This window comes from Hydra vulgaris, chromosome 03 (genome assembly GCF_038396675.1).
Source record: "Hydra vulgaris chromosome 03, alternate assembly HydraT2T_AEP".
NCBI lineage: Eukaryota > Metazoa > Cnidaria > Hydrozoa > Anthoathecata > Hydridae > Hydra > Hydra vulgaris.
In genome coordinates, this window is record NC_088922.1 from 44,001,635 (window position 1) to 44,145,813 (window position 144,179).

Consider the following 144,179-nt stretch of genomic DNA (forward strand, 5'->3'; position numbering starts at 1 on the left):
AAAATCTAATATATGTCTTCAATATTTTGTAGTCTATGGCACTTATTATTGGCGGCAGTGTTAAAAATCTCCAAAAATGCGTTCTTGGTGTTGTAATAATTAGTATTGGTGGCTTAGCATTAGGAGGTTTTTACATAAAGAGGATGCCTTCATGGCTTTCTTGGAGCAAATACATTTCGGTTTACACCTACTTTTACAATATATTTATTAGAATGGAGTTTGAATACGCACAGGAAGTTTTTAAGTATTACTTTCTTTTAAGAAATGTTTTTTTTGTTTTGTATGTAAAACTTGATTTAGCGTAAAAATATCTTATCACATTTAAGTATATAAATATTCAATATATATATATCTTATTACATTTAGGCTATGTTGATATATACATTGAACTTAACATTTGCTTTAAATATATTTCAGGTGCACGCCAAAATCTGAATATCGTGAATGCATTTACAACAACCAAAGCAGTATGACTGGGCCAGAATTATTGTCTTACATAGAACCGATTCCTTTAAATATTTCACAAACTATAGCTTTTTTATTGATTTTGACCTTTGTTCTTCGGGTTGTATTTTACTATGTGCTTAAACATTGTTGTAAAATAAAATAATTACCTCCATAGAAGTTTCTATAAAAAAATTTTTCATAATTTTTTTTTGATATTTTTTGCAGTTTACGAGCTTATATTCTACTGATGGAGTTTCTGTAGGTAATTTCATTTGTTCCTATGGGATTAAAAAATTTTGAGAACAGATTAAATTACATATTTATAGGTCGATGTTAATTCTTTTTTTTTTTAGTGACGTAAGTTTTTTTTATTACCTAACCAACCTTTTTTGATACATAATTTTAAAAATGTTTAACGATGTATAGGGGCGAGCAAAAATATCCGAATATCCTAATTTGCAACAACAAACTGCAACAACTACATTAACTTTTTTGAATTTTGAGATAAAATAAAAATAAAATTGTATATAAAAGCATACGCAATGAAAATCTTTTTTAAAATAGTGGAGATAAAACAAATTTTTTAATTTTAATCTCGCAAAGCAGCAACTCTCTTACAAACAACAAAAACTGCCTTAAAAAAAAGCAACAACAGTCTTTCAACTACCAGCTTCCAGGAGATAGATTTTTAGGCGGTGGTTCCCATTAGGAGATAAAAAATCTATTTTTTTTTTATTTTTTTTTTATTTTTAGGTGCCCCAAGAAGTCCTAACGGTCTTGTCACAGAGCACCGCGGAAGTGCGTTTAACCAGGAAGTTCACGCCTCCTTCCTTACCGCGACGCGAAAATATTCCCAAAGCTCGTTTTGAACCTGGATCTCCTGCTTATAAAGCAAGCGTTTTAAACGCTGCGCCACGGCCGCACAATAAAATCTTGTTGTAAAAAGGAAACATTAATCTGACCTGTTGGATAAAATTATTTCAAAAAATAACAAAATTAATTTTTCTGAACCAACTGCTCGATAATTATGTGCATAAATTAGCAAAATTTGGGCATACAAATTGACTTTTTTTTATCAAGAATATCTTGAAAATCATACATGTTTTATAAATCAAACTTTACAAGTAGTTTTATATATCTTCAAAACATCTGCTGAACCAAAAGTTACACAACCAATGTTAAAATCATTCAATGCTTTGATAAAAAGAAAAAGTAAATTCCTAATTTTAATACTTAAACATTAAAAAAAAAATTTTGGTTATGCGTATCACAAATACACTCAATAAAATTAAATGCTGAAAATTTTAAAGAATTTCAATAAACTGGTAAGATGTTATATTTGTTAAAAAAATAAAAAAATACGCAAAAAGTTTATTGCAAGAAAAACGCGTTTAAAAAATAAACACTGAATAATATATTGTAATATATTAAGTATTTTATACATGTACACCTATTAATAGCAACACAATAAAGTTTTTCGTTGATTGATGCAGTTTTTAGTGAGCTTACCTTTGCCTGATAATTTTACAAAATTGATTTAAAAAAATACAAAACTGATTTTAAAAAATAACACTTCTAATACTTAATCTCGTTTTCAACAAAATAAATCATGTTTACTCTATGGTAGTGACTCAGTTATTGGCATCTTAACAGTAATTTCAAACTTTATTTCCTTACAAAAATTGTTTTAGTGAATTAAAATATTTAAAACTTGAAAGAGTATTAAAAAAATAATTCCAAAAACATTTGAAACAATAAGTTGCGTACTTTTTGCGTAAAAATTTGTTAAAGTATTAAGACTAGTTAATTTATCTAAAGCCCAAGTTTCCCAAGTTTCCCAAGTTATCCGCTATCCATGACCCAATTATTAACAACAATATCAAATCAGATCTAAAAAACATAAAAAAAAAGAAACAACCTTTTTATTTTATTTTATATATTACATGTTGTTTGTAAGATAAATCTAAACGCTTTGGTTAAAATTATGTAAACAATCTTTTTGGTTTTAACAAAAAGTAGAATGAAGTAGTAAACTGTAAGTAGAAAGAATGTTCTTTACTTAAATAAATTAAAATTTTAACTTATCCTTTAGTTGTTTGATAATTAAATTAAATAATATTACCTTGTTCCCTAATTTCATTTATTTTTCATTGAAATTTAATATTGGCAAGCTTTTTATAACTGGAGTAACAGTACGATAGATGGACTGTCATACCAAACGTAGTACATTGCTAGAGATGTAGAGAAAATTCTTCTATTTCAAAATTAAAAAAGAAGCAAAAATTTAGTAGCAATTGTGATATTTTCTTTTTCACTAGTGGTGCATAACTATTGTGGACACTGTTTAAGTTAAAATAAAGAACTATTTAAACCATATTTGAGTTAGAATAAAGAACCATTTAAATTAAATACGTGTTTTAGTAAATCAAAGTGGTGAGAATTGTAATGAACGAATGCGTGGTGAGAATCGTAGTGAGCGGATGCGTTTTTCTCTACAGTGAAAAAGGTTTACATTGTGTATTTTTTTACATTATGTAGTTTAATTAGTATCACTAAAACAGACCAACTTGTTTCTATTGTTATAATGAGAGATCTGGAAAGCCTACAAAAAAAAAACATTTCTTTTTTGTTGTTGAGAATTTATATCAAACATAAAGCAAAGGTATGAAAACTTTTAAACAACTTATTATGACGTTCGAAAAATGTTTGAAATAATGAATAAAAAATTTCGAAATATTCTAATTGGATGTTGTAATATTTTAATTGGATGTTGAAATATTTTAATTGGATGTTGAAATATTTTAATTGGATGTTAAAGTATTTTAATTGGATGTTGAAATATTTTAATTGAATGTGTTTATCACCAAGTGGTTATATTGAACCATTTGAAACATTTATCAAAAATACAAAAGCAAAATAAAAAATAAAAGTAAAGCTTCATATATTGTTAATGACATGAACCTCGATACTCTAACTTTTTCAAAGTTTCCAAAAAAAAATCTTTTTTTTAATATGCTTTTTAAATTTAATGATTGTCAGATATTGATAAATGAACACTAGAGAGAAAAACCTTAGCAACAGCAATTGACAATATTCTAATTCTAATTCGCAATAACCTGGAACGACATTTAAAACAGGGGCATTTATTTCAGATATAAGATATATTCAGATATAGACTAAAAAAATAACGTGTACCAACTTATATAGATTTCGGGACACTAAAGAAGCTTTAAAAATACTTTTACTTAAAAGATTCCTGTCCTTAATTGATCATAAAAATTATGACGTTTCCTAATTAGAAAAATTAAGCAAATTCTAATCCGTGGTTCGAAAAATTGCAGCAAAAAACTCCAAAGAAATTATAAAATTTAGTTATTTTTACCAAAATTTTATTAAAAATGGTAAAAAAAAGTAAGAGGGGAGAGTGGAGTAATGGCGAACGCGGGGTAACTCCGAACATGGTAAAAACAGCATTGTAGAAAAATAAATTCGACAATTTCTTTTTACCTGCTGAGAAGAGATTCTTTACTCAGTTCCAGACGTGCAGTAGTGTAATAAGGCTGCGGATGTTGTTTACTATAATTTGATTTTAACTTTTTCTGATAATTTTATGCAACTTTTTTCTTGAGTAACACTCTGTTGTAGCTTCTATGGAAATAATATCACTCCTTTTTTTGTTGTTGTTGCATAATATAATTTTTCGACTTAGTTATTACAATCAGCATTTTATTCGTTATTACACAACAGTGTTTGTAATTGACCCCTCCCCCCCTCCCCCGATGTGTTCGGAATTACCCCACGTAGGTAGGGTAATTCCGAACACCAATGGTTTTATTCTTGCCATAAATTTTTATTTTATAATAAGATTTTTAAAAATTGCTTTTGAGGGTTTGTGACTAAATAGCTAAACTAATTGATGAGCAATAAATATGATTATTTTGTATAACTGGTGTCTTTAATTCGCATTCCCGCTTAGGTGTTCGCAATACCCTACTCTCCCCTACAGAAATCAAGTTATCAATTTGTAATAGTAAGAAAATGTGGTCTGTCATTAATGGCATAATGGAAAAAGAAAAAATAAGTTCACCATTTCTACCTTAATGAATTAACATCATCAGCAGTGTATTCTGTAAAACAAAATCTCGGAAGAACTCGATAAAAATTTCATAAATGATGATCCGAATTTTGTTAATAAAATAGGGTCATATCTTCCCTTACCGTAATTTTAAGAAACCTTTCAACTTTACTAACTTTAACTTCATAATTCCAAAATCGTAACAGATTTAAATTTAGGGTTTTATGATTAAGAATTTATACTCGATTATTAACTAATTTATATTATTTAAATTTGAGAGAAGTCATTATTTTTCATTTTATTTTTAATTTTTTGTAAGATCTACCTCTTCTTTACCTACCTTGATATGGTACCGCCTACCGAAATTGATTCTTCACCTACCATGAATGAAAAAATTATATATTTTGATTTCAATTTTATTTATTTGCCTTAAGAAAAAAATGCATAAATTTAACATGATTACTAAATAAAAGAAACATTGGTTTTTTAGCTTTATAAAAGTTATCCTTGAAAGATTTTCGTTAAAGTAGAGCTTTGTTTCTTCTTAAGTATCTTTTTTTAAGCGTTTTAATTTATTTTTCTCTGCAATTTATAGATGTAAGTGCTCCTGTAGTTGTTGTTTGGAATATGTTAATTTAACTTTTATAACTTTTATCAAATAATTTTTTCTTTTTCATATGTTGAATCTTATTATTAGAGTTCATTTCATATCATAAATTAAGTATAAAATTTTTAGATTACTTCAGAAAATTTTTAGATTTCATCAGAAATTTTTTAGATTACATCAGAAAATTTTTAGATTACATCAGAAATTTTTTAGATTATATCAGAAAATTTTTAGATTACATCAGAAAATTTTTAGATTACATCAGAAAAAATCTTAGAGGTCATTAAGAGCTCGAGTGGATCAGAGGTTTGCTTAGATTAACTTTGATTGCAACAACTAATCACTGGAAATTAAATTATTAATAGATCTAATAATAAATGAGTAGCAAGAATAATACAACAATTAATATTGAAAAATTAATATTGAAAATGAATATAGTTTATTGAATGAAATAAATATAAGTTGTCTTGACAACTCATACTATAAACCTGACGAGTTTAATAGTGAAAAAACATTAAAAATTTTATAATCCTAAGTATAAACATATGATCAATCAATAAAAAAAACTTTGAAGCTTTTAAACATTTTTATTACTCAATAAACTTTTTGATGTTATATGTATCTCAGAAACTTTGAAACATGCAAAAAAAAAATTAAAAAATTTACTTATTTTTTTCAAAAACCACGGTCTTCATAGTAGGTAGGTCTTCAAAGTAGGTAGGTCTTCATAGTAGGTAGGTCTTCACGATAGGTAGGTCTTCATAGTAGGGGAATACATGACCCTAAGTCCATCATCTAATTCATTTATAACTACTTAAAACCCGCAAATACCGCTATCATGCACGATATTGAACTCAGCTATAAAGAATTTAAAGAAGCTTTTTCCTCTCTTTAATAAAAAATGAAACCAAATAACGATGAAATATCTAGTGATTAGTTGTTGTAATCGAAGTTAAACTAAACAAACTTCTAATCAATATTATGAAGCTCTTAATAACCTCTAAAAAACTTTCTGATCAGCCTAAACTAGTAAAAGTAATTCTTATATACAAGTTTAATGATCATTTTTAAATTACGAATTATAGACCTATATTAATACTTTCTGTATTTTCAAAATTTTTCATACGTCTAATTTATAGTAGAACTTTTGATCACTTCATTAAATACAATTTCCCCCCCAATCAGTTTAGATTAAAAAAAAAACTTTTTAACTGAGCACGCAATCATTTCAACTCAGTATGCAATCATTTCGACCAAGTAGGCAATCAGTAGTCTATTAAATAACTGGTGATTTTTAACAAAACAAAATTACTTTAGGAATATTTATGGGCTTGTTAAGAGTTTTTGATACAGTAGACAACTACATCCTCATAGATAAACTTAAGCACTGCGGGATAATCAACAAAAAATAATATTGTATTTAAAGCTTAAAAAATGATATTCTATTTAAAGCAAAAAATCAAATTGAAATCAAAAAGTATCTAAACGGTTTAAATCTTACAATAAATGTTACATTAAATGCAAACAAAACAAAATGGATTCTTTATCACTCGCCCTCTTAAAATGTTTTCCACTCTCAATTTTACCGAAAATTTTTATTGACTTAATTGAAGTTAAAAGAGATTCTGTCATTAAATACCTAGGTAATTCTATTAACGAGAACACCACTTGGAAACATCGTATAGATCATATCTACCATATTGATTATGTCTGCTAAAGTATCGGAACTTTTATGTAAGGCGCAAGCTCATTTAGATTTAAAAATAATTTAACAAAATTTATTACTCTTTTATTCATAGTTATATAAATTATATAAATTATATAAATTATATAAATTATATAAATTATATAAATTATAAAAATTATATAAATTATATAAATTATATAAATTATATAAATTATATAAATTATATAAATTATATAAATTATATAAATTATATAAATTATAAAAATTATATAAATTATATAAATTATATAAATTATATAAATTATATAAATTATATAAATTATATAAATTATATAAATTATATAAATTATATAGATTATATAAATTATATAAATTATAAAGTTATTACTTAAGGAAGCACTGATAAAAGCAAATTACAATGTTTTGAAATTTGCTTTTATCAGTAAACATGCTATTCGTTTAATTATTAGTGCGGATCGGTTCTCGGATTCCTCAATATTTTTAATAAAATAAGAATCCTCGATGTGTATTAATTAAATGTATATAAAAATTAATTTTTTTTTTATATGTGGAAATATAATTTATCTTATAGTTTTTTAAGGTTTTAATACTTTTTATTTTGAAACCATTAAGCAAGTTTAACATGAGAACTAATTATGTAAATGAATCAAATTACATGTGGTGTGCCCCATAAAATCATATACAATCAACCAAGGTTCAATATTGGGACCATTATTATTTTTATTGTATATAAATGATTTGTACTTAGCATCAAATATTTTAAATTTTATATTGTTTGCAGACAATCTTTTTTATTCCAACAAAAACATGAAAGTTCTCTTTAATATATTTAATGAAGAACTATTAAAAATAAACGAGTGGTTTACAAGTAATAAGCTTTCGTTAAATGTAGAAAAAACTAAATTTATTTTATTCTCCAAACCTAGTAAAGGTGATGATGTTCCTCTAAAATTATCTAATCTTTTAATCAATAAAACATTTATTAAAAGGGAACTAATCGTTAATTTTTTAGGAGTAATACTAGATGAAAATTTGTCATGGAAACCACATATAAAATATATAGAAAATAAAATCTCAATAAATATTTCCATATTACATAAAACTAAACCATATCTTAACACTGCTTCCTTGAAAAAAATATTTTTTTCATTTATTCATAGTTTTATCTCTTACTGTAATATTGTATGGGATAGTACTAATTATAGTAAATTAAAAAAAATTTATAGTAAGCAAAAACACGCATGCAGGATTTTATTTGGTGCACACAGAACTTTTCATTGCGAACTTCTTTTAAGGAAGCTTGGTGCCCTAAGTATCTATAAACTTAATATACACCAAGTTTTACAATTCATGTTTAAAATAAAACATGGGCTTTCTCCTATTGTACTTCAGTCTTACTTTAGTGAAATCTCGCACAAGTATCCTACTAAATTTTCAATTACCAACTTTATTGTAACAAAAACTAATTTAAAACTAAGTTCTTACCAAATCCAATACCGTGGACCGTTTCTATGGAAACACTTTTCAAAATTTATTACAAAAATAAAATAATATTCAAAACATCTCTTTGGAACAATTCAGGAAAGAATCTAAGAGTCTCTTATTACAAAATGACTTTGATTTAAAATATTTCTTTTAAAATAAATACATAAATAATATTATCTAAAAAAATAGTTATTGACACTACTTCTTTTTTGTTGCAATTTTATTTTTGTTTAATTTTTTTGTTGAAAAATTTTAACACTTTTATATTGTTGTTAATCATTGATATATTGCGTTATATTTCAACACTAATATTTATATTATATTAATATTTATATTTTAACTAATTTGTAAAATTCTTATTATGTACTTAGCTACTTTTCATTTTTGCATATAAACAGATGATTTTTTCAATGTAAATGGGGCTCGATGGTACGACAGTTTATGTCTTCTGCTTGCTCCAGCTCTCTTATTTATTAACACGATTTATTTTATTGTAAATTTTAATATACGGTAAATAATAATAATCATTTTATAGAACGAAATTCAATCAAATTTTTGTCATTTATTGTGCAGCACATCCTTGGAACAAAAATTTTTTGCCTAATTTTTACTTACCCCTAACTTATCCCGTATATAAAAAAAACTAAAAGATTTTATTCTCTCTATTAATATTATCTTAAAACACTTTTAATTAATTTATCTTGTGACGAAATAATGTTTTATTGTTTTGAGTTACGTATGTTTAATTTATATTTTATATTTGAGTACAATTTATATTCATATAAAATATTTTTCCTTTTACAAAATTTTACTATGCTAAGAACTTTTATATCTGCTTAGACTTTTATATCACATGGAAGTATCATATATTAAATATGGAAATATCATAGATTAAACTCGGAAAGTTCCGATGTGAGTATAAAATATTTAATTAAAAGGTGAAAAAAATTAGTTGTCATTGAAAAAAAATTTGGTTTGGAAATTCTTCTTTCATGTTTTAAAAGTGCAACCTTCAGCAAACACAAAGTTCTTTTTTATTTGCTGAAGGACTATTGTGTTTAAACTTTTCAAAAGATTTTAAATAGGACACATACTCAGTATTTCCAGTCATGCTTTTGAATGAGTTGGTATAATTTATAGAAAAGATTTTAAAATTTTGATGTAGATCTATATAACCTCACCAAAATGGAAAATGTGAGTCTATTGACCATTATCCAAAACTATGCTATTTCGAAACCTTTAAAAATAATGAATAATTGTTTTTGTTTTGTTATTATTATTTTTAAATCTAAAAAATTGAATGGATTTCTATTAACGCTATTAGAATTTATTGATTTTACATTTTACTTATCATTTCCTTTTTATATAATTTCTTTTTGCAGTTATTATCATTATTTTTTTTTTAATATACTTCAAATAAATTTTAACGGTAAAAAAATATGTAAATATTTTTTATTTTATAGACAGATTTTATTAGTTTATTAGTTATTAGTCGCGTAATGTTAAAAAAAGACTTTAAATGGACTATTTTTATTTCTTTTTATTGACAACCAACAAAAACAAGTTCTAAAAACAATTTATTGATAACCAACACAATTTTATTGAAAACAAATTACTATAACAAAAATCAGGTTCTGCGAAAGTTTGAGGTTAAAAAGATTTATACCAACAATATGTCACTCATGACAAGGTTAATCAAATTGGTCAATGAGTAAAATGACGATAGTTCTTTATTGTGTAATACAATCTGTTTGCTATTCAACGTTAACTGTTTGCTGACATTTTTTATGCAATGTGGTTGTGATGCTTTTTTTTTGTTGTTGTTGCTCTAATGTATGTTACATTACTTTTAAAGTTTTTAAACTATTTAAGCAAAGGGTAAATGTTCATTGAATACATTTTGTGATCAATATGCAAAGGCGCATTTTGAAAATAAATACGAATTTAACTTTTTAAGGTGGTGATGGTATGTTGTGTATTCTTTTTTTCTTTAAATTGAAACATTGATCAATGGCTTAAAATAAAAAATAAAAAAAAGTCATATGCTGAGTATTATGTAATTGCATTGAGTATTATGTAAGCTATATTGAATACTATGTAACTTATGCTCTAAAGTAAAAATCAATGTAAACATATACAGCCTTTAGAATTAATATACCAATAGTTGGCATAATGACAAGTATATAAATATATTTGTTGATAAAATCAACACATATATTTAGAGACAACTTTATTTGTTTGTTTTTTTATAGCTAACGGTCTTTAAAAATCAGGTTTATTGTTTACGGAGATTTCCAAGAAAATTAAAGATATGAATATACACAAATGGAAAAAAAAAAGAATTATTTAAAATCTTTTAGTTATGTTTAAGGTAGTTAATTAGTTGTTTTTAATTTTCAAATACACTCAAACCTCTTTTTGTGCGGTAGACAGGGACCGCATAAAAGAAAACGCATAAAAAAAAAAATCACATAAAACTTCAGGAGTACGTATAAAAAATAGTTTTCGAAACAAAATTTAAAACGTTTTTTTTATGCGGTTAGATACGGACCGCATAAAAAAACTCTTTGCATTGCTACACAAAAATTCAATTCAACTCTTATATAAAAAATATTTAAAAATTAACGTTGTAACGCAATTTGTGGTTGCATGTTCATAACAGTAACTATATAATGACGTATGTACATACATATTACACTTTTTAATCTTTGAGATTGAAATTATTGCGCGTTCAAAAATTAAATTATATGAAATCGCATAAAAAAAATTGCATAAAACTAAACGCACAAATAAAATACCGCATAAAAAAGGACCGCATAAAAAGGGGTTTGAGTGTAAAAAACACACTTAAAAAAAAGATTTGCAACGATTTGTATTTTGTTATAAAATTATTAGTAAATTTATTATAGTTTTTTATAAATTGCTCTGAGATTACTAGAAATAAAATGACTTAAATTTAATTTTAATTCTATTACTTTGGGTAGGGAAATGGTGGCAATCTTTTTTAAACGAAGATAGTTTAATTATGAATTTTAGCTATAGTTTGATGTCATTGATTGCATTATTATCGGAAATAAATTCAATGTTTCAAGATACCATTTTATTTCACTCGAGCAAACAATACATTTTTTGTGGAGCATTTCTCAATTTGATTTCAAATATTTAATTTATTTTTCACCGTCAAGTCAAGTTGTAAAGATATTTGAATGCAAATCTTGAACTTTGGAATAAAATCCCTAATATTGTCAACAAAAAAAATTTATTTAAGAGTATGTCTCAGAAGAAGCGTATTTCCATAGAGATTTTAATTAAAATTTATTAACAAAAAATATTGTGAAAAAATTTGAAGACTCTTAAAAACAGTTTTAACAAAATGTTTCTTAGCAAAAAAATTCTTTTTTCTTTACAAGCAAATATTATTTTTAATAATATGTATATATATATATATATATATATATATATATATATATATATATATATATATATATATATATATATATGTATGTATGTATATATATATATGTATGTATGTATGTATGTATGTATGTATGTATGTATGTATGTATGTATGTATGTATGTATGTATGTATGTATGTATGTATGTATGTATGTATGTATGTATGTATGTATGTATGTATGTATTTATGTATGTATGTATGTATGTATGTATGTATGTATATATATTAGAGCTGGGCATTGCTACCTAATTTATTTATTTTATTTTTATTTATTTCGTCATTAAAAAAAAAGAAAACAATGCCGTGTTATATAAATAAAATCTACATGACTGGGGCTAAAAGAAAACAAAATTTGCCTCATCACTACACATCGACGTGCTTTCATCAACAAGCATGTACAACAATTAAAATGTAAACATAAAATAACTTTGTGCCATTTAAAAATTATATACAAATATTTACAAGTATGTTAAGATCAGTTACTAATCTATAATTAAAAGAAAATGGTAAAAAAAATTGCACCTAAAATCTAAAGATAAGTTAATAGGATAATTTAAAGAAAATTTAAATTAGAGACAAGTTAATAAGATATTTGTTATAAAAGAAAAAAAAAGAAAAAAATTAAAAAAAAGAAAAAAAAAGAATCTTAAAAAGAACTTGATTCATTAACATCGTTAAGAAGTTTTTGTTTGAGTTTTTGTTTAAATAGCGAAAGTGAAAAACAATATTTCAGCTGGTTATTTAATAAAGTGTTCCATAACTTAGGACCTCTGATGGCAATAGAAAATTTAGTAACCAAATAGTGCATTTTAGGTTGTTCGTAATTGTAATTTGAAAATCTTGTAGGGTACACGTAATTAATTTTATTAAAAAGTGTATCAAATATTATAGGAGTTAATTTATTATGAAGTTTGTACATAAATATAAGAACTTGATAAAGGTTTAGCTGAAAACATTGAGTATGTGATAATTTTTAAATAGTTCTTTAGAATGTGTAAATCGACCTGCATTTGAAATAATCCTGACAGCGTGTTTTTGTCTACTAAGAAATTTTTTAACCTTACTTACATTAGAGCTGCACCATGCAATATTTGCATAGTTTATATAACAATGTATGAGGGAGAAATATAAGATTTTTAAGCAGTTTTGGTTTAATATTTGCTTAGCTTTATATAGTATGCCAATATTTTTCAAAATTTTATTGTCTATTGTTTTCTTCATGTCAAGTTTTCGTCAAGTATCACTCCTAAAAACTTTAATGACTCTCTAATTATTTAAGAGTTGCCAATATAAAGATCAGGAAGTTTTAATGAAATTTTTCTCTATCATGAATTCTATAAAAAAAAGTATACTTAGTTTTATTTAAATTTAAGGACAACTTTTTTGCCTTAAACCATTCCGTTAGATTTAAAAATTCCTTGTTAACTATTTTAAATAAAAGGTTGACATCTCCATTAGAATAAAATAAATTCGTATCATCTGCAAATAAAACTGAGTTTAAAATGTTTGAAAACTTATTGAAATCGTTTACATAAATAAGAAATAAAAGTAGACCCAGAATTGAGCCTTGGGAAACACCGCAAGTAATAATCAAGTAATCAGTTTTTTCTTCTTCGTGTGCAATGTATTGTTTTTTATTGTTTAAATAACTTTTGAGCCATTCAAAATATGTGCTTTTAATACCATAACTTTTGAGTTTTTTTATAAGTATTCTATGGTCTACTGTATCAAAGGGTTTGCTAAGATGTATAAAAACTCCGAGGGTAAACTTACTTTCGTCAAATGCTTTGAATATATCGTGAATAATATTAATAATGGCATGGTCAGTTGAATACCCTCGTTGAAATCCAAATTATTTATAATATAGAATATTATTTTTATATAGAAAAGTCAAAATTCGATTATATATAATTCGCTCTAAGATTTTAGAGAAGCAAGGAAGAATTGAAATCGGTCTGTAATTTTCAGGATTAGAAATGTCTCCTGATTTAAAAATAGGTATGACCCTCGCAATTTTAAGGTTCTTCGGATAAATACCTAGTTTTAAAGAGAGATCAAAAATATGCAAAAAAGGGATTGTTAAGTATTTTAACGATTTTTTCATTTCATCACTACTAATATTATCAAACCCCACACTTTTGTTTAGTTTTAAAAGATATACTGCATCTAAGAGTTCCTTTTCAGTAATTTCATAATTATCCATCTTAGAGGTCTTATTAGGAGTAAGATATGACTCAAAGTTTACTTTAGTAGTTTCTATTTTCGACGCTAAAGAGGAACCTACACTGACAAAATATTGATTAAGTGTTTCAGCAATTAAAGATTTATTTGTAATAGTTTTATTTTTAATGCATAGATTTATAGGAAGACTATTTCCGTCAGTTTGTTTCGTACCAATTACTTCCTTAATTATGTTCCAAGTTTTTTTGGATCATTTTTATGTTTTATTAAATGCTCGTTATAGTAATATTTCTTTGACTTTTTAATTACCATCTCAAGAGTGCGTTTATAATTTTTGTAATTAGTTTCATTATTGAAAATTTTTTTTTGAGAAATTTATTGTATAGTCATTGCTTTTTTTTTTGACGACTTTAATTCCAGGCGTTATCCATGGATTTAATAATGTCTACCGATATATATATATATATATATATATATATATATATATATATATATATATATATATATATATATATATTAGAGGTATGCCGCACCCAGTAAATGCCGGGTCCCCGATACCTGGCCCGACATGGGTACCCGGCACCGAGTCCAATAAAAAAGTAAAAATTAAAAAAAATTTAATCAAATAAAAAACAACTAAGACAACCCTTTTTTTGCTGTATTTCATTTTAATTTCTTTTATGGCTTTTTGTTTGTAACAAATGAAAAACGTAATCAGCGTTCAAAATAATTAAAAAGTAGACGATCAAATCATTTTTCCGACAATAATTGATTGAAAACTTCATTTGAAAAATATTTAGATGTTTAAAAATGGCTAAAATATAATTAAAACCCCTTAAAACTATGCAGTATCTCTTTGTTTTTAGCAGCCATGGCGCAGTGGTAGATTACTCGCCTCAAAACAAGAGGGCGCGAGCCCTCTTTCGTTTTTGAGGGGGTACGCCCCTCCACCTACTTTTTTTTGTGAAGACCACTTTTTTTTTAAAAAAGAAATTGAAGATTTTTATAAGAAATTGAGGAATATTTTTTTAAAATTAGATAGTGTGCCCCCAACTTTGATAACTGTGTCGTCGGTCCTGCGAAAACCATTGATTTCACGTCCGACTTGTTTAAAAGGTCGTTGGTTTATACGTTTATTAAAAAAAGTATTAAATTTGCATTCGTTTTTCGTAAACAGTGCAAAAAAATGAATATTTCTCTCGCGTTCAAAGCAATAAAAAGAAGCAATTACTTGTTTTTTTCCTTTCTTTTTCTTTTTATTTCTTTCGTATTCTCATATTATTTCGTTTTACTTTACGGTTTTTATATCTGTATAAATTAGTTTCCTTTTTGCAATATTATCTGCTGTCAACATTTTGCAATATAAGATAGCAAAAATATATTCGAAAACGTAATTTAAGTGAGACACGTCTAGCTTTAGTACAGAGGAATTATCAACTTATGAAACTATCAAGAAGTTAGAAATCTGGCTCAGAACTAAGAGGTCCGAGATTCGACGCCGGCTCAAACAAACTATAAATTACTACTCAAAATTAAGTTCTTTAAATTAAATAGCATTTTCATATACTCGACCACCCCTAGGTTTCATGATAGGTAGGAAAATCCAAAGCAATCTGTTACACAGCAGTTGTAAATATTGGCCATCAAAAGTATTCAAAATATTTTGAAGTGATGTCAGTAGGTTTTTTACCTTTAGGAAGGTTTTTTTGCACCTCTCTAATCTTGGTGATCCTAAAGTAGTTCAATTGGATTTCAATAAAGACTTTGAGGTAGCCAAGCCAGTACTCCGTCCTCAGATTTTTTCCGTAAATATTCTTTCACGACTTTAGCAGTATGTTTTAGATCATTGTCTTGTTGGAAAAATCGTTCACTAATAAGTTTTTTTCACAAATTAAAACATGTTTATCCAAGATATGCAAAAAGACATTTTTTGTCAATTTTTACAAGTTTACCGACTTAGCTACTGCCAAAATAACCGCAAATCATAATCTTGCCACCCCCATGTTTAACCGTTGCAATAATCCAGTACCCATTCTCCAGATCGGCAACAAACAATGGACAAATGTTTATCGCCGAAAATTTTAAACATTGATTTATCCAATCAAAGAACATTATTCCAGCCACCTGCTGTCTAATATTTTTGTTCTTTAGCCCAACTCAATCGTTTATGTCTATGAACTTTGGTCAGACATGGTTTTTTTCTTGCCACACAACCTCTGAGACCAACATCTAGCAAACATAGTTTAACCTTTTGCTAATTTTTGTTACATGGTGATCATTAAAATCAGTGGCGTATTCTGGTTCTGTTTGCCGCCAATTTTGTATAGAACTCAAAGCTATGTATCGGTTCCTTTCTTGTTGTGGAATAAGGTCTTCCAGATCTGCCAGTTTGAACGATCCAATTTCTTCCTTTCTTTTAATTGTTCATTGCACACAATACTCTAATATGCCAACACATTGTGCAATACTTTGATTTGAAAAGTTTAAACCATGTAAAGTATAAATTTCCACTCTTTTTTCTACAGTTAACTTTGCAATTTTGATGATTAAGATTAAAAAAAAAACAACCTAAAACAAAAGAAATTTTTTATTTTTGCACAACTTTCTTTATTGAAAAATATTCTATATTGTGAGTAAACCCTAAGAATTTTTGATTGAAAAGAATTGTATATTATATTTCAACGAACAGTAATAAATTTTGAGACTAGGGTGGTATTGCATGACACATTTCTATCTTTAACAATAAACAAACAACTTTATTGTTTATTTTACGAAAAGGCTATCATTTCACTGTACTTTTAAATTAGAGTTGGCGTGCTTATTAAAATATCTAACCGCATAATTAAACTTACATTGGCGTTTTGCTGTACCGGATAATTTTTTTATCTTTAAGATGTCTTAAATTTAAGATACAGTGCGAATAAACTAATGGACTGTAGTGTATGTGTGTGTGTGTATATATATTCATATATATATATATATATATATATATATATATATATATATATATATATATATATATATATATATATATATATATATATATATATTATATATATATATATATATATATATATATATATATATATATATATATATATTTATATATATATATATATATATATATATATATATATATATATATATATATATATATATATATATATATATATATGTTTATATTTACAAAAAAGTTTTAAAATAGGACAAAAATGAATAGAAATATTGACGATCAGCCTATCTACCACAAGTTTCAGGACGAAGAATCACTTAAAACAAGTATGTCAATAAATTCTATGAAACTATTGAACGCTGGGATCAGCAGTCAAGAACATTTTCATATGATCTTTAAAGATTTGAACGTAACCCTAAACGGAAAAAACATATTACACAATGTGTCTGGTGAAATATTGCCTGGTGAGGTTTTGGCAATTATGGGACCATCAGGTAGTCTGATAACTTTAAAATATTTTTTAACAACGTTTTCTTCGGAATTATTACCTCTAATTTAATCAGTTTATTTAAAATACAATTCAAAAATAAATTTATAGTAACGGTATGGTATTGCAATACTTATTTTAAAATTTTTTAAAATTTTTCACATTCATGGCCAAATTAACGTTTACTTTAAAATCTATTTAGGCAGTTCATGACACACATAATGTTGAATTCTGCTTTGATCAAAGTTATTAGTATGCTAAATTGAAAATCAATTTCGGCAACTTAACCTATCTTTAGATACTTTAAAAAGAAATTTTATCTTACCTAAAAAATTTTGCTCATATAATATTGCAATACCATTATTAAGATATAGATAAATGTATAAAGTGTAATTAATATTCTTTCTTTTTTACAGACAATAAGAGTAATGAGTTGTTTAACAAAATAAGATCTTTAAAATAGGAGCAGGAAAATCTACACTTTTGAACCTGCTTGTTGGAAGAAAAACAAAAGGAATCTTTTTAAACAATGGCTCGATTGAAATAAATGGAAAAAGTGCCTCCAAATTACTTCGAAGAAAAATTGGATACGTTATGCAAGAAGACATATTCTTTGGTCATCTTACTGTGCGGCAGTCATTAGAGGTAATACTTGGTAACAACATTTTTTAACAACAATAACAATAACAACATTTTTTAACAACATTTTTTAACAACAATAGATGGTAACAACAATTTTTGTTAAATACTATTTACCATTTTGAATATTAATTTCATCTTGAAAACTATATGATAAAGCAGTAATTAAATCATAATTGATACTTTCATTCGTTGAGTACATGCAAAATATAATTTTATACTGCGTTTATCTTCTAAAAAATATTTTCTTCTAAATATTTTGTGCGTTGATCACAAAAAAAAACATTTTTTTAAATTACTGAAACATTTACGTCAGCGCGTCCTCAAAATAGAAAAATATAATTTTTTGGATAATTTTTAGTTGTCTGTATATCTTTAAAAATATTAGTGAACATCTTCGACTTGTTTTTAGTTTTGCATAATACTTGAATATGCAATTTGAAGGATGAGAAAAAATTAACAGAAAGATTAATTAAAAGAACAGAAAATATAAACTCAAACAAAAAAAAAAAAGGATTTATTTTTTGATATCTTTAAAATTACTTTTTTTCACTTCCTCAAAGTTTTCAGCATTGGTATAAATCACTCCAATAACCACATTTAATTTAAATTTTATCGACAAACAACCATATTTACCATATTTTAATGAATATTTAAATGCACACGTTTTTTTTTATCATAGGTAAATATAATCTTACTAAATAAGAACAAACAGACACATCAATAACTATTGAGGTTTGAAACAAATCATTTAAACTTTTCTGATGAGCCACCTTCTTTGCTACTATCTTTGATTGACAACGATGTTTTTATGTTGAAGCAAGATGCTTTTCTGATACATCATCGGAGATTGCAGAAAGACTTAATTCAGCTCAGCAAACCTTTTCGGGCTATATTCGAAAAAAAAAGGTTGGTGTGGAAATATTTAAGATGGGTGCCGCATGAAATAAGTCAAACCAATTTCAATGATCGAGTTGTCATATGCATATCTCTGCTTACTCGGAAAAAAAGAGAGCCTTTTTGAAACAGAATAATGACTTGAATAAAAAATGGTTTATCAACAACAACTTTGTAAGGACAAAGGTAGATAGTGAATCCGAAAAAAAAAGATTAATAAAATATTTTGTATGGAAAATCGAAGATCACTACATTATAAGCTTTTAAAACTAAACGGAAAGCTTAATGAAGAGATGTGTTGTCAGCACTGAATAATTTAAAGACGGCAGACCAAAAAATGAGGCCGTCAATAGCCAATTGGAAGGATATTACACTGTATCATAATAATGCCAGGTCACATGCTGCTTTAAGGGTTTGTCTAAAAAATTGCCGAACTTGGCTAAAGAATTCTTTTGCATCCACCATATTCCCCGTTATTTTATTAGCATTATATTTTATTATGATAACATAAAAAACGGTATGTTTGGAAATCCTTTGATAAGCTAATTAGGTTTGAAACCTAGTGAAAAGAAATAAATACATATAACAGCAACTTCTGTAACTTTAAAGACAGTTTTCACTATTGCCGGAAATATTGTTACTGACCGTTGGTTGTTAACAATGTTAAGAAGAAGATTTATTTAAAAAAAAACGATGGGAATATTTATTAAAGAAAATAAAAAGCGATTAAGTATTGGGTATGATTTTGAAAATATGTTACAGGTATATTAAATACATGATCTCCAAAATTTTATGTTTTGAATGAGACCAAACCGAAGTCCAAACCAAATTGAATAAAGCTGAACCGAGGGTTTAAATAATTTATCAAATTTAAAAAAACCAAGCTAAAAAAGCCTTTCATCGCCTAGCCTTAATTTTTAATATTTCTTTAATTAGAAAATAAAAAGAAAAAATAGGAAATAAAATATGATTAGATAAGTTTTACAAAACATTTTATTGGTTTGTAGTTTGTATTTCTTAATGTTATTTTAAATAATTATTCAAGACAATTTAAAAATAGATATTATTAATATATAATATAATATACATTTTACATTAGATTATAATATAATATACGTATTATTAATATACAATAATATTATACATTAGAGTGTCCCGAAAAAAATCTCTCAAACTTTTCTCTATGGTCCAAATAGGCTAAAAAAAACTAAAAAAGCATTTTTGCTTATTTAAAAGTGATATATGTAAACTTTATTTTTTTTTTTAAATGACTTTTTTCGGAAAAAATCATGTATTTTAGGAACTCTCTTTAAAATATATATTTACAGTTAAAAAATTAAGTTCCTTCTTTGTCAAGTCCTTCTTTATTTTTTTCTGTTGTCTCTGGCAACGAGCATGAGATTCTGTTTCATGTCATCCGACCTGTATCCTCCAACTAAGTCCTGGATCAGTCTGATATTCTTTTCCGCGCAGTCACTGACACATACAATCGGCTTTAAAAGCTTTTTAAATAAATCAAACGTTTCACGGGCATCTCCCTTGATCCATTTCTTTACCTCTCAAACAGGAACCTCAGCTACGTTAAACAGAATCCAGCTCTGGAAACCTAACAGTTAAGTAAGCTCCGTTGACCTCGTAATTACCGGTAGCTTTGGTTTCCCCATATGAAACTGCATGGGGACATCACACTTGATCTTGACCTTCTTGCTAACATTATAGGGTCAGTAACTGTTTTGTTAAATTCCATGCATACCGCTGCATGCTAAAAAGAAAGACCTTCCCGAGTTTTGGGTAGTAGTCCCTTATTTCGAATGATGACTTAAAAGCATCCAAGTCATTTGAAGTTGACTTGTGCGTCATATAGCTTTTAAAAATCAAGATCCATAGCATACAGAAACAAACAATGCTGCTGTTTTTACCATCTTCTTCTCTTCTTCATTCGTTACATGGGCTACTTTCTCATTCATCTCCAGGTTCAGCAGGTATAGAGCATCTGCCATGAACCTTATAAATAAATTATAACTGTTAGAAATTTACTCTCCACTAAAAATGAAAATTATTGATAATATGCTTTAACTATACCTAAATTCATGACAGGCTCCAGGTTGATAAGAATTGAAACCCTGGTATATCTCAACCTAAATAAAAGACAATTAGTTCACAGAGCTTCTTGCTAAACTTTAAGGCTTCTCTTACAATGTTATACAGGGATGATCCAAACTAAAACTCATTCCAATCAAACCTGATAAACTCCTCCATTTTTTCCACATCTTCCTTGACGCTTGGTCAGGCTTTCTGCAATCTTATATATAGTGCTCTTCTGGGCCCTTTTATTTTTTCTCTAGTGAGAGCTTCTATAAAGTAAGAGATGTGTAACTCTAAAATGTGTGGATTGCAGAGAAACCTGAGAAAAGGGTTGTTAAGAATATTTGTGAGAACGGTAATGCCACTAACAAATACTCCAGTGTTAAAAGCTGTGGTGTCACAACATATGACAAAAATCTGACCAACAATTTTGTAAAACTCTATGATATTCAAGGTTACATCTGCCTAGTCAATTTTTTAGAGATTTTAGCTTGAACTTCTCCAAGTAGGATATTATTTGTGTTATCAATATTTAGTTAAGTAACACTAACAGAAATTCTTTCAACCTTAACCGTAACATGCAAACTTTTCTCAATTTCTTTGATCTTTTTGCTGTAGAAGTGCAGGACAAATCTTTTTCCCTTTAAAGTTTTCATCATACCTTGTCTTATCTGGTCTCCTAATAATCAAAATAACTTTATCACTTATGTAATTAAATCTTTATTTATCCTAGCTTAATTTTCTACAAATAGTTCTTACCTAAATCTTCAATATTCTTGGATAACTTTTGATTCACGCCTGATTTATTTTATATTGCTGCAATAATTGCGGTTTGAGGTCGGATTTAAATCCTATACCGAGCAGATACTACAGAAATACAACCCACCAGATCGGTGGACTAATATTTATCATTATCTAAATAACAAATTATAATGATATTTTTTTCTCTAATTGAATTTTACTTTTGTTTACTCAAAATTAATTAAACCAATTTAGTATTTTATAATTATCATTTGCTACCTTGGCTTTAACTGTAGAATCAGAATTTTGAATTAATTCATCGAAAGAATTTTCACCTGTGAAAAATTTATCTTCTGGGTCTGATGCAAAGGAACCAGTATCAGAATCTAAACCTCACTTTGAGTCTGGTCCTTTTTCTTTTGTTCTTTCTCCACTTCTGTATTTTTATATGTTCTTTATTCTCCGCAACCAATCCTGTCTGTTTTAACAGGTATTTCAAACTCTTTGTCTACCTTTGTTGTAAAATACATCTTTCTTCCCTCTTTCTGGTCTAAAAAAAACTGAATATCCTCTTCCATGGCCTTCTTAGAACAATTAATCTCCTTAAACTTCTCCACAGATATATCAAAAAGTAACACATCTATGATTGAGGTCTTTACATAATCCCCCTTGCAGGTAAGATCTTTGCCTTGAAACTTTTGATTTAAACTTTAAAGAACTTGAGAGCTGGTTCCTGGGCAACTGATTGACAGGATACCTTAGAAGAAACAGTAGCCTTTTGGGGTTAGTCTGTATCTTTCTTTTTTCTCCTTTATTTGTGGCTTTCTTGCAAAGACGACCCTATTTAAAAAATACTATGAAACATTAAATTATATAACATGGATTCACTTGTTATCATTATTAAAATTATTATTATTCATTTATTATTCATTTCATCGTCTCAAAAATTTCAAACACGTGTGACCAAAACTAAGTCATTAAATTTACCTTTTTAATTGACCCACAGCGACCTAAGTTGGTATGCTTTTTTTATTAAGTATAATGCTTATAAACAAATCAATGTTCAGATTTTGTTCAAAATAATACAAGCAAACAATAACTACATTGTTGGGCCTAACTCTAAATTACATATGTTAAGCGTACTATGAGCAGAAATCTATTAATACCGTAAATTTGGGGCTTGTTTGATACATGAAAATTATTAAATAAAGTTATTGTGTCTTTTTCGTGCAAAACAAAGATATATGTGGACCATACGTTTAAGCATGTTTGTGAGCCTCATAACATTTGGCGTAAGCAGACCCGACCCTGTTTCAAAAATAACTATGCTTAAAAAAATATGCATCAGAATAATAATATCAATAATAATTATTCAATAATTATTCAAGTTAATTATCATTATTTAAGTTAGACATAAGTTAATTATAAAAAAAAAAAAGTTGAGAAAAAATTTCCTTATTAACTTATTCCAAATTGACGTAACTTTTTTCAAAAAATTCAATTTTGTCAAGATTTACAGATATCACTTTTTGACTACTGATTTTTTTTTCAGTTGGTTTTTAATCTCAAGGGACTTCAGGGAATGGGAAAAACTTGAAAGTTATCCTGGGGAAAAAAAAAGTTTGTTTCTGGGACACCCTAATATACATTTTATTTTTGTAAATTTTATGGTTGAATATTTTTTAGCAATCCTTATTGATTTAACTAGTATATATTTTGTTACTTTTTGAACTCACTTAGATACAAATAATTTTTTGAATTCAACTTTATGCAAATGTAAATAGAATGAAGTTATTACTGCAGAACTTTGTATTACAAAATTTTCAATCGTAAAAGTTTCCCCAATTTGTTTAAAAGTAAAGATTTTATATAAATCAAAGAATAAAAGCAGAATAAACTTATTTTGTTAGAATACAATAAGCGGTTTTTCAAGAGATGATGTTTTGCATAATACTGCTTATTATGGAGAATCTCAAGTATCATTTAAATAAAATTTAACTTCTATTTTTCAAACTTTGTTTATGCATTTTTATACAACTGAATTCAAATATTACATTCGTTTTTATGTAAAACCAATGCACTTATTTTTGTATGCTTAACGAGCAAACATTGTTTTGCAGTGTTTTTGCAAACAATGTGTTTGTAGTGGACCGATACAGGCTTTATTTTAGCGGTTTTTTAAAGTTTTGCTCATCAATTACTTAGTGGACCACTAGTGGCAGTCGCTATAAATTTAAGAGTAGTAAGTCATCAGCTATCCACTTTTGGTAGCTTCCACTTATGATCCATTAAGTAACGGATGAGCAAAACTACAGAGGTACGCTCAAAATGCCTACATAGGTTCACTGAAATCCCGTTATAGAATGTTTGCTGGGTAGCTTTATGTTTTCTTGATGTATGACCAAATTTTCTCTAATTCAGTATATTGTATCAATCTATTTCAATATTATAAAGATATTAATTATCCTATATATGAATATATGAAGTATATTTCAATATTTAGTAGTGCTTTATTGACCGTAAAACCCTATGGTAATCAGATTTCTGGAAATCGGATTCCACATTAAAAAGAAAAAAGAACACTCCCCAGGGCTCCTGCCGACGTTTCCGAGTTCAGTTGCATTGCCGTACGTCTAGCGCAGAGATGTTAGAATATCCGCGTTTTGGTTCTGGAATACTAACCCGATTCCCTTTTGATAGTTGGGTCCGAGATCGGACGCTTTAATATAAATGAAAACATTTTTGAGTATGAAAAGCTTTTCATATATATTTTAGACACACTTACTTTTTCATATACTGAAATACATTGCATATGCTCACACACTATTTCATATATTGAAAAGTATTTAGGAGGTACGGTACTAGAGAAAACAAAAAAAAAACAATACAGTACCTTACTAAAAATGCTTTGATAATCGTTTTTTTTTAGCGCATAGATTCTTCTTTTCTGACTAGAATCAAAGCATTATCAATTGTTCTTGTTATCTACTTCTATTTTTGCATTGATGTAATCTTTTATGATGAATCCTTTTAACTGACATCACACAATTTGTCGGAGTAGAAATATAGATATAAACGCAATATACGAGCCTTTATGGAGACGCAACTAAGTTTCATAAATTTTTCAATATAACCTTTGCAACCAGTTGTTTGTAAAAATCTTACAATTTTATTTAATCCACAAATTACATTACGAAATGGCCACCAGGTTGCTTTTTCAACTTTTTCAACTTTTTCAAACTTCAACATTGAACTTATCTGAAGTCCAACAAATACGCCACCTTTGATTTTTATAAGTCTAATGCTCGAAACATTTAAGAACCCTGGCTGTAGTTAAACTTGTGGTGGCCAAATAACTTTAATATAATGATCCTATTAGCAAAGAAAACATGAACACTTTGTGTGTCTCTACTGCAAGCTAAGCATAAAAGCAAACATCTTGATAACACCACAAACATTCTAATCTCCTAGTTGAGCTATCTATAAACAGTTGCCATTGTGCATGACCATGCTCGAATATTAGAGAAGTGAACAGATCATTCGCATCTTTCCAGTAACATAAATCTTTACACAATTCATAGTAAACATAATTCTGTCTCCTTTTTACTTTTCTATGCTTTGTAATATCAATTATACAAAAGCAGTAGTCAGGGTGGTTTGCAGCTAGTAAAAGCTCCTAATATATTAGATGTATATATATGCGAAGTGGCACACACTTAGTTCAAAAAGTTCTAATTTATAAATAAGAACTATTTCTACAATGTGTTTGTCAGATAGCATGAAACCTAGTTAGTTACAATATAAATAACTATCTGTCTTACAACCCATTACTTTTCTTTCCTAAACAAGCTTATGCTGCGAGAGATTCACACTCAAAATTTTCAAAGACATGTTTAGTGAGGCACTGACGATGTATGTGATACATGGTTGTCGTTGGCGCTAAAAACTTATTAAGTTTGAAACAGTTGCTGATTCAGAATAAAATCATAACATTTTTGGAATTAGCAATAAGAGTTAATTATAAAAAAATAATAATTTAGAGCGGGCAAAAACTTTTTTGACGTTTTTGAAAAAAAAAATGTTACTTTGTGTAATACTTTAGTGGGTTTAACTTTCTTTGATAAATATTTATTGATATAGTTAAATATATACTATAAATTGATAGAATAAAGTTATAATTTTTTTATAACTAGTCATGTAAATATGTATAATTATAATTATTTTAAGTTTATTGGCAAAATCAGACTTCCAGAGGACATGAAGTGGAGTCAAAAGAAAGCTCTTGTTGACATCGTAATTGAAAACCTTGGACTTTCTAAATGTGAAAACACAGGTATCATGTCATTCTTAATAGGAAAAAAACAGTGTTATTATTTTAACAAAAAATTAAAACTTTATAATTTTATACCTTTTGTGTTGTAATTATTAAGGCAGTTATCATTCAAGGGCGGATCCATTGGAGGGGCGATGGGGGAGATTGCCCCCTTACATGATTTGAAAAAACTTTTTCTGTGACTAGTACTTGTTTGTATTTTTTTATAAAAAAAAAAAGCATACAATGCTTACCAAAATATTAAAATACCTTGAAGTAATTTAAATTTATTGAAATACAACTGTTTGACAAAGATTAAAAAGTTTAGTTGTCTAACTAAATACGTATATAAAACCTTGATATGTTGATTATTTTATCAAATTATATTACAAATTCTAATTTACAATTTGCTGACTTTAAAAAATTGTCAATCAATTTTTTAAAATTTACTGGAATTTCTCTGTTCACATTAAGTAAGACCAATCCGATTTGTCTGGATTCTGTTTGTTGTGTTTTTCGCCAGTTTTTAATCGCAGGGCTGAAAAGCTACGTTTGGCACTGATAACACTTACAGGATATAATTTAATAATTTAAAACAACTTGTGAGTGATTGGATATTGCAACTGGTTACACAAATAATGATGTAATTCTTCCTTCATCCTTCATTCATATACATTTATACTGCCATAGTTTAACTTTTGATGAAAATTTTTTTGTGTGTGTTAATTCACATCCCGAGGCCGTTAAGGCCACTACAGTCGAGGAGGCTACTTAATTGTGGTAATAACCCTCTCCCTGCTTCTCCTCTCCCTCCCCCCTCATCCCCTCCTCTGAGTCCGGCCCTATTATCATTTTATATATTTAACAAAATTTCGATTTAACAAAATTATGAATCACAAACATATAGTCATTTGTCTTTAAACTTATTTATTAAACATCATTTTACTTTAGTATATTATTTTAATCTAACTTCAAAAATTAGTTATAACTTATGCATAAACTTATGGGTAATTTAATATAACTTTTATATAAACCTTAAACGTAAATTAACATAACCATTACTATTATTATTACCTTTTTTTATCGTTTAGGAAAATAAACATCTTTTTGTAGATGACATTTAAATTTCTCATGAGAATGTTAAATACTGCACTTAAATTCGTAGCAGTCAATAGCCTAATGCTAAAAAGTTCTAACTATGTAATTTTTTTGTTTAGAAAAAGGTTTTCTAATTGATAGAGCAGATCATAATTTAATGTTTAAATTTTGAGGTTTAAACCTGTATTATTTTTTATAGAAATAAACTTGTTGTAAGTTTTTAAATATTTTCTATTTTTGCAGAAATGGGTGGTGGGCTTTTTGCACGTGGTTGTTCAGGAGGTCAATTTTTTTTAATAATATATTATTTTAATAAATATTGAAGAAATTGATATTATTTGTTTGCAAATTAAAAATTTATGTCTTTTTTTAACATTTTTAAAGGTGAGAAAAAGCGCTGCAGCATTGGAGTTGAACTTATCAGCAATCCTGCTTGCATAGTTATGGATGTATGCTTTTACTACTACTACTACTACTACTACTACTACTACTACTACTACTACTACTACTACTACTACTACTACTAATAATAATAATAATAATAATAATAATAATAATAATAATAATAATAATAATAATACTAATAATACTAATTCTCTATTTTAGGAGCCAACTACAGGATTAGATTCTTCATCAGCTTTAAGTCTTATAAATACACTTAAAGTTCTTGCAAAGCAGCAAAATAGGGCAATATGCATGACTATTCACCAGCCTTCTAGTCAAGTGTTTCATATGTTTGATAAGCTGTTGCTATTGTGTAATGGAAAGGTTTGTAGTTTCTATATAACAAAATATGATTCTAAATTTATTATTATGATGATGGTAATATTGCAATAAATTTGATATAGGTTGCATTTTATGGAAAAACTTCAGAGGTTTTATTGTTTTTTGAGTCAATAGGAATGCCGTCCCATTTGAACTGGAATCCTGCAGATTTTTTAAGTAAGCTAGAATATCTTTTTTATTATCATTATTATTGTTTAATTATCAGGAAAGCAAAGTTTTAAGCAAATTTTTATTAAAGTTTTTAATTCTTAATTTTAGTTTTTCAAAATAGCTGTAATAAACTCTGTTTCCAATATTGCTGCTTCAAGTTTGCAACAGGTCATCGACCAACCACTAAATAAGTTAAAAGATATTAATAATAAAACTATAAAAAAAGTAAAACACTTTAACTGATAAAAACCTTAATTTAAAAAGTTCTCCACTCGCGAAATAGTATTCTCAAATCATTATTTGAAAGATCAAATGATTAGTTGTTAGTTGTTTTATTTTTTTTAGTATACTGGGGGTACTGTATGTTGCCGATAAGTTTTTTAAAGTAACAAAACCTTATATTTACCCTCTCTGCCTCTTTTTTAACAGTATAATAAGTGAAATGGATATTATGCCCATTACACAGCAGTAAAGTAGGCTTTTTTAAATCCTTAACATATAGAATAAAACTGTCAACCCAACTTTCAAAAAGTTCTCCATCCAACCTGATTTTGTTACACCTTACATTGCATTTTCTGGTTCAGAGATAGATCAGTAACTAAAGCTATTATCAAAAGTTGAGGTCTTCTTTTTTCAATATCTACACTCCATTTTTTTTCAAAAGATATGCACCAGTCTTTTCCTGGTATACCATCTTTGAAAAGAGTGTTTTTACCGGTTAATGTTTATAGAATTTTATCATCAGTTTAATACCTTCTCTATCTTGTGGGAAAGTCCTATCAGCTAAGAAAATCGGGGCTCTTATTAAAAATTTTTTCTTTGTATTACTTAAAAAAACCCACAACCACTTTCCATTCATTTGTCAATCCTTTGGATTTGATTGTGGGTTTTTCTGTATAACTTCCAATATGGAATTCCAGAAGACTTTGATGCATTGTGTATTGAACCATGTGTTTAATATATGGGTGACATCATGGTCTTAATAATAAATTTAAATCATGATCCTTACTTAAGTAATATTACTGAAGTCAGTAAACAAAAGATTTTAAACACAAAAATTTTATATTTTTCAATAAATATTTGTTTTAAATTCATTTAAAACAAATAGAAACCTTGTTAATGCAAAAAAAAAAAAAAAAAGCTAATAGTATGTGTAAACTGTTGATATATTCCGGAATTTAGCATTGTGAAAAGATAACTTGATTCCATGCATTTCATGCAAGCTAATTTAATATATCCACAGGGGCGGATCCAGCATTTTTTGGTGTTTAAGATAGCTAACTTCCTAACACAGAGCATACATAAAACATTTATACGTTTATACTTATGTCAAATAAGGATGCTTTGTGAAAAATTGTGATGGTTGAAACCTGGGAACAAAAAAACCCTAAAATTTTGTCCACAACTACCCCGAACGTGAGAGCAACAATTTGAAAAAATATTATTTTTTACTATTCTTAACTAAAGTTATATTCATCAATGAATTTTAAATTTCATTCAACAATCTTTTAACACTCAAGTGTTGTGATCATATAAACTTTGTAACCCCCTCCAATTGAGGGGGACTTAAATTTTATATAGTCACAATTTTTGAACGCTGAGAGATTATACTATGAAATTTAAAATTTATGAATGAATAAAACTTTAGTTGAGAATAGTAAAAAAAATATTTTTCCACTATTGCACTCCCGTTTGGGGTAGTTATGACCAAAATTTTAAGGCAGTTTTGTTCCCAAGCTTCAATCATCGCAGTTTTTTGCAAAGCATCCTTGTTTGATTTAAGTACAAACATATAATGTTTGAAGTTTGCCTCATTTCTGGAAGTTGCTTATATCAAATAATAAAAGAGCTGGATCCGCCCATGATCCCTATTACCCCACATATCCATTTTAACCCACCCTACCCTTTGTAATTTTAAGGTTATAAAAATGCTGCAATTTTAATTACATAATTTTCTTACTGTCAATTAAGATGTTAGGTAAAAGTTAAAAACCACTCATTACCTTTAAAGCAATTATTTATTGACAATAAAAAGATTAGATACAATGTTAGATGATTGTGAAAATATTGTAACTTAAATAGTGACATTTACTTGATAAATTTATCTGACGTTAACTGATGTTATAGTTTGTAATTTTTTAAGCAACTATTATTTTATTACTTTTTAAGCGATTATTTATTAACATTGATATTTGTTGTGATATAAACTCCCATCGAATCAATAGAAAAGCTAAAATAAGGTTTTAAAATTTGTAAAAGTGTTTTACACTAGTCTTATGACAAAACGAAATTTAACAGAAACCGTACTAGTGTAATTAATTTGATTACAAAATGATTTATTATCAAAGCACAATGATTTTGAATTTTGTACAGCTACTCTAAAGCATCTCTCTTACTCATGTTTTGTCTTTGTCTTTATGATGTTGGGTTTGAGAGAAATATAAACTTTTAACTAATATAACTAATCAAGTACTTCAAAGATAGTTTTGTCATCTTGCTCTATTAATGTTGCTTACTTTGCATTTCCGATTTCAATTAAAGGACCAATAAAATATGGCTAAACGGAAATAATAAGGTAAAAAGTCAAATATTATAAATCTAACTCAAAAATTTACGGACATTATAAACATAAAAAAATTTTGTACCAGAATAATTTAGATGATTTTGTGAGAAATGAGTTCTAGAACTATGATCCTCTGCTAATTATTGACAATTTAGATGGTCTCAAAGAATTTTATATATATACATATATATATATATATATATATATATATATATATATATATATATATATATATATATATATATATATATATATATATATATATATATATATATATATATATATATAATAGTTTTGGATAAAGTGTTCTGTAAGATATTTATGATCAGTAAAGTGAATATTACTGCAGAAGATTATTTGGACCAAGATCAATCAAATCATTTTTAGCTTGAACATAAACCGAAGCATTTTATTAATAAAAAATTTATTTTAAGTTGTAATGGTATTGGTACTGGGACAAATATTTAAAAAAATATTAAACTTTAAAAATTATTATAACTTAATGTAATATTAACAACAAGCTCGAACAAAATCTTTATTGGTCAATCCTTCTTTCAATTTTAAGAATTAAGACTATTGAAGGAAACTTATTAATAAAATAAAAGAATTTTTACCGCAAAGCACAAAACGCAGGATGCGCGAAGGAACAAATTTCCGAGCTATACATGAAGCCCAAGGTTTAATGACTGCTCTAATCATATGTGCAACATCGGTAAAGAAGGTGACGTAAACTTCATCGGTAAAGAAGGTGGTGTAAACTTCCTTGCTCTCAAAAACCTAGTTATTTAATATAAATTTTTATTCATTTATTTGTTGTGTTAAACTTTATTGCTTATTTGTAATTCGTATATTTTTTAGTGGAGCAGCTATCAACAGACAAAGATCTTCAGAATAAAGTTGTTCAATCTTTTGAAAATTATAAAAGGTTCAAATAATAATTTTCATTTTTTTTTTGGTATTATAGTATTATATTTATATTTAGATCAACACCCTCGGATTAGTTTACCTAATCTTTGTATTTGCTTTGATGTTTGCTTTATATCATAGATACAGCTCCAGCATTAAATAGCAGTAATGGAATTTAGGAAACAGTGTAATATTTTAGGAGATTCAAGTTTTTAAGGGTTTTGATTTTAGAAAAGCAAATACTTTAAAGTTAAAACCCTGCTCCCCTCTAAATATGAATATAGCACCATAAGCAGTCCTTCTGGATTTAGTAAAATTGTCACTATACTTATGAAAATTGTCATTATTATTGTCATTATTTTTATAACATGGTAACGGTCAGCAAACTTATAGGTTTTAGTTTTGAAGTTGTCTGTTTTGTATAAAAAACATGATGGTCTATTTCAATACTAACCAAATTAATTTCTAGTAAAAAGCTGATCAGTATTCAATAAAGATATTGCGTAGCAAACTGAAATAAGATCTTGAACACTATCAACTTTAAATTTAAATAATACAAACTTATTTACTAAATTTAAATAATACATACTTATTTACTATCATACAAGGTTTTCTTTTCATTTACAATAAGTATATCTCTTTAATCATCTAGAGCTTGTAAAAGCTGGTGTATTTTGACTCGAATAAAAATCCCAATATTATTGTTACTTCTGACCAATCACCATTGCAATAACAATATTTCTACATCTATGGCAGCATACTGATTGCAGTATTCTTATGTCTATGACAACATACTGACTGAATCTTCTACTTTTTCATTTCAACTTTTTACTTCTGACTTTTTCTGGTATCTTCATGTTGAATATCTTACAAAATTAGCATGTTCTGAGGCTTGTTTTTTTTTTGTGTGTCTTCATTCGCTATCTCTATAAATTTCTTATTTTTCTTTGTATGAAATAATGTTATGTTGAGGCTCAGCAAAAAAAGTTATTTGTAAAGACTTTTTCTGCGCACGCTTTTGCTTTGGAATTCTCTTTCATATACTTTGCCGTTTTACAACTTCTTTTGGTTGCACAGTTTTTAAATTAAAAAAGAAAAAAAGTTTGCGGTGCCAAAACATGTATGTTTGCTCTATGTAAAACGCAATATGATATCTGTCAAGCATATTTTTCAAATCGATTGAGTGTTCATCTTGTTCTAAAATTAAATTCGAACCAAAAGTTTTTAAAAAGTACAATCTTGTATTTTTCTGCTATTTTTTTTTGTTGTTGTTTTTTGTTTCAACAATACAACCCCAGATTTTTGTTTTTCTTCAATTAAACAATATTAGAAGACTATTACTGAAGTTTATTTCTAAAAAGTAGAAAAAAATTATATTATATTTTTTCTTTAACAATACAATATTAGATCTTTCATTTAAATTGGTAGATTTAATGAAAACAAAATTGATAAATAATCCAACTGAAGCAGAAACAAATAATGATATAGATTACACAGGAAAACACATGAAAAAACCATATTTTTTGGAAATAAATAAAACTAGAATGATTAATACTGAAAGTAGAATGAGCAATACTGAAAGTAATTCTAATAAGTTAGTTATTAAGTAGTTCCAATAAAGCCAAGTAGTTCTAATAATCCAAAGCATTTCCAATAAAGCCAAGTAGTTCTAATGATCCCAAGCATTTCCAATAAAGCCAAGTAGTTCTAATGATCCCAAGCGTTTCCAATAAAGCCAAGTAGTTCTAATGATCCCGAGCATTTCCAATAAAGCCAAGTAGTTCTAATAATTCCAAGCGTTTCCAATAAAGCCAAGTAGTTCTTATAATCCCAAGCGTTTCCAATAAAGCTAAGTAGTTCTAACGAGCTCAAGGAGTTGTAATAAGCCAAATACATTATATAAAGAACTATTTTTGACATTTTTTATAATATTATGGCCTTCAAATACTCTTTCAAAGTTATTTATGGTACGATAGACTTTGTACTATATCTCAACTAGTTGTTTGTGAAACATTATTAATAGCGGAATTCGCTTTATGATTCAAATTTTATGATGCTGGTTCTCGTGAACGTTTGTAAAACTTTCTTTATCTTAATAAAACTTTTTAAGTACTCTTTGTATATATTTGTATTTTTTTTTTACAATTTCCAAACAAGCACACAATGAGATTACTTTTTTGTACACTTTTATCAAGCCAATTATGAATCCATGCAGTATATTGCTTATATCAAAAATAACAAAAAGAACTAAAGCAAGCAAAAATATGCAACTGATTTTGGATTTCCTGATAATGCCAACCTAGCTGACCAAGAACGCCATATATATGGGGTGATACACATCAAGGTACCCTGTGATGCAAGTTTTTAAATATTTTAATTTTGTCTGCGGAAAATAATTTAATTTGAATGTTCAAATTAAGTAAGCAAATTGTTATTAGTGAAAAAGAAGTCTAACAAGTGTTTTTTTGTTCTATAATGTTTAAGATATAAATACAAATATACAAGAGAAAAATACAAGTGAACATATCGTAATAATAAATAAATAAATAATAAATAAAGAACGCGGATACTTAAAGAAGACCATTAGGTCTTGTCACAGAGAACCGCTGATGAAGAACTTGAAACTTAAAATATATACAAAGTATCAAAATCGTTATACAAGTACATGGAATCGTTAAGATTAAAAAATGCTTTTACAACTAGAAAATATAAATAAACAAAAAATATACAAGTATTTGATTCAATAAATAAAAAGAAAGCGGACATTTGCAGAAGACCATCAAGTCTTCATCGAGAACCGCTTGTAAATTTAAAAATCTTATAAAAATCAAATGCATACATACATGGTTTTAAGTGCATTCATATACATCTTCAGTTACATCAGTACATAAAAAATAAAATAGTAAATTATACAATGTTTAAAAATACAAAAATATATCATCAATAGACATAACGATTTTCTTAAGCTTTTTTTTGAATGAGAGGTAACTCCATTCCAAAGAAAAATCGAGCTGTTTTAAAACTATTTTATTCCAAAGAGAAGCTCCATAAAATGAAATGCTTGATTTTCCAAAATTAGTTTGAAAAAATGGTTATTTTTTCAAACTAATTTTGGAAAATCACGCATTAAATTACAATTTTTTAAGTTGTATTTATTTTTATCTTTTAAGGTATATAAGTTATGGAAAGAAACTGGATTGGAGTTAGTTTTACATAAAACAACGAATATTAAAAACATTTGGCAGATATATATCAAGAATTTTATTTCAAATAAGAGAGGCTTGGCTTATTTCAAATAAGAGAGGCTTAGTAAATCTATCTTTAAAATTAATAAGACAAGCTACATGCTTTTGTTGACGATAAAGAGGCCTAAGTTTGGATTTGTTAGCACTACACCAATCAATATTTGCATAGTTTAAATGACAATGGATAAAGGAGTAATATATTTGAGTTAAGTTACGTTTTTTTAAAACACTTCTAGCTTTATATAATATACTTACACTTTTCGCAACTTTATTGCACAAGAATTCTATGTGATATTTCCAATTAAAGTTTTCATTGACACAAAATTATACTAAGTTTTTTTAGTATAATTTTGTGATCAATTGTATCAAAAGCTTTTGATAAATCTATGAAAACTCCCAACGTGAATTGAGAATTTTCAAAGGATTCAGAAATATTGCGAATAACTTGGATTATTGCAGTTTTGTTGAGTTATTTTTTTTGAATCCGTATTGATTAACATATAGTATATTATTTAAAGAAAGGTGATTATAAATTTCGTTATATAAAATTCTCTCTAAAACTTTAGAAAAAACAGACAAAAAAAAATTGGGCGATTATTAGAAACATTGGTTGCATCACCAGCTTTAAAAAATGGAGTCACTTTAGCTATTTTTAGAAAATAGGAAAAACGCCCTGCTTTATTGAACAATGTAAAACTTTAAATAGAACATCTTTTAGGGGTTCATAAGATTCGATACCAACATTACCATTTATATTATCATGGTCAGCTGATTTATTACACTTAAGCATCTTAAAAGATTGCTCAAAATCTTCGTAAGATAATTTATAAGATTTAAGACCGAAGTAATCGAAAAATCATACTCATCTATTTTATTAGTCACAAGAGGAATTTTATTAGCTAGATTAGGATTAGGATTAGAATTAGATTAGAAACAAACAAATTATTTATTTTACTACTTATTACAGTTGGATCACATTATTTTTATAATGAATCTTACTTTCGTTTGTTTTGGTTTTTTAAGTATTTGATATATAACTTTTGTGATGCATGGTGACATTAAAGTCTTGGTTTTTTTTATTTAATGTACATTTCGGAAAGTTTATGTCAAATACTTCATAAAAAGTTTTAAAAAAAGCGTCATAAATTTGATTAGCGTTTGTAGATACTTTAATTTGAATCCAATGAAGGAGAAATAACTATTCTTTAAAAGATTTTAAATTTGCTGCGGTAAAAAAGCGTTATGAAAAACTTATTTTCTGTTGGGATATTTTTCTGCGGTAATGTTAATCGAGATAAAAATAGGGAAGTGATCTGAGATCTTGCTTAAAATTATACCTTTTTTTAGAGATTTATTAAAAATATCATTTGTTATAAGTTGAAGTTACTCTTGTTGGCTTGTTAATTAAAGGTATTGCCCCCATGTTCAAATACATCATAAAATTAATTAATTTCACAAATGGTGTGGTATTGAAAACTATCCAAATTAATGTCACCTATTAAATAGTATAATTTTTTTTCTTGACTGCTTTTTCTTAAAATATCATTAATAAATTTATTAAAATTTCCAATTTGACCCGAATTTGTCCCGAAGATAGGCGATAGAAACAACTTAAAATTAAATTTTTGTTTTTAGTGGTAAAGATTTCAATTATTAAAACCTCTTTGTCTTCATCAAAATTACTCATGTCATGCCTCATAATATACCTCAAACATTCTTTAATATAAATTATCAAACCACCGCCTCGCTTTCTATTTTTATGCTCTAAAGAAATTTTATTAAAACCTGGTAAACAGTTATTTCCGTTAGAAATTACTTCAACAGAGCTACACCAAGTTTCTGACATGCAAATTAAGCTAAAAAAACTAAGAGATTCTTTCATATTTATACAAAAATTTTTAAAACTTTTTGATATGCTTCTTATATTAATATGCAAAATTTTTAAATTTTTGGAATTAAGAAATTTTTTTATTTCATTGGAATAATAATAGAAGCAGTTGCTTAATAAAGTAAAATAAATAAATAATAAAGCTTAATAAATAATAAAGTACCTGCTCTGATAAAATAATTTAAATACGGAATCGATTCATGGTTTTGTAAAAAGTCATCAGTTTGAAAGAAATCAAAAGAATTTGATTCAAAATTGTTTAATTTGTTCGAATCCATTTTTATTTTTTAGAATCCATTTTTATTTTTGTGTTATAAATGTTCTTATTGGTTTGACTCGAATATTGGGTAAGCAAAGAATAGCATTTTGTGGAGATGATCAGGATGAAAATGGAAATTTTAGACAGTTGGTATATTTTATGCCGAGACATAACTTGGTAATTAAGCAATCGTTAAGCAACACAAAACTTAAAAAATATCATGTGACATATGAGTGCTAAATCCTAAAGCAACTTCATTCATTTTCTTGGAACAAGATGTTCAAAGCAATATTGTTTCCAAAGTTAATCAAGCATTGATGCTTTCAATTATGGAGGATACAACTCCTGATGTGTCACACAGTGATAAGCAATTGGTGTTAGGTAAGTGAATAATAACTGTAATTTTAAAGAAAGAATTGTGCAGATATGTGTGGTAACTGATAAAACAGGTAATGGAATTGCAAGTTTAATAATATTGACAAACAATAACCTTCAACTTAATATCAATAGTGTTGAATTTCAAGGATACGATTACGCCAGCTCTATGTCTAGCAACTTTAAAGGAGTTTTTCAAAATTTTCAGAAAAGCTAAAACGAGTAATACCTTAAGTTCCATGTCAAGCTCATCGAACTAATACTTTTGTTGAACACGCGGTTAAAAGAAATAAAATGGCTTCAAATGTCTTTGAAGTCCTTGAAATGTGCTATGTATTTATTTCTTCAAGTGCTAAACGATTCAGCTTACTTAATTCTAAACTTGAACCCATTGAAAATTCATTGAAACTTTGCAATCTATCAAAAACTAGATGGTCAGTGCATTCAGAATCTATTCAAGCATTCTGGATAAGTATGGAATCTATTGTTGAATGTTTTTATGAAATAAGTCAGCCTGAATTATTTGATAAGAAAACAAAGGGTCAAGCTGTAGCAATACTTAAAAAGATTTTGAATCCAGACTTTATCATTATGCTTATGTTTATTAAAGGAGTCATTGAAAAAACAAAGATTCTTACTGATGAGTTGCAAAAAGGTGAGTTGAACATTTTAAATGCTAAAATGATTGTATTGCCTACAATACAATCTCTTGAATGCCAAATAATGGAGTAAATACAGAAGCTCAATTATTTCATGTAGAATTAGAAGTTTTTATGAACACATTTACTAATTCTGATGCTCCAACAAACAATGAAAACTTAAAGCTTTCTTGGCAAAGACAATGAAATATTCTCTGGAGTTTTCAAAGCTTTCAAGCTAATGGCTTTGGCACCAGTGCCTGTTGCAAGCGATGAAAGAACATTTAGCAAACTAAAAATTGTTAGAAATATTTTGCGTTCTACTATGTCAGATGCTAGATTAGGTACATTATTTTCTTGGCGTCAGAAAAAGATTTAGTGGACAATAGGAATCTTGACATGTTAGCAAAAAAGTGGTCTATAACAACACAAAGACGTATTTTGTTGTTGTTTGTATATGCTTTTGAAAATTTGTAAATTTCATTTGCATTGAAAAACTTATTTAATTTTTCAGAAAATATATATTTTACTTCTTTTAACATGTTATAGGTAATAAATTAAAAATGTAACTATGATTTTTAAAATTTTTCCAAAAAAAATTATTTTTTCAAAACAAGAAAAATTTTTGTAGGTTAATTTGACAATTACCCCCCTACCCCCGTCTTTGTTTGCTTAATACGGCCCTATGGACATCCCCAATAATATTATTATATTAATATAATTTATAACAACAATGAAGTATAATAATTGTATGTATATATATATATATATATATATATATATATATATATATTATATATATATATATATATATATATGTTACTGATACCCGCAGTACTAGGAATAAGCTAAATGCTAATGTTTATAATATAATTTAATATTGCAACTCAGAGTTTCATGTGTTACCACAATCATCAGGCAAGTAGTAAAAGTTTAATTTTGCTACGATTTGTTTAGTGGGCGTTACCGTTTAAATTTGTTGTTTGGATCGTTACGGGAAGGACGAAAATGATTAGTAGTTAGGTTAATAATATTATTAATTTGTTTTTAGTTGTTTAATGTTGTTTAAAATATTTTTTTATGTGATAATATGCATTATTTATATATTGAAAAAAATATAAAATTAAAAATCGATATAAAAATATATATAATACTAAGAAATATATTAAAATAGCTGTGTATGTGAGTAATTTATTAGTTAGCCTAGAGATATATGAATTAGATTAATATTTAAGTTAAGATTAATAAATAAGAGGAAGATTAGTAGAATAATATAGTTAGTTATAGTTGTTAGTTAGGTTTGTAGCTTTGTAATTTTTTAATAAGAATTTATTTTCGTGGCGGCACTTTGATATAATTTCGATTCTTTTATTTAGTAGTTCCTCAGGTTTTGAATACGATATAATAGCAAATTTCTCATACAGGCAAAGCGGGCACCTTTTGGAAATATTTGAGTAGGAGGGTACAGACTTTTACAAGTACACCCCCTTCATTTTGAGGGGGAGAGGGAAAGGGTTCGGAAAATTTGCATGGTCTTCATGATAAATATGCCGTCTTGTTCATTATCAAACCATTGTTAAGTCGTTATCAAAATGTTTGTAAATCACACTTTTCCACAGATCACAATTTCATCACAATTCAAAAATTCAAATGTCATAACAGCATAAATAATTTGAACAAATTGTTTACAAATGAATGTATTGCCGCAAATCAAAGTGAGATCAATGAGACGCTTCTCAAAGATAAATTCAAGGGTTAAATTTAAAATTTAACCCTTGAATTTATCTTTGTCGCCACCACTCTTTTCTTTTTAACATTGATGGCGCTTTTATGGCAATTTGTAACCAATTAGGAATGGTAAAAATTGTTAAGAAACCATCATCTTCATTATTGGTAAATGCGGTATCATCTCCATTTGAAAGGTACAAATTTAGTACTATTTCCCCAGGTATTTGTCTTTATAGAATTGCGTTCTGCTGGTAGAACACATAAAGACATACCTTGCCAAAGTATTAGAAATTGTAGATAATATGGCACATATTAAATTTCTAAAAGAACAAAACGAACTCATTTTTATATAACCATCTAAACAAGACTTCTCCTGGCATTACTTGTGTGAGTTAAAACCGTTAGTACTGCAACCGCACTTTCATAACCCCGGACTCTTTATTATCGAGCCGAAGTGTTGCAACTAAACTTATTGTTAAAAATTTGATATTATATCTTTCTTATCTTTAATATAATATATTAACTATATAATGCATTATTTATCTTTAATATAATACATAAAATATCGTTTTTAATAAAACGTGTATTTAATATAATTAGTATTGATATATATGTTATTTATGATAGTCATAATCTTGATTTCTAAAAATACAATCCAAAAGGCTAATGTTTGCAAGTTCCGTTCGTAACTTTTTTTTTTTGTGTGATGAAATGATTTTTGTGTGACGCAAAGATTCATTGCGTGAATTTTTTTGCCCTATTTTAAAAATAAATGCCCTATTATAAAAAGAAATTCTTTAAAATTGTTTACTTCTGATTTCTTAAATATATTTTTAAAAGAGGAATTTTATCATTATATTGTTAGCTCACTTATTTTTATAGTTTTTTTTTTAAGAAAAACTTATTTTTATGCCTGTTCCCATATGTATTTTTACAGTATGGTGTCTTTCAAAGGATTGCTTATGAAATACAAAACGTTTTTCCATTCACTCTCTGTTTAGCTAATATATTGTTTATCAAGTACATTCTCGGAAAAATCTAATAGAGCATCTTCACAAATACGTTTAGAAGAATGGAATACATTTTTTGTTATTAAACTTTTTTTAGAATTTGGGGTGGATGAATTTAGTTAATATTATTATGCTATAATTCAACATTCGCTTTTTTGAATAGCTTTTATAAATTTTCATTGAGAGATGTTAAATCTGGCTTCAAGAAAATTGACGATTTTGAAATTTATGCTTATTTCAATTGGAAAGTCTATATTTTCAAAAAGTTTTTATAATTATAGTACATATTACTAACCATCATTGCAATAAAGACCTTATTCATTAATATTGAATATTTTACTTAATAAATTATAAAAAGTATAGTCCAACAAATTCTCAAATTTCTGCTCCATCATGACTGCCTATTGTTACATCAAAGCAGTCATGTATATTTTTTTCTTCAGTGTTTCCTTATTATAATAAAGTAAATGTTTTATCTAAAATATCTGCTGGTACTGAGAGGTAAAAATCATCAATGTAAAGTTAAATAAATGTACAGTCTCTTTTATTTTGAATTATGGAGAACCAATTTGTAACATCAGTAATTTGTAGTTTTCCATTGTTGTAAATATAATTTTTAAATTAAATTAATGATTGTTAATGGTAATAACCAATAGATTTTGTAGTGCATTATATAGATGAGAAGAAGTTAGGGCTATTTTTCCCGACATTTCCAAAGCCTTTGATAAAGTTTGGCATGCTGGTCTTCTCCATAAACTCTCTTCTTATGATGTATTAGGTATCATCTTTAAGATGATTAAATCCTTCTTTACTAATTGTAGTATAAAAGTTTTCTTTGATAGACAGCACTTTTCATTTCCTGTAACTTCAGGGGTTCCTCATGGTTCCACTCTCTGTTTTTTTTTTCATCATCTTCACTTCCAACAACGCCGCAAGCAACCACTATTAGAGTTGGAAGTTACTGGAAGAGAAAAGATAAAATTTATAGAGCAAGAAAACAATTAATAGGCAGCTTAAAAGATTGGAAATTGTATGAATCAGGAAAATATGGCTAAGGGAGCGAATTCCTAAGAACTGATGTTCAAGGAAAAACTAGACAAATAAGAATTGTTGGAGCACTTAGGAACAGTCACAGTAAAAAGATGTGACTTAATTGAATGACGAGTAACACCAGAATGAGTTTTAGTAGATGGTACAAGAGATGCTAGCTCTTAAGTGCAGTGTCTATTATTGTATTCTTAGAAAAGAGAAAAAAGAAGCAACATTACAACAATGTGATAATGGTTGGAGGTTGGTTGCAAGAGCAGGTCTAATTATGTTTACAATGCGTTTTTGCACCTTGTCCAAAAGGAAAAGGGCATCATTTGAAGATCCGGCCTAGATATAGCTACATTGTATTCCATGCAAGTACAAATTTGAGATTTATAAAGATAAAAAATAGAATCCTGAGTGAGAAAGTTGCAATGATGCAGCTTTAGCATATGTTAGTTTTGCAATTGATTTATATATGGTTTATATATATATATGGTTTTCTAGAATGATCAAAAGCATGAGTTAATCATAAAAGGTGATGGATAGATGACTCATTAAGTACATTACTGTTTATAAATATAGGAAGATCTAGGTTATTGCAATAGTAATTAGCTGAAAAAAAGTTTATCTGAGCTTTGAGGAGCCCCTGAAATTATAGGAAATGAAAAAGGGTGCTGTTTATCAAGGAAAACTTTTATGCTATGATTGGTAAGGAAGGATTCAATCTTAAAGATGGTACCTTATACATCATAAGAAGAAAGCTTATTGAAAAGACCAGCATGCCAAACTTTATCAAAGGCTTTAAAATGTCAAGAGCAATAACCTAAACCTCTCCACATCTACCTAATGCACAATTAAACTTATCAGTTATTACCGTTAACAAATCAGCAATAAGACAAGAAGATCGAAATCCATATTGATGATCAGAACGTAATGTAATAGATTCAAGATAAAAGATAAAGTGTTTGTTAATTAAAGAGTTAAAAACCTTGCTTATGATAGGAAGAAGACTAATGGGGTGGTAGTTAGATGAGTCAAATTACTTTCCAGAATTTTTTTAAATAGAGATAGCAGATGCTGCTTTCCAGCAGGCTGGAAAACAAGATTCTGATAAGCCCTTGTTAAATAGTTTTGAAAGTATAGGCGACAGCTCCAGAGAACACTTTTGCAAGACTATAACAGGTATGTTGTCCAGACCACAAGCTGTAGAAAAGTCTAAACAGAAAATTACTTTATATATAGAATTTGGAGTGATACGAACATCAAGCAATAGATCAACCTGTTTGTCGGCTATATCAGGTAGAATGCAACTAATGGAATCAAGAGATGATTTTGATGAAAAGTTTTTAGCAAACAGATTAGCTTTGTCTTTACGTGAGGTGACAAAATCTGAACTATGCAAGAAAGGTGGATTAACAAATTTGCTCTTACTATAGATACTGTTAAAAATTCTGTTTTCTGGAGAATTGTTTTGCTGATGGATATGAAGGTAATGGTTACGATTAGAAATTGCAGCAGCACAATGCAAGGAAAAACATTGATAAGAGTGAGGCTTGACTTAGAGTTGTTGAGAGGAAATAAAAGATTCCATGCCAGTCTGAATCCAAGAAGTTATGTAAGGAGCACATTTGTCAGCAGGAAGATTTCTACCGAAGGGCCATCACAAAGAAAATCATGGAGAATCCCAGTCAGCTTAAAGGTAGTTGTAATATGTAAGATAATAGGGGGATTCTGATGATGAAGAAAAATGATCTGAAGTACCTGAATTTGGTGAATTTGGAGAAACTGAGCACTGACTAGGATCAGAAACAGAACATAAGTCGAGTAGAGAAGGTAAATGATTCGGGTTGTCTGGAAAGCGAGTTGGAAAGTTGGCTATTTGTGTTAGAGATTTTGATTAGAGTTGTAGGTTGAGGCCCACAACTTTTGCCTAGTGTCAGTGACTACAGAGTCACTGACACTAGAGCCAAGCTATTCAGTGTGATGAGTATTAAAGTCATCAACAACAACGATATTGGCTGAAGAATAAAGAGAAAGAACTTGGTCAATTCGATCAGTGATACTGTGAAGACCACGAATATTAGTGAATGATAGATTAATAGCGTTTAGTGATGGTTTTTTGTGTTTTATAATTTTTTTTATTTCAGTCATTTTTAAATTTGTTAATTAACTTGACTTAAAGCACAGATAATACTCAGTACACTGCTTAATAGTCCAAGCAATTGCCTCATTACTATTAATAAACCCTAATCTGTAACAAAGGGCTCCAAATGTGGCTTTGACTATGCACACTAAAACTACAGGGACACCATACATGCACATTATGGCACTGTTAGCACTCTGATATTTTACTGTTAATAGAATCAGCCTCTCTGAGAGCTACCACAGAGTTCAGAAAACCTAACTACCAGTCAGTCTCAGAACCATAAAACTGACTTTAAGAGATGCGCCCTCATTAGGAGATTATATTATCATTAACAGAAAGAGTTGCCTTGTCATAAAAATAGAGTCATAAGCAAAACCCATGCATTGAGTCAAGAAGATCCAACATTCAATATCCTAATCTGGAAACAATGTACTATTGATACATCTATGCCAGACTAATAGATAAGTAAGGTGTGCAAGGCTGATTATCAGATAGAATCTGTTTACCCCTTGAGTCTTTGCCTAGGAGGCCTTCTACAAGACAGTTACCAGATGCATTTAATTTCTGCCCGTGATGAGTATTTTTATCAAGGCACCATCTCTAGCTTTTGCTCAATCAAGGACACCAAGGCAGGGAGTGTTTTAAGTCAGAGTTAACTCCTAGTCTTTGCCTAAAAAAGTGAATCCTACAAGGCAGCAGGATATGAAGCAGGTTGTATTGGCTTATATGTTACCAGCAGCAGGATAACTTGACCTGATGTTAATTTGATCAATGTAGTTCAAATTAGGCCTATTTATTTGACTGCTTTGAGGGGACAATTGAGCTTGAAAAGGATCTTACTTCTGCAGTATGGGGCTCTCAGTAGCTGGTGAACTTTAACTCTGATAAAACTCAGTTTTTTTCTGCTTATTATTATTGCAATAATCTAGATTTTTCTATATTAATGAATGGTAATGTACTCAATGAGTCATCTGCCCTGCGTCTTCTAGGATTAACTCTTACTTCTGATCTTTCTTGGAAATCATGTATCAAATTCATAGCAAAATTAGCATCTACTAAGGTTGTATCTAGCCACATTCTTACTCCAGATTCTATTCTTTATCTCTATAAATCTCAAATCCATCCCTTGATGCCCTTTCTCTTTTAGATAAGGTTCAAAAATCCATTGTAAACATTGTTGGACCTGCTCTTACAGCCAACCCTCAATCATTATCACATCTTTGTAATGTTTCTTCTCTTTCTCTTTTTTACAAATACTATAATGGGTGCTGCTCTAAAGAATTAGTATCTCTTGTGCCATCTACTAAAATTCTTTCTCTGGTTACTCATCATTTAGTTAAGTCTCATCATTATTGTGACTGTTGTGACCTAAGTGCTCCAAAATTTTTTATTCATTTAGTTTTTTTTCTCGAACATCAGTTCTTTAGAATTCACTCCCTTCATGTTTTTTTTCCTACCTCATATAAGGTGGGATTTTTTAAGTTATCTGTTAATCAATATCTTTATAAACTTCATTGTTTCTCTTCCAGTAACTTCCAACTCTAATAACCACTATTAGAGTTGAGAGCTAAATGCTTGCAGCCTTGATGGAAGTGAAGATGTTTTAAAAATAAATAAAAAAGTCAGTTCTTTTAGCAAAACTTTGGGCTTCTAGTTAAATGCATTTTTTCAAATTTTTAAGGGTTTTTCATAAGAATTAGTAGTAGTATTGCATAGGATTTTGTAATAACTTGTTGATATATCTCATAAATTGTTTTGAGTTAGTAAATGTTATTTGTTTTATTAGCTTTAACCAAAATATTATGGTTTGATAACATTTTTTTAACATCTAATTTTAATTCTTTTTGAAATTTCGTTGCTTATTTGCTGAAACTTTATTGATTTAGTTAAGTGAAATTAGTCGTTTTCTTAATTTTCATAATTAGGTATAAAATGTGGTGTATTTTTTGTTTTAAACTCATTATTGTCATTTTCTTGGTTATTTCTAATTATATATTAATTAGGTACTAATTAGATTATCTGTGTTTGTTTTTGGTTTTAAGAAAAAAGTGTTTTCTAACAAATTCTTTTTATAAAATTTTTTTTTTAAACTTTATTCATTTTTTATATGATCTTTCTAAAAGCAGTGTAAATGTTTAAAGAAAAATAAAATGCCCTTTTTAATGATTTATATTATTTATAATGGTTTATATTGTTTATCGTATTGATATTCAAATATTCGAAATTTTTTATTTTGTTGTTTCTAGAGAAAATTTGAAAAAAGATGAGAAAAGTTACAGCAAACCAGAGGTGGAAGATCATCCTGATTCATACATTAATTTTGTTGCAGAAATCAATGAGGATACTGATCACAATAAAAAAACTATAGATGGAAATAAAGACTTAAAGGTTATTATGTTTAAAATATAATATACCCCCTCCCCTGTTGGGGTGTGTGGAGCCTAGTTACAGCTCTGTATATATATATATATATATATATATATATATATATATATATATATATATATATATATATATATATATATATATGTATATATATATACACTGCCTGACAAAGTTTCTGGTCACTTAGTAAAAATGAAAAAATACATAAAAAATAAATAAGCTAATTACAATTAACAGGATTCGATTGCAAACAATAACAAACTAATCAGTATTTTTAAAGTTATAATAAAAACTTTTTTTTTTGTCTAAAAATCTACTTTTTGCTTTCCTGAGTGTACATACAATTTTGGCATACGCTTTATTATATTAACCAAATAAATTGGAGAAATATCATGCACACTCATTGTAAATCTGACCACAAGTGATCCATAATTTTGAGTTTTTTGCAAGTTATTTTTTTTTGTTGCAAATATTATAGTATTTAGATGTGTGTATTTGGTTATTATCTTGTTGCATGGGGAACCTGTGATCAATTAAGCACTTTCCAAACACCACAGTATTTCTTAAATTGTTAAGGTGCTCTAAACAAACCTAATGGTCTTATCACAGAGATACTATGTCTTGTTTGTCAAAGTTCCTGTTTTGGATTTGAAAGGTTTATAGAGGATTGTAACATCAATTTAGTGAAAAAAAAGTAGTTTCTTTGACTGTAGTTGCCTCTTTAGCTACGGGGAGTTGAATAAAAAAGTGATATAATGTGTCAGGTAGAATATTCAAGCTTGTTTAATCATTTAATAGCAATATAAAAATTAACCTTGATGTACAACACTCTTCTTTATTTCCGGTAACTTCTTGATACCACTAGGTTTCACCGTTTTTCCTGTGTTATTCCTCATCCATATTAATGATCGTTCTGAAAATCCTTTCTTTAAAGTAGCTCTATTTGCTGAAGACACAACTATATACTCCAGTCTTGACATAATACCATGGCTTTTTATTAGGGTACCGTTGAGCTTTCATCACGCATATATTGAATAAATTAACACTAAGGATTCTGGTTTTTTGGTTCCGGGTACCCGGACTCGGACTCGGCGAGTCTGTGGGTAAATACCCGGATTCGATACCCGGTTTAAGGCTCGGCGAATCTCATTGTTTGAATGTTTTGCCTTGTTTCGTAGACAGCGGTTCGTCGTCAAGCTGGATCCCTACCTTTCTAGAAAAATATAGTAGTAGGGTTTGTTAATCTAACTTAAAGTTAAACTTGGCCACGGCTTTTTAGATGTTTTGAGAACATTCAAGTTTATGTATGTTTTCATGAATATCCAAATACACGCCAAAAGAATCAACTTCATAACTCAAATTTTTTCTAATTGAATGTTTTTATATATAAGCGAATGCTCCAAAGGATTTGCTAATATAATATGTTTCTATATTAACAAATGTTTTAAAAGCATTTGCTAATATAAAAACTTTTGATTAGAAAGATTGAATTTAAGTTAATTTTTTTAGCGCGTATTTAAAAAACTAAAAAAAAACACTTTTCATTTATTAAATACTTCTCTATTTTAGGAAAAAAGTTAAATATCATAAATTTACTAGAACATTTTTTTACAGCCCCATTAAGCACTCCAAAATGTAGGAGTATTTCACTCAATGTACCGATTTGAAAAGTAGAAAATGCAATAAGCGTTCAACGATAATATCAAACAAAGATGGAAATACTTCATCAATGATTAAACATTTAAAAGTTAAACACGGGAAGAAATAGGAGAAAATTCTGGCACCAAGTTTAGTAAAATAAAGTTTTAATCTTCCTAAAGCCGAAAGAGATGTTATGAATTTAATTCATTAGTTTTATGAAAAAAAGAAGTTGGAAATATTAGAGTTGTTACAAGAAAAAAATAAAGAAAGCCGACAATTTAGCATTACACTAGATGAATGGACGAGTATGAAAATTCGGAAATATCTTAATATCAATTTGCATGGAATTGACTCTATAATCTGGGTTGAATTTATAATCTGGGTTTAGTGAGAATTTTTAACTTATGTACAGCTGTACAGTTAGTTGAAAAAGTAGAATAACATTTAAACACATAATATTAATTTAAAAAAATATATAGCTGGTTTAACCGGCGACGGTGCAAGTGTAATGAATTCGGACGAGAATCTCCTGGTCTCTATAATTTGTGTTTGAATCACACTATACACTTAGCTGTTTGTGATGTACTATATAAAAAGAAAAGTATTACCGTCCTGCAAGATGAAGATGACGTTAATGGAGATAGAAATGAACGTGGTCAAGATGATAATAATGATGATCAAAATGAAAAATAATATTCTGCCGAGAGCGACGGTGACGTCGAAGAGTACGGACAAGTTGAATTAACAAATTTAGGCAATGTAGAAGAAAATATAAAAAGTGTTCGTATAATTGTTAAATTTTTTAAAAGCTCTTCTGTGAGAAATAATATTTTGCAAGAAAAGATCAAAATAGTTTAAGGAAATGAACTTCAGGTAGTGCTAAACGTAAGAACTCGTTGGAACTCAATGATCGAAATGATATCTAGATTTTTAATATTATTTTATATCATTAAAGAAGCTCTGCAAGATATTAGAAGTATTCATTTAATAGAAAATTAATATAGAATTATTAAATGAACTGGAAAATACTCTCAAGCCTATTAAATTAACTGTTGAGGCTCTTAGCAGAGACGATGTTAATCTTGCAACAGCCCGATTAGCAATTGATTTTATGTTAAGAATATTAAAAGAAACCAATGGTAATTTAAGTTGAGAGCTACTAATGACGATGAAAACTTGAATAAATAGCCGTAAAAACCAAGAAATAGAAGAGCTATTTGATTCTCTTGTAAATGGTACTATGCTTTCAAAGAAAATACAGTTATATACAACAGATTTACTGAAGAGATTATTTGGTGAGGATGAAGAACAGCAAAACACACATGAACAGGGGCATTCAGTTGAAAATAATGAAAATACTACAGGAAACACACTGCCATTAACACTGGAGGAAGAACTACATAAAATATTAGAAAGTGCGAAATGTCCAATTTTGCCAAGTTGCGGAGATAAATTAGCTGATATTAAAAAAGAATTTTTATTACTTTCAAAATTTAAAAAAAGATCTGTATATTTAGAAAAATTGTATCAAGCGTTAATGACGATAAAACCAACATCAACAAATTCCGAACGAACATTTTCTGTAGCATCCAACTGCTGTTCAAGAATTCGTTCTAGATTATCGGACAGTTCATTAAGTGCATTAGTTTTTTTAAAGTTTTATTTTTTAAGTAAAAGTAATGGCTCTGTTTTGTATTAAACACTTGCAACTATTTTAATTGAGTTGAGTTTATTTTTGCTATTATATTTACATGCATTTTATAAAATGCGATATTTTTAAAAAAGTAATGTCAAGTTTATTTGGTAGTTATTAGGTAAGATTATAATAAGTTTCGAATAATATATTTATGTTAGACGTTGAACTGGCTAAAAGATGTTTTATTTACCTCAACGTTTACTAAATCCATTTTTAAAAATCGGCGTGAGAACAAAAAATCCTTTCATGCTATTGTTAGAATTGCAAGTTAAAAAGAAGTTTTGGACCCGGAACCGAACCCGATAAATATTCTTAGACTCGACTCGGACTCGTCGGGTCTAAAAATGCCGCGTTTTCCCAAACCCTATCTGGGATCGAAATGCAGACAAACAACTAAAAAATGTATAACAATACAATTTATTCAGTTTTCAATAACAACTCTTTGATTTTATAATTTTTTGATTTCTTGTTTAGTGTTTGTGAATTTTTAACAGCTGATTACAATGAAAGTTTTCATTTTGATTATTTAGTTTAAATTTGACATTTTAAAGCCTGACTCCAAGTTTTTATTTTTATCTCAGTAGATTTCTTTGGTGTGAAATTTAATAAATTATTGAATTTAATAAATATGCTTAGGGTGGGCATATTTTTCAAAAGTTAACTAATTACCCCTCCTTTGTATTAAGCAACTGAGAGTAAATGCTTAAACAAAAGGAATTTCACAAGGTCAGAAAAATATTAACTAGCTCTCTAGACATTGACTGTTAAAATCATATTTTTAAAATAAAAATGTTAAAAATATATTTAGTTAATAAGTATACAAATTTCTTTTCAAAAGTTGCGACCAAATTAAATAAGTACTCTTGAGTCCTTAATAAAAGATGGGGGATGTTTATTGATATTTTGAAAATTTTCGCACCCGTCACAGGATTGTTGAGGCCCCGCCTTCCCCTGCTCCCTCCCTTCCCTGTTTAATCATTTTTACTTGTCATCAACAACAACAACAACAAAAAATCAGTTAAAATTTGCCTTAAAAATTAGAAAAAATAATTTCAGTCTGAGGCTTTAAAAATCGCCGATCAAGTAAATCTCGACTTTTCAAAAATGAGCTTTTGGTTTTTTTCTCACTAAAGTTTAAAACTTATATCAGCATATTAAATCCTATTGAAATTATATCAAAACAGTTGTTAGAAAATGCGCATTTGATCACAAGCCACTCTAGAATTAAATAGTTTTATGCGTGTTTTGTAAAAAATATTAGCCCGGATTTATAAACTGAAATTTTTATATAAAAAAAATTCTTTTAATGTAACATAAAAAAATTCCCACCCCTCCTTCCTTTTATTAAACTCCTCCCCCCTCGTTTATTAGATCTGGACTTCCCACCCCACCCTTTTTATTTCCCCTCCCTTCCTTATATTAAAGACTTGAGAGAACATATTTACAAAAATATTTTATCCAGTATATACAAAATATTATACAAATGTATTTATTTATAATTAATATATATACAAATAATTATAAAAATATTATTCAAAAATAAGTTTTAATCCATAACTTTTAAGAAAGCTTAAATTTCAACTTAATTTCAACTAAAATTTATTCAAAATGGTTTTTAATCTTTTTTTAAATTTACTTTTTTTATATATTAGTACTTGTATAAGGATCACACAAAGGAATCTTTATATACACATTGCAATTAAGTCGCTCTGACGTCAAACAAAAACAATTGCATCGGCAGTCATGTTGAATGAGGTGATAACATTGCGAAAAATAAGAGAAAATCCTTAAAGAATTTTTGATAATTAAGAATGTTATAAGAAAATCATTATGAAGACTTGCCAAAAAAATGACATAATTTTTATTCCAGTGAAGAAATATTTACTAACATAGTTTCTTTTTTTTGGAATTAAAAATTGATTTGCAATAGGCTGTTGTTCAGTTAAGTTGTGTGAGAAAGTGGTAAGATTAGCTTTAAGAGAGCTAGAAAGATTGTATCATGTAAAAAAGTGGTTATAAAAGAGTTAAGAAAGATTGTACCACGTGAAGAAGTGCTTATTAAAGCATTAAGAAAGATTGTATCACTTGAAGAAGTGGTTATAAAGAGATCACGCAAAGAAGTGGATATAAAAGAACCACAAAGTTGTTAAGAATTGGTAATAAAAATGCTAAAAACCTGTTGTGTTTAAAATTGTTTAAACAACAATATAGTGTAAAGTAATGTAAAGATTTATCTTAATCACTTCTTTACTTTTTTTTTAATTTGAATTCTATACAACTTTTTTGTGTAAATTACCCACCAAACTGTTTATAATAAAGTATAGATAACTTTTATACGGAATTTATGTCATTTATTTTTTATTATTGCTAAATATTGGCATGTTTATACAGGCCCGTAGGAACAAACATTATATTGGGGGGGAAGGGCAGTGCTTTTTTTTTTATAAATAGCCCTGCGCCCTAATCGGCCACAGGGGGAGGGGGGCAATATTACTGGGTAGGTCAAATAGTAGTAGGTCACAAATTTTTGTTAAAGGAACTTACGCCGAAAATACAGGTAACAAATTAGGTTTTTTCTATCCTTTTTTTATTTTTATATCTTAATTTGTAATCATTTGTTTTTTTCAAAAAAATAACTTCAAAATTTTTTTTTTTTGAAATTTATTGGGGGGGGGGGGCAAATGCCCCTGCTAACCCCTCAATTGCTACAGGTCTTTTATAAACGTGCACACAATATTAACATGCAATACAAATTATCCTTTCAACAATTCTTAAAACATTTTACTAAAAGAGTTGGTTATTAATTAACAATAGTTTATCATTTACTGAAGCTCAATTAGGTACTTAGAAATAAAAAGCCGCATAAAAAAAATGTTTACATTCAATGTAAACATTTTTTTACACTTTTAATAACAATGGTTGTTATTAAAACTAGAATGAAAAAAAGTAATTGAAACAATTTTTTTAAGTTTTTTTAATCATTGCGTTTTCAGAACAATTTAATGCTTCTACCATTTTGAAGGGTGTGGTAACATTACAAACACATGACAACCTCGACCTAATCCAGAAAAAAAAGTGAAAAATTGCAATTTACAAAAAAAATAACAAAATAAATTAACAATTAAATTTGTAAAAATAAAATTTAAATTTTACAAAGGTATTCAAGCACAAAAGCATTGTTAAAAGTTTACCCATTATCAAGTAACAAACTAATTAAGATGCTAGTACCAATAAATAAAGCACTCAATCAAATAACCCGAATTTTGATTGAATTGTTTATTTTTATTTGAATCTAAATAAATATGTTCATTGAATCATTTAAAATAAATTTGTGCTTTTTACAACACTTTCACACACTTAAAAATAGTGCAATATAAATAGTTGCTTGTTTCTTTAAAAGCAAGTCTTGAATTATAAATTCTTTTATAGACAAGAAAACAATCTTAAAATTATTAAACTTCATAATTCCACACTTTTGAAATAAAAGGACATCACTAATGCTACACTTACATAAAATTTGGTACATGTTTTTGCTTTTTTTTTTTACAGATAACTATCAAGACTTTGCTTTAACCCTTACACTACTTGAGCTGAAATATGAACGTTGATAATTGGTCCAAGAAAGTGAATAGAAGTAGAAAATTAAGTTTCATTAAGGCGATAAAATCATATTTTTAATGTTCATATAATAAAAGACCAAATGATACAGAAAATTGACAATAAACATCATGGCTATTTCCAGTATTAAAATCAACAATGCTGCATTCTGTATTTATATCAGAACTAATAGTGTTAACAAATTTCTTTGTTACAGGCCTCGGCAGGAAGCGAGAGCTTCAGCTCTCGCGCTTGCCCACACTCCCCTGAAACGTTTTACGGGAGCAATTTGCAGCTCTCGCAAAAGTTTTTTTTCTCTCAAAAGTATCATTATCATTTTTAACTAAAATGAAAAAAGCAAAGTCAAAAAAATTTAATTTATTAGATAAGAAACAGTCACGGTTTTTTCAAAAAAAATATTTTACGTTTAAAGAATTTTTCATGTCTCAATAAATGACGCTTGTTATGTGTATATTATTGTAGCATTAGCATTGCAAACATATGCTTGTAACAAGTATAAAACCAAATTTTGTATTTAATAAGCAGTTTTTATATTAATAAATAGCTCTCGTAAAAAGCAGTTTAGAGGAGCAGCTCGCATGGCTTGCCATGTTAATTTTAGGAGAGCTTTTTCTCCGCTCTAGTGCTCATTTACTCCTGCAAGGCCTGTTGTTATAATGATTATACTTATTATCTGCATCTATGTTAATATTATTTTCATTCTTTTTGACAAGCAAATCAACAAGATGTAAACTTTTTGTTTAAACATAATTTCGAAAGCTTTATTTTCCTTTATCCTTTTTTCCAAGTTTATCATCGAATCTTTAGGTATTCCAATTTTTTTAAATCACACCAGCTGGCAAATGTTCATGGTAGCAAGAATCTGATGAGAATAAATCCTAATTACATTGTTTTATTGCACTTTTATATACATTTTCTTCAAACTTGGTATTAGGTTTCTTTACATTTTGTATTGTTTGTCTGAATTTCGATCCAGAAATCTATTTTTAGAACCGCAACAGTACCTTATTGCTTAGAATAAGAAATTGATCTTGAAAGCAATTCCTCTTCTGTGATAGCTTGAAATTTGCAGTAGGTAATGAGTATTGTAATATTGTTGACATTCCTATGTTGATGAATGACAACACTCTTATTGAGTTCTTTACTTTATGTTACTTTAGATTTCCTTTTTTAAACTGGCCTCTGAAGCTATATATACAATCCATTGCAATGTTGGCATCTGCTAAAGAGAATGATGGACAGTGTTGTCTTGAGCTGTGAAGCAGTCATTATTTTGTTAACTGAATTTACCCTCATGAAAATTATACCATATCTACAGAAACATAATTCATTGCTTCAATGTGTAACCTTTTTTAATTGGAAATTCTTGAAAATATGAAAAATTTGTATTTTATTTTCTTACAACAATAAAACAGCAACAAAGTAATCATAGACGGTAAAGTCAGATTTGATTGAAAAAAATAACCTAGTTTTTCTTATATTTCCCTAAAAAAATTAAACATCATAGATTTCATCATTTTTTTAATTAAATTTTAAAGAAGTCTTCTAGACACTCATTCAGACAAAGAAGAATGAAAAAACCTGTAAAGTAGCATGTCAATTTTTTTCTCTAACAAATGCTCTTAATACATAAATTGATATATAATGTCTGCCGTAGCTCGAATTCTCTCATAATTAAACTTTTTATCATGTGCAATATAATAATCCAGTGAGTACTTAAGTTTGCAACAATATATGTATGTGTGTGTGTGCATGTCAACAATATATGTGTAAAAGGTGGTAACTTTCTGACTATCTTTTAAAAAATGTGACGATCATGGTTCTACACTATAAAAAAAAAAAGTCTTAATGAGGAAATATGTATTCATTTTTGGTTTTCTTTTCAAAAACATCACCTATCAAAAAATAAAAAGTTTGTTCTTTGTGTAATAATGTTATTGAAAGTGAAGCAACATATTATTAAATCCTTTTTACTGTTTATAAAATATAAATTGAGACTCAAGAGTTTTGCAATGCAAAGATTGTATTAAAGATTGCAATTCAAAGATTGCATTAAAGGTTGCATTAAAGATTGCATTAAAGATTGTATTATAGATTACAATTCAAAGATTGCAATTCAAAGATTGCATTAAATGTACAGTTCTCTCTGCACAACTATTGTTGCGCTGGCTGTCAATTATTGATGGTTTTTTACACCAAAACACTTGTTAGCATTTTCATTATTTTAAACATCATCTGCCAGCATAGTATTGGAGTTTTCTTGAAAATCTGAAAACCAGTACTGCAGCCAAATTTCACAAATAAATGAACAAATCTGCTGCAGTTGATTTCTTATTTGAGGAAATAAAATAAAAGCCAGGATAGCATAGATTCCATGTGAATTCCATTGCTCAAGTTTAGCAATCCACAAAATTTCATATACAGGATTTTTCCATTGTTGGGGAAATAGAGAAAAGGTATATACCAGCTCCAAATTAAACAACATGTAATCTCTACATATAATAGTAGAGAAATTCATTCTTGTTTGGCTTTGCACAAGTTTTGTCTATAGAGAATCATATTCATCCAAAATGTCATCAACAAAATGCACGATTTCTGGAGAATAGTTATCACCTAAGATTTCATCCATGATATGTTTTAAAGTGCAGTCCAAAAATGGTTTTAGCAGCCAACATATTGTGCCACAAGTAAATTCATTAGTTTCTGCTGGCGCTGTAGAATGAATTTAACTCCATTTTTCCTGCCAGATTTCACAGCCGTTGTATACATGACAATCATTGATATTGATGCCCACAATTCAAAATTATCCAGAATATCTTTTATATCCATACCTATTGTTTGCGCTCTCAATTTTTTCAGAGTTATAACACCTAATTTGACTTCTTATTGATGTTTTTGATTAATACCACTTGCAGTATCTTGCCATTAACCTTCTTTCCATCAAAATGCACTGCCCAATTTTCTCCCTTCACAGTTCTCTTCATATTTATCTTCATCTTTTCATTCTGTTTCTTTATTGCTTCCAGAATTCATATATGGGAGGGGGTGGGACAGCTAACACTGTCAGCAAATAACTGCTTGCATAATTCAGACACATTCATGGTACTTATGTTAACATTCCTGACTAAGGTGTAGTTGTTGAATGGTGTGGCAAAATAATTTTTATTTTTTCTGGAGGCTCATAGGATTTGTCATTATTAGTTTCTGAGTTGCTTTCTGAGTTGCTATTTGAGCTTTTGCAGAGGAATTAGGGATTGACAGAGTGGACTGACTGGATTCCTTTATTTTTTTACAAGGATGCGCTGGTATGCATTTTGTTGTTTTATACCCCCACCTCTCTGCCACTTAAGACTTGGTTTTTTATATAACTGCTTATAAGCCACTCTCCATTTGTACATGTGATGTCAAATATACTAGCAAAAGTTACTTTTTCATCTTTTTGATCATGGCGCTTTATAAAAGTGTTGTTTTCAGATATTAGATTTTCCACTCTTTTCACTATAGACTTCAATTTTATGACAGGAATAATTTAACATTATGATCCACAAAGACTTCAATTCTTTTATAATCATTTTATATCTTCTTTGCAACACTTAACATTTTTTGCAAGATAATGGTATCTGCCATTATCTTTCAAAAAATGTGAAGGGTTTTTCAGAGCTATTTTGCAGTAATTCTTTTACAATGTTTCTATAAATGGTATGCTTTTCCTTAGTTGAATGGTTTTTTTAAATGTTACCAGATTATTGGTCCACAAAAGAAAATTTTTGTTAATATCATTACTTGGTTTCTTAAAAGCCATTGAAACTCTGCAATTAAAAAAAATTCTTTTATTAGCTCGACTAAACATGCGATCATATTTTACTTTCACTAAACAATAACTTATCATTGTAGAAAATACTGTAGTGGTAACAAACAAACAGAAGTTAATTTCCAACAATTGGCTGATATATAGAGTTGAAGATTTTTCTAGAAGGAAAACCAGGCAGTTATTGAGTGAATATTTATAAATATTTTTAATATATTAACAAGCGCTATTCTTGCTGCAACTAAATATGAGATATCAAAAACATTCCTTCTAGAATATTACTGTTGAATAATATTGTTGTTACTAATGGTTAACAATTGTTAAAATGTTAAATATAGATTTTTAGGTGTTGTTTTTGATCAATGTCTACATAAATTTAAAAAAAGTTACCACCCTAATAAATATATATATATATATATATATATATATATATATAATATATATATATATATATATATATATATATATGTATGTATATGTATATATATATATATGTATATATATGTATATATATATATATATATATATATGTATATATATATATATATGTATATATATATATATGTATATATATATATATGTATATATATATATATATGTGTATATATATATATATATATATATATATATATATATATATATATATATATATATATATATATGTATATATATATATTTATATAGTTCTATAGATTGTTGCATTTGGGAGTACGGAAGGAAAAAAATGATTCTTATGCCAACAAATAGGTCACTTTTAATTACTTTTGACTTTCGTCCATTATTTGCGTGTTGTCAGAAAGTATAAATCATTAATTTAATTACAAATTAATCGTTTTTTAAAAAACCCACAAAAACGCAAATTTAATTGACCAGAATGTTTTTAAAAACATTCTGAATGTTTTTAATAATATAAACAATGTTTTTATTTTTATTTTTTTTAATAAAATGTTTTTATTTTTATTTTTTTTACTGTAAATCATGCACAGAGTGTTGCTACATCGACTATCTTATAGCCTGACTCGCAACAAAGTGCTGCTACATCGACTGACAAATAGCCTGACTCGCAACAGAGTGCTGCTACATCGACTGACAAATAGCCTGACTCGCAAGGGAGTGTTGCTACATCGACTGAGGGTTTGGTTAGGGCAGGCAGTCTATCAAGTAACAAAAAAAAATTCCGGTCTTGCATTTTAATTTTTACTTTTTGTCAACAAAACTTTCTGACAACCAGTTAGGAGTTATATATATATATATATATATATATATATATATATATATATATATATATATATATATATATATATATATATATATATATATATATATATATATATATATATATATATATATATAAAGAAAACTTTTTCTTTTCCTTATGATAAAGTAATGTTTAAATTTCATTTAATTTTTTTTTTTTTTTTAATGTCTATCAAGAATCTAGATCAATCTCTTTCAAGTAAAAAATGGCCATCAGGTTTCTGTACTCAAGTTACTGCATTATGTCAACGCTCTTTTATTGAAGCTAAAAGCGAAATATGGGATAAGTTAAGCTTTATACAGGTAATGGAAGTATTACAGTCAATTCTATTATAAGAATTATTCTTGACTAAATCTCAGTAAAATGTGTTCTTAATCTACTTTAATCTCACTCAAACAAGTGATTTTAATTAAGAATGATATTGTTTTAATTTAATAAAGTTATGTTCTTTTTTAGATTGTTTTTTTATTTTGTTTTCAATACTAGTTTTTATATGAAATAAAAAAATTTAAATTTTTGAAAATCCCTTTAGGCTACTTTTATATCTAAATAATTTATTGTGACAGGGCCCGTTAAAACTAGATGATTATAGCACAAAATGTAAATATTAAGAAATAATATCTACAAATTTTTATAATTGTATATTCTAACCATTTTGCAAAACAAACTTGAAAAGTATTTTCATATATATTTTTGATTTTTACATATACTTATGTTTTAGGTCATTTTTGTAGCAATTATTGCAGGCTTAGTATGGTTTAATACACCTTATTCAGAAGCATCAATATCTGATAGACAAGGAGTGGTAATTGATTATTTTTTTGTTTAAGTGTATGAAAAATTAGATTATACAGTCAACAAATTTTTATGCTATTTTGTAATACATTATAATTCTTTACAAATTAAAATCATTAAAGGGATCCCAAACCTCTTAGATATGTTGTGTTCAAATTGAAGAGAATGATAAAAAAAAATGTTTGGGCTAAATTTTTTTGATTAAAACAAAAGAATAAATGCATACCAAGAAACACTAAACTAACTTTTTATTTTAGTTGAAGCTTGCCTTTTCGGTTTTGTTGTAGGCCAAATAGTCTTCATAATATATGCCGCAATCTACAGATTTTTATAGGCAATTTATTCAAGCGTGTTTTATTCCAGTTTTATTACATGGCATCATTGATTTTTTTGTTGTTTACACAATCGATCTCTTAAACAAACAAAAAAATCAATGACGTCATGTACTAAAACTCTTAGGAATTAAACACACTTAAATAAATTATCAAGTCTGTATATTGTAGCGTATATTATGAAGACTATTTGGTTGCAACAAAACAGAGAAGGTGAGCTTCAATTAAAATAAGTTAGTTTTTCTTTCAATGCTTTAACATGTCGATGATTGTTATGCATTTATTCTTTTGTTTTAACCAAAAAAATTTAGCTTAAACGTTGTTTTTTTCAAAGGTTTGGGATCCCTTTAGGTTAAAAATTTTGTAAATTGCTTTAAAACTTGAAGTTTATTTTTCTTCTTTGTTGTTTAGATATTTTTTGCTTTGATGTATATATTTATGCGTCAAATGATGCATTCTATTATGACATGTACGTAAACATTTTATTATGGTATGTAAGTCAACATTTTATTATAGTATCCAAGTAAACAGTTAATATTCTATTACTGCATTTAAGTAAATAAGTAAATATTCCATAAAAATTGACTGCTTAATTCATTATTAGAATGGTACCTAATAAAAAAAAGGAGAATGGGTTCTTAAAAAGTACATTTTTTTTAATAACTTACTTATTATTAGCAGCAAATTTAACGTTTAATGAAAGTTTTTTATTTGATAAGTATGATTATGCCAAATCTAAATAGAGATCACGTACAATATAAATATAGATCACGTATTATTATAACTATAGTTAAATTGCAAAAGTTATTTCAAAATATATGTTCTCAAAAAGTTTTATAGACTTTTTTTTAAATAATCTTTGCTTTGCCTATATATTCTGTTTGCACAAGATATGCATTATACAACATGTTTGCACAACATATGTGTTATACAACATGTGTTATGCAACACTACCAGTTATTACTTCCAGTTTTTTTTACTTCTATTTTACAAGTAAAAGCTAGTAATATGGTTGTTACATTATATATTTGGTGAAAAAGTGTTCTGTTTATTTTTCAGTTCCTGCAGAAAAAAAAGTTATTGCCAAAGAACGTTCATCAGGTATGTATCGTCTTTCTGCATACTTTACTGCAAAAAACATAGTTGACCTTCCGATTATGCTAATACCACAAGTTATCTTGTACACAACAATTTATTGGTCTGCTGGACTCAATCGCTCTCCTGTGTTTTTGCTTGGAATATTTACAGTTATTTTGACAACAGCACTTTCACAGGTTTACTTTGTGTTCCTTGTGTTTCTTTTGTGTTTTATGTTATGTTCCTAAAAGAAACTAGTACAGAAATATAGTAACAATGGGTGGATTTTATAAAAATATTTAAAAATTTCAATTTTATTTTTTACTTGTATATGATTGTTATTTCGAAGTGTATTCCCAACATTCTGTTGCTTCTGGATAAAGTAGAAAGAAAAGTTTTAAACACACTTCCTTAGTTCAACAATTACTTTTTTGGAAAAGTCAAAAATAGTTTTTTACCTTTTAATAATTTAAGCTGTTTTATTTCTTTTGCTTTATTATCTAACGATGTAAAAAATAAAACGAATGTTTATTAACAAAAATAACAATAAAACAATATAAAATTAATAAAACCATAAAAAGATTTACTTAGACATAAAAAAATTTGAGAGTGTCTATTAAAGTAAAATATTTTAGTGTCCACTTACTCATAGCAGACATAGTAAAACATTACTCATGATAGGCATATAAATGCTTATTTATATGTCTATCATGATATAATGTATATATATACATATATATATATATATATATATATATATATATATATATATATATATATATATATATACATATATATATATGTTTATATATGTGTGTGTGTGTGGTGTGTGTATATATATATATATATATATATATATATATATATATATATATATATATATATGTATGTATGTATATATATATATATATATATATATATTTATAAGTAAAAACCTATAGTAAAATTCGTAGAGAAGTTATGTGCCGTTTCTTTTATCACAAATTTACCATTTGCGGTAAAAAAAGGCACTCTATGACATCTAACAAGACAAAATAAAGGTCAGATTATGTTAAAATGCATTAATTGAGGAAACTAATTAAATTTATTGTTTTTTTAAAAACCACAAAAGTGCAAATTAAATGACTAGAATGTTTTACAAAACATTCTGAATGTTTTTAATTTTATTTTTTCACTGTAAAACATGGGAGGAATGTAGCTTTATTGACAATCTTATAGCCTGCTACTACAAGAGAGTGCTGCTACATCAACTATCTTATAGCCTGCTGCTACAATGAAGTGCTGTTACATCGACTGAGGGTTTGGTTGGGGTAGGCAGTCTATCAAATAATAAAAAAAACTTTAAAAAAAAATGTTTATAAACTTTTCCAGTCTTTAAAACAGTTTTTTTTTTAAAAAAAACATTAACTTCTTATTTTATTAGAAAAATTAAGAATGACCAATCAAGAGTCGATATATATATATATATATATATATATATATATATATATATATATACATATATACATATATACATATATATATATATATATATATATATATATATATATATATATATATATATATATATATATATATATATATATATATACATATATACATATATACATATATACATATATATATATATATATATATATATATATATATATATATATATATATATATATATATATATGTAAATATATACATATATATATATATATATATATATATATATATATATATATATATGTATATATATATATATATATATATATATATATGCATATACACTTATGCTTAAAACAACAACACAAAACATTGTAATAAACAATTTAATAAAATAAAAGTTCATTGAATATAGCTCTAAAGAAAAATTAAAGTTATATATACTTAACATAAGTTAAATATATATAACACACAGATGTAAATAATATAATGCAATATTTATATATATATATGTGTGTGTATAAATATACATATATATATATATATATATACATATATATATATATATATATATATATATATATATATATATATATATATATATATATATATATATATACAGTAGCGTGCAAAAGTAACCGGACAAGAGCATAACTTGAGATAACTTTTGAATGAAAAGTCCAATTTCTTTCAAATTTTCACTGAAATGTCAAAATATTGATTACAAATCTAAAAACAAATGAATTTTTACTAAATCTAAGCAATCTAATCTTAAAAGTTCATTTAATTAAAATTTCCACGTGCCAAAGTATCCGGACAGAAAAAAAAACTTGAATTAGATTTTTTTTTTAAACATTTTTTAAATTGAAAATACTTTATTTTAGAGTAAATTGCTTTAGTACTTTGTTGGGAAGCCCTTAGCATTAATTACTGCTTGACAGTGACAAGGCATTGCGTCCACCAGCTTAATCACAATAATTTATATAACCCTATATTTATATAAAATTTATATAATTTATATAACACAATAATTTATATAACTTAATCACAATAATTTATATAATTTTAATAACCAGCTAATCACAATAATTTTGATTTTTCGCCATTCTTGTTTCAGAATATTCAATAAATCAAATTTACTTGCTGATTTTCAACCTGAAATTTGTCAATCTATGTGTTTCCACAGATGTTCAATAGAATTAAGGTCAGGACTTTGCTATGTCAATTTCATTAATTGAGTTTTTTTGTTTTTGAAAAAGTCTTTTATAAGGGTTGAAGTGTCTTTTGAGTCATTATCCTGCTGAAATATCCATCCCTGAGCCCTGAAAAATGTTCCACGCCAAAATGCTGTTTTGGTAAATGCTATAATTAAAGAACTTTATCATGAAAAATGTGGTGTTGACACAATCTAGCGTCTTTTGAGGTCTGCAAATCTACTTGGAAGACGTCCTACAAAGAAACTTTTTATTTATATAAAGAATCGAAAAGCGTGCTTCAGATTTGCTAATGAACATTTGATTTGGGCAAGAAAACAGTGATTGAAAGTACTTTTTAGTGATGAATTTAAGTTTATGTTATTTGGGTCTGATAATATTAGATATGTCCATTGACCAAAAGGCCATAAAAACGATCCTAAATACCAGCTATCAACAGTAAAGCACAGAAGTCGAAACGTTATGAACTGGGCTAACTTGAATGAAGATTGTATCGGTCCTATCCATTTGATTGATGGCATAATGGACAAAAATATGTACAAATATATAGTTAAGAATGTTATGCTACCACATGCTAAAGACAAAATGCTTTGAGGAAGGATGTTTTAAAAGGACAATGACCCAAAGCACACTTCAACCCTTGTGAAAAACTTTTTTAAAACCAATGAAATTCGATTAATCGAATAGCCTTAGCAAAGTCCTTACTTTAATTCTATTGAATTAAAGTGTCTTTAATTCAATAGAATTAAAGTATATAGAAAGTAATAGAATGTCTATGTAAGCTCATTGATTGACAAATTTCAGGTCAAAAACTAACAAGTAAATGTGATTTATTGAATACTCTGAAAAAGAATGGCAAAAACTAAAATTATTGTGATTATGAAGCTTGTGGACTCAATGCCTTGTCACTGTCAAGCAGTAATTAATGCTAAGGGCTTCCTGACAAAATAGTAAAGCAATACTTTAAAATAAAGCATTTTCAATTTAAAAAATGTTTAAAAAAAAAATCTTATTCAATACTTTTGCACTTGCATATTTTAATTAAATGAACTTTTAAGATTAAATTGCTTAGATTTAGTAAAAATTCTTTTGTTTTTAGATTTGTAATCAATTTTTTGACATTTCAGTGAAAATTTGAAAGAAGTTGGACTTTTCATTCAAAAGTTATCTCAAGTTATGCTCTTGTCCGGTTACTTTTGCACGCTACTGTATATATATATATCTATATATATATATATCTATATATATCTATATATATATATATATATATATATATATATATATATATATATATATATATATATATATATATATATATATATATATATATATATATATATATATATATGTATATATACATATATATATATATATATATATATATATATATATATATATATATGTACATATATATATATATATATATATATATATATATATATATGTACATATATATATATATATATATATATATATATATATATATATATATATATATATATATATATATATATATATATAGATAATATTTTTTTATTATGTATTTATTTTTTGTTTTTGTTTAGTCAGTTGGACTTGTAATTGGTGGTAGTATAAAAGATTTCAAGAAAACTTTGGTTGTTGCAGTAATTTTCAACTTGAGTAACCTTTTACTAGGAGGTTTTTATAACAAGCGGCTTCCACCATGGTTAATATGGAGTAAATATATATCAACTTACACCTACATTTATAACATCTTTTTGAGAATTGAGTTTGAATATGCTAAGGAAGAGTTTAAGTATATGTTTTATTCATATTATTATTATATAACTTGTATAACTGTAAAGTTATTGCTTAATTACAAATGTCTCTTTTTTTGTAGCATTAATCCATAAATCTTGGAATTTTTCAACACTATTTGCACATTTGCTTCCGTTTTTCAGTATTCCTCTCATTAACATGTGATAACTAAAAATCTGGACAAAGTTTGTGTAAATATAAAAATACAAAGGAAAAATTTTATATAATTGCAATCACTGCTATTTTGTTGCAAATTTAAGTCTTCAAATGTATTATTAAAAAATAATTTATTTAGGAATAATTAAAAATGAAAAAAAGCTTATAACGAAGACTCCCTTAGAAAATGAGTGTACGCATTTTCGGATTTGCACCCAGATGACAACAAAAACTTTATTGTAAATCATTTTCGAATGGAGAACATACCAAAATCTACTATTTATAATATACTTAAAAGAAAGGGGAACAATATAGGACCAGAAAGAAAAGTTGGAAGTGGTTGCAAAGCAATAAAGATGCCTGCAAAAGAGATAAAGCGCCTTAAAAAATCAGTTGATCAAAAGGATGGTATTTCACAGTGTGGTCTTGCAAAACGATTTCATGTATCACAACTGTACATATGCAAAATTATTCACCAAAAAACTAGCATTCGTTATAATAAAAAACTAAAACACCAAAACATCGGCTCAAAAAGCAGCTGTTCGTTCAAAGTGCTGCAGGTTGGTTTCGATTATTCGGAAAAAAATTGTTATTATTGACGATGAATTTTATTCTTATTTGAGCAACACTAATATTTCTGGAAATGCAGCATCAAATGATGTAAGGTTAAAAAGAAAAGACAAATTTGAGCCAAATTTAATTGTTTGGATTGCATTCTCTACAAAGGGAATCTCTCAGCAGTACACTGCTCCGTCAGGCCAAGCAGTTAATGAAGATGTGTATATTTCAAAATGTCTTGTTAGATTAGAGATATTCATTGAAAAACATCATAAAAATATTGTTTTTTGGCCTAATCTAGCTTCGTCACATTATTCACATAAAGTACAAAGTTAACTTAAAGCAAAAAATAATGAATTTGTACCAAAAGAGCATAATCCTGCTAATGTGCCAGAATTACGTCTAATTGAAGATTTTTGGTCTGAACTTAAGAGATTAGTGTTCAACAAAAACTGGCAAGCTGAAAACCTAGGCAAACTTAAAAAGCGGATAGAGTTTTCAATTAAAAGAATCGACATAGAACATGTACATCGGCTTGCTGCCGCCACATTTACAAGAGTAGACACTATTCGTCGTCATGGCATGAAAAACTTATAAATCTTTTTATTTTTATTATTTAGATGTTTTTTGTTATTAAACTTTTTAAATTGTTAAAAAAGATGACTCCGTTAAAAAGTTATACCATTTCTAATTTTGTCCAGATTTTTAGTTATCACATGTTATTGCCCAATAAGATTTGATGACTCACTGCTTAGGACAGTTCAGTAGATTAGCATCCATTGGAACTATATTGTCAATCAATTTTTTTTTTTTTTGAATACTGTATTAATGCCAGATTTGGCCAAAATAAAATTGGTCATCATGTTGATTTTCTAACCATTCAGTCACGTATAGATCTAATGTCAAAGTTTGATTTGTTATGAAAGGAGGGTTTTAAAGCCACAAATCCAAATAACCTGTCATACAACAAACTTGAGAGGGTGGAAGCATCAAGTAATCTTTTTTACTGTAAGTTTGATCATGTTCTAAAATGCACAATTTTTATTTCTTTTTTTTTTTTGTCACTAGTTAAAGTAAATCTTAGTTCATCCCCTTGCTTTCATTTCTCCAATAAGTGACCTTTTTGGTCTTTTTTTTCTTTTGAAAAGTTTTAAGATTTTTATTTTAATACTCTTTAAATGAAAGGTATACTGCATTTAAGCTTTGTAACTAAATCTTGTTGTAACTGAGTTGAATACCAATTAATCAAGTCAACTGTTGATTTCACATCCTTTTTGTTATTAAATCTTGATTTTCTACCACTTCCCTGTTTTCTATTTATAGTTTTGTTCTCCTTATAATGTTCTATGACAATGCTAACAGTTGATTTTGGAACTTTTAAAATTATTGAATATGAGCTATTGAATATTTTTTCAATTTTCAGACTTTACTCAACAAAAACTAATCAAATGTAAACAAAACTCATGCATAAAAAAATACTTATGTATGTATTATTTTAACAAAAAGTTTTTAGAATTGATTAAGTGGTTTTTGAGAAAACTAATTTTAAAATTGTGAATGCATTAAAGCATAACACTTGCATTGTTTTTCATATTTTTATCACCTGCATATTTTTGCAAAATGTGCACCAATGTAGCATTTTTTGAAACTTTAAGTAATCAAAAAAATCATTTCTATAAATGTTAGCTGTTTATTATGATTTTATATGTAATTTGGGGTTAAAGTTGACATCATTTTAATTCTTTATTGATATGTAACACATTAAAAAATCATTTCTTACAAATTAACCTTTTTTATAAAAAAAAATTAACAGTAGTCTTAATGCTTCTGCAAATCAAAATTGATAAAAAGATTGTTTAATAATAATAAACACAATTTAAAATGTTTTATAAATATGGCAAATTGCCTGGTTTTGTCATAAAACTTGACATGTGTTTTTATTTTAGATGTGTTTTGTTTTAACAGATCACATGCATATGTTATACTGAGTATGTTATGTCATACTGAGTATGTTGTGACATACCAAGTATGACACGTTTATGCTGTGTTGAAGAAGTTGTACATGTTTTCTTTTGATTATACTGACTAAACTTTCAGGTTGATTCTTTTAGTTTAAGCATAGTTAATAGAAGTTATACCTGGTCGGGAAACCTCGTGTAATTGTAGCTTATTTTTATGCGAAACTTGAACGCCTAAAAAATATCAGTCACATGATCAAAGTAAGTGCAAACATTCATTTAAAATGACTGAACATGATATTTTTGTAGTGAAGATTTAGATTTAATGTTTTTGGACATAGATCAAGATGTTAGATCAGGATCTTTTGGATAATGTAATAGAAGTCGATCTAAATGAAGCATTAGACGAGGTAAGTAAAACTTCATTTGTTATATTTATACATTGTACATAAATATTTTAGTGTAACAATCCTTTAATCAGACTGGACTAATCAAGTCACCGGCTTGAACACATGTGTGAATAAACCAGTAGAGTTTTTTATATTTCTTAGCATGCTAATTTCTTTGTAGCTATGATTTATTTTTTATTCTTTAAAATTTACATGTTATGGTTATTCTTAGGTGAGTACATCTGCTGTATTCTCATGTCAAAAGTGCGAAAAGTGTTATAAGGCAAAGGGTGGGTTAACGAGACAAACCCGTGCAAAAAATTCTGATGGAAAACCTAATATTGTTGAAGCAGAAGATTTTTTATCAGTTGAGACAATAAATCAATGAAGCTATAATTACTTTGCTAAGTGAAAAATACTATCCAGACAAAGTATTAAATAAAATATCTCAATATAACAATATAATAAATGATCTATTATACCAACAGTGCAACAAAATTTACAAAAAGTTAGTGAAGACAGGAAATGGTGAAAACTTTTACATGGAAAGTATGCTACAGTATGCTTCACTTGTAGTGGAGTCTGATAAATGTTTTAATGATCTAGAAAAACCTTGCAATACACTTATTTCAACAGTGTTAACGGATAAAATTCTGTATTATTCCAAAACATCTTTTTCAAAGAATAAATCAATTGAACTGAAACCCATATCTGCTAAGGAATTAGATGGTCTGCAATACTTGGCAGGCTACGTTTTGTTAAAATTTTGTAAAAAAGCTAAATACAGTAAACATCAATCTGAAGAAAACCATGCTATTATTTCTATTTTAAAACACTGTATTCTTGAAAAAAACTTGCCACATGGACAAAGACTTATTGATGTTCAAAACAGAGGTGGACTGATCTCACTCACAGAAGAGTGTCAGCAAGTATTTATTCAAACAGAAATAAAATTTTGATCTGAAACTCTAAATTCAATGTTGAGAAAAGTTGACATTGCAAATAAGGCATCTGAGCTAATTACAAATACAACTGTGCAAAGTTTTTATAATACTATTGTTGATAACTCCTGCCAACTTAAAATTGAAAAAGAAATTAAAACAAATCTCTTAGAAAGTATGGTGAAATTATACTTAATAGTAAGATCGTTTTCAATGGCTAAAAATGTTGTTCAAAGACAAAAAGCTATGTTTAAAAAAAAAAAAATCAATGGGCTTCGATCAAACAGAAAAAAGGTCTGACAAGTCTACAATAAAGAAATAAAGATAGAGAGCAGGGGTGGATAAAGGATTACAGGTGAGCAAACACCTTTGGAACGGTGTTGGCTCGACCGTAAGTTTCTTTATGTATATTTGTGTTCTGTGTAGACCTCTGGTGCGGTGTTCGCTCACCCGTAAGTTGTTTTATGTATATTTGTGTTCTGTTTAGACCTTTGCCGCGGTGTTGATTCATCTGTAAGTTGCTTTATGCATATTTGTGTTCTGTGTAGACCTCTGGCGCAGTGTTGGCCCACCCGTAAGTCATTTTATATTTGCTATGTTATTGTTTTGTTATTATTGTTATGTTATTGTTGTGATTGTTTGTGTTTTGTTTGAACCTCTGATGCAGTTTTGCTTCACCCATAAGTTGTTTCATGTATGTTTGTGTTCTGTTTTGAGCTCTGTCACCGTGTTTGCTCATCCGTAAGTTATTATATGTATATTTACTGTATTATTGTTCTGTGTAACCATTGTTATGATAATGTTGTGACGTTTTGTTGATAGACAACTTGGCTACCTTCACATTGGTGTCTATTGTTAAAAATGATTATTAGGTAGTTTTATTGCTGAAACACTACTTATAACCATTAAAAGCCACGAAATAAGTTTTAGAAATAAAAATGTATTTTTTGATGTTATTGTCATTTTTTATTTTTAGCGTTGTTAATACTTCACAAAAACATTCTCACAAATTAGGTTTATTATTTATTATTCATTTAGTCAGATGTTTTTTAATTTTTCACATTAACACAACAAATTTATGTGCAATCAGTGCTTTCAATAATAACTTTATTACATTTTTTAAGGAGAGTTTCTATTGTTATAACTGATTTTGGAGAGTTCCTACATAACAGAAGTTAAGAAATCTTTAAGGCATTTTTTAAAAGCCGAATGTAGTTAATTTTCATACCATGTACTAAAATCTATATAAATATTGTTACAATTTTATAATCCAAAATTAGTAATTTTGATAATTTTATTACTGTACTGTTTTATATGTATAATATATATTAATAAATCGACAATGAAGTTGTGATTTTTTACATATAATAGTTTTCTTTTGCACTTATAATCCGTACAAATATTAAGAAAAGTTTAAAAAAAAATAAAAAATAAAAAGAGAAAATCACTATCTAAAAGCTAAATTAGGAGGAAAAAATGGGATATTTCATATACATATTTCAGATTTTTTTTTAATATTATCTACATAATCACTTCTTTTTATAATTTAATTTTCACTAATAAAATGATAATATGGAAAACCGTCTAAGCCACACAAATCAGAAAACAATGACTTAAAATGTGTGTTTGTTAATTTTTTAGGATGGTTATAAAAACAACATTAAATATTGCTTTTGTAATCACTGTAATACACTGCGACCATTTTCTATAGACGCATGAAGAATTTAGCGGATTTACAGTGTTACAGTGGTAATGAAATTGTTCTAACTGTACTTTTTGAATTAGTATATGTAAGAAAACAATGATCCATTATGCATCTGATTATTAATTGTCTTGATTGTATTAAAATAATTAAATTTTTAATATTCACGTGGCAATTTTCTATAGACGCACTAAAGTTTTGACGATTTTTGACGAGTAATTTTCTATAGATGCACTAAAGTTTTGACGAGTTTTGTCGCAAATTTCTTATATTCTGTAGTATTTTTTATTTTGTGAGTCAAAATTAAGTTGGACTTAACCAAATGCCGAAAGGAAAGGTCCTTACCAATATTGAAAAAGGTCAGATATTGACTTATCATCGAGAAAATGTTTAGTGCAACAGAAAAGTTAAATTTAGCATTTACATCTTGCAAAATGAAAAGTTCTGAATATATTGATGTGCTAAAATTATGCTTGATTCTATTTAAAAACAAATATCAACGCAAAAAGTTTGTTTTTCAACAAGACAACGCCAGCATTCACAATAGTAAAAAGACTAAAGCTTGGTTTGAAGCTAAAAAAATTGAGCAAATGTGATGGCCTGCTCGCATTACAGATTTGAATCCTGTTGAAAACATCTAGGGAATCATTGTAAGACGTATCTATGCTGACCAGATGCAATATAACTCTATGGTAGAGCTAAAAGTAGCGGTATCAGAATGCTGGCAGGATATAGAGCCAAAAGTGCTGGAAAACTTGATGGGAAGTATGCCAAAACAAATTTATCAAGTAATTGAGCATTAAGGAGGTCCAATCGAGTACTAAAAATGTGATAAAAACATTTTTTTGGATAGTTTTGTTAAAAAATGTGAACTGCGTCTATAGAAAATAGTCTGCTATCTTTTGAATTTAATTCATTTATTATTAACCTCTTTTCATATTTAATATTATTTTTTGATAATTTTTATTATTTTAATACTTTATTTATAATTTATTGAAATACACTATAAAAATACAGTTAAGTACGTTATTAAGACATAATCCGCATGCGCCTATAGAAAATGGTTGCAGTGTATATATGAGCAATCTTATAAAATTTTTTTACGATTGTTCACTAGGTTAACCCCCTATATGTGTTTTACATAATAAATTAACAGAGTTAAAAAAAATCTTGTACGAAAAAATTTTTAAGAGGTGCCTAAAGACTCATCATTATTTGACAGGTCACTAATTTTTTTTCAAAAATATTAGTGATCATACAAAAAATTTTACGAACACAAAGTTTTTTCTATTTTATTCCAATTCACTAGCAATCGTTAGAGGTTTACTTTTGAAATAAAGCGGTGATGGTGTAACAACCTATTATAAAAAATTGGTTCATTTTTAAAACTATTTTTATCATTAATAAAATGAGAAAAACTATTATAAAAAATAAAAATGATGTTTTATTAGATTACAACATAAATTCGTGACATTTATTGTGTTAACATCTCAAAAATCTGTTTTATTTTGGAAGAGAATCTATTTAAAAGTAGTTTTTTTTAATCATATGGTTTTTTGTGAAAACTGTTTTTAATAATAATAAAATTTAAAGCTGCTATACAAAGTGAGATGGGGGGAAGGGGAGGGTCAGTCGTATGATATTGCCTCGAGGGTTTAGGGATCCCAAGTAATATTTAAAGGCTTTATTTTAAAGTTTAAGAAAGTGGTTGTTCCCGAGAATATTTTTTAAAGAAAAATTAGTGTTCCTAAGAAAATGGTCTTAAAAATAAAATTTTGCCCCAGGTCCCAACCAACCTCGGAGGGACTTTAGTAAAAACTTTTAATTAATTTTTTTTTCTTAAAGAAAAATTGTTTTTATTTGATAAACTTGTTGATTTACTATTATAAAAAAAACACAAATTCATTTTTGATTTAATAATATATATTATAAATATAAAATAGTATAGCATAACAGAGTACAGTATAATAATAAAGTTATAATAATTATTATAACAATTTGGATAACAAAATTTTAACAATATTTATATAGCCTTTTAGTAAATGGTATGAAAATTAACGATATTCCGTCTTGGCTTTTAAAAAATGCCTTAGAGATTTCTTAACTTTGTTATGTTAGAACTCTCCAAAATCAATTATAACAATAGAAACTCTCCCTAAAAAATGGAATAAAGTTATTATTAAAAGCACTGATTGCACATAAATTTGTTGTGTTTGTTAATGTGAAAAATTAAAAAACATCTGACGAAATGAATAATAAATAATAAACCTAATTTGGGAGAATGTTTTTGTGAAGTATTAACAACGCTAAAAATAAAAAATGACAATAACATCAAAAAATACATTTTTATTTCTAAAACTTATTTTTTGGCTTTTAATGATTATAAGCAGTGTTTCAGTAATAAAATTACCTAATAATCATTTTTAACAATAGACACCAATGTGAAGGTAGCCAAGTTGTCTATCAACAAAACGACACAACAATAACATAACAATGGTTACACAGAACAATAATACAGTGAATATACATATAATAACTTACGGATGAGCAAACACGGTGCCAGAGCTCAAAACAGAACATAAACATACATAAAACAGCTTATGGGTGAAGCAACACTGCGTCAGATGTTCAAACAAAACATAAACAATCACAACAATAACATAACAATTATAACACAACAATAATATAGCAAATACAAAACGACTTACAGGTGAGCGAACACTGTGCCAGAGGTCTAAACAGAACACAAATATACATAAAGCAACTTACAGGTGAATCAACACCGCGACAGAGGTCTAAACAGAACACAAATATACATAAAACAACTTACGGGTGAGCCAACACCTTGCGAGAGGTTTACACAGAACACGAATACACATAAAGCAATTTATGTGTGAGCCAACACCTTGCTAGTGGTACAAACAGAATACAAATATACATACCTCTACCCTAATAGCAAGTAAAAATATAAAAGATTGTAAATTACTTCTTTGTAGATCTTTTTTTTAAAGGAGCATTATTAAAAAATTTCCAGCAAACTCTGAGTTTTTGCTTAAAACTTCCTTTTGTATTCCCAGTAACTGGTGCTATAGAATGTTGCATATGTAAGGTGTTGGATTGATAGCTAAATTGAATCAAAGTTAGATTATCACCTTTCAAGACTACGCTGTCTTCCAAAATACTCTTCTAACACATCTTGATTGAAGCGCTCTGACAATATAAATGGCATTCCTTCACCTAACAGAAAACGTGTTGGTTCTACAAAAACTTTACAATTCTTGATATAATCTTTCCGACTTGAAAAATACTTTAAAAACTCATTCAATAACCAATCAAATCAAGAGTCATTAAGATCACGATAAGGTTATAAGTCTGATTTCTTTTTTAAATAAACTTTCATTTTGGTTTCTAACATTTAAACAGTCAAAGAATCTATCCATAATTAAACAAAGTTCAGCTGTAACATGTGTTTCAGGAGGATAGTACTAATAATATTTGCAACACTTGCACTTAAAACTTGTGTGGCATATTGTACATTCATTACAGAATATGCAGTTAAATGTACACGTTCATAATTAAGTTTTGGTAAAACTTTAAGACTGTTATTTAGTTCATCCTGTACTATTTTAACTATATGGGACCAAATAATACTCAGATCACGGTTCCAAAGATTACAGGTACATTTACCCACACCAGAGTGATACATGCAGTTTCTAAATATTTTCATTAGATGCAGAGCATCTGCAAAAAAAAACAAAAAAACATTCAGATGCATATATATTAATTGTGCGATACACAACATCTCAGTTATCTGGATTGTCTAATCCACTATGCATTTTATAAAATGATCGATTTGGTGAGGCACCATTTGAAACTACAACAATTACTTTCAAGTTACAACAAAGTTCTAATATAGAGACAGCTTTACAAAATGTTGACATTATTTACATTGCTGTTACACCATTAGTAGCAAAATAAGCTAGAATAAAGTGATTGCATGCGATTCCACATATATAATATACTAGACAATGACTGTAAAGGTGAAAAAGTTTATTTCAGGGTCTCCAAGATTGACGGATTCAATGAGCTTACCTGATGACTTGTCAAATACTAAATTGTCTTGTATCCGTATTTCATCAAAAGAAAGAACAACATTTTGCTGAATATCGAAGAGGTCTTTTGTATTTTCTCTTAATTCAACTGCTGGGTTGAATCCTACTGATGGCTGAATATCATTCTTATACTCGCGTAATGTCCGCCTACTTGGAAGTGTTAAAATGTTAGCATCTCTAAGTTCATTTTATGCTGAGGCTGATTTAGATGCAAAAGAGAGAATTATCATTGGATGATATCTTGAAATTTTCATTGGATGATATCTAGGAACTTTGTTAGTTAATAAATGACTCGTTCTTCCCAGAAAAGTTTCATAAATGGTGTCATATTTTTTTGGTTCTTACTAATTATAATATCAAGATCAGAATTTAAACAAGTGCTGACTTAAATATCTTTAGCCTGTATTTCCTTCTGCATTCTTTCAATATTCTGCAAAAGTATTTTATTTTTAGAATGCTCTTTAACTAGTGCTAACTTTATGCGATTTAAATGTTTGACAGATGAGATAGATAACAGATGTGTGACAGATAAGATAGATAACAGATGTGTGACAGATAAGATAGATAACAGATGTGTGACAGATAAGATAGATAACAGATGTGTGACAGATAAGATAGATAACAGATGTGTGACAGATAAGATAGATAACAGATGTGTGACAGATAAGATAGATAACAGATGTGTGACAGATAAGATAGATAACAGATGTGTGACAGATAAGATAGATAACAGATGTGTGACAGATGAGATAAATAACAGATGTGTGACAGATAAGATAGATAACAGATGTGTGACAGATAAGATAGATAACAGATGTGTGACAGATGAGATAAATAACAGATGTGTGGCAGATGAGATAGATAACATATGTGTGACAGATAAAATAGATAACAGATGTGTGACAGATAAAATAGATAACAGATGTGTGACAGATAAGATAGATTTGTTTTGGTTTTTTAAAAATTTAACAAAGATCTGAATTAAGTTTTTACAGGCATAAATTTAATGAGGATTAAAAATCTTTTAAATAAGATAAATGTATTTCAAATTTTAACATTAAAATTAACAAAAACAACTTAGAAAATATCTAACTTGTAAACTCAATATCTGTTGGTTCAAAACAAAGTTCACAGAGAAAGATATTCTCATTTGCAATGCACTCTTTGAGATGCTTGTCAAAATCTCTACATTTCAACAAAATATTTATTATATTTTTTCTCAATTGTTGATGAAAATTGTCTGATCGATTTGTAAGTTGAAATACTCCAATACCTTGATGTTTAGAGTTTCTTGTAACTTTACATTCAGGAAAAGTACAATTTTCTCCTGGCATTTTTAATTTAAAAAAGTTATAAAATAATTGTAACTTAATTATTTAAAAGTTTGAACAAAATTAATATTAAAAAATTGAAATTAATTAAATGGCAAGCTTTTAGAATTATGAGAAGTGAATGAAATGTAGACTTTCTTCAATCAGTAAATTTTTTTTGTGCTTACTTTGATCACGTGACTACGTTATTTTTAAACAGTAAGACCATTTGGTCAAAATATTTTATTTCCCGACCAGGTATAACTTCTATTGGCTATGGTTTAAGTGCGGTATTTGGCTACATGGTATAAGGGTATAAAATTTTGGTATTAAAATAATATATAATTGCAGCATTAAGTTCTTATAGTCTGATTAAGTTTGTTATTCTTGTTTCACAAATGACTTTAAACCAAGGTTCATCTAAGCAATTTAGCAGTCTTAAACATTCTTAGAAAAAGTTCATCTTCTTCAACTCATTTGCACACTTTTTCTAAAGTTTGGTAAAAATTTATATTAAATTCTCCACCACCACACAGTGGTCAACTAAGCAATGAAATGGCAATAATATTTTAAAAATCAAAAGTGTTGAAAATAGCAATTGATGAAAATCGTCTGATCGATTTGTAAGTTGAAAAATTCCAATACCTTGGAACCTATATATCATTATCACTTATCAACATCAAAGTTGAGCCAATTTGACCCTTGAATATCCAACTCCAAATTAAAAAAGTATTCAATTTTTTTTGTTGATGTTTTGTCTTAAAAAGAATTTTTTCAGACACCAGATGTGCCTAGTTAAGGAAACTTTTTTTCTTGCATGGAAAATCTAGTCTTTCATTTAAAATTAGAAAAGAGTCGAAGATAAGCAAGTTTAAGAAAAATTAATTTATAGTTAAATATATTTCCTTAACTTTTGGTTCAATGAAAAAATATATTTTTTTTGTTTTGAATAAGTCTAGGATGGTATTTGAAAAAGTCTAATATTTTTATATTAAATTTGGTAATTATTTACATTTTTAAAATTAAATAAAATAATAAGTTAAAAATTTAAAATATTTGATTAAAAGCTCAATCTTTCAGACAATTAATAATTTGTGTCAGAACTTTAAAAGTGTATAACCTTTTTTGTCCGTTTTTAAAGTGTTGGTACTCAAAATTCAGCTCTTTTTTCTCTAAATGAAACTGCAATCTTAACTCATCATAGTTGATAAAATTTTTAAAAACCTTTAACATTTTTACAAAAACATTACATTATATATTTCTTTGGAACATTTTTTCTCATTTGAATTATTGTTATTTGCAAAAAAACTATTTGATATTCAAGCATTTTGTATTACTTTGTAAGAAAAAATATATTTGTTCTGCTCCAGACATCCCATTGCAAGAGTGTTTCGTCTGAAAGCTATGCAAACTAATGGGCTGGAGTTTACTGATGTTCCTGGTCAGCTGAACTTCTTAGAAAACTTTCTCCTTTTTTGTCTGTCAGTCTCTTTGGAGGTGGTCGGTGATACATTGGGAGAGTTCAGGCAAAGAATCAGAAGCTTTCTACTAAATCAGCCTGAAGATATTATTGACAAAGCCTTGAAGGCAGCTCTGAACCCTCCGCCTATGATGCCTGCCTTAAAAACACCAACTGCTGTCCTTGCCTTCATTCTCAACAACAATATTTCCAAAAGTAAATTTTGTCAATTAATAGAGGAATGTGCTGAAAACTTTTCAAACATTTGGCCAAATTATAATGCTTAACTGAAACATATTATGTGATTCTTTAATTAGTTGAAAAAAGATTAGTAATCCATGCTGATGTACTTTCAACTTAAGTTCCTAATTATAATTTCATATTCTTGAAGCAAAAAAAAACTGCAGACCTGAAGAAATTCAAGTAGATGCACCAACAGCAAAAGTTCCACTTCAAAATCTTTTGGACCACATAGTCAAAAGATAAAAAAAGAATTTAGCATGCAGGTTTAAAAAACTTTATGAATTTTTAAGACAAAAAAAAAACTTTCTCATAAAACCATTTGTTCCTTATAATTAGGATATTCCTGGAAGGTGCCCTTTTACTGGAACAGCTTAAAGACTGCCTCTGTCCACGAATCTATATAAATTTTTGCTTTTACTTCAAATTTGGCCTAGATGGAGTTGGTTCATTTGCTACCTTCCATCAAAAGGGTGAAAGTGGAAAAGTTGCAGGTATCTTCTGCATGATTGATGGAAAGGTTCAGAACCAACTGACTGCCTGTCAATCAACTAGCAATTGCTCATTATTCCATCAATCACCAAGACAAATGTCAAATTCATAAGGAGACTTTTTATGTCAAAGATGGTGCTTTGGATTATGGAGCAAGTATTTTGCATTTTGAAATTCACTTCTTTGAGGCCATTTTGCATCTTGGTTATAAACAAGATTTGAAGACTGCAGGTATTCAGAGGATCAAATGAAAGTAAGGTCCATGACATTCATGTCAAGTTGAGCCAAAACAGTGCATGAACATCCATGGGAAACCCTAACCCTGCATGGTGCATGAACATCCATGACAAGAACTTAATTATTGTAATTGTTTTATTTATGTTTTTTTCTTAAATGAAGTTTTTTAAAAAATATTTCAAAATGTCTTTTTGGGCTATCCAAAACTACCAGGAAAAAAAAGAAGCATTTGATGAAGAATCTTATAATCTTTCTATTAGACCATTTCTAATGATAATACTTATTCCATCAACTAAAACTCAAATGTGTGACTTGTCATTCAGCTAAGTTTCATCCTTTCATAATTTAACTGTTTTTTGTGCTTAAATTTTTATTCATCTAGTTTTTTTTCTTGGACATCTGTGTTTTAAAATTTTCTACCGTCTTCTTCTGTGTTTTAAAACTTTTAATCTTCTGTCAAGTTTTTCCCTTTTTTTGTGTGTGCAGGTTTTACCCTAAAGTTATTGATATCAGTTTTTTCCGTCTTTTTTGAATAATTCATCATGATCAATTAGTCAAAACTTGATAAACCCATTTCCTTCATCAACCATAATTTTGAACAATTGTAATTTTAAATTTCTTAACCCAGGCTTAACAACAGTTACAATTCAAGTGACATAATCATTGGGTACCACAGGTTCTAAAGCATTTTGGTTATTCTCAAAGGTTTGGCTAGTTTATTACCTTATTGTTACAAAATTTCATAATATAAAATTTGTGTTTAATATAAAATTATGTTATGAAGTTTTGATGTGGTTATGTTGTATTTATCTTATCATGTTAACCTTTTTTATCCTTTATAATCGTTTTTCTAGCTGAGCGTTGTTTGTGATGCACTTCTTGTTAACTTCAGTCAAACATGAACTACACCTCGGATCAATAACTGAAATTTTTGTTGTGAAGGTTTTTTTCCAGTTCTCCTCCCTATTATCTTGCCATCTTGCATCTTTTACTGTTTTAATTTTTTATTTCCATGGCATATTAGGTTAGATTCCAAAATGTGGCAAAAAAAAAAAACTTACAGAATCCTTTGATATTGTAAACATTTAACAAAGTATCAAGTAAATTATTTCTTTTAAAAATACTTTAGCCTGGACATTTCTCAACATAAAAATGATTAAAGCTAACTGCGCATCAATAAAACAAAATTTTCAAAACAATGATCAAAAGTATTAACTTGATAATTTGTTATCTTTACTTAAGAACATAAAGTTACATACATTTTAAATACTACATGTAAGTGACACGAATTTATTAAATAAACTATTTTGTTCGCTAAATTTAAAAATAAGAAAATAAATTTTAAAGAAATTTAAGTTTGTTTTCTATATTCAAGTATTTAGACAGTCCCATCAAGACGTTCTTTGTTAACATAAGAGGCTAATTGACAGGTCTATTTGACATCCCTATAAAATTAGTTTTATTAGAGGAATCAAAAAAATGTTGATGTTTGAAAGTTGAGTTTGAAACTGAGTTTGAATTAATTTTTTTAACATAATTCAGAAGCCAAATCTGAAAGTTTACAAAAAATTAAAAGAATTTTTACTTGAAAATAAAAGTAATTGAAAGTGAAGAAGAAAAGTTTTTTTCTTTTACTTTTTAAATGAATAAGTTTATGTTAATCTTAATCTTTAAGTTAATCTTCTTACACAAGATTTGTAAAACTTTTAGACAAGCTTAGTCTCTTGTGGAGGTTCTACTGACGAATTAAGTTTTATTCTATTAGGTTTGTTATACTAGTTTTTTTATTGATATATCAGGTACTATTTATTAATATATTAAGTTATATTGATATTTATTAGGTTTTAATGCTACATTTATGTTATATTTATATCGGATTCTATTGATTTATCCGATTCTATTGTTATACTGGGTTCTATTGATTTAAGAGCTACATTTATGTTATATTTATATCAGATTCTATTGATTTATCCGATTCTATTGTTATACTGGGTTCTATTGGTTTAAGAGCTCAGTTGGGGATTAATTTTGTTTAACATGGGTCAAAAACAGGTGGTAATGTTTCAGTTATCAACGATAAATCTATTCTTACGATGACTCTTATCTATGATAAAAAGATAACACACTCACACACACACAAACTTATCTATGATAAAAGGATAGCACACACACACAAAATTTTACAATAGTCTTAAAATCTTAGCAAATGTTCGTTTGGTTTATGACTCAACTTTTTTATTGTTTTTAGATGTTCTGCGATTTCAGAATTTCGTGAATGTCGTAATAATAACAGAACGCACATCACTGGGCCCGAGTTAATGGCTTATTTAAAACCAATAGATCTTGATATTATGCAGAGTGTTTTTGTAATAGTTGGTTTGTCCATTGTTTTAAGGATGTTATTTTATTTTGTACTTAAGTATTTAAACAAAGCTAAATAAAATAATCATTTTAGTTGTGAACTATTCATATTTGTTTTTGATTTAAAAAAAAAAGAAATAATAAATATAAAGTATATTCAGTGAGAGCTCTAATTACGACAAATCTAGTGATTTGTCAAATTAGTTTTCATCTGTGTATTAATAGAACCTTTTTTTTCCTGATGAAGAAAGTCAATTTATGCTAATTATGCAAATGTTTACGATGTCCTAATACTGGTTCATGTTCTTCGACGCGTTTTAAAAAGTAGATGTCATCTACGTCATTAAATTAGATGTCATCTTCGTCAAATAAGTTCCATAAATTTGTAGATTGTCATTATTCTTTTTCGTGGAAATTAAGGTGATTCAAAAAATCAATATTTTTCAGCTTTTAACTTCGTTGTTTAATAAAATGAAAAAGTGTAAAATGCTAATATTTTATACTATTTCATTGATTTTTTTCATTAAATATTTTTGTTGTTGTCTCCATTTATTTTTTCACTTTTAGGGTAAAATTTAATGAAAATTCCTTTTTATGGTTCCATGACTTCATTATGATTTCTGCACAGCATATTTCTACATTCTGCAACTAATTGAAAGAACATGACAGTGAATTACAACACTCTTGCTTTTTTTTAAGATGTTGTCTACTCAAGATAATCTACTTTATCTTCTCTTTTATATTACTCGCTCCACCCATGTTTTTCCTTGAAGGCTTTGAATCAGTAATTCAAATCTGACAAAAAAAAATTTATATTAGTAAGCCAATAGCATCACTTTTAATGTTAGGAATTGCTTTTCATTTGCTATGTCAGTATACTCAGGGCCGCCGAGAGCTTTTATGGCGCCCTTTTATAGCGTTGAGTAGACGCTTCTTTAAGCACGCATGGTTAAAAAAAAAAATTAATCAAATGCAATCCGAGCTGACTTCCTTGTATTGAAAAGCTTGTGATAAGAGATTTTAGGCAATTTTTGTAAAATCTTCCACCTAGCCGGACTGTAGCATTTCTGCAAGTCAAGACTTAACTTTTATTAACACTATAAGACTATACTTTTATTAAAACATCACAAATTAGCTTCGCAATATTCACTCCTTTTTTTTTTCCTCCATGTCTTCAACGCAAAAAAATTTCTCTTTTACTTTCTTTTCTCCCAGCTTTTTTTGTTGAGGCTGAAATGAACAAAGTGAAGAATAAAAGTGATCTGTTTAGTGAGTGAAAAATCTGGAGTCCCTTCAATAATGACTGTAAAGTATCCAGCTTCTCTCACTTTGTTTAAAATGGTACAATGAACCAATGAAGCACACTCACGTATGAACTCATTCTGTGATTCCCATGAGAGGCTGTGTGCCTGTATTAGAGTTCCCTCTTTTTAGTGACAAGTTACGTTTTCTAGATGGTTTTTTAATGTTTTGTTGTGATTTGAAATTATGTCTAGAGCTCCTAGAACATTGCCTTTTTCTTGCTCTCCAAGAGCAGAAGTTTGACCCGTTAATAATACAAGAATCTGTAAAAAGATATACTGTTTGTACAATAAACATTATTAGCCAAGTAAAAATATAGTTTACCTCTAAACGCCATGTTTCGTGATGAGAGAAACAATGTCACATCTAAAATACAGCGCAATATTCTAAAGTTTGTTTAATTACCGTATCAATCTCACTATCATCAATTAGATTTGTCATCAAAGTCTTTCAGGTGATATAATGACTTTGGTGTACAAGGTTGTTGTGATGTGCTATAATTTGATCATTCAGCTTCATCCAGTTGTCTTTGATTTCACCATTCTAACGGAGAAGAAGACATTAATCTCCTGCTGATCCAAAACTTTTGCACCCAAATAAAGACCAAGTGAACTTATTGTTGTGTTCCATTCCAGACAATCCCTTTTAACTGTGTCTCCATTGGGCAAAGTCATGGAATGAACAGTTTTTGGAAAAGCTTTGTTTTGTTTAATATCGCGGGGAAATACATCAGATAGAGGAGGAAGACCTTTCTGAATGATTTTAGCCCGTTCACACTGCTTAAGAATCGGCGGCCAAAGTGCCGGATCATTTTCTTAGATTTCGTCTGAATATAAATTCAAAAATGGTTATAAATATATATAAAATAAAAAAGAATACCATAAGTCAGCATAAAAGGTATTGTGGAACCTATACCTGAATCACCAGCAAATGCTTTTTGTTGGTCAAAACTTTCATTTTCACTAGTTTTTTTTAATTTTATTTAAACATATATAACTTTGCAAAGCCATTAAGGAGGTGTGGGAGGGAGAGGAATAAGGAATTAATCAAAAGATATTCTCGAACCAAATTAGAACTTTTATTGACCTTATAAAACGAATTTGTTTTTAAATCTGAGGGCATTTGTATCAAATGCTAGAGAATCATAAAATAAATCAGTTAAAAAATATTTTATGAACTAGTATATTATTATCTTTAATCTAGGTTCTATTACTGCCTAAAAATACTGATTGAATCAATGCCTAACTATATATTCCACAAAGTTCATAAAATTGATAGTGTAATACAATAATACAAATTATTTACCAGGCTTGTAGTAAGCGGGGGGGGGGGCAGTAGAATCTCCCCTTCACCCCCCCCTCCCAAAAAAAAAAAAAAAAATTCAAATAAATATTTTTGAAAAAATTGACTAAAAAAATGATTAAAAAAAAAAAGGTCTTTAAAACTATTTTGAAGTATTTTGGGGCCCCCTAATCCAGCACTGCCCCCCCCCCCCTCACCTCACCCCTAATATAATTTTGTTCCAACGGCCCTATTTACTACAGTTTCTTTATTTATTAAAACATAAGCAGAGATCATGTCTTACTCTGTGAGTTTTAATCCATAAACCAATCAAGTAATATCATACATATAAATGAAACAAAATAAAAAAATATATAGAAACATACATAAAAAGCAACAGCAACACAATAAACAACAATCATTGCACAAACAAAACACCATAAACATCAAACATTTTGCAAACAAAACAAACTCAATCAACACAGAAAAATCCAAAAAAATAATAATAATGCATTCGTCATTATTTAAAAACAAAAATACACTACTTTCAAAAAATACTTAAATTACAAGGCGTATAAATAACACTAAAGTACAAGACAATATATACGATGTACTAAATTAACATAAATAAATAAAAATTGTTCTCTTGCTTTTTTTTCAAAAACATTTATGTTATAAAAATCTGTAGTTCTTTTTTATTTTCTATTTTCGAATATATTTTTTCTTTTAACTTGTGTTATGCTTTTATTTGTTCCAGTTTTTTGTCTTATTATCTTATTTATATCTTTAAACCTTGTTTTTACTTTTACTTTTTTTAATTTTCATATCTTTTAAATAATTTTTTTTCCCCTCCCTTTTCACCTTTAAATAAGCAGATCTGCCAATTAAGTTGCAATTGCGTAGAGTGACATTAAAATATGTACGTTGATAATTTCAAAATAAGAAAGTGACGACGTATTACAAAATGTAATACGTCGTCACTTTCATCTTATGAATTGTGATTAGAATTTGCAAAAGACAAGTTTTTGTTGATTTAAGAAAAGAAAAAATTTTAAATTTTAATTTTAAAAAATTAAATTTTAATGTTGTGTTTATGTGAAAAACTACACAAGAGGAGGATTGATGTTTTGGATAAAATCAAGGATGTTGGAATTAATAATCCCAACTTGTGCTCTGTGGTTTAGGAAGAAGTGAAGAATAAGATGAATGTTCACAACTTTAAAGATTTGAAAGGGAAGATTAAAGTATTTCTTGCCAAGCTCAAGATCAAATATAAAAAGCACGGAAGAACCTTCTCTCAACTTGAAGAACGCGAGAATGAATGTCTGGCGTTAGAACTGTACCCAAGACCTTGTCCTCCCACATCAAGACCAGGAAGACCAGCTGCACCATGGACTGATAGCTTAGAGAAAACTAAAAGGAGAAAAGTATCCAGGTATATTAAAATCTATATGCTACATTTTTGGTTGCTAGTTTTATATAAATAAGTACATTTTTCTAAAAATATAAAATATTTTTTTGTTTAATTGGTGACCATTGTACCGAAGAACTTGCATGTGCTGCTGCGTTGAGGGCTAAATCAAGCCCAGGAAAGGCAGACTTTTCAAAAGCTATTAAACATTTTGTCAAAAATCCAGCTCTAACCAGGAAATTTATTGAAAATACAAAAACAAATCCAATAACGATGAAAGCAGAAGAAGCCATTTGCATTAAAGATAAATTGTGATCTCAGTAGTTCACAATATTAAGTTCTTAGAAACTTTTCACTGAAACAGAATGCAGATATATAACCTTCAATCAAAGTAATATTTGATGCAAAATCCAAATATCCAGAAAATTTGGAGATTTTAGAAACATCTGCCACTTGTTATGTTCAGTCAATGATCAACCACACTTTATCAAGAATTATAAATATATCTAATACAGAAAGTCTAGATGGATTGGAAACAATTAGAAAATTCATATGAAAGCTGTAATGGATGGAGCCTCATCTCAAAGTCTTACAATCAAAGGTTTAATGACTGGAGTAATTTTGTAACTGGAGTTGAAAACGAAAAATCCTTGTTCCAAACTGCAATTAATCCGTCGAAACTGGAAATTGGGGACATCACTGTATGGTCAAACCTAATGCCTCCAAGCACCCAATTATGCAGGCCTCTTCACCCCTCAATACCAAAAGGAAACAAAGGAGTCAACAAGAGCTAAAGAATTAGATATTCTTTAGCTCTTGTTGACTCAAGTAGAAATTCTTGCGAGCAAATAGAAATTCTTCAAGATTTTGAACTTGAAATCCCCTTCTCTAACCAGAAAGCAAAGATAGAAACAAAAATTGAGATTAACATGTTGGACGGCAAAGCAGTGAATGCTATAACAGATACAAACTCAACTCAATCTTGCAATGTTTGTTCTACCAGGTCAAGTGAAATGAGCAAGCTGTATATAATTAGAGAAAAAGTTTGCAATAAGCAAGCTGTAGCGTTAGGACTATCCACACTGCATTGTTGGATATGAATTTTTGAATTCATTCTACACTTGGGATATATAATGGATACTAAAAGATACCAATCCCGATCTCCAGAAGATAAGTTATCTGTAAAATCTCAAAAAAAAAGAAATCACAAGAAAGTTTAGAGAGGAGTTAAGCTTAGTGGTTGATACTCTAAAGCAGGGATATGGAAATACAAATACAGGAAACACTGCAAGGAGGGAATTTCTTGCAGCAGAATCTTTCTCTTAAAAAACAGGAGTTAGTTTGGACATCATTTGACTAAGAAAAATATTGAATGCCGTTTGCAGTTGATTTTACATGAACTTGGATGCTTTTAAAGCATACTGTTATAAAACTTCAGAGCTGATAGTGGAAACCTATCCTTGGTGCATTATGCCACCTACACTTCATAAGGTTCTGGAACATGGATTTTTAATTGCTGAGCATTTGGATCTTCCAATTGGGGCCTATTTTGAGGAGGCTCAGGAAGCACAAAATAAGGCCATACGAAATGAAAGACTTGATCACACATGCAAAATATCTAGAATTTATGTGATACGGAACCAATTCCATTATTTACCAATAAGGAGCAACCCTGTGATCTCTTCGATTGCTTTCAGGAACCCAAGACATTTGCTGGTCCCAACCTTGATTCTGACGTACAGGACCTCCTCAGAGGAGATGAATAGTTTTTTTTTTTCTTAATAGATGTTATCTTTTTAAATTTGAACTTTCAACCAAAAATTCAAGGGGAAGGGGGAGGGGGATAAGGGGAGCGGTCTACAACTTAAAAATTTTTTAATTACCCACTTTTTTTGTTTTTTTTTAAATCGGAACAGTTTTTTAATAAAAATGTTTATTACTTTACAAAATTTGGAGTTTTGGCCGCATTTTAGTCATTTCGCTTCACTGTGCGCCATTGTAAATTAATTAAATTACTTAATTATTTAATGAAGTTATACTATAAAAACATCATGTAAAATCACAAAACATTGAAATTAAAAGTTAAACATTGTATAAACACTTAAAAAAAATTTATCATTTTTTGTTTATTACTACTTTAAGTTACACATAATGACTAGATTATCATGGTTACATTATGACTTATGTCATAATAAATGCCAAGTGTAAATTTCAAACTAGTTATGCTAATGCAATTTTGCGCTTCTATCTTTTTTATAGAAAAAAATAAAATTGTTAGAAAGACTATTCATGCAATACTGAAATGTATCCTTTATTGGGGACACCAGACACAACTAAACTGCTAAACTGCTTTCTCTACCAATTAAGCTACTATTTACGTTCTGTAAAGCATTTACAGATTAGTATTTGTAGTATGAGTATTTACACCATAAATGTTTACAGCATTGGTATTTAGATCTGCATTCTATCATCAATATTAACACTATTTAGAGTTCTCTTTTTATACAATAAAAATCTTTTCTAAGTCGTGATGATCAAATGTTTAGACGCTTTTTGGTTAGTTTGATTCGTTGTTATCAATAACTTATCAATTTACCTAATTACAAAACCATTAGTTATTATTAATGTTTTTTTCAAAAATACATTTACCCTGAATAATAAGGGGGATGGTATAAGGCTATAGTCTCTCATTGAGTTGGGACTATAGCCTCATGAGGCTATTTCTTAGCTTTTCCGGTGTCAACAACCACGTAATTGGTCATTCGGTGCTAAAGGTCATTTTCACTTAGAAAGACTTACATTTTTACTAAGAAAATAAAATAAGTTTTTTGACGCATTTTTTAAGTAACTTTAAACCTTATACCCAGGGATCTTTTTTTCAGAAATAGTGCTACCTTTGATTTTCTTCAAACGGAAACTAATTTTAAGGTCTGCAAAGACAAAAAGAGTTAGGGTTAGGGTTAGTTATTATTCTTAATTTTGCAAACATAACAAGTTACTGGTTGATTATTAAAAAAAATTGCTTGAAATCAAAAATTGACTATTTTGGCATTTACAAAACAAGTCCATCAGAGAGTATTAAAATTTGGTAAAACCCGGAGTAGTTAATGAGGTCCGACATGCTATTTACCACTCCATTATAAACATTGATATACCCGACTGGTTTTTTGAAATGTTTTACTTTTTATTATACGCTCCAATTTTATCAGACATTTTTCCATAATTTTTTATTATCCTTCAATTTATCCATCATAAGATCAACTACCAGCAAATTTAAAGCTCTTGTTGTAACTTAAAAATAATACTCAAACGTAAATCGTAAGACTTTAGTACAATACGTTTTAATTCTACAAACCTTAACCTAAGAAAAATATATTTTCTTGATGTTTAAAAACTTGTTTTTGTTTAATTTCTGTAAATCTTTAAGATTTCTAATAAATGTAAGTTTTTCGCTCCAGAATAGAACATTAAAGTGCCAATTAGATTGAAATTGATTTTTTTTAAGTCGGAAAATGCAAGATGTAAGTTAACTTAATTCTTCTGTATTAACGTTAAGACATAAGAATTCTCAATATATTTATTATCTGGGTCTCTAAAAGACTTCTTTTTAACAATATATCGTTGAAAATAATTTATGCTTTTTAATTAATTTTACTTAAAAATAAACTTTAGATTTTTTGTCAGTATAACTGTAATATATAACTAAGCCTCTTATACGAAATATGCAATTTGACCAACATTCACCATTATTAAGGGTCAGTTAAAACTATGAGCTAATATGCCAACTGACAACCAGTTTATTAATGCAAACATGATACGAATGTTTGAAGAACTGAAGTACATACATTTTTGTTGTTGTATCCTAAAAATTGTAAAAACTAAGTTTTGCTAAAGATTTGAGAGAAATGGACACAAAGAAGTACATGAAAGAACATGAAAGTACATGAAAGTACATGAAAGTTCATGAAAGTACATGAAAGTACATGAAAGTACATGAAAGTACATTAAAGTACATGAAAGTACATAAAAGTACATGAAAGTAACATTTCGAGATTAAATTTTTTTTGTGTTAACTGTAATAAAATAATATATTACTTTGATAACATCTAACTTTTTTTTTGTAGTCTGTCTTTAAACGTGCTTCTATAGGGATTTGTGCATTAAATACCTTTATTAAATTGTTTAATAACTAAATCAATTTCAATCTAATATTTCTTTTTCTTCTTTTTTTTTTTAATCAGTTTTACTCTCAACAAGGCTGCAAGCAGCCACTATTAAGTTGGGTGTTACGAGAAAACAAAGAATAGAGTTAAAGAGCAAGGAAACGGTCGACAGAACACTTAAAAAGTTGTAATTTGTATGAGTCAGGAAAATATGAAGATGGGGGAGAGTTCGGAAGGGTTGAAGTGCGGGGAAAACTAAACAAATAGAAGTTTTTCGAGAATACAGGGACAGATACAGTAAAAGGATGAGACTTTGCTGAATGACGATTTAAAGAAAAAAAAGAATATTGGTTGATAAAACTAGAGGTGATAGCTCTTTTGAGCAGCAATCATGATAGTGTTTTAAGAAAAGAGAAAGAGATGCAACTTTACGACTATAAAAGAAAGGCTAAAACTTGGCAAATAGATCAGGTCTAACTACGTTTATAATACGTTTTTGGATCTTGTCTTGAAGAGAAAGAGCATCATTAGAAAAACCAGTCTAAATATGGCAAGAGTATTCCATACAGGGGCGAATAAGAGATTTTTAGAGGTGGAGAATAAAATCATTAGTAATATATAATACGAGCACTTATAAAGAGAAGCAAACTTAGCAGATGCTAACTTAGCAATTGATTGTATATATGGTTTCCATGAGAGGTCAGTAGTGAACAGCAATTCAAGAAGACGTAAAGAGGAGGACCCAGTGAAAGGATAGCCAATCATTGACTTAGAAATTGCGAGAGTATTGCAATAGTTGTTTGCAGAAAATAACTGAGTTATATTAGTGTTAAAATTTACAAGACTTTTTTCATGACATAAGTATAAAGTTGAGTCATCACCAAATAGAGCCACTTTAGATATAAGGTTTTTAGAAAGATCATAAATGTAGACAAGAAACAAAAAAAGACCAAGGATAAAACCTTAAGGTACCTCAGAGGTTACTGGAAATAAAGAAGAGCGTTGGCCTTCGAGGATGACTTTAATAAAACTTTCCAAGATGCACAACATGAAGCAAGCTTATGAAGAAGACTGGTATGCCAAACTTTATCGAAAGCTTTAGATATATTAAGAGCTATTAGCTCTAGCCTCGCCGCCTATATATAATGCACGACAAAATTTTTCGGTAATACCAGTTAGCCAATCAGCCCTAAAGCAAGAAGATCGAAAACCATATTAAATGTCTGACAGTAAGTTATTTAACTCAAGATGGGATGTTTGAAATTTGTTTATCAAAGACTCAAAGACCTTGCTAATAAAAGATAGAAGGCCAATAATATATTATTATATATACTAAATGTTTTACTTCGATCCGAAAAGTAAAGTCGCTTTTGCCCTTTTTACAAATGGCGGATTAAGTTTGTAAACAAATATTATTCAACTTTTATTTTCTTAAATGAATTAAATATATTTGAAATATAAATACTATTTATGTAAAAAATGTTAAGAGGAAATAAGAATACTTGTAAAATAAGTTAGAATACTTGTAAATTAAAGTTTTCAATCAAAAAGTGAAACGACAGACGCTTTTGAACCATTTTCATGAATTATAATGTCTTTTAATAAATCTAGACTCATAAAAATACTTTTATTAGTATTTTAATCGGCTTCAGCTTTTGTTATTTTTACAAATGGCGGGCTATATTTATAAACAAAAAAAAAAGCGGCTTTATTTATCGACAATAAAATCCCGCAAATTAGACATCTAGTTTATATAATATATCAATTTAGAAGACTGATCGGACATTAGTTGGAAGGGTTAGAATGTTCACCAGAGTTTTTAAAAGTTGGAACCACAGATGCCATTTTTCAGCAGGCAGGAAAACAAGTCTCAGTCAAGCATTTATTAAATAGCTTAGAGAGAATTTAAGAGAGTTCTGGAGAACAATTTTTTAAGACTATGACAGGAATTTTGTCTGAACCACAAGCTGTAGAAGAGTTTATTTGAGATATGACTTTAGCAACAGAAGCTGATGTTATTTAAATGTCCAACTGTAGACATTTAAATAACATCAATAATAATTATTTTTTGCAATAATAAATAGGCGTTTGTTCACAAGTAAGTTTATGTTTTTTAAAAGATGAAAAAAATGATTACGATGAGATATAGCAGCTGCAAAAGGAGGTGAAAACCATTGAGTAGAATAAGGTTTAAGTTAGAACCGACACGAAGGAATAAAAACTTTCAATTAAAAACAATTCAGAAATTTATTAGGAGGCGCATTTTTCACCTGAGAGAAAAAAGACATCAGCCTAAGGACCGTCACAAAAAATTTATGGAAAAAATATTAGTCAGCTTTAAGGTAGTCATAAAATCGTGCGATGATAGGGCAAGTCAGAAGAAAAACTATGAGGTAAAAGATTTATAGAAATCATTCTATGGTCTGAACCATTATAAGGAGAAAAAGAATAAACTAGACACAATAAGGGTCGGAGACTAGAATTTAATCAAGGAGTGAAGATAACTGATTAGGGTTGTCAGGAAAACGAGTCACGAAGTTAACTTATGAGTAAGAGATTGAGAAATATTGAAGTTATGGATTTTAGTGCCAGCAGGATCAGTTGAGTTAGAGCCAAGCCATTTAGTGCAATAAGCATTAAAGTCTTCAATAACAACAATATTGGCAGAGGGTTAAAGATAAAGAGCATTGTCAATTTGGTCAGAAATGACATCAAAAAAAGAGTGCAGTCTTGATAAGAAGGAGAACAATAAAGAACAAATAGAAATGTGACAGTGTGAAGAGATGCCAAGCGGAAGCACATAAAAGAATGGTCAAGCATTCAAACCTGAGTTCAAGACAAAATAGGTAAATTGATACGTATGTATACCCCAAGCCATGTAATAACTATTGGAGTCTTTGCGAATCAATGGATAGTACCCATCAACACTGAGATCTGAAGAAGGAACGGTGGAGTCAGCCTCTCTAAGAGCTACCACAGAGTTTGAGAAAACCTTACTATCATCCGGCCTCAGAACTATTAAACTAAGTTTTAGAGCTGTAACCTCATTAGGAGGTAACAGAAAGAGTTGGATAACCACTATTAAGAAGACGCAAACAAAAATCAGGCAGAGTAGAGTCAAGAAAATCTAACATTCATATATATATATATATATATATATATATATATATATATATATATATATATATATATATATATATATATATATATATATATGTAGTTTATTTGAAAGATTTAAAATAATATTAAAATCGTTTACCAAAATAGTTAAAAAAAATTCTTTTAAGCAAAAAAAAAAAAAAAATTGGACGATTACATAGTATTGACAAAAAGGTTAGGTAAACAATTTATATTTTTTTGTACAAAAGTTGCAATGAATGTTTTTTTTTCCAGAAGATATTTTAACAAAAGTTTTTTAGGGTTAGTCAGGCTCTTGCTTTTAAAAAATAATTCTTCTTGTAATAAAATATGCGTGAGAAATTACTAATTGGACCTGATAAAACTGGAAATTTCCATTCCTTCCGATGGGTTGTTACTTTAAATATGTATAAAGTGTAGTTTTAACGTTTGTATTTTAAAGTGAGTTTTCACTTATCTGTTTTTCAACGGCAATAGGTAAGAAATGGGAAAAATAATCACGTAAGCATGCGCAGTTCAGTGGTTTAGTAACTTAGGAAAATTTAAAGTACGCACGCTTGCGTAAACAGATAAGTGATTATTTTTCTCTTCTCTTTCCTATTCCCGTAAAAAAAAAAAAAAAAACGCTCCAAAAATAGTTCAATCTTTTTTTAAATGTAAAACCCTAACCATAACCCTGACGAATAAATACTTCACAAAATTTGAAAACAAAACTAATGATTTATTAAAATGTTCTTTCCAAATTTAATATTTTTATTTATAAAGTAATTACACCAAACAAGTATCTAATCATTTAGCAGCATACAACAAAAAGTTTTTATTCAAAACTTTAAAAATAGTGTTTCTGCGTTCTTGCGGTAAGCTAATGATATTTTCACGACAAATTGATTACTGATGGTAAAGCAAAATAATTAGCAGTAATAATAATTCAAGATGTATTTGTAAAATTTATTTAGTTGTTTTATTTGATTCGAGTATTTAAAGACGTGTTGCATTTTTTGCACAATTAATAAAAAGTGGTGCTTAAGCTAAATAGAAAACCAAGAAACTATATACAATTTATGATTATCAACAACTCAATATTATTTTTTAACTCTTTTTGGCAACAAGTCTTTTATAATTGTTAAAGGTTAGTGGGATATTATTGTTTGTATTTGTTTTAAAATGAAATTTGTGATTTTTTATTATTTATAATATTTATATATATATATATATATATATATATATATATATATATATATATATATATATATATATATATATATATATATATATATATATATATATATATATATATATATATTAGGGTGCATTGAAAAACAGATTTTTTTTTAAATTGCCTTGTAATAGCTCTAAATATATGCTATATAATAAAATATCACTGAACTAACAAAATACTTCGAAATTAAAATATTTTTAGAGTTGCCTCTAGTCCCTTGAACATTTTAGGGCCCCTAATATTCTGGGAAAAAAAATTCTTCGAAAGTAAATCAACCTGGTACTCAAAAGAAGTAAAATTTTATAAAAATTTCGAAAATAATAATTGTTTTATAAAAAAACTTTTTTAAAAAAAAATATTTTTAAAAAAACCTGTAAAAATGCACTTTTTTTATTTTTTGTTGAAAAACCATAGTTATTATGCAATGAAATTTAAAATAATAATTTTTACATAAAACAAATATTATTCTCAAACATTTTATAAAATTTTGCTTCTTTTGAGTACCAGGTTGATTTACTTTTGAAGAATTTTTTTTTCCCAGAATATTATTGACCCTAAAATGTTCAAGGGACTAGAGGCAACTCTAAGAATATTTTAATTTCGAAATTTTTTGTTAATTCAGTGATATTTTATTATATAGCATATATTTAGAGCTATTACAAGGCAATTTTAAAAAAATTCTGTTTTTCAATGCACCCTAATATATATATATATATATATATATATATATATATATATATATATATATATATATATATATATATATATATATATATATATATATATATATATAATAAATGTTTTAATGTCAATCTTGTTGTACGTTTCAATGTCATATCTTGTTGTTTTATGTTTTATATTTTAAATACAAAAAATATTTAGCACTTAGCTGCAGTGACATAGCAAGTTTTTGCCGCCCTCCGCCCTCCGCCCTCCTAATTAAAAGGACAATTGTATTTATTATAAAGATTATTCAGATACAAAATTATTTATAACTTGATTTTTTATCGCAAAAATTTTTTTTTGCTTTTCTGTTAATCAATTTTATTACTAATTTTCTGTTAAATGGATAGTATGAAAAAGTTTCTTAAACGCGGGTATTCATTGTAGGTCTTAGATGATTTTTTATCAGTTTTAGTTTTGAAAAATTCTCTCACAACTAGCCACACTAATAGCAACTGTAAGAAAAACTTTTAGCAATATAATTAGAATAGGAATTGAGTTTTCAAGACTGTTATTTAGAATAAACTGCAAAAATTTAGGTGGCCCACCACCCATCTTTGTTTTTATTTTGTGATGCGACAACAGAAATAAAAACTTCTTTTTATTTCTTTTAAACAGAAAGAAAAAAGTTTTTTTCTTTGAACAAGAAACTCTTCTTTATTAATGTCATCATGGTCATGACCCATGAAACTAAATTTGTACTTTCATTCAAAATATTTAATGAAGTAAGAGTGGAATGTTTTTCAGCAAATCATGCAATGATTTCTTGGATCACTCTGTCAAGGGACAAAAACATTTTTGACCCATAGTAGATTGGAAAGAAAAACTTCTGGTTTGAAAATTTTAGTTCTGTATTTTTGAAAATGAAATTTTAGTGCTTTTAATAGTCAATTGATTATTAAATTAACATTCACGTTTTAATATTTACGATCAGTGACCGTATTCCCATGGGAATTCAAGTAGCGTTTATTAAAAATTTTCTTTTCTGCATTAAAAAAAAAACTCTGGAAAATAAGACATTTTTTAAGATAAATGTTTCATTTTAAGATTTATTTTGATTTGATGCATTTCTATAAAGATTTCAACATTCTTTTAAAGGCTTTTAATGCAATTTTTAAAGCTTTGTACTAATGCCTTAAATACAGTTTTTTAATGCAATTTTTAAAGCTTTGTGTTAATGCCTTAAATACAGTTTTTTAAAGTTAAGTTAATAACAAATAAATTATATTTTATCTTCATTGTTATCTTTAATTAGTTACTATTAAAACATTTTTTTAAACAATTTATTAAAAAATATTTTTTTGTAAATTCTTTGTTCGTAAATTGTTATTAATTTAAAAGTAATAATTATTATGCAATATAACAACTTATTTTTTAATAAAATTATTGGCAACACTTGATCAGCTTTTTGGCAACAAAATAAAAATAAATTCATATCAAACTAGAATTTGTAAAACAGTTTTTTAAAACCTTATATTATGGAGGAGAAACTTTACAATAGTTCTCTCATGTTTACAAAGCTCAATTTTCGTTACAATTTTCTTTCATCTTTACAAAGCTAAAACTTCGTTATTTCAAAATTTTTTAATTCAAAACGCCTGCTTTCAGAATCAACTGGCCGAAAAAAGTTATTTAAAAAATTTACAAACAACGGGTTAAAAATTTTGTGTGAGTAAAATTGGGTGTAATCGACAGATTTTATGCAGTTTTTACAATCTTTTTGAGCGATAAACGAACAAAAAGAAAACTAATGTACGTTAATTTGTTACTTGTTTTAAAAAAAAGTTTTTTTTATATTTTAAAAATGTAACATTTTTTTATCGCCAACTGGCAACTTTGTCCATGTATCGTCAGGGCCTCACAAAATATTTCATGGGAGATTTTATGTGCTTCTCTCGCAGCCTAGACTTGGTTAAAGAAAGCAAAGTAGTGAGCTCTAAAACAGATAATAATATGTATATTGCAGACGTCATTAATACATCATTAATAGGTCATTGATAGGTACTTTAAATACGAGGTTTTCCGTTTCCGCGTCGTAAAATCTTTCTTAAAACGTATAAAAAAATTTTTGTATGCCTGTTTCAAACTTTCATTAAAATTTTTCGCTCAAAACCCATTTAATTTATTTTAGAAACATCTTAAGCAACTCAAAGTATGTATTTTTTTTAAATGTAATAAGGTTGCTGACCGGAGAAATAAGTTGAGTTCGGTACTATCAGGGACGTGGTGGGAATCGAACTTGGCTAAAAAAGAAAACGTGCATCCAATACTCTATTATACGCATTATATACGTATTTGTGCCAACTAAGTGAGTTCTGTTCTTCTCTTATGGTTAATGTAGGATGTTTAAATTCTCTTGATATGTTTGCAATGTATGATGGTATGTAATATATACCATCATCTACAGTAAATATCACATGATGACAGCCTGTTACTATTACACAGGTCAACAAAAAAAAAAAATTTTTCTGGTGCCGAGCAAACAATTTGTTTTTTGTATAGCATTTCTCATTTTGATTTCAAATATGCAACTCTTTTTTTACCATCAGGTCAAGTTGTAAAGATATTTAGGTTCAAATCTTAAGTATTTAGGGTAAAGTCCCTAATATTGTCGAAAAAAAAGTTAATCAAAAGTATGTCAACCTGGGTCTCAAAAGAAGCGTATTTTCATAGAGATTTTAAAAATGTTATTCATTTGTAATAAAAATAAGTATTTTGTGTATTTTTGGTGAATAACATTCTGTTGACTTTTTTTAAGAGTCTTTAGCATTTTTTCACATAATTTTTTTGTCAATTAATTTTAAGGAAAAATATTTATGTTTTCTAAAATCACTATGAAAATACACTTCTTTTGAGACCCAGGTTGACATACTTTTGAATAACTTTTTTTTCGACAATATTAGGGACTTTACCCTAAATACTTAAGATTTGAACCTAAATATCTTTACAACTTGACCTGATGGTAAAAAAAGAGTTACATATTTGAAATCAAAATGAGAAATGCTATACAAAAAAAAATTGTTTGCTCGGCACCAGAAAAATATATTTTTTTTGTTGACCTGTGTTATTTATGAACACTACTATTATTTATGTTTATGTTGAAGTTGCTCTATGTTTTTTAATATCTTTTGAGAAAGATGTTGCAATGGTTATTTCATCTCAAAAGTCAACAAATAATAGTAACAAAGACAGAGGAAGCTTTTGTACCAATAACTACTTTTCAGTAGGGATGTACCGAAGCTAAGATTTTGCCGAAGCCGAAGCTTCGGTCGAAGGCACTTTGCCGAAGTCACTTTGCCGAAGTAGTAGGCAAAGTGACTTTTACCGATGTAAGTGCCGAAGCCTAATGTAAGTGCAATGTAAAAGCAAAACCTTCGGCCGGAGCCGAAAACCTTTCGGCCGGAGCCGAAGGTTTTTCAAGGTATTTCACTACCACCATAAATCACAAAGCTTTTTTTTAAGTTACGCAATGTCATAGGATTTTAGGATGCAGCTATGCCTTGTTTGAACAAGTTTAATGTTGTATAGAATAAATAACTAGCTAATTTTTAATTACTAACTACAAATTAGTAATTACAAATTAGTCAACATAATCGAGTCTAAACTTTAAAATTATATTATAAAAAATGTTTAGTATATATTAGTTTGCGCTTTGAAGTATAATAAAACTACTATTTAGTAATTACTAATTACAAATGAAGAAAGTTATTTTTATTATATTTATTAGTTTATTGCGTTTAAATTAATTATCTATTGTTAGAAATCAGGCGAACTATGATTTAAAAGCGCAATCCATGCTCAAGCAAAAGCGTGTTTTTTTTGTCTTTAAATATGTTTCTGGTTGTGCTGAACAGACGTTTACTTTTAACGGATGAAGGAGGTGCGCACAAAATTTTCATTGAGATCGTTTCCAAATCCCACTTTTTTGTGTCTTTATCAGAGCAGGTGTAAGCACCCCACCAATTATAAGGGCATTCATTTTATTGTAATGCTGGAAGGCTAAAGTACAAGTTGACTACGTCCAAGTGTAAGCAAAAAGTATAAATCAAATTAAAATTTAAACTAATATTTTAAATCTTTAATCAATTTAAAAAATAAAAAATAATAATATTTTTGTTCTACTTATTAACAATAAAGAACAAACATCGATAAATAATAATAACATTGATAAATAATTATAACATTGGTAAATAATTATGTGGTGCATGAAAAATTAAAAAACATTAAATGCAACTAGACCCGTAACTACAGGAAGTCACGACCTGCCTGTGTATAGTTTTTGCTTGCTTGCAGTCACCTTTTTATTATATAAATACAATATAATTAAATTATATATTTTTGATTGATGATTGATGCAATAGAATTTACTAGGTGAAGACAACAGGACATGTGAGTACCAAAAGTATATGCTTTTTTAAAGATGTGACTGGGTAATTTACTTCTCTCCCAGCCAGCATATTTAGTTTCATTTTTGGAATTAAAACCTATATAGACACGTGTTTGTCACGATCCAGGCGTAAACTAAAAACACATGTATATTACGGGCAGTTTTACTCAAGTTTAACACGTGTTTTGTGAGGTTTTAAAGTCAAATTTAAATGTCGCATGCTTTTATCAGTGGTTTCACAATTCTTGCGGAAATTTATTAGAATATAATACAACGTTTTTGTAACGGTGAAACCATTAATAATTTAACTGGTTTTTGGTAAATAGTATCAGTTAATTTCACGGAATGGAAACCATTTTTGACACGGTTATTCTTTTTGTTTTAGATGGTTTTAAACACGCAACATAAACTACGCGTAACTTTTTTCTTAGTTGTGCCGGCTAGGCTTAGACTCAAGAATAATTCTGCACAATGGCGGCTGTTCGTAGATAGCTTAAAACAGTGTCTCAAAGCTGCGTAGCTTCAAAATGAAAATAGATATACATATTTGCTTCTTGCACACTAGATACAGAAGAATGAAGACAAAGATAATGTCAATGAACTTTTTAAAAAAATTCATAATTCTAAAATCAACTGGGATGTTTATGGTGATTTTTGCTTTTTAGCTTAGCTTACAAGGAGGATATACAAAGTACGTAAGTTTTCTTTGCTTACAAGACAGGAGGGTCGATGATGATCATTACAAGATAATTCATTAGCCCCCAGAAGCCCCTCGAAAAAGCAATAAAAAAATTTGCTATAGTAGTATGTAGTTCGTCGATTCCAAGATCTTAATTACAAACAACTGGTTGCAAATCTTACTGATAAATTCAAAAAACTGGGTTTTTGTATATCCATAAAGACTCATATGTTGCATTCACACTTAGATGACGTCCCCAAAAACTTATGTTATGTCAGTGAAAGAGCATGACAAAAGGTTTCATTAGAAAATTCCAAAAATGGAAAGAAGATATCAAGGACGATGTGATACTGCTATAATGCGAGGTTACATATGGTCTTTAGTCAGAAAAGACAAACGTATACACTCAAGACAATGGCAATCATCAAAACACTTCTAATCGTGAAGAATGAGTTTATATTTAAGAATTGTATTGTAATAGTATGTTTAAAAACATTTATAGTAGAGAACTGTATTGTTTTATAATACCTTTTTATTTAACTAATATCATACTTCCTTTCAATATATGAAATATTGCTATATGCAAAATAAATATCCTTACAATATTAGAATAGATTGATAAAACATACTGACTTAGAGTAAACTTGCACTTATATAAAAAAAATATGAAATTAAGCATAAATTAAAACTATTAAAGTCAAAACGAATGTGATTTTTGAATACAGTGGCGAAAATTACATAAAGAAGCATTGAAAAAATCTTAATGGACAAAACCTTTGTTACATTGTGCAGCCAAGCAGTTAGTCTCATTTGTTCAAAATATTGCAACAATAGTAAATATATATTTTCGCTTGATTTAGTTTAAAATCGTTATGTTAAATTGATTTAGAATGATCACAAGTGCAATAGATACAACAAATACAAAACCACACGAATCCCAACAAACGTTCTATTGAGAAATCTTTTAGCAATACTTAAATTACAAGTGTACATTGATAACTGGACTGCTGAAATTTTTACATCTGGAAACCAGGATAAGGTATTGCTTGAGAAATATAGATATCAGGGTTGTACACATTTTAGCCTCGACATCCCAAAAGACTTGATCATATATGCTGTTACAAATGAAAAGACAAATTATTTTTTTAAATAAATTTTTTTTTTTAATAAAGTTACATTAAAAAAATAAGCCCAATATTCATTTGACATTTTTTATTTTAGTAAAAAAAATTTATTGGCATATTTCTCTAAATAAATATTTTAGAAGTTTGATAAAGATGGATAAAAATTTTGACGAAATAAAACTTAATGACAACAACACCCCGTCAATGAAACGCATTTCAATCGATCATTTGGATCGACTATCAACAAAAGATACAATTATTCCAGCAAAAGAAAAGCTTCATATGAAATTTACAAATCTCAGTGCAAGTATTTACGGTAAAGAAATACTGAAAAATGTCAGTGGAGAGATAAAACCTGGCGAAATTTTGGCTATAATGGGTCCATCAGGTAACTCTTCTATTTTTAACAATTATTACTTAATTTAATTTTTTTATTAGGTTTACTTGTTTTGTTTTTGCGTTTTCTGTTGCCTTTTTTTTTCCACAAAATTTTGTCAAAAACTAATTTAGATGTTTTAAGACTAATTTAAAAATCGATTGATATATTTCAACATTCATAAACATATTTTAACATTCAATCGATATATTTTAACATTCGATTGATTTATTTTAAATACTCGATTGATATATTTTAACATTTGATCGATATAATTTAACTATTATCTGATAGTGCTACCACAAGCGATAGTACCACTATGTATTAAAAATGGACTTCGTCATGTGAAAAAATTAGCTTGAAAATTTGTACTTTATAAAAAAAAGAGCTTTATGTATTTTACAAAATCGGGGGTAAAATAAAGAAATTAACACTAGATAAATCATTTATTTTTAATAAAAGTCAAAATAAAACATTACAAGGCTACTACATATATTTTAATACTGCATTTTACAAACATATGAACTTTATTATAAGTAAACCAAAATGTTATTTCTAAGCTTAAATTAATAGTCAATAGAATTTAAGACCCATTAAAGTTATACTATTAGTTTAATAACATTAAACTAATAGTATCAACTTTAATTATCTTAATAGATAAATTAATGACATCTATAGAATCAAAAGCTTTAAATATTCCAAGATGTCTTTTTTAGATTTAAAACTCATCTGAATCTATAAAAAATGTGTTAAAAGTGACTTAAAAAGCTAGTATTTAACAATACGCAATTTCATTCGAATACACGCAATATAGTTCTAATATAAAAGAAACCAACGAAGTTGTGCAAGAGTGTTAACAACCTCTGTTTATTTGTGTTCAGGGTGCGGATTCACAACACTTTCGTAAGTCCAAAATTTGCGTAAAGTTTGGGTAAGTTTTGCTTAAGTTCAAAGTTACGCAAAGTCATATTCACCAACCTTGCGAAAACAAAAACTTAAGTTTTGAGTTATTACTTACGCAAAAAGAATAAAAAACGGTATTCACAACATTTTCCTAAAAAGTGCTCAGCAAACTTTACGCAAGAACAGTTACGTCTGCTATTTTCTGACTTAAGTTTGGCGTAACTATAAATCATCTGATAATATTGAAAAATGGCATTTTTATTATTGTCAAAGGTTTCAGATTTTGTATGTTACTGCCAATAAAATATAATTTTATATTAATTTTATACTGCTATACGTTCAGTTATTTATTTAAATAATACAACTATAATTTTTTTTAACAATTACAACAATAGCAATATGTTTACCAAACATGATGTACTACATAAACTTGTTTTATAAAACTTGTTTTCACCTTAAATTTAAGGTTAAAAAAATATACACACAATCTATATAATGAATAGTTTACTCTCTCATAGCCTAGCTAAAACAAGGAGAGCGACCATAGTACGGATATATCATACAGTTTTCTTGTATGCCAATAACTTAATAAATAAGTTAAGTAAATAACTAGTTATCGTCATACTTCAAAACTATATGATGAATTCATACTATATTAACTAATGGTTTCATTTTTACTATACTATCTATACTATACTATACCAAAATATATACAATAATATTATTGAAGTATATACTTTAACTTGTCGAACTAGCATAAAGAAAGAGAGAGAGATAGTCTCTCTCTCTCACACTCTCTGTGAGAGAGAGGAAATATGTGTGCTAATATAGATACAATATTCACAAAAATATGTAATTAATTCATTAGTTTTTCAAATCTCTATTTTTTTTTTTTTTTAGTTCATAAATGAGAACAAGGCTATTTCAAAATACAATAATGGTAAATTATCTCTGAGTAACTATTGAAGTAAAAAAATATTATATCCTAAATATTAAACTTACTTTGAATCATGATTCTATGTTTTTCGATGATTTCAATCATCCAAAGGTATTAACAATATAAAGATTTTTTTGAATAAGAATACTCTGTTTTTAATTATTTCAATTATCAGGAGATATTATTAACATCTATGAATAATTTAAATTATTAAAAAAAAAAGCATTAATTTCAAAGCCTAATTTCTTGGTAAATAATATTGCTATTTGCAAAAAATAAATATATTCTGTAATAGTTTAAATTGTTTTGGTAGATCTTATATTTTGTATTTCTATATAAATTCTCATTCTTGTTGTTTGTTAATGCAAAGAGCAGAAATTCCATAAAAAATTCCTTGATCCACCAGTTAATCCAAATGGAGTGATAGCGCTTTTCACAATTCACTAGAATTATTATCTGTTGCTGTTGAAAATAGTGTTACAATTCTTGAGATAACATGAGATTTTTTTAAAAAACCATTTCCATTTCCTTAATTCTTATGCACGTTTTTTATTTGCATACGGAAATTTTTCAGTCACAAAACAAGTATTTTCTTAACCAATTTGCACGCCTGTATTTCATTGGATCTACATCAGAATTTAAGGTAAGTTTGTATTATTGTAAAACAAACATTTCTTTATAATAATTTATAACTTTTGCCTTACAAATTCAATAAATAAAAATTTTATAGTGTTTTAACCAATTCAGGTACCAGTGGGGAGAAATGGTCCACAAGAGGTCCGTTTCTCCTCATTTATTTGATTCATGATAGGCAGTAGATTTCTATAGAGATGATATGCTTATAATTAGTATTTTGAATCTATATAGATGTATGTCTAATCTTTACTGAAATAAATTTGTTAATTATTAATGATGGTTCTATAATCTAGATTAGATCTAGCTCTAGATCTAATCTAGATTTTTAAAAGTCAAGACATAGTTAATGACAAATACTTTTTTTCTTTTTTCAGGTAATAATGCCTCAGGTTTACACAAGGAAAACTGACAAAGACAAAGTGCCAGAGTCAGTTATGATAGATTCTGTAACTGCTGTTGAGAAGGGCATGACAGTTCGACAAGCGGCAAAAGAATTTAACGTTGCCCGATTAACACTGAATAACAACATTAAAAAGGCAAAAAGTAAACAACCTAGCCTGTGTTCCAACTATCAGCACAGCCTGATATTTACTGCAGAGCAAGAAAGTTGTTTTGCAACATACCTGGTCAGGTGCTCAAATATGTTTTATGGCCTAACAACAAAAAATGTTCGTTCTCTTGCCCTTGAAATGGCTACAGTGAATAACATAAAATGCCCTGCGTCATGTATCACCAATTCAATGGCCGGAAGAGAGTGGCTTTTTTGATTTATGAGACGCCATCCAAAACTTTCACTTAGACAGCCAGAAGCCACATCACTGGCACGGGCTACAGCGTTCAATAAATTCAATATCAACACAAGTCGGTCCATTTCTCCCTACAGGTGGTCCATTTCTCCCCATACTGAGGTGGTGTTTTTTATTTTTTATTTTTTTTTATGTATGATAATTTTGTTTTTCTTATAGACTATATTTTGAAATGAACGGTTACTCTATTGAGAAATATATCAAACATCCCTAAGTTGTTGTTATTTATGTTTTTATGTAACTTTTAGTAAAAAAGTAAAAATGGTCGACCATTTCTCCCCAATCTCTCCTACTCTTTCCATCAAAGATAAGAATCATATTTTTATTCGTGCAAAAATGGTACAACAAATTCTCAATCTGAAATAACACTGAAAAAAACTTACAAAAAAGGAGTAGATTTTAATTCAAATTCAAACTTTTATTAACTAATACAATTGAAACTGTACGCATCGAAGTTACGAATGTAGATTTATATCGACTAGACTAATACAATAATGTATTAGTCTAGTATATAATATATCATGAAAAATACAAATTTTATTAACGATAAACATACTATGAAAAACACAACTTTTCCATTACGTATTATGAAAAATATAATAATGTATTTTTCATAATATGTTATGGAAAACTTGTTGAACTTATGTTTATGTTTTTGAAATTTCTCTTATATTTCTGACAATAGAAATTTTGTTTATAAATAGTTTCAAATAAACTAATGTTTATGCTATATATATATATTACTTTTAAAAGTAATTGTACGTATATGCTATATGGGCTATTCAAATAATACGAGACACTTTTTTGGTGTTTTTAGACTCCCTACTTTGTATATGTAACATTTTAAACAATCTCTCCCCGCCCTCTTTGTGACGTGACATTATTTTTAAACAAATATATCTTTGAGTTTGAAAAAAAGGTTTACTATTCTGCTGTGTTATAATTTAAATTTTAAAAATTTTGTCATGTGACACTGTGGCTAACCACCCTCTCTCCCATCTGATATTTTCTGACACTTTCAAAAACCCCCACCCTATCTAAGAATGTCAGGTATTATTTGAATACCCCCTATATGCTTTTGCTATATTTTTAAAAATAGCAACAACAAAAAAAAGTAATTGCATGTAAATATAAGCCCTGTCTTTAAAAAAAGAAATAGTAATACTAACTACTTCCTTTATACAAATAGTTATAAAATATTTGCCTTAAATTTTGCGTAAGTTTTTGCCTAAGTTTTGCGTAACTTATGTGCAACCTTAACTTTACGCAAATGCTGCGAAAAAGTTGTGAATACCAATTAGTTACGCAAAAAATATTTTGCGTAAGTTTTTTGTAACTTATGCTCAGCTACGCAAGAGTTACGCAAAAGTTGTGAATCCGCACCCTGAGTGTTAACAATCTCGGTTTCTTATCACTGTATACCTTAACAACAAAACGTTCGATATTCGTTATTGTTACCTTGAACTTGATTTCATTACCAGAGGTGCGTTTTTTTCTTGTTCCAGACTATTATGATTGTTCAATGTAACGGTAAAAAAACAATCTTATCTTGTTACAGTTTTGAGATACCGTTCTAAGGATGTCGATGAATATCACAGCAAAATCCTTAATTATAAATTGTAAAGCAAATGTAGGTAATACTGTTGCCAAATATATAAACACGCACGTTACTCTTTACGTCTTAAATATTATAAGCAAACATCAGTCTTAGATTAGTAAGTTTCAACTCTTAGTTAGTCAGTTTTAGCTTCAATTAGTCAGTTTTAGCTTTAACTCTTTAGCTTTAGTTAAGTATCTTTACCAATATTTTGACTTTGTCATTAATTGTGTTATGTAACATTTAGTCTAATAATTTTGGGAAATTAAATACAAACTTCATTAACACATAACAATTTGACTTACATTGTTATTACAATCTTCATGAATTATGTTGATATTGACGCCAAATGTATAAATGTGTAAATGACTTTTTTACCATTGGATAAAATTCTTTTGTTTGTTGATCCAGTCAGCTGGTTGTGTTGTTTTCGATATTGTGATCGAATATAATTATTTTTTTGCAAAAGTTTTTGGATATGGTATTTAAAGCAGGAACAATAAGATAAAAGCAGTTTATGAATGTTGAATTTTGTGTAAGACTAGTCACCCTTTCTGTTACTTTCATAATTTTTTTCCTGTTTTAAGACATGATCAGAATCAATATTGTAAAATAGAATGCCCTTTTGTTTATGGAGAAGTTTTTTTTTGAGATCATGTCTATTTTTTCAGCTCAATCATTTTGGCAAGGAACAGTGGTGAAAGTCGCGCATAATTATATTGGTCATGGGAAAAACGTAGAGGATAATGATCCTCTACGTTTTTCCTATGAACAATATAATCATGTTGCATTAAGCAACGAAAGATAAAGTTTTCAATGTCCTTATCGAGATGCTCGAACAAATTGAAGTAATGTCTCATACATTAACATAAAATTGCGTAGAAATAAGACTTGTGTATCTAACATTTTGTCAAATGTCTTGCATTTTTCTGTAACGGTATTTGTTAGAAGTGTAGCTGCATCAAGAACCTGCCCAATGGTTAAAATAAACACCTTCTTCTACCAATATTTGACCGAGTCAACTTCCAATAATGTATTTGCCAATAACTTTTAAAAATGAAAACACAATATGTAGTTCCCTAAGTCGAAAAAACATTTTCTTTGACCTAATTAATACGTCGTAGCTGCAAGCATTTTGAATAAAGCTGAATAAATATTGACCTTTGATGAGCGAGTCATCCGCTCATCATAGGTCAATATTTTGGTTAAAACTTAAGCAACGGCTTTAGAGGAGCAATAATTTCCCATGATCAATTTGCTACTAGTTTTATAGAGGCAATCTGAGCTGAACGTCTTGTGCACGAAAGCTTGTAAAGCAAAATTTACCATCTAGCGGGACTGCAAATGAAATAAAAATATCTTAAATTTTTATGAAGGGTTGATCAAGCTTGCACACAAAACTGTAGATGTAGTACTTAATGCACGCAAAACAATTACTTACAATACCTAATGTACAGCTAGTACAATTTTTGTATAGCTAGAGAGGTCCGACGAAAAAATGTTGAAACAACCAAGCATTCGATCACCAACCCAAGTTGCTGCTTTGTTTTAAAAATAAAATATCAATTGTGTTTTTGTTAAAATTAGATGTATAGTTATATTTAAAAAGTATAGCAAATACAAATCCCTGTTTTGATTGGATAAAAAATTTGTCTTGTGCTGCGTTCAAAAACATGCTTTTTGTAGACGGATAAAGTCGCCTACGCCCGTTTACCTTTATATATATATATTACGTAAAAGGATTCTATATATATGTATATATTTATCCTAATATGTGTATATATATATATATATATATATATATATATATATATATATATATATATATATATATATATATATATATATATATATATATATATATATATATATATATGTATAGAAAGAGAGAGAGAGAGAGAGAGAGAGAGAGAGAGAGAGAGAGAGAGTAAGTGACGGGGTTGATATTTGACCAAGGTCTGGACCTGGTTTTTGACCGGAGCTGCATAATTAATAATACATGCTGAAGTATAACTTTTTTATTCAAAATTCGTGTTATATTTTGTATATTTATACATATATAAACATCATCATGATCAACATGATTGTCATAACTATTATTACCATCATGATCATGATCATCATTATCATCATCATTGTTATCATCATCATTGTAATCACCATCATCGTCATCATCTGTTTCTCTAATATAAACAATCTAGAGCATTTTTTTTCCTTGGAAGGAAATCTTGGAAGCTTTTACTCCTTCTGGAATAAAAGCTTGGAAGCTTCTATACCTTCTCTTCAATATTAGGTCAAACCTCATTCTACTCCGCATTTTTTACAATCTTGAGCAGTTGCTTTAGTAAACAGTAATCATTTTTTCATCTTTTTTACAAAGACTCTTTTTTACAAAGACAAATTTCTCTTATAAAAGAACATCTCTCTTATAAACAAATGTTCTTTTATTATAACAAGAAGCCAATGTAAAAGGGTCCTGTATGATGTTGAGCTCTTTTATTCTAAGTTTACAAAATCTTGTTTCTTATCTCAGATATTAGGTTCTAGAGACTTTTGGTAACTCTTCAACAGTGTCATAAACTAAAGTAAGTCTAATATTTAATTTCTTATTCATGGGTCTAATCTCTTTACTTCTCCCCAGGATAAGGTAGAGTTTTTACAAAGAAATCTTATTCTAATTTAACACTTGAATTTAATGACCACACTCTTCCTACCATGTAAACATTATCCATCGTTAAACATCAAAATCACTCTGGCTTCCAATGCTAAAGTTAATTCTCAATTAAACACTTCTACAGTTTGTGCTTTAGACAAGATTTCCATCATTGTATTAAAAAAGTGTTCTCTAGATTTCTCTTCGGTTTTTGCTAAAATTTTTGAAAAGTGCTAAATAATTGATAATTTTTCAAAACTCCAGAAAACACTTTGACCTCTCCAACTATTCCGCGATTAGACTTATAGTTTTTAATATTATTAAACTATTTCTTTCTAACTGCAGTATTAAAGTTATTCTTGAAGACCTACACTCCTATTTATTTCCAGTAACTTTAAGGGTACCACAAGGTTATATCTTTGCTTCTGTAGTATTTCTTGTCTACAATAACAATCTTCATGAAAACTTTGTATCTAAAGGGCCTCTATTTGCTGAAGACTCACTTTATACTCTTGCCTGGACAAAAAAATCTTCACATTTTGATTGCTTAGAACAAGCAGCCAGTTTTTAATATGATCTCTCTTCTGTAACAGCCTAAGGCTTGCAGTTTCTTGTGAATTTAAATTCTGGACTTAAAATTCACAATTTTTTAAGCAACAAAACTTATCTAGTTACTGAAAAAAAATATTGCAATTTTGTTGGCATTCCTAAGTAACGAATAACAACCCTCTTACTCTCAGACAAAGTCTAAAAGCACATTGTAGTTAGACCTGCTTTATCTGGCAAGTTTGAACCACTCTCACATTGTTGTAAGGTTGCATTTTTTTCTTTTTTCTACAAACACTATTATGGTCAGTGCTCAAACAAGCTATTATTTCAATTACGATAAACTCATTCTTACTTAGCTTCTTATTTAACAAGTCCTTTTACTGTATCTGTCCCTTTATACTATAAAATATTATTCCAGATTTTTTCCTTGCACATCAAAAAAGCAATATAACTCTTCCCCATCTTCATATTTTCCTTTTTAATACATCCTACAACTTTTAAAGTCTTCAGTTAACTATTTTCTCCTATTTTAACCTATCCTTTATTTTAAAGTAACTCATAACTTAATAGTGGTTCCTTGCAATCTTGTTGGAAATAAATTAGAGTTTAAAAATATATAAATATATGCTAGTGTGTAATAAATAGTAAATGTAAGTATAAAATACTTTTTTTTTGTTAAGAAATAAGTTTCTTCTCGCTTTGTCTAATTCCTAACCTTACTCCATTTAAAATTTTTTCTTTTAAAACTATTAAGTTTGTCAAAATACACTCGTGCTCTCTTTCACTATCAGCTATTGACATTCTAATACTTCTGATCATAACTAATAGGAAAATGACCATGTGTGACCAAGTGTGAAAAAGACGATGTTTTCCAAAATATCAATACGTGTTAAGTAACTTAATTCATTCCTAAATTACTTTCCAACACGTTTAGTATAAATTAAATTGAGCTTTTGTGTATAGTCATTCTAAATGCAAATATTTAACTAAATACTTCTTCTTATTACGCTTTTTGTAGTCCTGAACCATTTTATATATTTTTAAATTTATATATTTTTTAAGTAAAAACCTGACAGTTTATATAAATTTAGAGAATGTGCGGCAAACAAAGCAAGTTTAGAAAGTTAATAAAATAAGTTATTGTACTTTTTCATAATTTGAAGTTGACGGCATTTTTTATGTTGACCTTCAGACTCCGCTTTTACAAATCTATGGTTAATATAATCTGGCCCATTTTTAGTAATACATCATGTCTTTTAACTTATGATGTTGATGCTATGGTACCATTTCATACAGCAAACTAAAATTTTTCTTTTAACTTTTATTCTTTATTTTTAGAAAAAAATCTTTTATGAATTTGATTAAAAACATAAGAGTATTTATAGGCGCAGGAAAGTCGACACTTTTAAATTTACTTGCTGGTCGGGAAATAAAAGGTATTTACTTAAACACTGGTTTAATCCAGATTAATGGCAAAAAAGCTTCAAAGCTGCTTCGAAGGAAAATAGGCTATGTCATGCAAGAAGACATCTTTTTTTCTCACATTACAGTGCGGCAATGTCTAGAGGTAAATTATTCTTATCATTTTTATAAATAACTTATTTATTTTATATTTCAGATAATCAACTCAGTTTATCACCTCAATATATTACGAAAATTATTTAACATTTGTATAAATAATTATTAAACACATTTCTTTTTCTTCAGTTTGTAGGAAAAATTAGACTTCCAGAGAATATGAAAGGCAGTGAAAAAAAAGCAGTCGTTGATCTAGTAATTAATGAACTCGGTTTGGATAAGTGTCAAAATACAAGTGAATAATTTGTTTGAAATTTTTTTCTTCAATTTCTTCTTGTTTTTCACTACTTTTTTTCATTCAAATTCTTATTGTAGCATTCCATCACAAAGAGATTTTTAAGGAATGAGTTAAATTCTTTAAATTTTTCAGTTTTTTTGAAACTTATTATTTATATAGGAAAACTCAATTTTAGTTAAAATTTTGAAGAAATTAAAATTTCTAGTTTTAAAGTCTAACTCTCAATGATCATTTAGTTTTGGGCTCTGATATATTTGAAGGAGGCTGTTCAGGAGGTTAGAGCTATTAACTTTTTTTTTTATCAAGAATAACTTAATTTCTACGGAGATTAAATACGGTGATTCAATTTTTGAGATCATTTACCTCAATTTTGACCCTTTGACTCAATTTTGACCCAAAATTGACCCTTTAAGTAAAAATAACTTTGAGTTCAAAATATTGTTTTTGAGCATATTTAGAGTTGCTGCTGGCCTTATTGCCGCTGGTCCAATTTAAGGCTTAAAAATGAATATTTTGAAATGCTTAGTGATAATCATTGGATTTTTTGTAAAACCATTTGTTATGTTGTTAGATTTTGATAATAATAATTACGGAAATGAACCTAACATCTTACTATCTTAATGAACTATTTGGCGAGCTTAAAAGGAACCTTTTACCAAAAATGCTGAGTAATATAAATAATTGTTTAAAAAGCCGCCAATTAAACAGAAGCTGTCAATTCACATAAAATTGCATACTTTTATTGAAAATTCGTTTCTGAGACTTCTCGTCAGGGTTGTTCTGCCTTGCTTATTCTTTATAATTTTAAAGGCATTTTTACAAACATTTTTCTTTATCTAAAGCTATCGGTGTATGAATTCTTTGACATGATTCTCAATAAGTTAAAAGTTTTTTGCGCAATAGAAAACTAGAAAAGTCTGGTTTTTGGCAATTTAATTTCTTATTGAATGAATTATTTGAACAGTGTGCTTCAAAACTTGATTGTAGTTTCTCTTCTGTTTTTAATTTTATTAACGGCATCCCTGAATTTGTAAACAGTGTCTGAATAACATTAGCTGCTGACACCCAATTAGTTGCAAAAATCATGAGTTTATTAAATCTAAAACGTGCGCAAAACAAAATGGTTGTTTTGTTTTATTTTGTTTTATTTTTAAAGGACTCGGGTAAAATGTAAAGAAACCAAAGTAATGAAACTTTGATGTTTTTTAGTGTTCGATCAATCAGTGCCGTGGCTACTGATTCGGAGACAACCTCCTCACACCCACCCACCCCCTCCTCCTCAAAAAAAAATTCTGTCATTAGGGCCCCAAAATTTTAAAAATTTTTCCAATAGGTATTACTAAAAATAAGCTCCTTACATTTGCAAAAGGACCCCTAAATTTTTAAATGGGCCTCCTAAGTTCGCTGCTACCCCTCACCCGATTGGAGGATGTGGGGGAGCCTAGCCACGGCTCTGCTTTCAATATAGTTGCATCCATCAGACTCATGTATTCCACTTGATAATGTCAATACTGAAATGACGCTAAGTGTATACTTTAATGATTATTTAAACGGCCGAATCAAACGAAACCATTCAACCATGCAACCATGCAACCATGCGACTATAAAATCTAACCGCGTGCTTTTTATTTTCAAATGGAATTATTTTTTTTTAATTTAAACTGTCTTTGTTTGTTTTCTGGCTCAGTACTGCACTCATTCTTGTAACAAGATTCAAAACCATGCAACTCTTTGAGAAATTTTAAAAAGTGCAGATAGACGCTAAAGAGAAATTAAGTGCTCAAAGTTATTTTTGCGTAAGTAAACAATTTCTAAATAGAGCTGGATGTCATTTTCTAAAATTGATAAACCATGAATCACTCAACCTTATTTACCTAATAACCTTACTTGAGCTAACATAACTGCCTACCTTTCTGATAGGTGAGAAAAAACGTTGCAGTATTGGCGTGGAACTTGTTAGCAACCCTGCATGCATAATTATGGATGTACGTACTAATATTTTTTTAATTATACTAATGATGCTTTTTATTATTTTACAATATATATATATATATATATATATATATATATATATATATATATATATATATATATATATATATATATATATATATATATATATAGCATTAAACAAGTTATATTCAAATATTATTAAACAAGTAGGTTTTGCTGTTTAAAAAGTTGGCGTAAAACGCGCTGGGATTCGGGGGCTTTAGTCTCGTCCAGATTTTTAAACACTAGGGCTTAGCTCCTCTCGGAAAAAGTTTTTCAAACTCTCAAAAATTTATAAAACATAGAAAATGATTCACATAAATATAGATAAAAAATATACCATGAAAGTATTAAAAATATTTCTGTAAAGTAAACCATTTTTAAAAGTTCAAGCGCTTTCAAGTTATTTTTTGGAACTTGAAAATTTCCATGCGTTTAGGAAGAGTTTGAGATCCAGTATAAAAACTTTGTTTTAGGTTGAGTTTTTTCTCACGTTTATAATTGATAACTTTGGCAGTTTTATATTTTTATATTCACTTCTTTTCTAATTCAATAAAGAAACGCAATTTTTTATGAAAACGGTTTTAATTGTCTTAGAGTTCGTTTGTTGACTTCATATTAACTTTGTTCTAACTAATATGCGTCAAAACTGTTTAGATGAAAAAATATGTAACGCTTAATAAAGTTCTCATACTCGCTAATTCAAAAGTCTTTACTCGCTAATTCAAAAGAAAAATAAGTAACATTAAATAGGTACACTCAAACCTCTTTTTGTGCGGTAGATAATGACCGCATAAAAAAAAACGCTTCAAAAAAATCACATAAAACTTCAGGAGTACCTTTTAAAAATAGTTTTCGAAACAAAATTAAAAACATTTTTTAATTTTGTTTCGAAAACTACTTTTTATAGGTACTCTTGAAAATTTGTGGTTGCATGTTCATAACAGTAACTATATAATGACGTAGTACATACGTCTATATAATGACGTAAACTATATAATGACGTAAACTATATAATGACGTAAACTATATAATGACGTATGAACATTTTATTCGTTGAGAGATTGAAATTTTTGCGCGTTCAAAAATTAAATTCTATGAGATCGCACAAAAAAAACTGCATAAAACACGCAAAAATAAAGTATCGCATAAAAAAGGACCGCATAAAAAGAGGTTTGAGGTAAGACGAATAATTATTTTTTTAACCCTTGTCCTTAGGTATAATGGCGGCAAGGACACCGGGACTCCAGGATTCCAGACTTAAAAACAATAAGTTCCAAGTCATTAAATCTCATGAATTTTTTCTTATAGCAGATCATAAGTCAACAAACATGTTTAGAGCTTCTAGACACTACAGACCTGAAAAAAATGGATATATAAAGAGCAACAAAAATCAGGCATGCGGAGTCCTTTAGGGACTCCGCATGCCTGATTCTTGTTGCTCTTATTTTCTTGTAAATGTGGATTCTATTTTGTCAAGTGATTAAACTGACAATGTCTTGCAGTATCACAGCTTATTTCACACGAGTATAAAATCCCTGTGAAGCCCAAACCATTAGTAACTAAATAATAAATCTGTATATTTTTTGTCTGTACTTTTATTTAGTTTATAGGGGTAAAAAGTGAAATGAAACAATGTTTTACCTTCATTAAAAAAAAAAAATTTGATCTACCATTTTTTTAACCTTTGTCACCTGATCCTGCTTATTTAAGTAGGTATAATGACATATTGTTACTAAAAAATTATTATGTACGAATAAAATTAGCTTTTATTAATTTTCTTTTATCAAATGTCAACATTCTTATAACTTAAATGCAGTAAACGAGTGCTATTGAAAATTTAACAAATCGTAAAATATTTTCTTGTTACTTGAGTATAACACGCTCGACCACTTTTTTTGTGTGGGAAAAATGTTTTGTAATTCCCCAATAATAAATAATTTTGGTTATAATACAAAAAAGGAGTGGCATATAAAATATCAGTGTTAAGGCAGTATTGCTGGTTTTTAGGAAGCTGGGTATGTGTATCTATAAAAGTTTTAACTTTTGTAATGAATACAAATGTATAAATTGAAATGATTAATTATACATTTTAAACTATTAACAGACAGACTTATAAGCATGATTATTGCAGTTTCAAAAACATTACATGTGAAAGACAACATAGAGTGTGTATGTTTGTCAATTGATAGATTATGGTAAAAATTTGATTATAATTTTTTACATGAAGTAGTTTCTTCCATGAATACAAATGTATTAAACCTGATATAAAGAGTACTTTTATGATTGTAAAATGAGGAGCTGTAAAATGTGGAGCGGAGCAGGAAAATGAAGAACGGTACAAAAGAAAGACTAAAATACGAATGTTAAAAAAATTAACATCAACCCGAGATTATCCATTTAATATATTTTCAGGTTAAATCAACAGGAACAGTTTACATTTTAAATCAGGGTTGTTATCTGTCAAATATCTGTCTGAGACATATAAAAATAATCTGTCTGAGACATATTTTCTGCTGACATAAAATATGTCCCACATATTTTCTATCGACATATTTTGACATAATTTTATGTCTGAATTATTTTCTGTTGACATAAAATATGTCAGACATATTTTCTGTTGACATATTTTGACATAATTTTATGTTTGAATTATTTTCTGCTGACATAAAATATGTCAGACATATTTTCTATGGACATATTTTGACATAATTTTATGTTTGAATTATTTTCTGCTGACATAAAATATGTCAGACATATTTTCTATGGACATATTTTGACATAATTTTATGTTTGAATTATTTTCTGCTGACATAAAATATGTCAGACATATTTTCTATGGGCACATTTTGACATAATTTTATGTCTGAATTGTTTTCTGCTGGCATAAAATATGTCAGACATTTTCTACGGACATATTTTGACATAAATTTATGTCTCACATATTTGCTGTTTGATATTCTTGAAGAAAAAGTCTATCTAATACCCAGTTCACACTAAATTCTGTTTTAAATAAACATGTTTTAATGTAAACATAGTTTTATAATAAACATGTTTTCAGTTTTCTTGCGTTCAGATTGAACGTTCTTTAGTATTTATATTAACGTTCGAAAATGGCGCTCTCAAAGAAAAACTTGATCTCGAAGTTACGAGTATTATTGTACATATCAAGGAAAAAAAGAAGACTGCAATTGCAGCACATACTGATAAACTGTATTACTGCTTATAATTTTGCGGTTTACAGAAAAATTTGGACTAAACCTCGCAGTCAAAGCTTTTGGTACGAAACAATGGTAAACTGTTGGAACGAAGATGATTGGATAAAAAACATAAGAATGTCTAAAGCAGCCTTTAATTATCTGTGCAAGGAAGTTTCACCTTTTATGCCTATACAAGGCACTAACTTTCGTAAATCTTTGCCTTTAGAAATGAAGTTAGCTGTGACACTTTACTTTTTAAGTGGATCTGCAGATTACCGAACAATAGCCAATTTATTTGGCTTAGGAAAATCAACTGTTTGTACAATAGTTCACAGAATTTGTAAACATTTTGTTGATAACTTAATGAAGAAATACATTTCCTTACCCTCAAGGGAAGAAACAATGGAGATTATAGTAAGTTTTGAAAAATTATATGGTTTTCCACAAGTAGTTGGAGCAGTTGATGGATGTCACATAAGAATAAAGGCTCCTCATAAAAATTCAGAGGACTATATAAACAGAAAAGAATATCACTCCATTATTTTACAGGGATTGGTAGACAGCAAGTATTTATTTAGAGATATTTTTGTAGGGTGGACTGGCAAATCACACGATTCAAGGGTTTTTAAAAGTTCTCCCTTATATAAAGAGTGTCTGGCTAGAACCTTTTTACCTACAAACTTATCTAAAATAATTGATAATATTGAAATTGGTCCTCTTATCCTTGGTGATTCAGCATATCCCCTTAAAAATTGGCTTGTGAAACCTTACTCAGATCGTGGAAATCTTAGTATAGAAGAAGCAAAGTTTAACGTTTCTCTTAGTAAATGTCGTGTGGTGGTGGAGAATGGATTTGGAAGATTAAAAGGTCGATTTCAATGTCTTTTAAAGAGATTAGATACAACAGTTGAACACACAGTCAATATTGTTACAACATGTTGTATACTACATAACTTCTGTACTTTGACAAAGCAAAAGTATTTAAATGAATGGATTGAACAAACAGAAATTGACTTAGTAAACCCTATATTAAACCACAGTTGCATTGAACTTGACAATAAAGCTGAGTTTATTAGAAATTCCATAAAAAAACATTATTTTACAACTGTTTAGTTGTAAATGATTTTTTTCAAACAATGTTGTAAAAGGCATGGTTTATTTTATTTTGAGAAAAAAATAACAAAACAAAGAAATTGCTTCACATTTTTTTAATCATAATTAAAAACTCTATCTCAGTCCCACTTTTAAGACGTTTAACATCCTTATCATTTCGGATAAGTACATTTGGTAACTTGGTAATCAATAAAGATGCATTATCTTGAACTGAAAATTCCTCTTTTATTGTGCAAGTAAGTTTTTCTAGTGTCAAATCTGCCAATGAAAGTTCTATTTCAATAAAATATAAATCTTCAACTTGACGAACTTTTAATATAACACATGATTCTTCTTGTTTGTGGTTTTCTAAAATACTTTCTAAAATTTTATGATCAATATCAGCCTGAGAGGTCATAAATTTATTAACAGTGGCATTTAATTGTTCAAACATTACCTCACTTCTTGATTTTTTCTTTTTGGATTTTTTAAAGTAAAAACTATTATCTTTTTTTACCAACTCTTCAGATTTAGAACTTGACGGAGTAGTTTCAATGTCTATATGTTCACAGTTTACTAACTCATTAACGCAATTATTAAAATTATTCACTTCTGCAGTTTTTTCAATAATAACATTCATGCCTGAGGAACTTTTCAAAAAAGTTGGTAATGTGGTTGGTTTGTCACTAAGAACCTTATCAATTTCATCAAAGCAGGATGGTTTTTTGGAAGGACCAGTCCCACTTGTATTTCGTTTATTATCAATATAATTGCGATATGCACTTGTCAATGTGTGAATTCTTGTTTTACACATCTCTTTATCTCTGTCTTCATATCCAGAAGCTTGCAAGAATAGCAAAATTTCCTCCCAAATTTTTCCTTTTCTAAAATCCAAAAAATATGAAGTTATATATATATATATATATATATATATATATATATATATATATATATATATATATATATATATATATATATATATATATATATATATATATATATATATATATATATATTGTGCTAACTATCAAAGAGAAATAAATATCTTGTTGTAAAAATTACAATTTATAAACATTCATTTCCTTGTTTATTCAATATTAATGTAATTCGTAATCACTTCTTGTCTATTTGTGATTTATTTAAACTATTTAGTAACGAGTGGTTTGATTTTATTTAACAAGTTATTTCAATTTGATCCAACTTAACTGAAAAAAACAAAACAAAACCTTGTGCATGACTTCAACTTTTCTTGGATATTATCTTCTGACCATTTACTAATTAGTATTTTTGTTTCCTCATCATCCCAATGTCTAGCTCTCTTTCTAGATTTAACTTTTTCTTCAGCAACAGCTTTTTCCTCCGCCATTTAAAAACAGTTCAGGGTAATAAAACGCAATTAAAACAACCTCGCGACGTTGTTTTATTAAAACAACTTTTAACGTTGCGTGTTTTAATTAAAACCAATTTTAAATTTGATGAGAATAGTAAAATGTAAAACGCGTTTAAAATACGACAATTAAAACGTGTTTTATCGTCAGTATGAACGGGGTATAACAAATTTATTGCGCATTTCAGCCTAATTTAAAGAGTAAAGTGAAAATAGTCTAACAAATTTGTTGCTTTTTTGCTTCATTAAACTCTTTTTTTGGTTATGATTACATAAAAAACTTACATCGAAATGTAATTTACTTTTTAAATGTTAAAGATTTTATTAATGAAATAAACTTACGTAAATATAATATTTAAAAGACATAACACTTACTTTACAAAATAAAACTACATCGTAACAAAAAATTACTTTTACGTGTAAAAGTAAGTAATTAGCAAAAACAGCTTACACAAAAGTAATTTAAAAAAAAATATTTACTTTTACAAATAAAAGTAATTTTTTTCTTTGAAATTTTATACTTTACTTGGTTAGTAAGTAAAAAGAAAGTTATATTATTTACTTTCTCAAAGAACAGTAATTTCATGTTGATTTAACATAAATTTTGAGATAGGTATTCAAATCTATTGCCTATTTTTTTCACGTATATCGTAAAGGGTAGTTCTATTATAATTAGGGGCAAATATAGCCTATACTAGTAGTATAGAGACGGGCTCCCTGTCGCATGAGTACTAATAGGGGCTGCTTAATAATCATTGATTTTTTTATTTCTTTTTGTTTGTTTAGCAGATTAGGTTAATGTCCAGAATGAAAGTTTGTCGGGGGAAGATGGGGAAAGGGGGCATAATTTCTAAGCTATAGGTAATTCATGCATGTGTAAACCTTCCAGCATTTGTGTAAACTTAATAAAAGTACAAGTTGAAATTGTTTTCAGAGCACAGGAGAAAACTCCACTTTTTTTTTTTTAATTTAACTTTATCATTCCGGCTTTACTTTGATTTTACTTTATCCGGAAAAAAAAAAAAATTAACCGTAAATGAGCCGGGCATATTTGTAGTTATGCTGCTGCTTTTCGCTTCTCTTATTCAGCGTGGTTGTTGTCAGAGCCGTCCCGAAGAGGTCTCTGATTGAGGAGGGGGTTCGTATGTGTTTTTTGCCAACTAGAGACACACACGCACACAAAAAAAGGGTCAAATGTGCTAACTCAAATGCATATATAATAGCTTTGGGGTGGGGGATACCCCCTCACCCCTATTCGGGACGGCACTGGTCAGCTCTGGTCGAAACAGCCACCCAGAAATTAAAATTAATTTTTTTTGTTTATTTATTAATAGCTATTCATAAAACTGTTGTCTGGAATGAACTAACTTCAATTAGTCCATTCCAGAAAACAAGTATTCCTTTATTATTCTATTATCTAACAATTATTTGAGTTGGTCTTTTCCAGAAATAACTTTTTTGGTTAGATTAGTTTTTAACAACCACGCTGAATAAAGGAAGCCAAAATACAAAACTTAGAATAAAATTGCAAAATGTAGAGCCATTTCCAAAGCAAGAACATTAAACCAGACATCTTTCAAAAAAAACACATCTTTCAAAAAAAAAAGACACATCTTTCAAAAAAAAACTTTCAAACAACTAATATAAATAACATCAAGATTAATTTGAAAAAAAAAATTAAAGTTAAAAAAGTATAAATGTAAAAGTATTCAACTTGAAAAAAAATGTATAACTTTTTATAACCGCAAAAACCGCTTATTTTAATTTATTTAATAAAGCGTATTTAGTAGGATGGTTCAAAAAAGCACACTTTTAAGTTTAAAATTATATGGTCGATTGTGAAGAAAATTGTCTTGATGATGTTTTATCATACAGATGAAATAACATCAAATTCTTTTTTTTCAGTAAATTTTTGTTACTTTTTTTATTTTAAATTTTCAAAAAATTTAAAGTAAAAAAAATAACAAAAGTGCAAATCACAATATTTAAACAACCAGATTCCAATCACAAATTTAAAATCAGGCCCGTAGCAAGCTTTTTGTTTTTGTTTGAGAACTTAACTTTATGTAACGACATGAACCAAACTCCAAACATTTATATATTCATGTTTATGTAAAGCTTTTCAAAAGTATTGCGATAATCGGAGTCTGCAAAAATAAACCCTTTAAAATGTTGACTTCCCTTTTATACCACTTGTGTGAGAGTGATGAGTTTATAACATTTATAAATACATTTTTTTAACATTTTAAACTAAATTTAATTTCATTAACAAGTCTCTAATATCATGCAATAATCTCTTAATGTTCAAAAACTATGAACACATAAATTTTGAGCAACCTCTCCAATTATTTAGGGGATTTAAATGGGCTTTGATAATTATCAAATTCTTTAATACATTCTTTAATACAGCGATGGATTTTTAATTTTTATAATTTTTTATTTTTCTTAATTTGCGTTACAAATTATTAATTTTCTTTTGTAAAATATACGAAAGGCGGGGAAAAGAAGAAGACAAAAATATACCTACTGCCAAGCCTCTAAATATCCGTACATAATAAAGACATTAAAAACTTGTCATTAAAAATTGATGATCATTTGTTTTTCTGAAGTTTGAGTTTAACAACCTTATTTAAGTTGACAATTATAGTTTTGTATTTTTTAAAAATATATCTAAAAAATTAAAATATATGTATCTGAAGTACCAAATTCTCCTGTTTTAGTATGTTATTTTAGAAAAAGGTGAATCTTTTTCTAAAATAACATACTAAAACAGAAGAAATATTGCATAAATAACAGAAATTTTGAATTTTTTTTTTTTTAAACATATAAATAAAATGGATTAAAAAAATTTTATCCATGAAAATATAAATTAAACAAAATACATGATTTAACTTTAAATTGATTTAAATACAAGTATTGCGTGGTATTATACCACATTAAAAGCGGTGTAAAAAAGTTTCATAATTTGAAAATGCGGCGTATTCTTTTATTACCAAACCTATTAAAGTTACTTAATCAACAGCATCTTTAAATGTCTTTAAATGTGTTGTTAAAAACCATATCAAACTCATTTGAAGACTTTATGGTAACCAATAATATAATGATGTCTACTTGCGTAAACTCTGAGATGTAATATTATGATTCTGAAAAACCAATGATTTTGGTTAATATTTATACTTTTAGTAAATAAAACATACTTAAGTGCCAAACTCAAGTATGTTCTTGTTTATATCACATTAGAATGTTTAGGAAAATGTAAAAAAGTTTTACAATTTGTACATGCAACGGTTCCTTTTATCAACAAACTAATTACAATTAATTAATCAATAGCCTCTTCTTTAACTAATAATATTATTATATAGTTACGTACAAATGAGGTTTTCTAAAAACCTTTTAATGTGTTGTTAAAAACCACATTAAACTCATTTAAAGACTGTATGGATAACCAAATAACCAATAACACAATGATGTCTTTAATAATTACATCAATATTACATCTCAAAATTTACGCTCGTAAATTATGAGATGTATTATTCATAAAATTATGTAAACGCAATAACTTTGATCAAAATGGTTTTTATAAGATTTCATATTAAATTTTCTTTAAAATTGTGCAATGTTGTGGTATAAACAAAAACATACTAAAGTACCAAACTTAAATGTGTTCTTCCTTATCACATAAAAATGTTTAGAAAAAGATTGAAACAACCACTTCATTTGGCGAGGATGTAAACTTAGTGTAAGAAAACAAAAACAATAAAATTTACTAATTTGTTGCTCTCACATTTGTAGTAGGGATGGTAAATGTTTAAGGGCATTTTTGTATCCAGGCTCTTATCACCACAATTTTTATTTTTTTATTTACTTATAAATCGTTTTTACGCTACAGCTCGGGATATAGGTATATTACACAACGGCCAAGCAAAGTGTATTTTGTTAGTAGACATACGTGGCCAAGGTGCTTAATTACTGTTTCTCTGGAGCGATAACTTTTCTTAAAAAAACTAACAAAAAAACCCTTTATATATATCTTAGTGCTTCTGAACCTTGCGGTTCTTGGTTTAGTTGCTTGTGGAACCGTAAGTTTTGCTTATACTGGCCTTGCAGTAGCTAGGCCACTGATACTACACTTAAATAAAGATATAAGACTTTTAGAGTCAAAGGATATTCTTGACCAGGTGGACTTTTTTTGTATCAAAGTGGCGAAAAATCTTTACAAAAATAATGAGTCCTCCTAATAAAGTTTAGGGCTCCCTAATCTTCAGGCCATGGTGTTATAGCTCCCATAATTCAGGACAAGTTTAAGCTTTCCTTAGTTTTTAAATAATAAATGCATTTACGCAAAAAAATTGTAAAAAAAAACTAACAATTACGCCAATTATTTTCTTTTCTAATAAACTACCCTTTCTGAGTCACCCATGGGTATGCCTTATTTTAGCTTTGTCTAAATTTCAGACCTTTCGAATGGTTGGCCAGATAGTGTACATTTTTGAGACAGTTTGATTCAGAGAAGGGTTATAATAGTTAAAAATATCATGGACCGGAACTAGAGAGGGTTTTAATCATGGGTGGAAACCTATTATTGATATTTTCAAACTTTACAGGGAAGAAATACCTAAAACCGCGCAAATCGAATGTTGCGGCAAACTAAATGTTAGTGCCTTAAAGTTTTTCTTTTTTTCATTTCTTTTATACAAGATCATATTAAAGTTATCTTAAAATATAAGTAAATTTATTTGCTTACTTTACTTTAAGTAACTTTTAATTTACTTTACAATTTATATAAAGTGTAAGCTTATCTAATTTAAATTTGTTTTTATGTACAGAGCCAGAACCAGCTTTTTTCGGTCTTTTGAGATAGTTAACTTCCAGACATGGAGCAAACGCCAAACATTTATATATTTATGCTTATGTCAAATAAGGATGCTTTGCAAAAATTTGCGATGATTGGAGACTGGGAACATAAAAGCCCTAAATTTTGTGCCCCCCTCTTGCCCCAAACGTGAGAGCAACAATTTGATGAAATATTTTTTGCACTGTTCTCAACTAGACTTATATTAATAGATAAATTTTAAGTTTCATAGTATTATTTTTCAGCGTTCAAAAATATTGACCATATAAAATTTATAACCCCCTTAAATTGAGGGGGGTTTAAACTTTATATGGTTATAATTTTTGAAAGCTAAAATATTTTACTATGAAATTTGAAATTTATTGATGAATATGAGTCTAGTTAAAAACAGTACTCACATTTGGGGCAGGGGGCACAAAATTTGGGGCTTTTTTTGTTCCCAGCCTCCAATCATCGCAATTTTATGCATAGCATCCTTATTTGACATAAGTATAAACATATAAATTTTTGGAGTTTGTTCCATGTCTGGAAGTTAGCTATCTCAAAGACCAAAAAAAGCTGGTTACGGCTCTGATGTAATTTATTTTTAATGAAGATTTGTTATTACTTTTAAAATAAAAAATTCCTACTTAAAAAATATTATTTTATTTGTAAATTTAATTTACATTTGGGAGCATATTACTTTTATGTAATTTACTTTCATATGCAAGTTACTTTATAATATATATTTTTTTAATTAATTACTTTTATAGGTAAATGTAAATTACCGTTTGAGAAACTTTTATATTATGTAATGTAATTTTCAAAAGTAATTAACTTTTAAATGTAAAAGTAAAATAGCTTTTTCACGTGACTTTCTTTTACATGTAAAAGTAAATTACTTTTTGATGTAATCTTCTTTTACATAACTTTTTTTTGAAAGTAAAATATCTTACTTTAAAAAGTAAAAGTCGTTTAAAAAAAATAAGTTACTTATACGGAAATGTAAATTTACATAAAACGTTTCAAATTACTTATGTAATTTACTTTTTGATAAAAATTAACTTTGATAAAAATTAACTCGAGTAAGCAAAAAAAAAGTAAGTAAAAGTGCCATCCCTTATGATTAGTATTAATTAATATTGGAAATTTCCATTATAAGAATGTAAAAACCATCTCAAGCTGAGTTTTTATTATTTTTAATTAATAGTTGATCCTGAAAAAGATTTTACTTTGAAAAATTGAATTCCAAAAATTTTGTGCCAAATTAAATTCCTTTAAGCTGAAGAATTTGAAATTTTTCGCAAAAATTATATTCAGCTCATTAAATTCATATTAAGAAGACTAACCGGTAGTAATTTATAACTAATTTCGAATAATATTCTTATAGTTATAATAGTTATGATTTATTTAACAATAAAATAATTGAACCTGTCATTTTGAAAAGGGCACAAGTCCATTTATTTAAACTATTAAAAATTAACAAAACATGGTTTTTAATAAAATAATTTCTACACTGCTAAAGAAATTAAACATAAAAGTAGATAAATCAAGAACATATATAACTTATGTAACTTTTATTTTTTATAAAAAAATATAAATCATACAGAAATTTTTAATTTAAATTTATTAACTAATTATTAAAAGCTTTGGACTAGTGTCCTTTTCAAAATGACAGGTTCAATTGACAATTCCTCAAAAGTTTTCATAATGAAAAATGAAATCTCAAAAGATTCTGTTGCAAATTAAGAGACCTTGTAGAAAAACAGTTGTTTGACTAAAAAAAAAAAGAGAATTGTTTTTTAAATAAGTAATCACGTTCAACTTTTACGCTGGAGAACGCTGCACCGTAAACTACTTGCGAAATTTCATAGAGCCGATCCCATTTTGTTTTTTGATTTTTCTTCCAGTAAGCAAGAATGTTGAATTCAACGTCTAATGTCACTCGCGCTTCATTAAGAGCCCATTTTAAAATTAGTTGACAAACATCTTAATCTGATTCTGAAGATGCATTAACAATACCTTGCCTTGTTCCTCCTCCAGTAAATTCCATGAAACGGCGTTATTTTTCAGCTTCAACATCTTCTGAGTTCATCGGAAGTATTTCTTCAGAAGTATTTGATGAATATGACGCATTTAATTGTATGGATTCTTCTGTTGATGAAGAATTTGATTGTTCTTGTCGAGTGCAAAGTTTTTGATGGATTTTGATCAACTGTGTGATTCCTCTATTCAACATTTCTGTATTAAATAGTTGATGACCCGATGTAAAGCAAAATCTAGGATCCAGAACTAAAGCAGCAATAAATGCTTCACATTTAAAAAAAACTTGTTCTCGTGTATTAATTGCGTTGGTCAGTAACAATTTTAATCCCAAATCACCTGCTGGAACGTCCTCGATATCTATTTTCATTGATGCATCATTTAACTTTAACTTGTCGTGTCTTATCCTTTGATATGATTCTGCGTTGGTATGAAGATCTTTTATCATCAAAAAAGTGGAATCCCAACGAGGTGCAATGTCTATACGAGGCTTTTTTAGATTTTTATATGTTTGAATATATGCTACTTTTTTGGATTCAATAGCAACCTTTCTTATATTATTCAATGCATCTTCAAACATTGACGTTACGTCCTTGGCAGCTAGCTGACACACATGTGCGCCACAAAACATGGCTGAACAGAACAATCCTACCGATTTTTCAACGAAAACAGTGTGGGCTTCACTATAATTCCCTTCTTTATTTTCTAAAGAGCCAATATCAATTTCTTCGTCTTCGAAATCTATAAATTCGTCACCATAAATTTCAAGGATTACCTTCATTTGATCTTGTGCATTTTGGAAAATATTTGAAGCCTTCATCATATTCTTTCGTTGATCTGTGCAAGTTGTGTAGATATAATTAGCGCATTTTCCAATTGAGCAGCCAAAATTTCGCCAAACTGTCGACCTTCTTGAGAAATTATGCGTAAGGTTCTGTCAACTATTTCCCCGTCCTTGATATATCTGCAACTAACTCCATACACGTTTCTTCCATATCGCGACGCAGTATCAAACATCAACGACATAAGAACATTTTCAGTTTCTTCTCTTATTAGCGAAAAAGTATTTTCACATGCATGTTGAATGTAGCGTTTCATGCTGTGACGATTTATAAAAATATTGAATTTTTTGAGTGCAATTTTTGCTAAAGACATTTGTCCGATTTCATCAGCTGATGCTAAAGACAAGTTACGGCGCATCATTAATCGAATCATTTCTCCAATTAATTGATTTACATCAACTTCTAGCTTGATTCGTTTAATTAATTGAATTTCATCGTAGCTGAAATGCCTTGTAGCTGGGGTAGCTTCTACTAATTCAATTTCGTCGGCTTTTTCTTTGTGTTTTCGAAGAAGGTGATCTTTGAGGTTACTTAATTTGCCTTTGTAAAATTTTTTGCACATTTTACATTTTCCTCCTTCTTTATTTATTTCAAATTGAGTTTTCACTTGTTCATTTAATTAATTATTCTCCATTTTTGACTTTAAATTGTAAGGAAAACAAAATAAATGATTATTAAAATAAATATTTTATTCAAAACATTTTATGCAAGTTTATGGCAGTTAACTATGCAATTATAATGCATTTGTCAGTTTTTTTAATCATAAATGTATCATAACTATTATAACTATAAGTATATTATTCGTAATTAGTTATAAATTATTAGAATCTTTTGAATTCAATTTTTCATAATGAAACCTTTTTCAAGATCAACTATTAATTAAAAATAACTGATAATGTTTTTTTCTATTATTATTTTAATCAAAAGAATAATTTTAAGTTTAGTCATACTAATAAAAACCACTTTCAGTAATAAAAACTCAGCTTGAGATGGTTTTTAGATTCTTATAACGGGAAATCGCCAATACTAATCAATACTAATCAATACTATCAAATGATGCATCAATACTAGTCAATATTAGTCACAACTATCAAATGATGCATCGCTAAAAAGGGCAGAAAAAGACCTTTATAAAACAACTGATTTTTGCTTATAGGGATTAAAATAAAAGTTTTATAAAGCATAACTGATTGCAAAAAAGCAACCAATCTGTTAGACTATTTTCACTTTACTTTTTAAATTAAGCTGAAATGCGCTATAAATTTGTTAGATTGAAATAAAATAATTTGTCAGACATAAAATTATGTCAAAATATGTCAATAGAAAATATGTCTGACATATTTTATGTCAGCAGAAATTAATTCAGACATAAAGTTATGTCAAAATATGTCCATAGAAAATATGTCTGACATATTTAATGTCAGCAGAAAATAATTCCGACATAAAATTATGCCAAAATATGTCCATAGAAAATATGTCTGACATATTTTATGTCAGTAGAAAATATGTCTAAAAATATGTCGACAGATCTGCTAGACATATTATGTCGTAACAACCCTGTTTTAAATAGTTTGGTTTGAAAACCTGTTATTCCGAAAGATGTTTTAAAGATATTGTCACTTCATCATTTAAAAACGTTTTGAAATTTAAACCGTATAAAAAATACAACACCAACCCAAATAAGCTTAAATACGCGAGTTTCTTCCAGCAGCGGCTTGGTACTCAACTGGGTAGCTCTGTCAAACCACATAAAAGGAGCAAAAAACCCGTATTATGTAAAGGAAATCTGACAGAAAAATCTGTTAATCACATCCTTATACTATCTTTATACTATGAAAAAGCTGTTAATCCCATCCTTTATCATTTTACAGAACTTGATAATGTTGACTTCTGCCACCAACTTTGTTCTCAGGAATCAGATAGCTGAAAAACTTTAAAACAAAAGTTAAAATTTAAATCATCAATTTCTATATGGATTAAGCTTTTAATTCAACCGATGATAAAAAATCTCCAAACTGGTGAGTTGTTGTCAATCTTTTTACACAGAAATATTCAAAATCCCAGTAAGCGTTGCATGCCCTCATATGGTCCAAGGTTTCTAATCCTTAATTTGTCAGTAAAAGAACAACTAAAATGGTTGTCAAGGATTATTTATTGGTTGTAAAGAAAGGGAGCTCGACATATATGTCAGGTAAAGCAAGCGCGGACGTTTGTTTAGATAAAACAAACCGAAACATTAAATGAAAACTTTATCAGAATTAACACAAACATGCAGGGTAAGGTTAAGATTCATGAAAAAAAAATTAATTGACAATTGGTTAAGAAACTGAAGATTGAGAATAATATATCGTGGGTGGTTACAAACGTCTTTGTACAATTTTACTTTTTTCTTTTTGTCATTTTTTCTATATTCTTATTTTTTGCTGATAAACAATCTTCAAAACACAATATCTCAAAAACTTAATGTTTTTTACTTAAAATTTTCAAGGATACCTCCTTAATAAAGTTCTTAGTTTTTAATTACTTTGACACCACAAAAAAAGGTCCTCTATACAAAAACATTAGGAATAAGGAAATCATCATATTTTTTTGTGTTTATTTTTATCTTGACATTTTAAGATATATTAGAAATAATGTCAGATCTTTTGAATAAAACAGTTTAATTATCTTTTACTGTGTTAAATGAAGGGTTACAATATTATTATAATAACTGCTTAATATTGTTTAAACTATTTAACTAGTTAACCAACTGACAAAAATATATTTAGAATAAAGTAATATTGTCCCTTATTGTCCCATGGACAATAAAGGGTTAATAAGCTGCAAAAAAATATTGAATAAGTTTTTAATTTAGGTGTATAATTGATTGGTCGGATGTAAATGAAATCTTTTAAAATGGTCGGTTGTGCAGGAGTCGGTCCTATCCTTTGTCTTAATATACAGTCGATGATGCAGATGTCAGCTTTAAATTATTCACACCAAGTAGTCGGTCGAAACAGGAATTCTATTGAATCGGTTCTATATCAAAATTGAAAAGTCGGCTGTAGCATCGACTACCGATGATTTAAAACAATTTCTTTTTCTTTTACAGTTTTTAATCTTTATATTTTACTTTGTATTTGATAAGGTATAAAAACAAAAATAAAGCTATGTAGGGTAGAGTATTAGGAATATTTCACGGTAGGAGTAAAACATTGATCCCAGAGCCAGAATGTACAAATAAAATGAAGCCAAACTTTTACCAAGTAATAAAATCAATTTTGTGTTAAGATTATCTGATTTTTTTTCCGGTTCTTCGTGTAGGTGTTAAAAGTGTTTTCTACTTTATTTTTGTCTGAAACATTTAACATTTGGGGCTATCCATTAAATATTTCGGCAAAATAGGGGAGAAGAGGGGTCAAAACTTTATTTACAATTGTTAACAAGGAAATAGGGAGGTCAAAAAAAGTTCACGTCAGCAATGTTACATTTTTAAAAAAAATTTATTACTTGAAAGAAGTAAAAAAAAAATATTTTTTTCCCATTTTAATTTTATTAGAGTTGATTTTTCTAAGTTCTAATGATAGGTCATAATAGACTCTTGCACAAGAGTAATAGATAGAACTATTAGCAAATTCAAGTCGGGTTTTCAGAATTTTAGTTAGGTTGCTGTTATTTCTTGTTGCTTTTGAATAGTTGACAACTTCAAAGTTGTTGGTAGAGTTTGAGCATCATAAACCAAGAATGCATTGCTTTGTCAATGCAACAAGAATTAGCAAGAATGGTCATTTTATGCTTGCTATTTGTGTTTATTATACGTGATGCACGCCTATGCAACGAGTCTAACTTATCTGTGTTTGATTTTGGTAGGTTGAGGCAAAGATTTCCGCAGGTTAAAACGAGTATAATAGTCAACTGAAAAATGCATTCCGCTTCAAAAGGTGTTAACACAAATATCTAATTTTTTAAAATAATTTTCGTCTTTCACAAATATTTTTATAAGCATTGGTAAAATAAATACTCATGTTGAGAGTCGGGTCTATGTTGATACCCAGAGGCAACATTACAGGTGTGTGTGTGGGGGGTGGGTGGGGGTGGGGAGGGGGTAATATTACACCCTCCCTCGTCCCAAAGAAGGTAATTTTCAAGATGAGTTTTTTATTTCACACATTTAAGTTGGTTGGTTGTAGGAAAGTTGATACTTTTAAAAAATTGAGAAAGATTTTCCTGTACCAAACCGCATGGAATCTGTTTTACCGACTCCAAGGTTAAGTATTATCTCGTTTTTTATACATCATTTTGAGATTTCTTCCATATCGGATTAAAGACGCAATTCTATAATGACTATATCTTTTCCAGCTTTTTCAGGAACTTTTATGACTGTGTCATTAGCATAAACAACAGATTTTGAATGTTTCAAACAAGATACAAAGTTGTTAAAGTAAATAACAAGTAGTAAAGGGCCCATTTTTCATTCTTGATGTACACCACAAACAAATTTTCTTGTTTCAGATATTGCGTTTTGAAAACAAATTATTCGAGACCTGCTAAATAGGTAACCTATGGGGGTCTTTTGAAGTTTGATAAGCAATTGACAAGGGGAAGGTAAAAATCACCAACAAAAATTGTTAGTTTAAAACAACATTTAACTTCGAACTTCAAGTAAATTAAGCTAATGGCTCGCTCCTAACATTTGTTTGGTTCATTCCTACCCGTGTAAACCTACTATATTTTTATCACTTTTAGTTTCCTTGATATAACCATTTTTCAAAAAAAGTGGCTAACTCTTATTCATCCTCTACTGTTATATTTTTATATCAATAATATATCAGTTCAATAGTTCAAACGATCAATAGATGTTATTTGACGTAGTTTACTTAAACCTATAAGTTATTATTTTAAATATTTTATATAACTTATAATATATAATTTTATAAGTAAAAACAATTTTTTTAAATTTTTTTAGGAACCAACAACCGGTTTAGATTCTGCTACAGCCTTCAACTTAATTCATACTTTAAAAGTATTGGGTAAAAAAGAAAATCGCTCAATTTGCATGACTATTCACCAACCCTCCAGTCAAGTGTTTTTTATGTTTGATAAACTCATGCTTATGTGTGACGGAAGGGTTTGTATTTAAATCATAAAAGCATAGGTTTTGTTATTTATAGATGGTTTCGTATTTTATTTGTTATTTTCATGGAAGCATTTGGAGAAAGGTCAAAGTCTAATGAAATTAAGTACTTTATTAGAAAAGTTTTTTCTGCAGGTTCATTTAAAACATTTGCAATGAGATAAGCCACAGCTAATAACATCATAAATTTTAAAAAAAGCTACAAATTAATCTCATGATTATAATAGAATATGTTTTTATTTATTATGCGGTTAGCTTAAAACGCATAATTTAAATTATCTAAGATATAATACCAAAGGCACTTACCGTCGATTTGTCTTTAGGTGAAATATCCCTCAGATTTTTTTTTTGAGTAATAATTATTATTTTATAAATTTAACTTTATATACATAATGTAAATAATAAAACTAGATTTAAAAAAAAATTATTTTTTTTTGGTGAAATGGCACCTGTAAAATAAACCAAAAACCACAAAGTTATTGAAAGACCCGGGCCAGCGTATTTCAAGATCTACACAATTTTAACAGAATATTTTTTGAATAATTGTTTTTGCAAAGTTGTTCTGTCATATGAGTGAAATCATATTTACATTTATACCTTCAATACTTTTAGTAATATTTACATTCATATCTACACAATTTGATTCTATTTACATTGCTATTATTTACATCCATATCCACACTATTTACAACTAATTTCTTTGTTCCATAAAACATTTGTTTCCTTTTATTTCCTTTAGTTCTTTGTTTAATTCTACAAGCTTTAACCATTTTAAAAGATTAAAAATAGATATTCCAGTGATTGCTTTTATTCTAAAGTGGTTTTAAACAATAGTAAATAAATTTCCTTTTTTAAGTATATTTTCTTAACAGAAAAATAAGATTATAGAAAGATTTTTTAGTTAGAATGAAGAAAAAGGTCCGTTGCTATGGCGCTTGTTATGGAACTTAAAAATTTTAGGGTTCAATAAATTCTAGTTTAATAAAGATCTATAGCAAACTTTTAAAAATGGTTTTGAGATGTGAATTTCTAATAAATTTTGCACAAAATAAGAAAATAATATTATTTTCTAAAATTTTCATATTTCTGAGGGGTATTCCATCTTAAGATGCACTCTAGAAAGTTATATATACCGTTATTTATAAAGTTTTGTTTTAGGTTGCATTTTATGGAAAAAATTCCGACGTTTTGCCATTTTTTGATTCAATTGGAATGCCTTGCTATTTAAATTGGAATCCTGCAGATTTTTTACGTAATTTTTAATTTTGTGCTTACTACTTCATCATAGTCATCATGAAAAGATAATCTGTCAACTTAATATCTCAAGTTTGTTTACTTGAGCTTTTTCATTTATGTATATATATTGTCTGAGTTTAATTATAACAATCTTTAAAAAGTATGTTTTTGATCCATAAACAACTTAAAGTATATTATTATTTGTATTAATTTAGATAAATAAAAATGTAATAAATTTACTTTTTTTATTTTATTAGTACATAAAGATATATTTATAATCATTTTTTAATTTTTATTTAAACTTATATTTTAATGTTAATGCCACACCATTATTTGTAAAACAAAAGAAAAAGATTTTATCCAAGTAAAATAGGACCAGACTATCTTTTTTTCTTTGCATGTTTTATGCCTAATAAATATTTAGTTATAATATCGTTGTTTTTTTGTTTTTTTAGTGGAACGATTGTCTGACTTTGATGTCCAAAACAAAATTGTTGAATCATACGAAATATACAAAACGTAAATAATAAAGCATTGTACTACTATTTATAAAATTGTTAGAAATGTTATAAATGACAAACTGGAAGTTATAAGTCACATATGGAAACAACTGATCGTAAATATTCGAATAACTGCCTCCTAACATAAAGATAGCATAGTTATCTATATGTTATAAGATCACCTCCGTGTTAAAAATAAAAATTTAAAAATAAAAAAAATTCAGATTTATTATATACAAAACCTTTTCTCAAATTAGCAAACCTCTAAAGCTAGCTCTTCTATAAAATTTAAGTTTTGTAAAATGCGTCCTAAGATATTTATTTATTATATGCGGTGTTTCAAACCGTTACATTCATTGATAATTTGTATAACGTGTTGGTTTTTTTGTAATTTAATATTGTGTTGTTTTTTGAAATTTTGAGTCGTGAAATGTTTTGCATAATTTTTTCAGCAATAAATCTTGCAATAAAGAAAAAAAAAAGTTGCACGATTCAAAAACTTTTGACAAAGGAATCTCAAATACCAGTTTTGCTGCAGATGATATATCAGATGACACCATTTATGATGAAGTTGGTGATGTTAAAGAAATTTATTCAAATGTAGTCAGTAAAGACGAGGTAAAATGCTCGGCTGCAAACCATGTTAGATGTACACATTCTTTTGGCTATTATCGTTTTAAAGATAATTTTGTCTATTTTCTTTTTGAAGATAATTTTTAAAGATAATTTTGTCTGTTATCTTTTTATAATGTTGTTTAGATCAAAATAAAAACAGAAAAATGGCCTACGGGATACCGATCGCAAGCATTAGCATTATGCCAACGATCGTTTATTCAGACCAAAGGAGACGTTTGGGATATGGTCAACATTATTCAGGTAATTAAAGATAATTTATTTTAATATATATATATATATATATATATATATATATATATATATATATATATATATATATATATATATATATATATATATATATATATATATATATATATATATATATATATATATATATATATATGGCGATCTACTTATTAGCAGAGAAACAGCATAAATATATAACAATAATTTTTTTGATAGTATATTTTTTTTAGTTTAACTTTGAATTGTCATACTAATCGATATTAAATTTTGCATGTAATGCAAATTTAATTTTAGGTTGTGATCTTGTCAGTTGCTGTTGGTTTATTCTGGTTTCGTACCCCTTTTAATGAAAAATCTCTTGGCGATAGGCAGGGAGTGGTAAGTCCCTAGTAATAGTATATTATTTAGTTTATAAATTTATATTTTCTTCCATAATAATAGGAAATGCCTACTTATAATGTTCCATTTATTTTTTTAACTTAACTAAATTTATTTCAATTCTGTTAAATTTATTAAATATTAGTATTAAAATGAACTCAATTATTTACGAAAGCAGTTTCTATTTCATTCACAAAGGAAAAATAATTTTTTGGGGGGGTAAAAAAAAAACTTTTTTTTTAGGTAAAAAGTTTATTAAAAAATTTTTTTAATTATATTAACGTAGAGACAGGAATTAGCAGAATCTAATTTCACCATTTTATTCTTATGTAAAAACATATAGGGAAAAAAAAAACAATTGAAATTAAGTATAACAAAATTAGTGTATTTATATTACTGATTTAAATTTAAAAATATCCTATGGCCTACAAAAAAAAGGCTGATCAATAAGTAGAAATAAATTTAAGATGTCGGAGGCCTAAATATTATTATTTTCAGACTATATTTTTAAGCCAGAGGCCTCAGTATTAATATTTTCAACTTGTGGTAGCCTTTCTTAAAATTCAACCAACTTATGATGCTTTCATTTTTGACAACTTTTTATTAGACCAATTCAAAAGATTTTTGTGTTTAACTAAAATTTTTATCAACCGATTATTAAATTTTCCGAATCAAACAATAACTTAATTTACAACTGTTTATAGGTGATTTTTATTTCAAACGACTAGCCTGTATTTTTTATAACATTTTATTGTTTTATATTTTGCTACATAGGCACAGCAGAGAGTACATAAATTGTCTAAGGGTTTTGGTTTGACCAGGCTTTTTTTAAATAAAGAAAAATTATTCATAAGTTTTAAACTTTATTCAAGTTTTAAATATCTACAGTTTTAAATCTCAAAATTCAAAAGTTATTGGTTGAAAGTCAAAACTGTCTTGATCTACAATTTTAGAAAGCTTAAAATTATGTTTAGCTATAGGACATCAATTTTTTCTTAAGGTTTACAATACGTCTTGACAACCTAAGTATTGAACAAGAACTTTTCTTACGTATGTTTCTGCACTTCGCCACGGAGATGGCGAAGTGCAGAAACATGCTTTTAATGTGTCACAATGAATTATAATGTTACTGAGTTTCCCTTCAAAATAATTTTATAAAAAGGGAGAGTTGGGAAAACTTGTTCTTGTAAAAAAGTTTAAAATGGTCTTTAATAAAAAAAAAATTTTAATGTTTTTATCCAATCTGATGGAATACTTGGTGGCGATTTGCAGTTAACTAATCAACAAAATAATGATGTATAAATATTTTCATTAAAATAATTATTTTATGCTCATTAATCCAACTTGTACGGCGGACGCAAGATTTTTTTGATGTTTTAGATTCGTCTATCTCAGAAATTGTAAAATCTCCAAATTTATGTATGTTTATGCCAATTAGAGCCTTGGTACTAAAATTCTCCAGAAATTTTGCAGGCCTCATCTAAGAATCAAGCCTATTGAATTTTATAAGTAATAGTTCCGCTAGTTTCTTAATGGAATCAATTTTCTAAATTTCAGATTTTAAACAAGTTTATAAGTCAACTAGTTGTTCATACAATTAAACTGATATGTCTTTATTTTATTTAGCAGACTTAGTTGCAGTTTAGTTTTTTTAGCATCTTTTTTATTATTTCAAAATAGCTAACTTCCATACATGGAGCTAACTACAAACATTAATGTGTTCATGTTTATGCCAAATAAAGAGGCTTTGCTAAAAAATCGCGACGATCGGAGCTTGGGAACAAAAAATCCTAAAGTTTTGTCCCCACAGCCCTTAACGTGGGCAACAATTTTATAAAATATTTTCCTTAATTTTTTTTTATTTAAATTTATATTCGTCAACGAACTTTAAATTTCATGCAACAATCTTTCAGTTTTTTGTTTTTATAACCCTTCAAAGTTCACATACCCCTCAAAGAAAGGGAATTAAAACTTTATATGATCATAGTTTTCACAAAAAAAATGCTCTATATTTATATATCGTCGGTTTACTATCAAAATCTTCTATGTCCTTTTTTTAGTTTTTTCTTATTGGCGAAATAAGGTAACTTATATAAAGGCGTTATTGTAGCATTTACAACAGTTTTGTATCTTGTACTGCGCTTTTCTAAACACTTCCAGTCATCATCAAAATCTAATTTAAAATAAATTTGGCCATCTTGTCTCTACTGAATGGCACGTAAATCAGTTACAGTTGGATCACCAACTTTATGGCCTGGACGAATTTATGTGAAATATCGTAAATTTGAAAAGTCTTTAAAGAAAATATATCCCAGATACTCAACTTCATAAGGTTTAGGTTTTGTTCTCGCTCTTTTTAATGCAGACAAATGCAGGTGTTAACATGTCCCTATTTCGAATGCTTCTTTCAATAACCGAATGCATACTGTCGCAAATATATAAAATAAATGTGTCTGGATACCAAAAATTTTTGAGTGATAGAAATGTTTTTTATCTAGGATATATGTAATAGAGAATTTGCAAGCAGTGAATTACGGTTTTGATAGTTGCATCCATCACTATATAAAATTACTTCTTCACCAGGGAACACGCTCGCCGCGGTTTCAAGGAAACTATACAAAATAGAAGCGAATTCATTGGATGTAACTCCACCTGCTCCTTCGTGCCACAAATAACAATAGCCATGTTTGGTTTTTAAATTGAAGATAGTGTAATTGCGAACTATTAGCTTTTTCTTATTACAAAGAGTCGATGCTTTCAGTATTGGACTAAGCAATATCGCTTTCAGATCTAGGGTATATATATGTTCAGCGTGATCCTTGTTGACCTGTTTTTCTTCTCGTGCTCTTATTTTGCTTTGAATGTGTGAAGTATACGCTTCCTCAGAAGTATTGCCACACTTATATCGTATACACAAATCACACTGATCTTTCTTAGGGTGAAAAAGACTCAAATTGTTGTTATCAAATTCTTCATAAAACACTTTGACAGATAAAATTTATAGGTCAATGTCCTTGCAATACTTGGCATATTCTTTGTATAATGCCAATTTAGATTGCCAGATAGGCTCTACTTTTTTCTCGCTTTGTTGGTCTTACGTCTGCTTTATGCATAGCCCAGTTATGTAAGGTCCGTGTACCTATACATAGCATATTTATAAACATTTTTGTACACACTCGAACTTGAACGCCGTCTCTTTTAAGGAAACAAAAGAACGTATTTGAACAGCGTGATGTTTCATCGACTTGATTCTTTGTGTTTTTTGGGGCAACACTATCGACTAAATTAGCTACGTAAGTTCTTCTCTGAGACCACTTAAATTCTTTCCAGAAATGGTTAAAATTTTTAATCTATCGTCTTCTGTAAATTTTTACACTGTATTTTTGTAGTTTTTGCACTTTGCTTTCAGTTGCAAAAGGGTTTTAACTGTCTTGCTTCTCTTTTCTGATCAATTACCCAATTTCCTTCAGCGTTATTTTTTTAATCCATAATATTTCTGTTCCTTTTCTATTTTACTTTTATTTTTTTTTCTTTCCCAATCTTTCTTATCTACCCTAAGTTTTCTTTTCCTTGCGTTATTTAGTCTTTCTTTCTCAACTTGTCCTTCTTCAGTACATTCCTTGTTAGTATCACTAGGAATTACACTACTACTCGGCAAGTCATTTCATTATCTGGTCCATAACAACCGTTATCAACAAAATTTTCTGTACCTACAATATTTATTTTATTTAAACAAATTTCAGTTGTAATTTCAGCACAGGAAACCGCCTGAATTTCTTCAACAGAATCAAGACTTTCTGCAAGTACAAAGAAACTACAGTTGTCCTTATCCAAATTTTCTTTGTCTTGAAAGTGCTGTGATAGAGATTCATTTACACAAAAATCTTCTGTGTTCGAAAAAATATTTTCTGCACAGTCTACAGTTGCGAACGGAAAAAATTATCATCGTCATTTATATCTCAATTTTCTGAATTTCTCAAAGTAATAACAGCTAATTTAATTTCGATATTAAGGTTTTCTATACAGTCAGTCTCATTATTCAGTCTATAAGTTACGATATTGCTGCTATTAATATCGATCATCGACAAAATACGACGAGATCTGGAGTTGGGATAGATAAACTGAAAATAAAAATGGAATGTATAAGCAATTTTTTAATACAAAATGAATTATCAAACTAATTTAGTACTTCAAGTAATTCAAAATATAATTATGATCAAAACTTCTATGTCTCTTTTAAAATAAACAAATTAATACTCAAAAGCTTCTATGTCTCGTTTAAGTTGTATTAAGATTAATATTGCAATTAATAACTATAACTAGTTTAAAAATTCAATAAAAATACATTACTTACCTCCATTTTAGTAGAGTTATCCATTTTGCATTTTCAAATCACAGCCAACACACTCAAAGTACAATAAACTTTTATGAGCTAAATTTCAAACCTATAATTTTGATATATACAGTATTGTGAAAAAGTTAAGAACCACTAAATAAAAAAAAAAAATTTTTTCAAATAAATTTAATTAATTTTTATTCTATAGATAATAAAATAGTCTTTTTTTTTCAAACATATTAAATATAGCATGAGAAAAAAGAAAAAATTTTTTTTTTTGAAAGTTAGTTAATAGAACCTATAAAAAATAAGGATTAAATATTATGTGTTAATTTTTTTGTATATTTTTTTTGTGAAAAAATTAAGAACCACAAAGAATTTTTTGTGCTAAATGCGGCGGAAACGTCTTTTTAAATTTATTTTTCCCTTTTTTTTAAAATATTCTTTTAATGACCTGAGTTATTACCAAAGAACCAATTAAAACATTTGAAAAAAATTAATTTTTTTAAATACTTTTAAAAAAAGTATTTAATTTCAAACAAAAAAAAATTCTTTCGTTTTGAAAAAATGGGCAGGAAAGCTATTACCTATGAAGATCGTGTAAAAGTGGTGCATTTTCACCAGGAAGGTAAATCCGCTCGCGAAATTGGAAGAATAGTAAAGCGATCACATAGTTCGGTGCTAACAATCATCAAAAGATTCAAAGAGACGAAATCTTACGTTGATCGCCATTGTTCTGGAAGACCGCGTTTGATGACACCCAATGATGATCGCCTTTTAATCAGGTTGGAAAAGAAAAATCGAACCATGCCGTCGCATAAATTAAGAAGGGAATGGAAGCTTTCAAATGGATGTCAACCTCGGCATCACTTGTGCGTAGGAAACTATTAGCTAACAATATGTTATGAAAAAAAGCTGTTCTAAAACCGCGACTTACCAAACGACATATAAAAAAGCGAAAAGAATTTTGCCAAAGCATCAAAGAATGGTCTAAACAAAAATGGAGGACAGTAATGTTCAGTGATGAGATGAATATCGAGGTTGATAACCGAAAAAACCGAATTATGATTCGCAGGCAGCCTTCAGAAAAATATAATCACGATTGTATCGTTCAAAGAACAAAACAAGGTAGCGGGTTGGTTGGAATATGGTGCTGCATGACATATTATGGTCTCGGTATGTTTAAATTATTTGATGGTCGACTCAACTCTACTTATTATGTCGATATTTTAAATAACAACTTGTTACCGTCAATTGATGCACTTGAGCAAAGCGTTCCGTTCATTTTTCAGCAAGACAATGCACCATGTCACAGGGCTAAAATTGTCTCTGAATGGTTCGAAAGTAAAAATATTGAGCGTCTAACTTGGCCACCAAATAGCCCAGATCTAAATTGCATTGAAAATCATTGGAGTTGGCTTGATAAAGAGATTGCCAAGAAAGCACCAAGGAGCCTTGAGGAGTTGCGCAATATTTTACCAGCAATACTTGGAAATGTTCCCCAACATATTTTAGAGAATTTAATAGACTCAATGCCAAATCGTATAAATGAGTGCTTAAAAATTCATGGTAGAATTACGCGGTATTAGGTGGTTAAATTATCGTTTTTTATTCTGTGGTTCTTAACTTTTTCACAATTTTTTTAAAATAAAAATTACCTATAAAACTTTAAATACATTTTTTATATTTGTTTAAAAGTTTTTATCACTATTATTATTTTTTATTTTGTTTGTCTATTTTCTAAAATTTATTATTATTATTCTTTTTACCAGAAAAATATATTCGGTTAAAAAAAAATTTAAAAATAAAAATAAATTATGATTTTTTTGTGGTTCTTAACTTTTTCACAATACTGTATTTTAGACATAGGAGGTTATGAGTAAAACAATTATGTGTCTGTGGGTTAGAAGGTTTTGACCATAAACAATAGATGGCAGTTTAATATATTTCCGAGGCAATTAGATTTATGTGGTTTTGCATAGAGCTGCGCATTAAGAAAACTAACCAATTTAAGTCAAAACCTCAAAAATGAAAACATCGGACTTAGGAGGTTTTGATAGTAAGCCGACGATATATTTAAAACTATTTTGCTTTAGTTTCGATTTAAAATAATTTATAGTTGCGAGCTCTTTTGGCTAAGTGTGGAAGGTTATTACCTATGGTGACTAATGTGCGCATTTGATCAACTAGAATTCATTCTGTAGGTCTTACGTCTGGCTCTGATGTGTTAAACGAAACAAATCGACGGTTCCTTTTTTCATTGTAAAGAAAATAGTTACTTAAATTAGAAAAGGCGCAAATTTAAGGTTGGATAGATTTTTGCATAAGAGGCTGTCCATAAAGGACGTCACCATATTTTAGTCAATTTTGACCCCCTCTTTCCCAATATTGAAAAGCACAAGTTGCAATGCTTAAAAATTCTCTGAGAAAAACTTGATTGCACAGGAGGAAGTGCGAATGATTTCAATGATCAAGGAATGGTGCTCGCAAGGAGGAAGTGCGAATGATTTCAATGATCAAGGAATGGTGCTCTGAATATTGGATAAGAAAAAATACAGAAGGAAAACGATTCTTGCTAGTGACGTCTGAAACAGCTACAGCTTACAAGCTATCTTCTGACTGGCAGATTGGAATAGATGAAGTCAAAAATCGATCGGGAATAACATGGGAATAAGAGCTCTTTTTCAAAGAACAACATCAGGGATCCTCAAATTTTACAACTTTTGTGAAATATTGGGATCTGAGCTTTATCGTCTTGACTTATAAAGTACAAATCCTTAGAGCCTAAAAACGAGCAAACTTCTTCCACATTCCTTATAGTTGCTGTACAAAATGAATCATCAACGTGACTTGAATGAAGATCATTTTTAGCTCTCACCCTATACACTTCAGATTGCCTCTTATAGTGGGCAGCAAATAAATGTTCAGCGTGGTTTCTGTTTATTAGTAACATATTATAGCAAATATTACAACACCCATAATACATAAAGTTTTTTTTTTTCGGGGAGGTAAATGTAAAGGGCTTAGTGTAAAAATGAAAAATGTTTAATGTATTTAGTTGTTTATTTTATTTAAATTACAATTAAAAGTATAATAAAGTGGTAAATATAAAATATAAAAAGTGTAAACTTATTGTTTTTATCATAATGTTAATGAATATAGAAGTAATTAGAATTTTATTTAAAATCCGTAACTTGGCAAAAATAAATAGTAAAATAAGTAAAAAATGTTGAAGTTCTTGCTAAGATTCATCTGAAAACTTGTAGCTGAATTTTAATTTGTATAAGTGGGCTAAAGGTATCAGTAAACCATAAGAATCTCGATGTTCTTTTTACTAAAGTAATAATGTTTTACATTTAAAAGCCCCCGTAAAAAGTTTTTACTCACAGCCTAATTTAAAAAAAAAAAGAGCCTTGTTTCCCATAGAGAACTTTTTTCTATAGACCGTTATTGGATCAAGATATGCTCACCACAAAAAATTACCGTGTGCTATGCGGTTGTAGTGTTTAATTAATTTAGGGGTTGTTCATATAAAATAAAAACCATCTCGCCTAACCGACTACTCATTTTTAGAGGCTTTAAGTTTAACTTATTTTTAGTTCAAATTTTTTTTAACCACTCTTTCGAGCAGGTTGACATGAAATAGAAACCGTTGAAAACGAATTAAAAACCGCATCTTTTTTCATTTTTTGACCATTTTTCTAAATATTTAAAAACCTTCAAATAATGAGGAGGTTCTAAACTTTATGTGGCTGTATCTTTCGCCAAAATATATTTTGATAAAATTTGAAACCTAATTACAATTTATGTTTGAATTCAAGATAAAGATTTTTTTTTTTTTCAAAAAATACTTTTCCTCAACCAGGAGTCATTTTTCAAGGGTATTTTTGCCCCTGTGATCTGACTGTTGTGATTTGTAGCAAAAAATTATCATTTTAATGAATATTAGCAAAATAATGGTTGCAATTATCTTCTTGTCAAAAATCTATCAGGAATGCAACAAATTTTCCATCTCTACTGATACACACAAGACATGAATAAATCTCCGATAACAAAATCAGACAAATGAAATGCCACAAGCAGTATTTTTAAAATTATAATATGTTACAAAAATGAAAAAGAAATAGGTATTTTTTCAATCTAAATATATTCTTGAAAAATTTTCTTACAATCTCGTTGAAGTGTATTCAACAACCATAGCTCTTAGCTTTTCACCGTGATGGACGTATTTCTCAGATAGAAAGAACCTTTTCAGTATCTTGTTCAAGTTTTTATGTAATGGTTCAGATGTTTGTTCTGATGAAATACCAAGCAGGATTTTCTGCCTTTCGAGATACTTCTTGAGATGGAACCTGATTATGTGAAACTTCCATCCAAGTGAAATCTTCATTGCAAATACATCATGGACATATACTTTTAAGTGAAGCATGGACTCCACAAACTTGACTATTTTTTCTTTGTAGGATATATCGAGTTTCATCCCAAAACAACATTCAGCTAATAAATCAAACAAAATTTAACCAAATATTAACTTGCTGAAAATAATAGTATTAACATATTCATGTCTTCTAATTTTATTTAGACTGGTAGGTCAATAGTCCCTTATCTGTACTAATTGAATTAAAAACGATCTAAGAAGTGTTAAAAAAAAATTAAAAAGCAATGAAATATCTTCTTTAAACCTCCTCAGGGTTTCAATAAATTTCAGATATTCAATTGGAGAATAAAGTGTCATTTCCGTCCAATGATCGTAAAACTTTGGTACAGTTAGGTCCATCAAAGCCACCACCATTATATCCATGCTTGATAACCGTTTTCTTTTCAAGAAACTTTGATTTTTATCAGTGAAAAGAATATCAATATTTTTACTAGCATGGTGTTCATAAATATGATATTCAGGTGGTGGAATTATGTTGATAATTTCTTCAGTCAATTTCTCATCCAACAGACATGGATAAGTAACATTTTTATAATATTGCATCTTTATACGAGGTTTGTTATCAAATTGGTATTTTTTGAATTCATCTGCTAGTGATTCGAAAGTCCTTAGAACTCCTTTTTCATCCATCGGCCCATCACAATAGCAACATGACCCTTGATTATAAAAAATAACTTAAAGGTATTGCTTACCTAAAATATAAAATATAAATGAAATAAGATACTTACTGATAATCCAATGATGACGTTGATCAATTTGAGGTCAGAAGCCAAGTTAAAGTTCAATTGATTGAGTTGAAGGAGTTGGAAAAGTGTTTTCAGATTGTAATGATTCTCTTCTACGTTTCGAACTATGTCTAAGATAATCACTTTGTTGACCCCTGGGTACTTCTGGTTTCTTGATTGAAAATCTAATACTGATGGGTCAAACACGTTTATGACAATCTTTAGAGATCCCTGCCCTCCATTAATACCAACGCGTACAACAGAATTAAAAATATCCATTATTCTGAAGGAACAAACTTCAGTTACAAGCATAGATAGGTCAGTACAATAAACAAGATCTTTTTCAAAACATTTTTTACCAATCTTGAGCTGATATTTTTTCACATCGTAAAACCTATTCATGTAGCGTGACCTGTTCGTAACTTCAGCATAAGTGTTCTCCTGTATTCCAGATTGTCCAACATCCTTTCCTATCTTCTTCATTATTCCTAACACTGCGTAATTTGGAAGATCATGGTTTATCTTCAAGTTCATTATTGCTTCACTTCTTATATGCCTTATAGGTCTCTGTATACTTTAACAGGAAGAGCTTTTCCTCCTGTTGCAAGTTTTATTTTTTTACAATCACCAACAGCAGATATTTTTTTTAGCGTA

At 28.1% G+C, this 144,179-nt stretch overlaps 4 protein-coding genes across 8 annotated transcripts in view; 3 read left to right on the top strand and 1 right to left on the bottom strand.

Annotated features, from left to right (window-relative positions):
• LOC101239819 (uncharacterized) overlaps positions 1-649 on the top strand; it is a 36,102-nt gene extending 35,453 nt beyond the window's left edge. Inside the window, exons 14-15 of the mRNA XM_065793337.1 lie at positions 33-244; positions 418-649. Coding sequence (XP_065649409.1) covers positions 33-244; positions 418-610 — 405 coding nt within the window. The 3' untranslated portion in view covers positions 611-649. The remainder of the gene's footprint in view (positions 1-32; positions 245-417) is intronic.
• Positions 650-9,496: 8,847 nt separating this feature from the next.
• LOC100206794 (uncharacterized) lies at positions 9,497-80,944 on the top strand. Of its 5 annotated transcripts, XM_065793340.1 has the most exons (17): positions 10,168-10,288; positions 10,575-10,693; positions 17,167-17,408; positions 17,865-18,046; positions 25,991-26,096; positions 27,417-27,455; positions 27,558-27,622; positions 27,780-27,941; positions 28,022-28,115; positions 31,531-31,597; positions 46,146-46,287; positions 58,482-58,607; positions 59,027-59,110; positions 59,844-59,901; positions 60,492-60,706; positions 64,720-64,931; positions 80,736-80,944. In XM_065793340.1, exons 3-17 carry the CDS (start codon positions 17,174-17,176, stop codon positions 80,926-80,928), a joined length of 1,980 nt encoding a protein of 659 aa, XP_065649412.1. In that variant the 5' UTR covers positions 10,168-10,288; positions 10,575-10,693; positions 17,167-17,173; the 3' UTR covers positions 80,929-80,944. The 5 variants fall into 5 exon arrangements, with proteins under 5 accessions (XP_065649410.1, XP_065649414.1, XP_065649411.1 ...); XM_065793338.1 differs by lacking the exons at positions 10,168-10,288; positions 10,575-10,693 and adding an exon at positions 9,497-9,516; XM_065793342.1 differs by lacking the exons at positions 10,168-10,288; positions 10,575-10,693 and adding an exon at positions 10,062-10,155.
• A 28,620-nt stretch (positions 80,945-109,564) lies between these two features.
• The window catches only part of LOC101239081 (uncharacterized), a 52,226-nt gene continuing 17,611 nt past the window's right edge, over positions 109,565-144,179 (top strand). The window contains exons 1-11 of the mRNA XM_065794491.1: positions 109,565-109,584; positions 110,071-110,299; positions 110,440-110,545; positions 110,785-110,823; positions 112,469-112,533; positions 130,881-131,042; positions 132,207-132,300; positions 132,740-132,803; positions 133,237-133,402; positions 133,544-133,660; positions 133,943-134,026. Coding sequence (XP_065650563.1) covers positions 109,565-109,584; positions 110,071-110,299; positions 110,440-110,545; positions 110,785-110,823; positions 112,469-112,533; positions 130,881-131,042; positions 132,207-132,300; positions 132,740-132,803; positions 133,237-133,402; positions 133,544-133,660; positions 133,943-134,026 — 1,146 coding nt within the window. The remainder of the gene's footprint in view (positions 109,585-110,070; positions 110,300-110,439; positions 110,546-110,784; positions 110,824-112,468; positions 112,534-130,880; positions 131,043-132,206; positions 132,301-132,739; positions 132,804-133,236; positions 133,403-133,543; positions 133,661-133,942; positions 134,027-144,179) is intronic.
• Positions 116,934-118,376, bottom strand: LOC136078184 (uncharacterized). The gene is made up of 2 exons (XM_065793343.1): positions 118,059-118,376; positions 116,934-117,716 (listed from the first exon to the last, which is right to left on the bottom strand). The coding sequence occupies exons 1-2, from the start codon at positions 118,196-118,198 to the stop codon at positions 116,939-116,941; spliced, it is 918 nt and encodes a 305-aa protein (XP_065649415.1). The 5' UTR covers positions 118,199-118,376; the 3' UTR covers positions 116,934-116,938.

Excerpts from the sequence above, each read along its gene's own strand:
- LOC136078184 (XM_065793343.1), bottom strand. The coding sequence starts at position 118,198 with ATGGCGGAGGAAAAAGCTGTTGCTGAAGAAAAAGTTAAATCTAGAAAG. Across the intron at positions 117,717-118,058 it reads AAGTTGAAGTCATGCACAAG|AAAAGGAAAAATTTGGGAGG; the intron begins GTTTTGTTTTGT and ends TTTGGATTTTAG.
- LOC100206794 (XM_065793338.1), top strand. Across the intron at positions 18,047-25,990 it reads CTGTGCGGCAGTCATTAGAG|TTTATTGGCAAAATCAGACT; the intron begins GTAATACTTGGT and ends AATTATTTTAAG. Across the intron at positions 60,707-64,719 it reads TGACAACAGCACTTTCACAG|TCAGTTGGACTTGTAATTGG; the intron begins GTTTACTTTGTG and ends GTTTTTGTTTAG.